Here is a 144,179-nt window from a genome sequence, read left to right as displayed (position 1 = left end):
TTTGATAAATAAATATTAGTATCTCACAGCTTCAAAGTGTTGTGCATAAGAATGATGCCTAAGCCTGGAGCAAACTTTTTGCACGTCCCAAGTGGACAAAATTCTGCAAAATTCAGCAAAAAATTTGCAACTGCTTCTGCTTCAGCACATAGTTGGTATGAGTTACAGTGGCCTTGGGAATGTGGGATCTTTCAGCAACCTGCTCACCTACTCTGACGTGGCTCTTCACCTTGATAAATCTCTTTTCTCTTATACACAGACACAGGCCCACACACATGCATAGAGATCTTTAAAGTCAACCCCAGCAAGTGGAAACAAAGAATATTATTTGAGATGGGCCTAACAGATTGGATTAAAAAAAAAAAGAAAATAAATTAAACCAGCAACAAACAGCCCTTGAGCGCCCGTGTGCCAACTTTAATCCCCTCGTTAATTAAAAATGGCCGAATCATAACCCCTTTCAAAAATTAGGTTTATAGTGGAAATGCCAACTGAACAGACCCTTCAGTGTAACAGCCCTGCTGCCGCCTCCAGAACACAATCGCGGAACGGCAAAACATATTGGCACCTCCTGGATCCGCGGCTGGAATATTTGCTCGGTGCCGTCTCTTCCCGTTAATTGCTGTGCGGAAAGTGGTCCCGGTACAACCTCTTTATCTGTCTGCCTCAGCAGCGCTGCTCCCGCCGCACACACTCCAGGGGCGCGGTTGGCCAGGCTGCCGGGATGCGATGCCAAGCCCAGGGAAGTCGCCCGGTCCATCCTCCCCTCCCCGCCCCGAAAGCGGCAGCTGGATCCCCGCTTGGCTCCCGGACTGGCGGGCTTGGCTCGCCCTGCTCTTGGCTGGTGAGGGGCTGTGCAACAGCTTGCAGCCTCCTCGCCGGCGGGATGCTCAGCCGGGCTGGCTCAGCAGCCTCTGCCCGGCTTTTCAGGAGATCAGCGCTCCGAGGTACCCTCTTAACTACGACCTTTCCCCTTAAATACGGCAGCACAACGCTGAAAGCCTCACCCTGCTTTGAAAACCAGGCTGCTTTCTGTGCATTCATCCTCTCGTGTCCATTTTCATCGGTGGGTGGGGGTTTTTTTGTTTGTCTGGGTTTTGTTTTGTTTTAGCTTAAATTAAGAGCTTTATGCAGCAAGGTTGCTCTTAATTATGAGTTTCTACAATGCCTTTTAGGATGCAACAGCACCCTCGTACCAGCTATTAAAACCTGTCAGGCTAAGGGAAAATGCAGCCTGTAAAATGGCTCCTGCCTTTATAGACAGATTCCCTGTACAAATCCAGGACCAGGGGCCAGATCTCCACTGGAGCTGTGCCAGTCCACACCAGCTGTCAGCACAGCCACAGAGGACCAAGTATTTCTGTGCCACCCCGTCTCTTCATCACAACTGTCAGCTCAGGCCCCACCACAGAATATTTATGAGGGGTGAAAACAGGAAAGAATAGAAATATCAACTCCTGGGCTGACTTTTGCAAAGTCATTAGGTAAAAAATAGACATTTTGTCCTCATAAAGTGATTAAAAGTGTTGGGAAAGATATAGGGGGAAAAAACAAATCCTTGGAGCTTAAGGGTAGGTTTGCTTTTTGTTTAATGAAGGATTGGCAAAGGACTTACACTGCATGAAACTTGACATCACTCTTGAATTCAGGTGCAGAACTGGGAAATGAAGCAATCAGTGAAAGCACTGAAATATTGGTATATCTGTGGCTCTGACCATGCAAAAGTTATAAACAATGAAGGGTTAAGGGTTGCTTTGTACTGAGAGACAGTCTGAAGTCTTTGCATTTACATACCAGCTGCCATCAAGGCTTAACCAAAGTGTTTCCAATCTCTTTTTATTGTATTTTGTGTTGTGTTTATGTGTTGGAAATCAAGGCACAGAGCCTGCAAGTCAGGGTGAAAAAAAGGACAAAGACAAACTAAATGAGGTGCCAGTGGAATTCAGGTGCTTAAATGCACGGAAAACAATATTTAAACTCCCTGCTCTGCTGCTAAACTTAGAGATATCTAAGTGCCCAAGTAATAATTCTCCATTAAACAAAAATTCCTTTATTCCTGTCCTCTACAGAGTGCCAAACCATTTGCAATCCTCACTGGTGACCCTCAGTCCAAGCCCCCACCAAGCTTGGCCCCCTCCATCCCACAGCCAAGACTTGCCATGCTCCGGCACTTCCCCTTCCCACCAAACTGGGGCCAACCCCTGCCCAAAAGATGAACAGAACTCCCTGTGTGGCTGTGGACTGTGCCTGGTTGGAGGAGGTTCCCAGAACCCCCATCTTTGGGACTAATAGGGAGTTAAGATTAACCTGCACCATCTTCCCTTGGCCCAGCAGCCACCCTGCAGACTTACGGCATCACCCTGCTCCCACATGGAGGGTGGTTGAGTCTGACTCCAACTCCTCTTTAGAGTCTCCTAAACCCCAACCAGAAATGAAGGAGTAGAGATCTTTGGGTTTCCTGAGGGGGAGACGCATTTCCAGGTGCCCCAGGGGGACTCCAGCCAAGAGCACTCTGCCTACAGCTGTAACCACATGCGGTGTCGGGGGCTCCTGTCAACTGACTTCCCATCCGGGCTGCTAATAAGAGCTCCCTCGACTAGGAAGACATCACTGCAGAGAACAAAACCATCTCCTGCTGAACTGATTATATTTACTGTAAAACACGGAAGCAAATGAAGTCTCTGATTGAGAGAGAAGGAGAAAGCTTTTAATCCCGCTCTGTGACGCTTGCCAGACTGACAAGTCTAGAAATACAAATGGAAGAGTAATTATACAAGACTCACGTCGCTGCTCAGATTTATTTTTCCAAACGTAAGAAAGAGAAAGAGACAGAAAAGGCCTGGCTTGTTATATTGGTTTCCAGAGCTGTTAGCGCAAATTGATTAGAAATCAAAGTTCAAGATGCTCCAAACTACTCAAGAAATCTTCTCCTCTGAGCTGTGGGACAATCACAGCATTATGGATGATACAAGGCAAAGGAATAAATACAACGAAGAAAATAAGAATTTGCTATGAGTCCTAGAGCTCTGAAGAAGGGGGAAATGTTCATGCTACCTGATCCAAATAATTTTAAAGTTTTGGGAGTAAACTCTAAAAGCATCCATTAAATCTTTGAGCTTGGTTGCTAAACAAAAGCGATAGAGAGGACCAAATGCTGAAGTGTCTGACAAGTTATAGTCACTAAATACTTTGTGACTACAGATAAAGATACTTTGGGTCAGAGTTGAGCTCAGAGCAAACACGTTTCATCGAGGGCCCTTGAGGACACTGTATTTTTTAATTGGACTTGTACTTCCATCACACAAAGCATTTTTAAAAAATACAGCATAGACAGGATTCATCTTGCCTAATTCAAAACATCCACGCTGGAGACATCTGTGCCTCACTGAGCCTCCCATCCTTTGTAACCGTGAAGGGAAACAGGCACTTTCACAGCTCAGCTGACCTATTTTAGATATCAGCTTTAGGGCAAGATGAATCATGCCTTGAATGTGCCAATTTCCCTGTAGTGCCAAAGCAAGACCAGACAACCAGTTTCTTTGCTCAGATGAATCCCACGTGGCTGGGGCTGATAGACTTGTGCTATGATCTGGCTGAATGTGGGCTGCCTCTGGTTCCAAGTCTTACATCATCCCATGGACAGTCCTGTGTAGCTGTGCCTCAGTGGGTCCTTGGAGGTGAGTTTGAGAAGCAGCAACTGCCTCCAGATACCATCGGTTCTGACAATTGCCATGGGCTGCTAATGAACCTGGAGGGCTTCCCTTGAGAAACAGATCACCTCAAACATTTAAGTTGAGCCCAGAGAGTTTACAGAGTTTGAATCAAACAACGGCAGGTTCAGCCTAATTCCAGCAATGTTGGTATGGATCTGTAGTGGGAATAATTTGCATGTTCAGTTTTTGTTTCTTAGTGGAGGTATATTAATGCCCCAGACAGCAGTAGCAAGAAAACAATTTACATTCTAGTCTTTCCTCCTTTGGTGAGGACTTTGTCTGAAAGGCAGCTTTATAGGTAAAGATTCACATTGCACAGGAACATTGAATATTGAACAGGAGCTTTCCTTCCAAATTTTGTTTCCAGAAGGGCTTAAGAAAGATAACAAGTGTTTTATACATCTGATTAAAAAGCCAACACTCCAAACTCTGTGTATGGAGGTTTCTGGCATGATTTCTGTTATGGTCATAATCAGCTGCTTGCCCATTCCAGCTGCTAAAGCACATTAGACAAGACTTGAATTCCAAATATTATTCTCATCACCATGGTATCCTGTGCACAGATCCCCAAAGGTAATTAAAGAAGTTTGAGGCTCTGACTCCAAAGGCCAGGTCCATAAATAATTTCAGCGCTCACAATTAGGTGACATCGTGTTTTGTTTTGAGACTTTTGCACTGCAGGGAGTGAATCCAGAAGCTGCCTTGCCTCCAACTACAGGGAGAGATCAGGGCACTCCAGAGATGGAGTGGAAAATACAACCCCCCATTAAAAAACACACACACACAGAGCAGAAAGTCATGTCAGTACAAGCTCATAGAAGATGCTGCACACAGGGACACGTCTGCAATCTCACCTCTCTTGGAGGCTCCTCATCCAGGCTTGCAGGGAAGCAGCTTCATCTCCTCAGAGTCTTTGTACAGAATCCTCCTTTTCTCCTGAATGTCACTGTTAAAACCTATGTTAAGCACAAGCACAACCTGCACACAAGCAACAGAAGAAGGTTTTTTGGTGACTCCCTCTTTCACCTCCCAAATTCCCAGCAAGAGCTTTATGAGGTGACAGAGACCCTTTGCTGGGATGACTGTTTGGCTCAATATTCCCATGAACATCTCAAATCCCACATTATTTTCTGGACAGCAGCTCAAGCAAAACCAAGTTTCCCTTCCAGGAGATGGCAGATCTGATCCCTTAAGGATGAGGGATGGCAACCACACTGGCACCTACTACCAAGTGTTCAGGAAGGGACATCCCACCACTATCTTTGAGCAGCCTTATCACTGCCCACTGAGTTTGCTCTGAGAACTGCTACCAGGCTGGATAGCCCAAAGGATTTACCTTACCTTTAATCCCCCATCCCATGATAAACAAAAATAACTGGAACTTCAAATTGGAGCTTTTTCTGCTTTTACCTGACAAAAAAAACACAACTGGTGAGGCTGAACAGCAGTAAACCTGTGGGTATAGAGGACTCACATAATGCAAAGAGACACATAACCAAAGCAAAAACCTCCAGAAATGAGTGGTAGTTGGAGACAGGTATTATGTGTTGTTACATTATATTTTACTTGCTGCAGTGTCATATTTTGCCTTAACTGCCAGGTCCCTTCTGGACACCACCCCGATTGCCCTGCACACAAACATGGTGAACATCTGGCTCCATCAGTTTTGTTTTGGGGGTAGGGAGAGAAGAGCAATTCATAGAGCTATTAAAAGTGATCAAAGGAAGAAACAGCAAAGGGTTGTCTTGAGATAGGAACAGGAAATCCTGGGGCCTCACCTGGGTTTTCAGGTCCTGCAATGGCTCATACAGCAGTGTAGGACCTTGGAAAGATCTCACCTTCTGCACAAGGAGTAAAGGCTTTGCCTGAGGAGCAGCAGTGTTTGCCTTGTATCTTCATCCTGCAAAAAATAGCAATAAATGACTACTTACATGTCATTTTATGCACTATTAAAGATGGTGCAGGAAGCACAGGATCAGTATTATTCAGTTGCATGTTTACTTCCTTTTGAATACTGCACCTCCAAGTTTTCTCTTTCTGTCCTTTTTGTCCTTCTGTTCTTTTCCTTCTACTTCAAGGATGAATTGCTGGTGACCCATCTCAGGTGTGTTGTCAGTCCTAAACACTGTCAATTAACTGCCTTGTGAGGAAGATTTGGTCAAGCTGCCTCCTCAGTAATGAACGTTTCTTGAAATTACAACCCTAAATTGTACCATTTGCCATAATGTAAAAGCTATGATGGAAAAGAGAATAAAACCCTTGGGAAGAGACATGTACTTTCCCCTCAAGTTCTCTTCCATCCCTACCATCTTCCATCAGTCTGACAGAGAGCTGTTTGTAAGAGCCTCTTGAAATGAAGAATCTAATATTCAATCACAAAAAGATTAGCCTTTGACTGTACTTCACTCCATGCTACACTAATACAATCAGCACGGGAAATGTTATCCAGCAAGAGGTTAGGGGAGAGGATGGAAGACCAGGTGGTGCTGGAGACCTAAATTATAAAGGTTTATTTTTCACTAGGCATGACTTTTATTTGCTTCTAACTTTAGGAAGTAGCAATTCTGGGGATGAAACACACAGCATGAGGTGTTCAGTCACGTATGCAAGGGCAGGTGTGCTGCTGAGTCACTGCTTGCAGCGCTCCCGTCACGCTGAGCTTGGGCCAACCTGTGGAAAGGGTACAGGAAACCCGGGATTACTTTGGAGAAGTTAATTCAGAACTAAAGCAGCCTGCACACACCATGCCCAAGGTGCCACTGAAGGCACAAGGAACTGCGGGATACCTGGACAGAGTCTGGGCACTCGAATGTGGGAGTGCAATCCACAGAACATTTATCACCTGAGGCTCCTGAAGGGCCATAAACGCATAATTTTTGCTGCTGTAATTACCCAGCTATCTGGAGTTTTGCTCCTGCACTCAGAAATGTTGTCATCTCAGCAGGACCACGCAGGTTAGCATCTATGTCATGTACATGCCTGTTGAGATCTGCAAATTAGGTCTTTCTGTGCTTAAGTTCCCTGAGCAGTCTCAGATTTTATGGAGAAATGAAGCACAGGGGAACAAGCTGCTCTCATAGGATAAGTATGTTATAATTTTGTGACGTGCACTGTCACATGCTCTCTCAGTGCTAGGATAAACCAGAGGTCATGGCTTCAGAAAACAGAACTGATGACAAGCATCATTAAATCTCCAAGTAACTTTTTCCACCCCCCCCCGCCCCAAGATGTCCTTCCTGAAGCCACAGAGAAGGACATTCGATATATACACGTGTCACCATTACTTACATCAGTAATCTAGCAGACAAGACCGTGGGATTGACATGATGGCCACAGGGCCTGGATTTAGGTCACCTACGACATGAATTAAAAGCTTCTCCTTATCTCAGTGCCACATCTCTCCCTCGCCCACACCCTTGTCGGGCACAAACACGAGGAAAACTAACCCTCTGATTGCCAAGCAGCTTCTAAACACAACAGCTCCTAAATCAGGGTACCAGACACATCAAACAGGTCCAGCCACAACAGCAGAGCTCTGGATTGTGTTTGTCCCTGTGTAGTTACTGTGACAGATCTAAATGACTGAGATCTGCATGAGCTTATCTTAAAAAAAAAAAACCTACAAAAACCAAACAACAACAACAACAAAAATATATCCCATACAGGCAAAATTTGGACACTGGTTTGTATCAGATCAAATGCCTGGTGGTACCTCTGCCTGGCCCATGCTCCCCAGTTCACCTCCTCTTCTACAGAGCGAGCTGTGCAGCACAGATGGCTTTGGGCTGAACGACAGACTGCAAGCAGAGACTACCACCCAGAAGGAGAAGTCGAGCCATCCACTAGGGAAACTGCTCCCTCATTCCCATTTTCAAGCAATTTACAGTTTTATAAAGCCCAGATTTGCATGTGCTCGTTACTGAAGTCCAGACACATGTGCAACAAACAAAAAGGCACATCCTCACCTGAAATGAAGGCATATTTGAGACTCCTTGGGTTGAAGATTAGTGGATGCAGGGGTTTTCCAGGTGTTTGGGAAGTGTTTTTGCAGAACAGGGTGGATAAAACCTGAGCCTGGCAGCTAAAGGAGCCCAAATCCTCCAGCACTTAACTCTCAGGTGTGGAAGGGACAGACAGTGAACCTGGTGAGATGAGGTTGGGGTGCTGACAAAAGAGATCTGGAGCTTCAATCAGGGACGTTTGTTGTGTTTGGTTCTGCTTGGGCACCTAGGAACTGACCCTCTCTACTTAATATGTAAATAAATACTGTACTAACAATATCCTGGGGTTTCTCCCCTGAATCTCCTTTGCAAAATTCCACAGTTTTGGTTAATCGTGCTGATAAAAACCAAGGGCAGCATGCTTTGCTGCTGCCTCAGAAACAAAGTGTGATCCTTGTGTGAAACCTCCTGCTTTTCACAGGTCTGATGGGGTCCCAGCAGCCCCTCTCTGGGGGAGAAATTAAGCAGAGGTTAAAATTACAGTACCAGGGTATGTATTCACCCTGGTGTGTAATGAGGATGAGATTAAATGGGGTGGAAGGGGAGCTTTCCTGTTTAGGTTTGTCTCTTGTATTTTTGGTTCTCTTTTGTCCTTGAAGAGCTTTTTAAAAGGTTGCCAATAGAGCCAGTAGCATGTAGGTGTGTGCCTAAAGACTATAAGGTAATAGAGCGTGTAGACAGTGGGGTGACAGGAGGGTGGGATGTCCCACCCAAAGCCATCTGCCTGCAAAGGGAGAAGCTGCAGTGAGAAGCAAGTGGGCAGTGAAGAGAGAGTGTGTATGTGTGTGGATGGAGGCAGGAGCAGGTGCTGGACATCCACAGGTGCCAGCAAGGGCAGTGGGCCAAAGCCAAGGCAGAGGAAGGAGAGGCTACTTGGGATGTAAGCCAGGTCAAGGTGGTCAGGACATGCATGCAGATGACACCCAAATGGGTGATTTCTCCTCTCCCCATTTAGAGAGACATTTTAGAGTCTATTAGAGCACGGATTAAGAAAACCAATTTAGCCATGCCTTCCGCTGTACTTTGGCCTGTTCCATAATCGCCGCAAGACAGAATTTGGCTTTAATCATTTTTCATCCCAGGGACAAAGCCTGTTTTCACCCAGTTTGCCAGGACATTCTATGAGATTAAAATTATGTCTCTTGCAAGATTGTCCAGATCCTGCCTTCAAGAGTCTCTTTCTAATTGTTTTCAGAGGCTGCCAGCCTTGCAGGGTGTAGCACTAACTTCAGAAGATGTGGGGTGGAAAAGTCTTTTTAAAATGATTTTTTAAATCAGAGGAAGAGAGGAGGCTCTTTAATTCCATACAGAAAATCACTTCTTCCTGCCAAGCAGCAGTGGGAGCACAGGCCTTGGAGTTCACGGTTCAAGAGTGCAATCATTTGACATGCAATCACTGCCAGGAGGCAAAAGGAGGGGAAGCCAACCTAGGCAGGGACTCTGCAACTGACCTTCCAAGAGAAATCCCAATTTGCAGAGCTATCCTTCAAAGGACCTGGCTCCACAGACACACAATGCATTCACCCTCACCTGGGCAATCAGAAAACAACAATAATGAAGGTATCAAGATTGAAAAGTTTGGACTTAAGCTTATAAGGTTGGGGGGAAAAAAAGGGGCTATTGCCATCCAACAACAATCCAAAAAACCCTCATTGTGAATGGCACTTGGATTTTGGAAGAATGTCTAAAATTTTGATTTTTTTTCAGTATTTAATTAGGACACTTAGAAATGCAGAGAAGCAAAACAACAACAACAGCACAGCCCAAACACACCCTGCTCTGGGATAAGTCTCTTGCCTGGCATTGCCAAAGCCACCAAATGAGAGACAGAACTGTGTTAATTCATGTCTGTGACATTCCAGTGACTGGCTTTTAATGCACTCACCAATCAATCCCTGCAGGTCAAACAAAGCAGAGGAGACAGACAGACAGAAAAAGGAACATTAAAGGTTCTTGATTATTTATCAGCTGGCTGAGACATTTGGAGACCAAAGAGAGCTTTACATATCCTACCCAGTGAATCACCTTATGATGAATGATTGCACATAAAAGTTTCCACTAAGGGTTGGAGGGAAAGGATGTGCAAACAGCTTAACTTCACCAAGGTAGCATTAAGACAGCATTAAGAGGCCATGAGTTGCTGGAGCCAATAATAAACTGTTGATTTCAGCCAAGCCCCGTGTGACATAAAGAGGTTTCAGCAACGTGAATGGTGCACTCAGATCCCCAGAAGCCACACCAAGGAGGCTTCATTAGACAGGAGCTAAATGCCTTTACAATTTCAGTGCTGCCATCTTTAACTAAAATTAAGGATATTTAAACCATCTAATTTATCCTTCTCCCCTCGCCCTGTACTTTTTTAAAATGCTGTATGCAGCCACCTAAGCAGCTTAAAGACTTTGCCTTTCGTGAGCTCACATTTTGGCTCTCCCACGCCTTACAAATGTTGCACCATGAAAATACCACAGTCAAGAACAGCTGAACAGAACTTTGTCTCAGATGACATTTTAAACCATTCAGGAAACACTGATTCCAACTAGATTTTTTTTCCAGTCGTTTTTTTTTATATAAATAACATTTAAATTTCCGCCACAAATCGCTTGTGCTCATCCATTAGTGGATAACAACTCCAAAGTGTAGTGATTAACTTGTGAGTGCAGTGTGATGGGTAGCAAAAGAGAGCAATAAGAGACAAAGTACCCAATTAATGTTTCTAAGAAACACACGTGAAAGGCCTGTAAACTGCTATAATAATTATTTTTTCCTCTGTCATACTTAAATTTCCTTTGCATTACAAATTCATCACTGGAGAGCACTGTAGACTCGGTGCCAGCTTTTCACAAAACCATTCTTAAAAACACTTCCGTCAAGGTGAGAAAAAACTTCACAAAAATCCTCAGGCCCTGCACATGACAACACCCTCCTTGCTGAGGCAGCCTCTCAGAGTGGATTTGGTCTGTTCTTGTCGACAGCATTTGCAATAATTTCTGCATGAGCCATGGGAGATAAGGACCCCCGTGGCTCTGAATTGCCATCGTGCTGGACTGCGTGTGAGTGATAACTCAGCACCGGCATTTTGGGGTAGAAAATACTGCCTATTTTACTCTCTTGTAACCTTCTCTTCGTCTTAAACTGCCTTTCATATGATAATTCAAAAGATTTCCCCCAGACCTTCTATCTGTAATAAAAGACAAAGCCTGAATCATCCTGCGTTTGGCAAATGTTTCGCTGTGGATGCATTTTCAAATAAACATCTGATTCAAAGATCCAAACACACAATGTAAAAGTGGGATGTGCTGTGTAATTCTTCCACCCAAATATCCCAGTACATCACCTAATGTTGGCATGTGCAATTTATAGGGCAGAAATGGAGAGAGAAAGAACATGCTGAAATAACTTGCCTACAGCAATATGCAGAGAGATCCCATGCCAGGGCTGGGAATTAGAGCTCAATTGATTTCTGGTATCCAGCCCCTTGCATAATTCACTAGGTCACAGTGACAAGATTTAAATATGGGACTAATTGAATGTTCATATAGGAACTGCTGATCTTTTGGTCTGGTTTGATGCAAAGTTGGAGAGGGAGAAGGATACAGGGAAGATACAGGTCTCTGGAGGAAAATCCAAGGAGTGGGGGAGAGAAAGCTGCTCAGTCCTCCTCCTGTTATCTCAGTGGCAGGTTAATTCTGGATGACAATTTAAATGTCAAACACAGTCAATCTATTTCACCAGGGAAAAAAACCAGCTCCTCAAATCCCTGGTGCCACGGCAGGAGCAGAAAGCGCCTGGGCCCCCAGTGGGTGCTATAAAGGATCGTGCTGAGCTCCCCAAGAGCCACAAAACTGCTTTGAGCAGTGGGGCCACCTCCAGAGGGGACTGACCATGCACCCAGGGGGCTGGAGCCATCCTTGAGTTGCCATGAATAATTATAAGCAAGAAAGTGAGATGATAGCAAATATAAATATTGGGGTGAACGTCTCCAAATTAAAATCCTCCCAAAGGTCCGAAAAACAAACCCCAAGTGGGTCAGGGGTATCACAGCTTTTCCCTTTCCTGAGCTGTCCATCACATCCAGTGCAAGATTCCCCCTTCTATTTATTGGGCAGGTGGTTTCAGTCCTACACATGCTTTAGCTTCCACCCAGCTCCTGATGGAGCAATGGTGTGGTTATGCTTGCTGGGAAGATGTTTTCTCCAAGCAGCCTTCCTCAGGAGCAGCTTGTGGTTCCTAACACAGCTCCACTGAGCCACTCTGGTTCTGCTCTGTGCCTAAGCAGACACTATAAAGCCTCCTCTCCTGGGGATCTCTATCATTCTGCTGGTACAGGAGAGGACTTGCATTGCTAACTACCCTGTGTGGCTTGTCCCTGGGGAGGAATCCTAAAGAAACTGCCCAGGTGTCTTCCTCCCTTTTGGCAGTACTAAAGCACATTCTTCACAGGACATTTGCAAAGACAGCAAATGCCAGGAGCTTGGGGTGATATGAGGCTTTAAACTTTCTGTAATCTCCAAAGCAAGCAATTCCTCCTCAACCCCATGGTATTCTTCAACATCCCATCAGTTTATACAGGACATCTGGCATCCCTGGGACATTTGGAAAAGGTTCTTCCAGGTACATTTCCCACTGTAAGACTTGCAGCAACACCTGCTTTTCCTCTCATGCCACAAATGCCACACATTCTCCATCTGCTCCTGTCTTCAGGGCCTCTGGGAACTGGGCTATCAGGTACTTCCAAAGGAGTGCAACAGGTGATGCAACAGGGAGGTCAAGTCAAGGCAACACAGTCTGTTCTCTAGAGGTGGGTGCCACCAATTCCAAGGGGTTTCATTTCCCATTAGGTAAATCATCACCCAGCCTTCCTAAAAGAGAACTTAGACAACCTCTAAAAAAAACCCCCTCTTTTTGGAGTGTTCCAAGGAAATATTTACTCTTCAGAGATCATTCAGAAGCAGAAATAAACCACAGTTGTTCCCATCAGCAAAGGTAAAGGCTGCTCAGCTGATCCTCTTTCAATCCTACAGTCCCCATTGAGAAGGTTTTATTGAGCTTGGTAATATTTAAGGTTAAAAATTAAAATCCTCTGACTGGTGTGTCCCGTGTTGCTGTCCCTGTCACTAAGAAAACAAACAAACATAAAGAATAAAAACAAAAAAAAAGCACCCACCCCAAAGCCTTCAGTAACTCTGACCAAAAGAAAGAAAAAAGTTCATATTAAAAAAAAAAACCAAACAAAAAAACCCCCACAAATATGTGATTTGGGTATTTTGGTGCTTGTTTTTTTTAATTTGTCTAGTGAAATACAGTCAACAAAATTATTTCAGAAAAACTTCTGACCAACAACTGTTGTTGTTTTTAAAACCAGCAGACTCTTTACAGTGCATCACCCAATGCTAGCAGGAGAGACAGATGTTCTGAAAGAAAGGGAATGCTCTGTGTCCTTTTTATATGTCACCACCCGGGGTGTTTTCCCTGTTCTCAGCCAGGCTGTACTGATTCCTGTGCTGGAAACTCTGGACATGCTGGTAGGAACAGCCAGTTCTTCCAGATCCCTCATGCTCAGAGAGTTTCTGACAGTGGGATCTGTTTATGGAAATGTAAATCCCTTGGCTGGGCTCTGAAATGACTTAGAGCAGTTAAGCAGCCACTGACCAAAGTCATTGCAAATGTTGCTCATCTTCACAGGGTCATTTGGAGATGAGCAGATACACCTCACCTTTGGGCTGTCACCAAAGCAATATTAATAATTATGAAAAATAACTTGGGCTTTGCACGACATCACAAATCTGCAGTGCCACGTCTGGAATTGGCCTTTCCTCGGTGACAAATGCTAAACAACACACATGAAGTATTGACTGTAAAAGATAATAAATCCTTTGGCAATAGGAGGAGGAGAGGAAAGGCTTCCTGGCACAAGTATTGTTAACTCTGTGCATTCAAACAGCAAGTGCAGACACTGCTGGTTAGCAAATACCATGGAACCTTTCACAGAAAGGTTTATAGGGAGAGAGAGGGGAAAATCCCAAAAGGTAATTCAGGGTGTTTCTGTGACAGTGTGGAAAGGTCAAACACTCAGTGGAAACGCTGAGGGGATCATTCCCAGAACCAGATGAAGAAGGAAGAACAAGTACCTACGTCCAAGGACAGGAACTTGCACGGGAAACTTCAGCAGCGAGAAGGGATGAGTAAGGGCTTCCAGGAAGAACGGATGATGAAGAGGGTCTAGAGATGCAGCTGATGGCTGAAGTTTGTATTAAAACACTGATGAGGGTTCAGGGTCCTCACATGTGCCACCACCCTGCCACAGAGACACTCACTGCTCTCTCGAGTGGCTGCACCAAACAGTCTGCAAGAGGATTCACAGCTCTGGGGAGGGTGTAAATAAGGCCAGCAATTATTATGCAAAATATTCCAGGTAAATGCTGGCTGAGCCATACACCTGTCTACTGTTTTAAAAATACTTACACCTCTAATAGGTAAAGAAATAGATAATTTTTTCTAACATCTCACATACAAAGCTTCCTAGCACAACTCCACCAGCCGAAAAGACACCTACCCAGGTAGGTAGAAAATGCATTCAATGCTGTTTTCCTCTCAAAATCATTATCAAGTTGTAATCCAGCTCCTCGTGAGCAAGTGCCCACCCTACAGCTTGGCCCTCTGAGACATTCTGACTCAGACCCCAAGGCAATTGAATACTCAGTGCAGGACTGGCACTTGAGCACACAACCAAATATCATGAGACAACAGAGCGAATTATTTGACAAAAACTTGTCTACAATACAGAGAAAGGAAAGCTAATCTATCACGAGCAAGCATTGCTGGACATAGCCCGTGGCTACCTAACAAAATACAGAGTTTCTGGGGGGAAAAAAAGAAAAAAAAAAAAGTTTCATGATATACAAAATTAGCCTCGGCCTCAGTGCTGGGAATAGTGACTTGGTGCAACTCACTGAGTGTAGCCAGACGTGCTGTCGACACAGGCTTATTGGGAAATTTTAAAGGGCAAATTTTTCAAAGCATAAGGGAATTGTTGGCATAACTAACTGGGAACAGCACATTTGGAGTGGGAGATACATAAACAGTAAATTGCTCGAGGTCTTCCACCTGACAGCAAAGAAAAGAAAAAAAAACACCAAACCCAGCAGACACGTAAAAAGTTGTGCTCTGCAAAAAATCCATCTAGTTAAAAGTACAAATACTTCAATAAAGAAAAATGATAAAAAGCAGAGCAGGAAATGGCAGAGAGTTTCACTGGGGTTGAGAATATAGACAAGTAATAATGGAGAGCACAGAATTCAATGAAAACTTTATAAACTTCAAGAATTCAGCATAATAAAGAAGGCAACTTGAAACAAAGAAATCCCAAGTGTCAGGTACAGCTTTATTGTTGGATGTTAATGTTAAAATTGTAAACACTGATATCAAAAGGCAACTTCAAGTAATCGCATTAGTGGGAGATATGAATCAGTGGGGCTTTTCCCAGCAGATTTCCCCAGGGACTAACTCTTGGTTCAATATTATTTAATATTTTATCAATGTTCTAGATGTTCATGTAAAAATCTTTGTAGATGACAAACAGATGGGACGGTAGCAAATGATCAGAAATTAGTTTTACAAAATAAACCAGGTTTGGAGGTGGATTTTCTTTTCTTTGTTATTTTTGGGGGTTTTTTGAAGGTCACAATACAGGCAAATTGATACAAACACAACCAAACACAAGGAAATCCTCCTGGGAACTAGGAAGGGGGACTTTGTGATTTCACCAACTAAGAATTAGAAGCCAAAGTATTATGAATTCTCATCTGTCCTAGGGGTCTCAGTTCAACTGCCCTTTGTTTGGTAACAAGAGTTTAGTTTTACAGGTACTTCATATTAACACACTTATTGAGCCAAATACTTTGAGTATGGGATTAAAAAGAACAATAAACCCTCCATAAAGACCTGTGATATGTAGCACAAACTCACCCATTGAACAGACACCAGTTAAACTTCCAGAATAGTTTGCAGACTTAGGACAGCAAATGCTCTTTGGAAGTTACTGCACTTGTAAATCCACTCTCTACTCTGGGAATTTATTCTTTTAGACAATATTTAAGCTCTTCAGCTCCAAGTTTTAAGATGAGTCAACTAGAAGCAGAGAACTGGGAGATGTCTAAGTTCTCTTGATTTGTTCCCATTTTTACAGCCAAATAATAGATGTATTCTTGAAAGTTTTTGTTACCCATAAAACCCACATCACATATTGCTAAAAAAAAAAACCCTCACAGGCAAGGCAGGTCAATAATTTCTCTGCATGGATCTATAATGGGCACTCACAGCCAACTGATGACCTTACCACACAACCAAAGTCACAAACACAGACTGAACCTCCTATAACAACTGTGACTATGTTTAATTACCAATGAAATAATTCTTTCAGTCTCAAAGGCCAGAGACTTGTTCAGCCTTTGTGTTCAGAGATGTTGTTGAGTGCTTTTTTTATTATTATTATTATTATTATTTCTCTGAAAGAAGCCTGACAGAAGAAGCCTCACTTGCACAGGAGGTCTGGGTCCTCCATCTTCAACAAGCCTTTGTTGGCACCTTCGTCCTTGATTTCAATGTTCCTTTGTATCTGAGACCTCTGAGCCAAAGCTGTAAAAAACTTTCAGAGATATAATAAGCTTCTTGAAGTTTGTTAGAATTAATACAATACATTTCCCTCCTGCTATATCTTTGCATTGTGCTGCCACTTCAAACACAGAGCCCACTTAGCTTCTTCTGGAAGACTTCAGATGTCAAGGCTATGAGGGTTTTGAGCCTCTTGGAGCAGTCACAATAAAAATCTCATTTCAAATACCTGCTTTTAAACAATATCTTTACAGAAAAAAAACTCCCATAAAAATAAAAGTTTTTTCAAGGTGAATTAATAAATGTGTTGCAGAGTGACAGGTTCATCTAACTTGAAGAGAGGAAAATATTTGGTATCCTGCACAGAAACTCAAGAGAGAACCAACTCGGTTCAGTACTTCTGAGCAGACATAAAAGCATCAACCCACATCTGTGCATGCAAAAGAAACCAACAACCACAACACCTCTGAACGAAATTAAAGAAATGTAATTTAAAAGACAAATGGAAATCAGACCCAGGAAGAATTGTTTGTACCGTGCCAACCCTGCATGAAATGCAGCACCAACAGGTATGAAGACCTGACCAAAATTTTTAATCTCAGGCACCAAACATGAAAGACTGATGGGTTTTTCACTGTGCTTATGAAAAGCCCTCTCACATATAAATATTCCAGTTCTGCTGAGCCCAGTGCATTCTGTATTTATCCCTGGAGGACTGAACTGTTCGTGGAAGGCTTTCCTCTCCAGGACAGAAGGAACTCTCCAGCTGCAAGCAAGCACAGGCTAAGAAGCAGGGAAGCTTGGGCAGATACCAGGCAGGAACCATCCAAATCTGTCCCAGCCCTTGCTGTGGTTCTGTGACAGTGTTTTCTCAGCTGGCATGGCCAAGGAGAGCAATTGGGGTGGGCAGGGCTCAGTGCAACAGGGGATGGAGGTTACTGGGCTGCCTGTGACCTTCAACAGGACAGAGCTCCAGGAGCAGAGGGTGGGATGGCAGCAGAAGGGGCCAAGAGCAGGAATTTGGTAATAAAAGACTAGGCAGGGTTGCAGAGACTAAACACATGCTGAGAGGGGCAGGGAATGGACTTCCCACAGGGGCAACTCTGTGGATGAGAGTGGCAGCCCAGAGCTTGTAACAGCCCCCAAAAACATGGCTGGGTTGACTTAAGTCCTGGAGGAATAGATCTGCATTGGAAGAGACTTAATGGACAAGGGCAGAGAGCACTTAAATATTTAAGAATGCTCTTCATCGCTTTGAATTCTCATTAAGATAATTAAGTATTCTGGCTGACATTCTAATAGATCTTTTCGAATTCAAAAAGCCATTCTCATTTTCCTTTGTTAGCTCGTTGCAGGGAGAGATGTTCAGGTATACCCACCTCAAAGCACCACCAGCATCTTCTGGGTCCATTCAGTTGGAAGAGAAAGAAAGCAGGTAGTGACAGAAAAACAATACCTCAACCCAAAAATAAGTCTGAAAGGTCAGACCAGACTTATCACAAAATGGCTGGATTAAAAATATTTGAGAAATTCTGTTCAGCACAAAGTGCAGTTACAAAGACACCTTAGGAATTAAATGCTTAGGAATTGAAACCTTGTTAGGCTGACAAGCATTTATTATTTTTCCCCAGCAAAGGCAAAAAAGCAAAGAGGGAATTTCTCCCTAAGTGTCGCCATCATTAACACAGGAGTTAAAAATAAAAGGGTTGCAGGTTTTTCTTATAAACAACACTAGCAAGGAAGTATCAGACAGAAGATGCAGGCTAGGAAGCTTTTATAAAGTAGCTCAGCTATGGGCTAATGGTAAAACTGAGCATGTTAAACACCAAGAACATAAAGACAGGAGTTCTTTCTTGCCTTCCTAAGCAATGTGGACATTGGCTGCTCAAATTCTATGAAGAATAGTGGGTGCTAAGTCACTTAAGAAATTGGACACAAGCTCTTTGACGTGCTTCAATCTTTTAAAATAATTAGGTGCAACTCCCTCCTCCCAGGAGCACCACCATGGAGAGTGCTCCTCCAGCACTGCAGGAGCATTGTTTGCTTTTGTGGCTGGAAAAAATTCCACCTCCGTGGCCATTGACTGCAACTCCATTGCTTAAAGAGAAAAGAATTGCCAAGACAGGACTTCAGGCAGTTCACCTTCCTTGTCTGAAAATAAACCCCTTAAAAGTTGCACAGACTCTCAACGATCTCCACAACTTGTGGGTTAGGCTTGTAGATGGAAACACAGTCCTTGGTCTGGCTCCAGAGACACCTACTGAGGTGGCCAACTTGCCAGCTAAGATTTTGTTGAACCCCTCCCACAAATGGTGCACACAAGGATGAATCCTTCTGTGTATGGTACTCAGAGGATGATATACCAAAGGTATGGGAAAAAAAAAAAAAGACAATCCCAGTTCAGCTACCTTGTTAGCAGCTGATAAGTCTTTTCAGAGGTAAAGTTAACTTTCCATCTTTGGATGGGTAGTTAAGTAATTTTCCTTTATTAATCCAATCTGAGGATAATTAGAAGTCATGGAAGTTTGGCTTCCCTCCTACAAGCCCCATTAATCCAGCTGGAAAGGAAATTTGAGATCTCAGCTTAGGGTCATTTTAATATCAGAACATGATTCACTTCGAAAAGGGGAGGTAGACAAGGGAGTCTGGCCTTAGAGTTAATAATAAAGTAATTATCAGGGCTGCACAGAACGTTATTCTGGAACTCCAAGGCCTCTGTAAGAAACCACTTAAATCAACAGGGAGAAACATCACCTGACCAACCCTACCGAGTATAACAAGAGGGTTATAATAAAAGTGATCAGCTTATGTGCCCAAAATCACACGTTCTGAAAGCATTTCAAAGCCTTTCAGACATAACATTTACAATGATAAATGTGTGCCCAGTGTGATGCCCCACCCAGTCACTGAAATCGTGGGGGTTTATAATGGCATTTAAAGAGCAAAACTATTTTGTTCCTTGCCCAAAGTTCCACCATCAGAACTTTTCTCTGTGGGGAGGGGGCAGAGCTGCACAACTTCCAGCAGGTCAAGTCTGCAGATGTTTAACTCCAGAATTTATGATTTTGCCCTCTCCTTTAGCACTTGGCATAATTCAGACAGAGCAGTGAGGATCAGAAGATGTTGTGAAAACTGAATTATTTTCTTCAGCTTTGTCACAAAACAAATAAACAAACCCCACAACCAGCACCCAGGAGGAGCCATGAATACTTAGAGGCCACAAGGGGCTCCTTTCTTTCCCTGTCAGGTCAGGTGTGCTCAAAGAAATCGAGCCCATCAGGAAAGGAACAGCCACAGGCAGGACAGACACTGCCCACCTGGCTGCACAACTGCATGGCAAAGGGCACACTGGAGGTTAATGCTGCAGTTTTACATATTACATAGTAAAACCACAATTTACAGCATCAAAAAGGTTAAGGTATCGCTCTGCACAACTGCAGCAGCCACTTCCTGCAGCTGTGAGCATACTCATTCTTTGGCTGGGAGAGACTATTCTTTCTTTACTCACTGCATGTGATGAAATATTTACAGGGAGCACTGTGCTCAGCCATCCAATAAAGGCTGGCCTGCTCCTTTGTGCTGACCAGCATCAAGTTGTCAAATCATGGACATAACCTCCCACACAAACAAGGTATTGCTGGGGGAAAGAACTCAGCAGGTCACTTATCATCCCAGTCCTTCCAGTTAACTGGGCACTACATAAGCACCTGTATCACTTGTGATACACACACAGCACAGCCACCACACAGGCCCTTCTAAAGTGCTTGTGATTGGCTTTTACACTCATGTTCCCTGTTTTGCAATCTCCAAATCAGGCACTTTATCCCTTTTCAGTGTTTTCTCCAAAGCAAAGTGACAGCACTGCAACTTCAAGACAGACTTGGAGATGGATTGGAGAGTGCAAGGAAGTGACAAGGAGCACGGAGCTTATGACAAGCTGACACAAGAACTGAAAGGAAACTCATTCACTGGAGAAGCACAAACAGGTGGGCACCTCTACTGGAACTGAAACATCCGTGATGGAAACAATCTGACACAATAAAACCTGGGGAGCAGGAGGGGACAGAGCTGTGAAGGGTTTCAGGAGTTCCAGACTCAAAGTCTGAACAAATGAAGGAATTCAACACCTTGAGCATTAGTTGCTATCAAAGGAAGATCTTCTGATGCAGTCACTTGCTTTAGAGACTGAAATCCTGATTGGTGAGTTGCCTGTAAGGGACGCTGAAGCCAAGAGGACTGTTTTAAAACCACTTTATTAAACACAGTGATACCCAATTTGTTCTAGGTTACCTGTATGGAGCATGTGTCCAGGAATTTGAAACTGCTCACTTGCAGAATGGACCCAACTCTTTTTCTGAGAGCAGGGGTTCTCCATGATGTGCTTCAGTCAGGCTACTGTTCAAATTTCAGAGGAAGAAAGCCCAGGGGTTGCTAGAAACAGGCTTTGTACAGAATTCCAACTCCACTCCCAAAGGTTAAGGCAGTTCAGCATCACCATGTCTGAAAACCAGCCCTTTTGCTTCCAAGATTTGTGAGTTTTAGTGTAAAAGCACCCATTACTGCTTTAATTACATTTTAATGCACACATTACATTACACACAGGGAGGCTTCTGCCAGTGAAGCTTTTCCACTGACCTGTATAGCAAAACCCTGTTTTCACAGCTGGGTGCCAACGTGCCTGAAAACACCATTCAACCCCCCTGATGGTAGTACTGGAGATCACCTACTACCATTAGTGTCACTCCCAGTTGTCTGAGTTTTCTCTGGGAACAGGTAAATTTAAAAAGAAGGCACACATCAGAAAAAATAATCTAACAGAGCTCTTGTTATAAAAAAACAAACAAACAACCAAACACAAAAAAAACACAAAACCAAACAAGTGAGAGGTGTTTTTTCTTAAGGGACAATATCACAAATTATTCTAGAAGATACTGCTGAATTTACAAACACCATGAATGAAGCGGATGGTTTGAACCAAAAGCCAACTTCAGGTTTCCTAAGGATGGAAAGGAGATCAGACAGGAGTTCACAGCTCAGGCTTCAATTTTTTGCCTCATCTCATTGTGAGAAGAAAATCTGACAAAAGCAACGTATTATCAGGAAGCAAGGGGTTATTTACCTAACCAAATCAAGCATATTTGAGCTCCATCTGCCCTCCTGCTAGTCTAAGCTGGCACATTCCTGTGGCAGAAGACAGCATTTTACAAAAAATGCTTGGTTGGCCTGTGTGTAATACAGCTTTTGATGCTTGATCCTGAGCAGAAGCACCCTCTGAGTTTGGATTGCAAAAACTGTACAAGAGCCCCACCTTAAAGCAGCCTTCACCAGTTGCCAAATTAAATTGCCTTCTGTCAGGAAAAAGCCTTCCTGGAGGATTTCTGAACAACCACAATATTAAGAATATTTTTTTTTCTTAATTTGCACATAGTCTAGAAAGGAAAAGCTGCAGAGGCACGATATTAACTGCTTTATCATGTTCCCAATGAACAGCAGCAAAAAGGCATCACAGAACCTCTGAAAAACACAAGTTGGCACATTATCAGAGAAAGGAGACAGAAGAATCACGTCACGCACAGCTCACCTTGACAAGGCTGACAATGAAACCAGTAAAACAAACAAACTACCAAAAAAAACAAAAAAGAAAGGTCAGGACGAGATATGTTCATTTTCTGATTATTCATTCTAAAAGCACCATTGATTTTCTACTAACCTATTAACTCCATAAGCACAAAGAAAGGCAGTAGGTGTGAGCAGAACCAAACCACTCAGGAGAGGGACCTACACATTCCCTGCTGCAGTGAGAAGTTCTCTTGGCACAAAGAACCCAGAAAACAGTGTCTTTCCCCAACCACTTTAGGCAACCACTTAAAGGCTACTCTGAAATGACTGCAATTATATTTCCCATTTCAACTGCTGGCCTAGTCATCTCCTCCTTGCAACTCTGCCACTAAAAAGCATTTGGATTGTCTTAATATTGCCCAAAAGAAAAAAACCACAGCAAACTATGCAGTAGCTTCACGCCATCTAAAGAGGAGCCTGAACCACACTTGCTTAAGTAGCTGTGCTACATTTACAGAACTTTAAAAAAATTCTGTATTTAAAGGACTAGAAAAAAAGATTATATTTTCCTCTTGCTGAAGTATTGAAAGTGGAATGTTCTCTGCTGGAAATGAAATGGTGGGCGTTTGATGGCATATTTTAAATAGTATTCTTCTTTGTGCATGCAGAGTAATGCCACCCAAGGGGGAGATTAAAAAAAAAGTCTGCAATTTGCAAGTCCATTTCAAAGTCATATCGAGGATGATGTAAAATTCAGGATAGGATTCTTGAGAGAAATCTCCCCGGAAAATGTGTATGTACCTCAGGGAAGCTTTGGATTTGCTTCCCTACACTGGAAGTCTGTTCTGTCTTCTGACATTTCAATGTTGTTTACTCTTTGCATCTAAATTCAGAATTATTCTGTGGTTTATTACAAAGGTGTATCTTTGACGAGCAGTAAGGTATTTCTCTTCTGCATCCTCTAAGATTTCTAAAAATCCCTATTTGTCTTTAAACTTTCATTGGTAGTGAGGATATAACAGTTACTTTTACAACAAGGGATTGATCCTGCTGTCAAATATAATGGAGGGAACAGGCATTTACACACACCTTGGCCATGGAAAAAACAGGATTGTCCACACAGGTCTGATAATTTTGAAACAACTGCAAACAATATCATGCTTCAAGGCTTTAGGCAGTCACTAGCAGGATTAGGAGGGAATACTCTCCTTAATCGACTTCTGGCTAAACGGGTTTTCTCTTTCCTCTGTTGCCTTCCCTGGAGCGGTTCAGACTGGCCACAGACTGGCCACAGATGGGTCTGGGGAGAGGGAAGGGGTAAGAGCATTTTCCTGAGGTCAGATTCTCTTCCTTAGCTGCCTGACAGAGTGGATGTTTAGACTCAAATTCATCACCAAACCTGATGCCAGAATCTTCCCCTGGGTCAGCTGAGGAAGGAGGAGCAGTGATGGCTTCTGTCTTCACTTGCAGTGCATAACACATGGCCTGATCACAGAGATAAGCAGCTTGATCATGTAATCACATCCCACTCACCAAAAAGGCTGGGAGTACCAGTGACACCACAATCCTTCCTGTCTTTCTTCCATGGCCATGACAATTTGTACTGCAGAAGGTTGAAATGCTTCAGTCCAACACTGAATCTTTAGATTTAATCTAGCATGGCATCAGGGTGAAAGGAAAAACAACCACAGAAGACCACAGCATATACTCAAGTGAACTCCTTTTCCTCTTACATTCTAATTAGTTTAATTCCACTTAATTTTTGCCATAAATAAGTTAGACATCTCTCCTTACTCAGTCTCCTGTGTTAATTCTCCAAAGCCCTACCCTGATTGTGTCTCACTAACCACAAGGAGAGCAGTGACAACTAACTTGGACAAGAAACCTACAGTTTATGCAGCTCAAAGCAGACAGATTTTGGAAAATTATGAAATCATAGGAAGAAAAAAAAAAGGTCTCAAGTATTTTATGTTGATACTTAGTGCTTCACTGTTTGCAGATCAAAGAAAACAGTGACAGAAAAGCTCTTACAAGGACACCTAATCCATGACACTGAGATGATTCCCTGCACCAGCAAGGCACTGGCACAGCTGTGTCTCACTTCACTCCACATCAAGAGGGGTTTTGCTTCTGGTACGAATGACAGACTCAAATCTGGCTGTTCCTTCAGTTTGGTTTGTCCAGTTAAATGAAGATAAAAATGTATTTTGCACTACAGGTGACACAAGGCTGTTTTTTTAAAAAATACCCAACTGTGTCCAATCCTCCAAACATGTGAGACACAGTGGCCACAGTCAGGCTGTTATTGTGCACTATGATCAGTGTGACTTTGCAAATCCTTCAGGTCAATAATCCTCCTCTTTTAAACTGGTATTGGGTGAGATTATCAGAACAAAACCAGTTTATGCTCCCAGCTTTTGCAAATGACAGGTTAAGGTTTAGCACTGTAATAAACTACAGTCAATAACCTTCCTGCTTGTGTAATAATGCAAAAGCACTATATAGATTGTATCCACATTGCTTAGTCTAAAAATAAACACATACAGATTAAATAGGACATACATCATATCTATACATGATTCATTTATGAAAAGCAATTATTTGTGCTGAGAAGAGCAAAAGTTTGGAGTCTGGAACTAACAAAATAATTAAGAATAAAGACAAAACAACATAAGCTTAATTATTATTATTTTAACATGTTAAAAATACAGTCACATCAAAATAGGATACACAGTTATAAAACTGTTGCAGATGACATAAGAAAATAGTGTGTATATATTTTATATATAAAAATCTACAGTATTTACTAATGCTGATACATATTTTGGAGCCTTGCGTTGCTTGCACAAATGAATTGTACAGCTTTGTTATCAATTACAGAACCATCATTAAACACTGAGATTATTACACTTAGCCACAATATTATATACATACATTTCTAAGCTGCTGCAAGCAATCAGAACTAAAGTAAGCCCAAGTCATATTTATCTTCACAATTTTATTTTAGTTTCAGTGTAGTGCTTTGCTAACTGTTACTTCGCTGCAGTTTGCAATTTTTAAAATATAAAATTGCCCAGTTATTAAAAATTACATCAGACACGTTATATACACACAAAAAAAAATGTTTTGAAACATACTAAGTAAATGTTACTTCCATTCGTAAAAATTGTTTTACTTCTGTACCTTAAAACTTACCGAGCCAACCTGCAGCAATAATAGGCACTAAAGCTCATTTTTTAAAGGAAAAAAAAAATAATCCATTTCTATGTTTTCAATTAAACAAACCTTACAGAACAAAAGACAACAGGACAACCTTCCAAACCATACTAAACTGGTGTTGATGCCAACGTTTAGTACTTCAGTATTAGAAAAAAATATCTCTGTTCAGCACTCCAAGGACCTCTTCTGGCAAGCCCCTCCTGTGCCTCAGCTCCCAGGAAGGGGTCGGTGCATCCAGCACCTGCTACACGGCACCAGCAGCTCCCAGGAGGAGCATCCCAAATGTGCCACTTCACCAGCTTCTCATCACCCCCAATTCACAGTCAAGGCAAGGAAAACACGAAGTAGAAAAGGCTGCAAACACTGGTTAAAATTACTTATGTCCCCAGGAGTTTAAGGTTCCTGTTAACAACAGTCGGGATCATTTTAGTGTAAAACACCGCACAGTGTGAGCAGCCCAACAGCACAAGCTCCACCAGGCACAACCCTGCTGGCTCTTTGGGGTAAAAAAGGGCAAAACAGAACAGAATTGACTCGACAAAGCTCAAGAGAAGGGACACTGCATGCTCACACAGCTCTGGGAACATCAAGCCTTGAGCAAAGCTCGGACTCCTGCGTGCGCTTCACAGGAGTGTCAAGGAGTTGGTCATTCTCTGACACTTGTGACATTTGGCCCTGCAACCAGTTTTAGTCTGACAGCACAGCATGGCAAAAAGGGAAGGGTGCAGCACCATTCCTGCATCAGGCATTACTCTCACTCTGCTCCAGTATTTTGCATATAGGACGACATTCTGAAGGTAGACTTGGGTGAGAAGGTAAAACTTCTCCACTTTCTATGCCCCTAAAAAAACCCCCTAAACACTGCCCTGAATTTTAAGCACCATTACTTAGCCAGATTAGAGACACATTTTTGGCTTTCTGCTTTTGCCTGCCTGCTCCTTCCTGCTGAGGAAAATAACAAACAGTAGTCAAAGGAGAGGAAATTAACTCTCATATAAGATTAAATTAATAATCCCAAAGCATCTCTCCTGCCCAGAACAGATACTGGGATGCTGAGGCAGTTGTATAAAAATGACAGAAATTCCCATTCAAAATGAATGGCTTCTCAAATAAATTACAAAGAAAAATTAATATGAAATAAAAGTACTTCACAAGCTTTGCCCAAAGTTAAATGCATTTACATTTAAACTCTTTAGCTCTTTTCCATATGAGTTTGTGTATTGTAAGTGCACACTCTCACACACACACACACATCTGTACAGTGCATTAACAATGTCAGTCAAAATTAAACTTGTAATGTTTTACTGGTTTTAGGCAGGATTGTAACACAAGTTATTTAAAAGTAAGGAGCGATGACAGCATAAACCACATGGTGTGTATGAGCTTATTGCTATGTCTGTGTGCATCAGATTCACTTCCAACAGCTCCAATCCAAGCCCAAGAACTCCACCAGCCTTCAGCCAAAGTCTGAAACATCTCTGAAATTGTGTGGTTGTTTCTAAACTCATGTGAACTGTCCGCATTTCAGAGAAGAACTGAGCTGGACCACCACTAACACAGTGACATTCAACTGGGTTTGGTTCTTGCCACTTTACTGAGCACAGCCAGCTCCTCAGAGAAGCACGGATTTGTGCACAGACAATCCATCGGATCTGTTCCGATAGTGCTGGACTGGAGCCGGCGGGCTGGAATATTGGTACTGCGCCGAGCCGTTCTCTTCAAAGGTTGGTGAAGTCCTGTATCTTACCGGGCTATCCACGGAAACAGCAGGAAGACTGTGGTCTTGAAAAGGTGTTGGCTGAAAATGCTGGTATTTCTGGAAATTATCCAGGTGGCCTTTGTTAAGGTCTTGGCTCCAGGGCTGCCTGTAGGGCTCATGTCTGTAGGCATAGGCAGCATCCGGCCACTTCCTATCCTCTGGCACATAATCCGCTGGAGGGATTATGAACCTGACACCCGGGGAGGACCTCGAGTTGCTGGTATAAGCATCAACAGGGGCTACTTCTACGTGACCAGGGGCTGGTGGAAGAGGATTTTGTCGACTGGCAGGATAGGAATTCATTGGTAGTTTATTGGGGGAATAATCTACTGACATAAAAGGCCCGTATGGCCTCCCAGAGGGGCTGGTTCGACTCCCGTGGTAATGCAGAGGGACAGAACTTGCATTGCCTATACTGGAAACATGCTTTGGAGAATTCCCATGGTAAGTAGGTGGATTACTATAACATGGCAGTGGTTGTTTTGCATTCAGTCCATGAGGTGGGCCATCAGACTGAGATGCATACTTTGGAGACCTGGGCTGTGAAGCGAAGGTGTAATTATTGGCTATTTTTAACGGAGCCGGTACTTTTTCCGTTTGCCTTCTTGGACTATTGGAATATGCTACATGCCTAGGGCTCTGTGGAAGAGCTCTCTCAAGCATCTCTTCAACAACATTCTCATTCTCAGTTTCATCTTCTGAAACATTGTCATACTGAGATGCATTAGACCCTCGCTTACCTTCATCAGCATCCAAAACCCTCATCTTTTGCTTTACATTCAAAGCCTGCATTTCTCCAGGACTTGGTGGTGGGCCTGAAACCAAATGGTTTACTGGCCTCCCTTTCACATCTGCAGTAAGTTGCATTGTCTTTTCAATTATTTTGATATCAGACGGTTTATTCCACTTAGGTACAAATTCCCTTCTTGTATTTGAAGTAGCATTAGAATTTTGATTAGCAGCTGCATTATTGTACAGACTCTGGGTGTCTGGTTCTGCTGGCTGAGGCTTTTTTCTGGTATCCACCTCGTTCTTAGGCAAACTGTTTTGTGTCTCTATTGGTTGAATCTTCTGCTGTTTTAAGGAAGGTTTCTTTTCCACTGAATTAATTCTTTTTCGGTCATTTGATGAACTTCCTGGTTCTTCTTCTATGGATGGTCTCCTCTCTGTCCTTCTGGCTGCTTGTGTACCAGTGCTATTCTGTCCATTAAGCATTGGAGTGGAGTTAAGCACAGAAGGCTGAGGCTCTGATGGAATCTGCCCCAATGGCTTCTTTGGAAGTTCATCTTCTTTACCTAAAAAAAGAACAGGAATAACATAAATTCACCTTTGTGCAAAAGTCTTCTTTGATCTGTTGGTCATGCAAGAAAAAATAACTACAAATTAACAGGGCCTCTCTCTGGGTCGCCATTCTGCTGAACACCCCCAAGGTTCTTTGTACACTGACACTGAACAGAGATTTTTTTATGGCTCTCATCCCAACCAGTTATTCTAGTCTTCCTTCCTACAGCTGACACAACCTTGTCAAGCTTTTGCTCTACCTAGACACCGCTGCTGCAAAAAATGATTTTCCTAGATGACATTTTGGTTACAGTACCTACTCTGTACATAATCCTCCTCACATTAAGCAAACTACTTTTCCCCACCTTAAAATCCTTCCCAATATCCCTCTCCCATCTATTATTTTCCATTCATTCATCTTTTAATGTTCACTTATGGCAAGCTACACTATAAACTTTCTCTCACTTTATTTTTTGGTTGGAGCTCCCCATTAACATCTGCACAGTTAAGACCTTGCTCCCCCTAAGCCCCTGCCTAGAAATTTCATCCTCAGTATTAAGAAACTTCAGTAAAAGGCTCTACACAGAATAATTTTCTTTTCAGTTCAGCTTTTTATCAATATAGAACAACTGAAATAGCTGACACTAATACTGCCTATGCCATGGTTTCAGTCGAGCATTCCATGGACAAGTTTTGCCATACACAAGGACATCACTTACAGAACACAGACATTAAGGGAAAGTTCCCCCAGACTGGAGCTCAACACATTGCAATAGCCAGTGGTAAACATTAGTTATGTGGGGACCCAAAACAACCCAAACTGACACTACAGAAAGAATAAAGAAGTGTTTCATGGTTCATAGAAAAATTCACATCAAATTTTCCACTGCAATCCTTCTCCTTAGCAGTCACCACCCTTCATAATCTCAGCCAAAGTCTTTTATCATATCCACTTGCATATAACTTATTTAACTGTGCAATCCATTACTTTCCCATTAAAAGCAGAAAAGGTCACACACTTCTCATTAAATGTATTAATCTAGATTTAATTCATTTGATCTTCAGCATTTAAAAAAAACCCACAAAACTTTTTAAGTCAGCATAACCAAACAAATCCTACTCACTGTGTAACTATTTATTAAGCAGAAGCTCTGTTGTAAAGAGAAAAAAAAAGAAATGGCTACCCTTGCTCAAATGTTACACAAAACAAATTATGCAAAATGGCTGTTGGTAAAATAATCTTGTTTGATCCCTCCTTCTTCCTATGACAAGAGCTGTAGAATCTTTTTCCATCGAAGATCATAAAGTTAGCACCTCACCTTCTAGCTATTTGTAATTAAAATTCTTTGTCTATATGGGTTCAAAGGAGTTAAGACATACAATGTCTCTCTCCCTGACTGGAGTGTTGTGGTTACAAGTGACTGATGTTCATTTACACAGGCAGGAGCCCCAGTTCAATCTTTGATGACTGGTTCATGATACAGACACACAGAGGAAAGCCAGCAGCCAAGGTCGGCGTTATTTATTGTAACAGTGTAACAAACTACCACCACGGATCAGTTGCTATATAAACTAAATGAAAACTCAGGAGTTTGTGCCAGCCAGGACATAGCAGGAGGACAGCAGGGAAGAACACAATGGTGCTGTGTGTCATGACAAGATAACTACATAAAAGCACTTAACAGAAACAGGCTGGTTTGGCCAAACAATTAAACCAGCCAAAGGTCATATGGGAACCTATCCTTTGCTTCAGAAATAACTTCAGAAACCTCAGTTTACATATAACACACACAGCATACCCAGGCTTTCTGTAGAAAAGCCCTCCACTCCAATTTTCCCCCAGTTATCCTCCTCTCAATCACGATCATACAATGACATAGATACACAAACCTCTCACACCCCAGGCACTCACTGTCCACCTTGCAACCAACCTGGCAAAGGCAGATCCTCCTGCTGAGCCCTCTCCTCAATTTCTTGTCTCCAAAGGGGAGATTCCCCACGTTAAAGCCCAGGGTTTACACCTGGCACACTGTACTCCAGGATGAACACCCCACAGACAGCACAGCAGGACACACGGCAGGGCAGGGCCTCAGCACTGGGCTCCAAGGAATGGCTCTTGGAATGGCAAGTCTCATGTTTGGTCTCTACCAATGAAGGGCCCTGCTATTCCCAAATCAGGTTAAAATCTGGAGCATGGCTTTGCAGCCTTGCACACCAGTGGAGAAACAGAGGAGAGGACAGAGGAACGAGCTGCATGGATGCTGCAAATGGGTGATTTAACAGCTCTGCAACACACTGACTGCTGCAACAGCCTCTCCAAAATTGTCCTTTAGTCTTTATGAACAGGAGTTCACTCTCTGAACTTGCTTCAGTTTGGCAAGAGGCATTTGTACCATTTAACTCCATCTGCCTCCTCACACACAGTGTTAGGCAAAGCTGAAGATCTTGTCTTCTAAACAAAAGTGAATAATAAATATTCCTGATACTGGCACTACATGTGACAGTGCTTTCAATCTTACCAGTCTTGAATGTTAAAACAGCATGAAGTCTGAATACAATACTTTGTTATTAACAAAGTAAATACCAAAAACTTGTCATCTAAATCATATAGAACTAGTTTGTATATGCTGCCAATCCATTTATAACCTCCAGGAGGACCCAGAGCAGTTATAAGATACTATAAGAAAATGGCTCCTCAACATCCCCAAATTCTTTAATTTCTGTTCCTGCATGCAAGAAATGTTTTAGAAAAATTGTTTATTTTCTTCTATGCTTGAAGTTAAAATATTCTAGTTATACATACAAAAAACCCTGAAGACCAGTTCCTCTAGCAGCTGCAATGCTTCCTTCATTTGGCCAGAGATGTTAAAAGCACGAACTGATTTCCTTTCTTCCAGCTTTTACTCTAAGAAATGCCTACAGAGCAATAGGAGATCCTTTAAATATACTTGGTTGCACAATAAAGGTGGGGTTTGTGTCAGTTTTTGGTTTTTAATTTCACACACTTAAGGTTTCTTAATTACCATTAAGCTCTAATAAACCCAAGTGAGAATACTGCAGATATTTTTATTGATTCTACCTCGACTGCTTTAAAGGTTACTTTCTGTCACTTTTCCTTCTCATTTCAGGGTAAAAGAATACACTACAACCAGGCATATGTGGCCTCCATGGTCTAGATTATGTGTGGGGTAACATGAATTACAGCTGTAAAATGAGTATCAGGGAAGTGAAATTGTTAAAACTCAACACTAATTCATGTACTGAGTAAGAAGCAAAGCGTTGCAAGACAACAGTTCATTCCAAAGAAAAGCTCTGCATTGTAACAGCACGATACTCTGTTTATAGGCTGGTAATGCCAAAGCTTTGTGCTTTCAGGAAAAACAAAAATATGGAACAACAAGTGGGGAACAGAAGAAATACAGCTCTAAATTTTAGCCACAGGGCTTTACAAAACTTGGTTTAACTTGACCTTGGAAGAAACAACTGACACAGCCTTGTTTAGTTACCACATCTGCATGTCCAACTAGGAAAGGCCACATTGCCAGAGGTACCAACTCAGGAATCAAGCACAGGCCTTGCTCTGGATCAAAAGCACTTGAGCACTGATCACCTCCTGCCATAAAAAGCACATAAACCCAACTTGAGCTGTGTAAGGACCTACAGTGCTGCAGCAAATAGGAACCCCGCAAGCCAGTCACCTTCTAAAGGAAAACCAAATTGTTTGAAAATGCAAAATGGATATTTAATTCTAGTTGAAATATACAGCTCATACATAAATATCCACACACACATGCACAGAGCTGTCACTCACAGTGAAACTACCAAGGACTTCAAAAAAACAAATAAAGACTCCTGAAGTTCAAAAAAAGTTCACAAAATTAACCAGGTAGAGGATAACCACATTACCACCATGCACCTGACTGCCATGGGACATTCCTCAAATGCACAAGTAGCATGCAAACTGAGTTTGGGAGTGCTTAAACCAGTCCACTGTCAGTAAGAACAGCACGAAACCCAGGATGCTGCATGCTGGCAAGAAAGAAAGAAAGAAAGAAGGTAATAAAAGCAAAAAGCTGAAGAAATGAAAACACAATGCAAAGGCAAACAAAAGAAACTAAGTCACAACAAACATCTCTGCCTTAAGAGGTACAAACACAGCTCGCCAGACAAGCATGCAAAAGCACCAATTCCTTCAAGCCACATTTCTTTTATCTACCAATTTTCCACTCCAAATCTGCCTAAAGCCTCACACACAGCTCTCAACCATCTTTACTACTTCAACTAAACTCACTGTTCAAACTCCTTAGATTTGAGCATGAAAAAATTTTATGTGGGTCTTTTCAAGGACATTCAATTGAATATCTGTTTGTGTTGTTGATCCAAAATCTGAGTTTATTCACTGTCTGGACATACCTGTCGTACTGAAAAAGGGAAAAACTACTGAATTCTACAAGAAGTATTTTTGGGACAAGGGTTTTTCTATAAATCCATGGTGTTTAGATACAAGGTTTATAAGCATTTTAAAACTAGAAGTTAAGGCAAAGCTGTTTAGTTCAGCTCTGACTGTTCTGGCAGTGACCTCTGCAATCACTGAATGTGCCTTTGTCCTCTGAAGTGATCTGGGCTATCAGATTTTTCCCGAGTTGCCAGTATTTATGTGAGATGGGAATCTTTTAGCTCTCATCCTTCTCTCCTCCCTTCTTTCAACAGAACAGGTTCCTAGACAGTTTAGTTACTGGCTTTTCCCAAAGACAAACATTGTATCAGTTTCTATCAGAAACTACAGGATTTTCTATTTTTCCTTTAAAAGAAAGGCAGTGATTTAGTTGGCTTCTATGCAGTATAGCATAAAATAAGCAAACAAATAATACAGGGTGAAAAACGGGTAAGGAAGGAGAGAAATGGAAGGTGAGGGAGACAATTTAAGCAAAACAAGAAGAATCAGGTGCCTGTTTGTTGTTGGTAAACATATTCCCTGACATGAAAAGCAGCAGAGCAAATATGAGCAGGTCTGACTGTTCCCCAAAAGACAAGACGTTCAAGTCATATTAAAGAAACTTTGTGTCCTGACTTCCTCCTGCTCAAACAAGCCTTGGCCACCACCCAGTGGAAGTCGGTCTCCACTGCAAGACTTTTCCAGATAATTGCTTCAGGAGGCACTAACAGCCTCATGCATCGAGTAGCAGACATATAATTGGAGTAAAGTGCTTTAAGTGCTCTCTCCGGTGAATAACAGTCTAGTCCTTAATTTCAGCACCAGAATACATGCACTTTGACTGTTCTAACACAATTTTCAAGGATGGTAATGGTCATAAAAACAACTCTTGAAATGACATCTTGAAATTTTGTGTTTATTTTCCATCAGTGACATGCCATCTTCTGCAGTTTACAAGTCTAAGAGAATTTTAAAGAAATTTAAGTGCCTGCACTAGAAGCTCAGGCTGCTCTCTGTAAGTCCACCTTTGCTCCTCCTCCTTTATATGCCTTCACTGCCAAAGAAGTTACTAAATGAAATCCTGCTGGACAACTTGAAGGGAGAACAAAATACACTGTTTGCCTTTCTGCTGCTGTGTCGCTTTTGTAGTACTGACAGTAAGGAAAACTTACTTTATAAACATCTGCATTCAGATAAACAATGGAAATGTTAACAGATTCGGACCAACATAACTATCTGGGTCATATATTTAAAGATCATGGAAGTTTTAAACAGTAAATGTTTTTAAACAAAGGAAATCCTAAGTCTAAAACTGCCAAAGATATACACTAATTATATTAGTATAATTCCATATATTATTTTAGTTCATAATATTGTAGAGTAGTTGTACCACACATGAAACAAGGCAGAAAAAACAGTTTAGTTGATTAAAACACAAAATGCACTGTCTGAAATAGCTACTTGGGTATTCTTCAAGCACAAGTGAAAAATCCATAATACCTCTGAAACAAAACACAACCAAAAGAAAGACACCATCAGAAACAGGAAAGTCAAGCTGACTTACGTATTTCTATTGTTTTGGCTGTCAAAAGGCACATGAACAGGGGAGAATAGACATTATTTAATAGATTATGATTAATATTTCTATTAAGGTAGTATACACTTCTGCATGTCACCAATGAATATGTGAAACGGATATTGAATAAAAGATACCGATAATAAATTTAATGAAATATAAATTTAAAAATAAATATCAAATAAACATTTTAAAATTTATGGCAAATGCAAGATTCAAATTTTGCTAGTTTTCCGAAAAGGTTGGGAAAACTAGAACTGAGTTAGACTTTAAAGTTGGTGTTACGGTGCACCAAGGTAGTTAAATTGATCACAACAACAGCAGCAGATTTCAAAATTTGCCAATACTGTTTTAAAATTAAGCACAAGAGCTTTATGTCTGATTTAGGGCCTGCTGTTAGGTCTATTAAACTTTCAGTCATTACAAAAAAAAAATCCAACCCAGGAGCTCTCTGCCCTCCCTTTTCAGGACACCTTGTATCAAAACACAGGTGAGAAACTGTCTCAGGAACAGACCTGAGAGGCTCCAAGTCTTGAAGGTGGGCCTGGCTGCCTTGTTTACAAAGGAAAGTATTAATAAACTATTTTCAGCAAAGTATTTTTAATATGAAACTTTTACTGGCAAGCACTTCTGTTTATTAAAGTCAGACACCATAAAAATCTATTCATATATAAATATTGCTTATTAAGCATTGCATTATTCACGTAGTTCTACAGGAACAAGTTATAGCAAAGCTGGAAATTTTATCCCTATCTTGTGAGCACTTAAAGAATTTTGCTGTTGTTTTAAATAATAGACATGGAAAGAATCTGCATCAAGAAATTTTGGAAATCAATGGTGTACCCCAAGATAATTCCTCTCATTATGCTCTAAACATCATCCTTGAACTAAGGAAGACATTGTCCATCCTACATCTGATCTGGCAGCTGGAGAAGATGTGAAGTCATACAGAGTTAGGTGAGTGTGCTGTTCAGGAACCAGCTGTGGTGTGGACACCCTGCACCACATTCCAGGCAATCCAGAAAATACCAAATGCCTTTCCTACTAAATTTGCTTGAGGGTATGTCAGAGGAGAAATACCTTAAAGGACAGTTTTTACTGTCTAGCTGTCACAGCCTGCCTCTCTAGGGCTCAATAACCACTTGGCTTCCCAGTAAGAAATGTTCTTGTTCATACAGTCACTGTCTCCACAGAGTCACTGGAAGAGAGGGATGCCTGCCTTGAGGAACAGCACTTGAATTTGCATGCCATGCTCTGAACGTTGCAGTTGCTAAGTACAGGCTACCCTACACTGGTAAGCACTTAGACTAGAAATTACCACTAAGAGGAGGGAAAATCCAGGGTCTGCTTTCTGCAAAACAGCCCCAGTATTGGCAAGAACAGAGATACAAAATTAGCAAGATCCCCTTAACATCCATGTTTTCTGGCTGAGCCTTTTAAGGGTTTTAACAGTGAGAAAGAGTCTTCCTTCTGTGCTTGAAGGGAACATGGAGCTCCTTAATTCACTGGGAGAAGCCATGGAGGAAGCAAGCCAGGGAAAGCTACATCAGACATAACCAGACATCCACTTTAAAGTAACACAAAAGTTATTACCTCTTTTAATATCCTACTGCAGCTTACCCTACTAGGGCAGGAAAATCTATACAGCCTAACAAAGGATGCCAGATGGAAAATTCCACTGAGCTTAATTAGCTCACTGCTATTCCTGGATGACTGATACTGATGCAACTGTAAGATGGAGATTTTTTTTCTTTTTCCTAACATGCATTTTTACTTTAGTTCTTAAAGGTGTAATTGTTGCTCAGGGAAAAAAAAAAAAGTACAAGATAGGAAGTAGTGCTTTGATTTCAGCTGAGAAAACAAAAATAAACACTATTTTCTCAGGTTACGGTGAATATTTAAACGAACAGGTATTTTTGTGGTTGCATGACACAGAATGGTTTCATATGTTTTAGATGGAATTAGAAGAAAAATAGTAAGAGTCAAGGTAGTAAAGACAGTAGAGTCACAAAGACATCTGTATTGGGTTTGTGTGGCAAAGCTTTGGTAGCAGGGGAGGTTACAGGGGTGGTTTCTGTGAGGAGCTGGAGAAGCTTCCCCCATGTCCAACAAAGCCAATGCCAACTGGATCCAGGACTGGCCAAGACTGAGCACAACAGGGATGGTGGCAGCACCTCTGGGATAACTCAGTTAAGAAGGAGAGAAAAAAAACCTGCTCAAGAGCAAATGCAGCTGGAGAAAGGAGTGAGAACATGTGAGAGAAACAGCCCTGCAGCCACTGAGGTCAGTGGAGGAGGGGCAGGTGCTCCACGTGCCACAGCAGAGATTCACCCGCAGCACCTGAGGCCTGGAGGGCCCCACACCAGAGCAGGGGGATGCCCAAAGGAAGCTGTGACCCCATGGGAAGTCTGCACTGGAGCAGGCTCCTGGCAGGACCTGGGGACCCATGGAGAGAGGAACCCATGCTGGAGCAGGTTTGGTGGCAGGAGTTTTGACCTCATCGGGGATCCACACTGGAGCAGCCTGTTCCTGAAAATCTGCACCCAGTGGGAGGGACACACGATGGAGTAGTTTGTGAGGAACTGTAGCCCTTGGGAAGTACCCACACTGGAGCAGTTCATGGACAACTGCAGCCTGTGGGAGGCATTCCATGCTTGAGAAAAGGAAGAGTGTGAGGAGTCCTCACCTTGTGGAGAAAGAAGCAGCAGAAACAACATGTGATGAACTGACCACAACCCACATTCCCTGTCCACCTGCACTGCTGGAGGGGAGGAGATAGAAAAAAATGGGAGTGAAGTTGAACCCTGGAAAAAGGGAGGGGTGGGGGAAAAGATTTTTAAGATTTGGTTCTTTTTCTCACTATCATACTCTAACTTGATTAGTAATAAATTCAATTAGTTTTCCCAAGTCAAGTCTGTTCTACCCATGATGGGAACTGCTGAGTGTTCTCTCTCTGCCCTTATCTCAATCCAGAAGCCTTTCCTTGTATTTTCTCTCCCCTGCCCAGCTGAGGACAGCAGTGACAAGAGCAGTTTTGGTGGACACCTGGTGTCCTGCCAGAACATATGAGCAAAGCTGAACGTCTAGAAATTGTTCAGAACCTGTAAAAAAATATTAGTTGAAGACAGTGATTAATAAAACTAAAATTTAGAGAGAAAAAATTTAAAAAAATAAAACCAAAGGCTGGTAAAATTCATATGAATAACAAATGAGGCAGCCTCACCCAAGTACAGATAACAGCAGACAAATCAGCCAGATTCCCAAGGATTAGGATGAAGGCACTTTATTTTTATTCTGTGAAAGGTTAAGGAATGTTCCCTTCTACCCCTCACAAAAACATACCACACACAGGCTTTCCCAGGTTACTTTGAAATTAAGAAGGAAAAAAAGCTCAATTTCTCATCCAGCACCAAAATATAATTCACTTTGGCTTTGCTTTTCCTGTTTCAAAGCTAAATCTCCCACATTCATGTAGAAGGGGGGAAAAAAAAACAACTAACACAATACATTTTGTTACTGATGTTGCTCTAGCTACCCAAAATAAAGAACCAATATGGCTTGAAACAATTAGCATCCTGTCAGCTTGTCATATCAGAAGTCACACTGAAGTGTACCCAGTATGAAACCAAACAACTTGCATTTCATGGCTAAACTGCCTTGGCAAGAAGATACAGTCACTGTCCTTTGCTGTTGGTACCCACGAGAAGACTCCTTGAGTCTCACACCTTCTGTTCCAAGGTGGGTGGTGGCTCTCATGTCACCTGAAGCCTCCTCAAACTTTCTGTGAAAATCCGGAGTATTCTCAAATAAATTTCACTTGAAGGCATTTTATATTCCACAAAAACAAAAGCCTTAAAACATAAATAAGTTAGGAACAGACTTTCTGCCTTCTGCACCAAGAAAATTTCCAGTAGATTCTGTATTTTCCACAGAAACTCTCAACGTGACTTGCATGGATATGATTTTCTAGGCTGGAAGATACAGCACCATAAAAATCTTACCCAATTCTTCAGCTACCACAGTTTGGAAACTAGGAACTTTTCACTGATGAAATTTAACTTTACCACATCCATGAAAAATCTACACATCTACAAACTACTGAAGTTGTTGGGATAAGCCCCTCACTGTTCAAATATAACCACTGGACTTCAATGATCCTTAAGGATTCCTTCCATCTCAGGATATCCTATGATTCTGTGAAGGAGTGGAACTGATGCCAAAGGATTAAGTTGTTCACCTTGGCCAAGCACCAGCTGTGACAAGGGGTCTGATAAAGCTCATGGTTGAAGAGCAGTGATGGAACCAACTTCAGCAGCACAACATTTCTCAAGACTGAAGCTTGTGGAAAAAGGATGGAAAGAAGGTGGGATGGGAAGGTTACAATCACAAAGGGGAAGGAACAGATGAAAAGACAAGGGCAGGAACTGGACTTCAGCCTATTGTGGGTGGAAGAAAGTCAGCTGGAGAGATTGTACAGAAATTCAGAAAGAGGGCAGAGCACAGGAATAGGGAGAAACAGGAAGCTGACAAGAAGCCAAGATGATGAAAAACAGAAGAAGTTTGCACTGCATAGGAACAGATCTGCTGAAGAACCAGATGAAACAGGTATTTATTTGTGGTGGGCAGTTGACACAGTCCAATACTGAATGCAATAAATAATGTCTACAGAAACAGAAAAATTAAGTTCATTAATGAAAGAACAAATTATCACAACAATGCTACACAGGCAACCTTTATTCTGACACTTCTTAACTTCTGAAAGCAAACCACAGCAACTTTATTTAAAGCTACTTTAAGGTAATTTCTGCAAGGCTTGTAATTTTTTTTAAATATACATCTCTCAGATACTATTCTACAATTAAAGGATAAAAAAGAAGCATTGAGTAATCACAAGAAAAATTCTAATTAAACATTGTGGAGGTGGGGATAGAAAAAAAGAATAGAATCTTAATAGAGGACAAAGATTCTACACATTTCATAAGCAATGCAACAAAACAACCATCTCTGCTCTGCAACCAAACCCACAAAGATGGAGAAGAAAAAAAGAAAATGATTCCATTAAACACCCAGCAGGTCTATCACCTGCACACAATTAAAAATCTGGATTTGACTAACAGAAGAAACTATTTGACCTGTAGTTTGTTCCACATCTAATCAAGCTACAAAACAGTCTGGATTCCCAGACAATGCTGTTGCTTCAAAAAATTTCACTTCTACCTGAAAGGTTTTATAAATTTAAGTTTGAAATTATCAGAACACAGGATGTTTCAAAGTGCTTTGCCATTAGCTTAAAACAAAATACCAAAAAAGAACAAATTCATGAAAGGAAAAGTGTTGATTTTAAACTGTGAAGTATTTCTGGGTAAAAAAACCCCAAAATCTATGCAGTGATGAAGAGAGAAACATTTGCATTATTTTCAACAGCATTACTTAACACTTTAAAAATGAACAATGTGTAAAGAGCTCCAAATATCTAAGTGTGCATATGTTCAAGTTTCTTACCTGCTGCTGGTAAATCCAGCTTTGCTCGTTTCAATTCCGCTACAGAATTTTGGAGCTGCTCTATTACAAAGTCATCTTCATAGAAGAAATCCTTGGCTAAAGTCTCCTGCAGAAATTTCACAAGCTCTTCCATTTGTAATTTCATCAGATGCTCTATATAAGGAGAAAATATTATATTACACATTAAGATATCTTGATCATGAACACTGGAAAACGTATTTCCGTCATTAGGTGCTTTTGTTTTCAAAGTAGAATGAAAAATACTGGTTAATTATGCAGATAACTGATTTCTACACCAGAAATCTGTAAAATGCATCCAAAATTCACTTGCAGATCACTATGGAAATGCTTTCTATGTATCATTCTCTACTTAGGACAGTGTTTTCCAAAAAGGGGCATCTTCACAACAGCTTTCTTATGTCCAACAGCTTCAGGTCTTTATTTTTCAGCCCTGCATCCTCAACTTACTCTGTAGATCTGTACAACACACACCATCTCTCTTAATCAGGAGCTCTGAAAGGCAGTAAAACATTTTAAAAGTCGCTATTTACAGTATCCTCATTCACAACTGAATTAACTCCCAATGAAATGATGATGGCAGTTCACACTTCAGAACCATTGCTTCAGGCTCTCTGAAAATTCAGGTCATATTTTGAAAGTCATTTTACAGTTATCAGGTTATTTTTCTTTCCCTTTTTACACAGCAGTAAGGCCATGTGGCTTGCAAGGCTGTAACTGCACACCTATGTAGCTTCTTTAATCATTTGCATGTCATCAAAAGTTTCAGAATGTACAATTTCTATACAGAAACCATAAAAAAAGATAGTTTTGCACCGTAATAAAAATGCCCTTGGCATGTATTCCACAGTGACACTTTGACTGGATAGCTATACCATCAATGTTTTTAAGGGTAGACAAGAAACTGGAAAACAAATCAGAACCTGTCTTCTGCCACCTTCTCTGCCAGCCCTCTCATCTCCTCTCTGTTGCCCTGAGCTACTCGAGGTGTTTGATCATGGAGGACATTGCTACTTGCTAAGCAAGCAAATCCACACTCAGACTTTTTCCTCAGGTCTTCCCATAAAGAGCGGTGAATAAAAACAAAAATTCAAGTGGATGTTTATTTGCAAGTAAAGAAGAGAAACCAAAATGCTAAGCCTAATTATTTGCCTCAAAATGTTTAGCTTTCTTAAGTGCAATAATGAAAAAAGGAACCTTTTCCATTTTTCAAGGCAGTTTATGAACAAACCAGTGAGCACACCCCAGTGAGACAGTGAGGGAGCATCACCACAGTTCAAGAGGAATAAACGTGCAAGGAAACTACGCCGTGAATTCTGCAGCTCCATGCAGACTCTGAATTTACAGAGTTAAATGACTTCACTCAGAAAGCCAAAGTCCCACAGTAAAAGTGTCTTGAACTTGAGCTAAAAGGTATCACCCTGAGAAATGTTCAAATTTATTCAAACCTAAAATGCATCCTCAAAAGCTTTTTCAATCCTTTGGAACTTAAGATGCTACATCACTTAGGGAACCAAGCACAGGTGCTTTAGACAATTCTTCTATTGAAAATCTCAAATTTTACTATACACAAAGGCAAGAGATGAAAGAGAAGGTCACACAGGTAGACTACAGAAAGTCTGGATTTTAATTACATTCTTGGATAAACAACAGCTTAAGGAGAGAAGACTTGTGATTCCTCATTGCTGACTTGTTTGTTGGTAACAGTGGCACACTCTGGATTCTTTGTGCACTTTTCCAATTAATTTAAATCCTGCAGGGGCTAGTAAGCCATTTCCAAACCACAGCCCTACAACGTTATTCCCCCTTGTTTAGTCAGCAATACAGCTCACCTCATGTCCATGTTTAAATAACTTTCTTACTGTCATAAATACTTTGCTTTGACAATCACATTGTATTGGGCCTGGCTGAGAGGGAGTTAATTTTCCCCACAGCAGCCCTTATTTCTCCTTCCCTCAATCCTGCTGGGAAGGGGAGTAGCTTGGTGGGCACCTGGATGCAGCCAAGGTCAGCCCACCACACACACAGACATAAATAAAGCAAAAGCTTTTAACTTTTTGTGCATAGACCTGGCAGAAGCAGCATAGGGCAAATTGGAAACTTGAGATTTTCACACATAAAGGTCAAACTACACAAATGAGAACAAAACTTGCTGAATCTCTGTTTAGGTTTCAAATGTTTGAGAGGTTTCTTACTTCTGTGTAGTTTCAGAATTGTGTAAGACATAGCAGTGAGAATCCGCTCTCCTTCAAGTATGTAGATATCCCATATCCTGAGGCTTAACGTAAAGGGAGTCTGCAATGACAGAACCAGGTGATGCTGTGAAAACAGTCTGCCCCAAGTCACAACTGAAAACAGCAACAGAAAGGAAAACATACTCACACGATCAAGAAAACACTGGAAAAACCACTTGGTTGTGTAAAGGCTGGTGGGCATATCCTGGGAGTCCTGCAAAGAATGCAGAAGTTTAAAAATACTTACAAAATTCCAAGTAGTGCCTTGCACCGTCCATGAAACAACATTTTCCCCTTGAGGCCAATGTGCCCAATATTCACCATAAATAATTAATTTAACCATATGAGACACTGTTACTTCAATCCAACAAATTTCTTTTATAGTTTTCCTTCATCAACTTTACCACCTGAAGAACACACACACAGAGATGCAGAGGTATTAACACCACCTTTATCTTGTTCCTGGGACAGAGGAAGCAGAGGATAAAATCCTCTATCAAGAAAATAAGCCCATATTCTGGAGCAACCCAGGTTCAGGCACAGGGTCCATCCAGTCTTTTATTTCTCTGTAGCAAGGCTGCCAATTCACACCAAAGGCTGAAAAGATTTTGTGACAAAAATACATTAACTACCAGAAACCAGCACAAAACTATCAAATCATTCAAACACAGGGTCTCAAAACAGGACTTAAGACTCATAAGGGATTTTATTCCTTAATTAAAGGGCCTAATTTCCCCCAGACACAGATAATCCAGGTGGTGTGCCATCCATTCAAAGATGGCTAAAGCTTCTCTGCAGTTCCATGGAGCTCTTCAAAGTTCTTAGCATAGTTAGAGGAAAAGATGAAAAGTTAAGAAATTCTGAATTTTAACTGTGGGTAATATCATATTCCAGGCTTGCCAGATTCAGTTTTTCCAAAAATTTCAGTTATAAAACACTGAATAAGCAACGGACCAATCCCTCTGGTTTATCTGCAGGCTTTGCTTTTGTCTTTCAGCAAGTTAACATGGGCTCATTTTAGTGACACATTCACAGTAAGAGAGGAGAAAAACAATCCTTCATATAACTGCAATAATGAGATTTTCATGTTGAGAGTCTTGAAAAAAGCAAACAGAACCAAAACAACCTTAGTTTTCTAACCTGGCCATCAGCCTACTGAAATATAAGATATAATGGTCCATGGCTTTCTCTGACAAAAAAACCAAATTGCTATTAAATTCAATGCCCCCAAAACTGATTCATACAAAAACAGAACTAAGTTCTGAATTGAAACTTAAAAGAAAAAATGTAATAAATAGGGAGACTGAATGTTTTCTGCATCCCTCTAAACAAATAGGCAAGAATTCCCTCAGAAGAGAGCGCTATGGAAGCATTTTAATTTAATTATTTTTTTCAGTTACTAAAAGCAGTTTCTGCACTTGTCTGAAACCTTCTTTTTTCAAGTGACCCAAGGCAGAGGGGGGAGATGTGATACAGGGACAGATGACAGGGAAAAAAAAGCTCTTGATTATTAGCTGCAGTAATAACAGGTGTATAAACAATAATATAAAATTTAATAATGTGCCAGCCTCAGGTTCTATCATCTCAATCATGTATTATGATTTTGGAATTTTTAGAAAGTATAACGGCCTTTTACCATTTACTGTCTTCTTGGGATTATTCTATATTTTCTTTCTGAAATGTGACAACCTCAAAAATGAGAATAACACCATATTTCTAAGTACATCATCTTGCATGTACTGTAAAAATTAAACCTACAATTTTAATTTCAGAGTCAAATTAGTTACAGAACTGGTTTTGAATTTTTTTTAATGTGAAAAGATAATCTTGCATGACTAATTCTGACTTGACCTTTTAACAGAAGAGTGGGGGTTTTTTTAATCAGATCTGCCTAACTGCCTGTTATGAGCAGTTCTTACAGTACACTGTTAAAAAAAATAAATTAAAAAAGACATTAAATTCTATTTTGTAATACAACAAGCACACATGAGATGCAATTCACCATTGCCAAGGTGCTAGTTTGCTCCCAAATTGTCTTTTTTTTCTTTTTCTAGGGAGGGAAACACACTAAGCAGAAAATAATACAGTCCTGAGAAGGTAGTGCTTGTAGGCAGCCATCACTCTCAGCTGATGTTGCTGCAAGTGAGCATCTCTTACATTACCTTTTAAGACCTGCAGATGGATTCTGGCGGTACCAATGCACTGTACAAGGAAATTCTTGATGACTACTGGAAGGGCATTCTTCTCCCATTAGAAAAATTACATATTTCTTAGAATAAATACAGCCAGAAAAGGGCAAATTATTTCCTACTTAAGAGGACTTAGAAGACAAAAACCTCTAAATTTAGGTTCATGAGTATGTGCAAATTTTAAAAGGACCATTAACTCCTCTTATAAAGGTTATTTTGTAAACAGAGATTAAAACTGGCTGGTCATAAAGTCACCTCTGTGAACCACAAAGCTCTACATATAAAAAACCCTTGATAAAATGTTTTACCATCAGCAGTTTGCACAAGGCCAAGCAGAACAACCACAAAGTGAGCCAGGCACCCAGTTTACTTACTCTCATGATCCAATTCTATCACAACTCTGCTGAGGGGCACCACAACTTTGTCTCTAATGAAAACAACAGCACTTCTGCCTCTTACAGCTTTGCATTTCTCTTCTGAGGTTTGAGTATTCTCAACCTAGTGGGTTCACCTGAACTGAAACAAGGTAGAAAGCTGTAAACCAGCATTGTTTGTATTGCAATATAAATACTCACCAAGTGCTGCTTAAGCTTGGACAAAAATTTCTTCAGTATTTTGTCATGATGTTCTTGAAACCTCAACAGTTTTGGAAAACCTTCAATAAAAAAACCTAAGAAAAGAAATTGACCATTTAAAAGGTGTATTTGGTACAAAAATCACATTACAGAGGCATTGAGGCTCCAAGAATATTACCCTTCTATAAGACCATTGGATCTAAACAGATATTCATAACAATATTAGGATGTCTATGTACAAATGTGCACATACTTCTGCCTAAATAACTACAGTTAAACATCAATACATTCCCCCTCAGTGACTATTATTAGATTAGAATGACAAATGACAGCAGATCCATCAGTCATACATTAGTCTACCCAATATAAGATCATGTGGAAAACACATTTATAATTATTCTAAAAAAAAAAACCAAATCCAAAACCAACCAAACAAACAAAAAAACCAAACCAAACACCAAACCAAACCCCACAAAAAAGAACCACAACCCACACCAATTAAAAATTTTAAAAGCAAAAAGACAAATTGGAATTATTGCCCAGAAAATTCATGATAGAAGGGCAAACAGCACAGGTAGTTACTAGGACTGTCTGCACTGAAGAAGAGACCATAAAAAAAAGACAAGAGGGATATTCAACCAAGACAAATATCATGATTATATACTATAAGTAAAGACTGTGAGCTCACACAACCGAGACAGAGGGCATATAAAAATCTTTAGTAGTTCTAGTGATCATATACTTGAAAAGGAGAGCACTAAGATCCCCTTTCCATTGAGTTATCAGCGGAGTTAAAAACCGGGCTCAGAGCAAACACATAATACTAGGCAAAAAAATGTAAAGGAAAGCTAGCACAGCTACACAGCAGGAAAGGAAACCATCCACAAAAGATCATTCAGACAGCTGAAGGTGTGTTCAGATCAGAAAAACAGAGATGATCAAACCCTCACAGTATAAAAATGTGAAAAAGCAAGCCTGCCCCACCAAAAAAACAACTCATGAAAGACATTAAAAATACTAATGGACCTATTTTCAAACACTTGGAAACAGGAAGTCTGACAGAGCTTGTAGGTCTGTGAACATTTTTAGAAGTGCTCAGAGAAGATGAAGTCAATACTAAAAGCAAATTAAATTTTTGCATGGAAGACATGGGGGAGAGGTTCCTGCTAAACCCTAAACAGCTCAAAAAGAACTCACAGATGAACTCCCCGAAACGTGGATTCTATGAAACCTCTTGCCATGAGTCTGAGAAGGGCTGAAATGACATCAGCTTTTCTTAAACTGGTTTTCAGTCCAGTATCTGTGCAATACTCACATCACTATTCCAAGAAAAGACTGATAGAAAGCATAATAAGGTAAGTTGGGGCAAGTGGTTGCCCAGATGGATGAATGCAGAGAATAATCAACATGGTTTTTACAAAGAGAGGTCACATCTCTTAAATCCACCGGGCTCCCATGAAGAAATCAGTGAGCATGCAGGCACAGAGAGCAGTGGCTACTGCCTATTTAACTTTGCAAAGGCACTTGATAGGTTCTATCACTAAAGTAGCTTGTTCTCTCCAGCCCACCTCCAAAAGCAGCCAATCCAATGGGTTAAAAGACAGCAAAACAAAAAAGACAAAAAGACTTCGCCCACAAAGTTGTGCAGGAGTTTGTGCTGGGACCTGATGACACGTGCCATGTGTCCACACTGTGAACTATCAGTCAAGTCCTGGCCACCCTGAGGGAGTATTGGGAAGTCTGGAAAAGGCAAGAAGCCACAGAAGTCAAGGTATACAACCACTTCTGTGTCAAGAGCAGTGACAAACCAAGTGCCAGCAGGGAGCTGGTCAAACATTCACCATCTTCTCTATGACAAATCCAGAGGAGAAACCGTCACATGGCAGAGTCAAAACACAAATGGAAGAACAATCCATATTACAGGTAAAACAAATTTTCATCTCAGGAAGTTCCTTCAGAACATTTTCCAGGAGGTGGAGGTGTTGATCTTTGGTTGCCTTTTTTTTTTTACAGACACTTCACTGAGCATCTGTTGCTGGTCGCTGTCACAGACAGAACACCAGGTTAAATGGAGCTAGTACAGCAATTCCACATTCTTAGGATGAAAAAGTCTACCAAAAGAAAACTCCAAGACCTTTAAAGCAGTATGGAAACTGGAAGAACACATGTCACTTCAGAAAAAAGAGAACAAAGCAATCACTAAAGAAGTCCCAAACCAAAAAGTAAACTCTTTCTAGTTACCGGTTACAGAATTCAGTGCATGCCCACTAAGGCCCAAAATTTACTATCTCAGGTTCACACAGGTTTAGTGTTTCATAGATACAAATGACAGAATTTGCATTTGTATCATACTTAAATGCTGGGCTGCATATTAGGAAATTCTACTAACATAGGTAAGGCATTTGGTATTTTCTTATTGTAAACAGTGACTCCCTCAAAGCTAATTCACCATCTGCAATAACATTCAAAGGTGCTTTTTCCATGGAAGGTTGCTCTTTTAAATTTATATACACCAACTCATTATCTTGAATTTTTAAGACTACAGAAAGATCAATGGAAAGAGCTTCCAAAAAAGTAGATAATTTTCAGGATCAGATATCTGTATTTTATCATTTAGAGACTTCACATCATCCATAGAATATAAAACATCAGAGAGGTCAAATTCATCTCTTGATTTTAAGTGGAGTTATGCTAGAAATAAGTCTAGCTAATGGGCTGCGCCCAGAAATTATTCTACATTTCCAGATCACAGGTAGAAGAGAAAAACAAGAACTTTTCACCACCCTACTCTTGTCAATATGATTCCAATTGAATTACTCAGCCCCCTACCATAATTTCCACTGGGGGGTGCCCATTTCAGAGAACCATTTCATGGTGAGTAGCATCAAGTGTAACCATAAAAGTTTTTCTTCATGGATATTGGCAATTTAGAATTGAAATTATTTTGGCTTTAAAGAGTTGGCAAACAGTGCTTTAAGCTACTTCCCCTAAGAATGCAGAAAAAGGGCAAAGTTATATGATATCAGTCAAGTCAGTTTTAAAGTTTCCCTTCCAGAATCTACAGTGATATTTACAGATGCACAGTGACAAAAACTCAACATAAACGTTCATGTGCCCTGTGGAGGAGGAACTCATCAAGCCTTGGGCTACCCAAAGCTCCCTCCTTCCCTCTCCCATCACTTGACAGGTGTGTGACAGGAATGAGGGGAGAGAGGGAGGTCTACCCGTGTTCACCCTCTTGTTCATCCTGCATGTGATTTGGTATATAAGGAGCTGCTTCTGACTTACTTCCCAAAACACCCAGAATTTCCTACGAGCTTTGAAGAGCTCAAAATCCTACACAGTTGCAGTTGCACAGGTTCTGATTATTATTAAATCTATAGTTTTTTTGTAAGATGCTCTTAGTCTGTTACTACTGTGTAAAGCTTCAAGAAAGTCTTTGACACTTGATGATTTCAAAATTTCACTGAAGACACTGATCCTCACATCAGATCACACTTTTCCCCCCCCAAAAAAGTGATAGTTTTGCAGAAGTATAAGCAGCAAAATAACAAATTAGCCCTTTGTCTTGAGGGTGGAGAACACCCAGGAACACTGAAAAGCTGAGGAAGGTATCACAGTATGAGAAAGTCTTGAGCAGGGAAAAGGAGCTGGAGGTTGTTGGAAATCTGCTAAAAAGCCCAAGTTCTAAACAACATTTACTTTTTCAGGCTTCCAAGAACTACAGCTATTCTGAATCACCACATCAGTAACATCACAAAGATGCTGGAATTCCTGGACCTGTCCCATACCAATAGCCCTGGAACACGCTTAGATCACACTAAATCTGGCAGGAAAGAGAGAACTACTGATAACCTAAGAGTAACAATAGCACAACAGCAGGAATTTCTGTGTGAGGAAGAGATAAAACTGAGAAGCCCAAAGTTCATGCCTAGACACAAGTCCATTTTTTACTGTCGATTCCTGTCCTGCCAAGTGATAGCACAGCTGCAATATTATTTAACACATTCTGTATTAGGTTTCCACTACTATTTTATTACCACATAGATGTCTGCATAACCAGCCTTCAATTGGTTACATTCCCTGAGAGACAAAGAGAAGAGGAAACCATCTGATTTTCATTAGAATTATTTGAAAGATATCACATATAAAAACAATTACTTACCCTTGTGGGTGAGAGCTCCAGTAACATCCAATACCCCTCCCAAGTATAAAGCTCCCATTTTGTCTTACTTTTACCAATCAGACAGAGCAGCTTAGTTCAATTTCTGAATAATTTACAGCTTGAAAGGACAGGTTGAAACCTAAATATAGTGAAAGCCATGGACCCATACCGTGCATAGCGTGCTTTGGGCCAGAGAGGAGCTTCACCAAGGCCCAGAAGGCATCTTCTTCATTCATGTACATGAGGAGTAAAGCTGTGATCTGGCTCATCCCCTGACAGTATCCAACTTCCTGAGAATCAGACAGTGAAAATATTAAACTGCTGGGAACAAAAGCCTTGTAACCACGAGCTCTTATCTTTTCCCTTAGTTAGTGGAGATGCCTGTCCTGATAGCACAGGTTCCCTAATTATAACACCACCAAACACTTTATATGTAAACATTCAAAATATTGATAGAGAGAAGGAATGATGCACAACCCTCCAGCTGAAAAGTAACCTGGAAGTATTGATTGTTCATTAGAACTCACTACTGATGCACAAAATCCTTGTCAGTACTAATATCTTCAAGTAACTGTATCATCTTACTCTCTGAATGGACATGTTACCATTTAGTTGTAATTTGGTTTTTTTGAGGGGGAGGAGAGGATCTGGTTTTGTTTAGGTTTACAGTCAGAGCACCACTGATAAGCACAGGATCTGTCAAGAGTGACCTGTAGCTATAAACCTGCTGAAGTTTAGCAGCCCAATAACCAGCAACTGTAACAAACCCAAAGAAAAATTTTATTGTTCCAAAACTGAACTCAAGTATTTCCTCTACTATTAGTTTTGACTTTTATGGCAGGAACCAACTGTCACCATCATTCAGCTGCTCAGATAACCCCACCAATAAAATATTTGTAAGGATAATGACTTAATTGTTGAATAAGTTTTTTTCGAGTTTACAAGTTCTTAGCAGAACTTTTGCTCTAGAGATAAAAGCAAAGCATAAGAACTGCTGCATATTAAGAGGAAAAATGCAATAACATAAGTGCAAAATAAAGACTTCACTGCAGTACTTTCATCATTACACTTTGATGGTTGATTTTAAACAATATTTTTCATGCAACTTGAAAATACTAGTCCAATGTTTTATAGGAGGTATATAAAGGCCAGACAGAAAGGTTACATTTCTTGGAACTTTGCAAACAAATCAAACAAACTGGTATTTAATTTGAGTAACTGCTTAATTTTACTTTCCTCTTTTGAACTTTCTGTATTTTCACACTGAATGCTAGGGAGTTGCTGATGGATATAAAATGGAAGATGTATGGAAATGCTCAAAATGGGCTCGAAGAATGAGGGGATATTACATTAAAAGCCCAGTTAAACGTGGACACAACAGCATTTCAGTTTCTATTTTTAGCATACAGCCAAAAGACATAAGTTCTGAACCCTTATGATACAGTCTAGAAACCCCACTCTAATAAATCCCCATCCAGGACTGCAGCCAAGACCAAGGGCTTACGTAAAGAAGATGCAACCTTTAAAGACATTTTCCATTTTCTAGAACCTTTCAGGTTATGAAATGTGCCTGTTAACTCCAACATGCATCTTTTTCCAGTATTTTCCTCCCTATCATTCAAATGAATGGCAGGCAGATAATGCAATGGGGGGAAATATCAGTGCATTATACTCCAGCACAGCACAAATTCATTCCCCTTATTGGACACGATACTGAGCTTCAGCCAAACTGTGTGCACAGTGCAGTCTGTCCAATCAGATACTCAGAATCAAGATGCTTTATTTTAACTTCAGCTCAAAACATGTCAACAAGCAAATAATCCATTTCTGTACACTTCCAAAGGCCTCTGAAATGTTTGCCGTTTTTTTTTTTTTTTTTAGGGAGAAAGAAGATAGAGATGCAAGTTATTATCTTACATTCAGAGAAATCAGATTTGTGTGAAGGGACACAACTTACCGTATTATACATGGAATATGCAGCTAAAACATGGAACAAAGATTGTTGCCTGGAGAAATAAGAGCAGAAAAGGAAAATACCATAATATTGTCTTTTGTAAAAACAGAAAAACCTAGAAGTAGTGAACTGTATTTCGGAAATGTGTTTCCCCAATTCAACTTGTCCAGCACTAAAGAACAGGATAAACAACACTTCACAATGATAAGCACTTCTGATTTCAAGCTAACTTTGTAATTAGCACCTTTACAAGGCTTTACATGTTCAAAGGTTTCAAAAAATACCTACAGAATTTTGAGAAGGCAACGGTGTCAGATCATCATTTTTACCAACAGGTAAAGTGAAACACAGGAGGAGCTACATTTCAAACACTGATTTATTCTGGATGCCAAAATTTAAACCCTCCAGACTTGTTTCTGTGCTTGCAGAACACTAACAGCTGTTACTGATTCCAAACTGATATGTAGAAGTGGAGATGTGAAATGCACAAAGCAGCCACAAAGGTGTCTTAATCTTGGCACCCAAATTAAAGTCTGCTCTGGTGGCTGCTACTGTCAAACTGGAGAAAAGTAATATTAACTCTGACTTGGCATCCCGTGCTCAGTCCTCTGAGTGTGCTGACCTCCGAGTACTTCAGGGTTAGACTTGAAAAAAGCTTTGTAAAAGTCTTTTGCTTTCTGTAAAACTGTGAAGGTAACAAGACAGAAACCAAGAAACCAACCAACACAACCCTGCTCTTCTCAGCTGGGCCACCAAAGTAATGGTGGAGGGTTCTCATAATGAATTTTTAAACTGACACGCACTTTTTGTGGTTTGTTCAGGAGAATTTGGACACCTGAATGCCTACTTTCATCTGCAAGTAAAACTGCTAAAATATAACTGCTGAGTTTTGCATATTGTCCTTTTCCTGTCCAGTGAAATTTCTTCCCTGACACTAATCAATGTATGGAAACAGATATTAGCAGGCAAAAAAAAAAAGAAAGTATAAAGGTGCTTATTTTATACTGGGAAGAGGATGTACACCTGGAAAAACTTACCAAAACCTTTTCATTATGGTATTTTTGTTGGCTAAACTTGAATTCTGAAGAGGGCAATTCTTCAGGAACCAAAGAAAAGTTTAACCTGAAGTCCTAGATATTAAGCCTGAATTTTATTTTACAAGGACAAATTAACAGGTCCCAAATGTACACAGGAACCTCTTGTATCCTCAGCTGACCATTTGAAACCTAACATAAGAGCTCAATTTCATTCACAGTAACATACATAAAATAATGGCAATTTTAGTACTATTTACACTAGATGAGACCACTAAAGACCTGTAAAAGAACGAACCTTCAAAGATATACAGTCTACTTAAAAGTCAAACAAGCTATTGACATACCCAGGGGACTTTATTTCCCTGCTATGTGAAATGATTTCTGAATTTTTCATCGAGGCATCGCTGGAAATGTATAATATATGTACAGTAATTCCAAGATCTATTCCAAGTGTGAAATTGCTTCAGGCAGCCAAAAGCTTTCCTGTGGACTCTGAGGGCATGCTTACAGCACAGCCACAGGGACTGCAGCTGGCTCTGCTTGTGTTAACCCCAAACTGATGGAGCAACGAGCTTCTGCTGACATGGAAAAGCGTGTATGGGAATGCAGGGAGGCCCAGAGAGCACAGGCAGTGTGGGATGGCACTGGGTCAGTCCCACAGAGCAAGGCACACACGGCCCTGCACACACGGCCCTGCACACACGGCCCTGCACACACTGGCCCCCTGGGCACAAAAACAAGACACGGCCCTGCACACACGGCCCTGCACACACGGCCCTGCACAAAGGGATCTGAGCCACAGGGGCTGCACAGAACAGCCCAGCCTGGCAATCTCTGCTCTGGGCTCCTTCCTTACAGCCATCACAGAACCTCCCCTGATTTAGAGTTTTTCCACAAAAATACCTAGAATAATAATATAAGAAAATGTTTCATTTATTGTCACATTACAGTGCACAGCTCTGAGTGCTGCTTTTGGAAAATAGCAGACTACCATAGAATCTGCCTTGGCAAGAAAAGGAGATTAAAAACTGAACCTAATACAGGGACAGAAGGGAGAAGATACTCTCTTCATCTCTGCAGGGTGCTGATGCTGCAAGCCAGCAACAATGCTGATATTTGTATCACCACAATAGTTTTCACTATTAAGCATTTTTAAAGATGACAGCTGCCTAATATTCCTCATCCAATGGCAGTAAAAAAAACCAAACCAACATGTTGAAGAAATCCAAAAGCATTATGGCCTACATTTGTAAATAATTAAATGGTCACATATAAAAATACTGCCTCATTTGGTTCTGAGTTAGATAGAAGAAGAGGAATACAAAATCCAAAGGAAGGCTAAAATCTCTGGGAAGATAAATGTTATTAGAGATGCAAGAAGTTATTTTTGCAAAGAAATAGTTAAATGAAACAACTGTGTAATAAATCTTAATTCATTTATTAGCTTGGAATTCCCATGCATTTGTATTTATAATACCTGAGACAGTTTTTTTAATACGAAATAAGATGAGAACAGCTTAGAAATGGTTTTCTTTGGAAGGCCACTGACCCCCTCGTGGTAAGGGAAAGCTGGTTAGCTGTGTGTTAGTGACAGTAATTATTTCCATCACTGCACACAAGTAACCCTGCTTTGAAAGTCTGGAGCACACATTTAGCAGGTAGAGGGGGCTCAGGGCAGATCAGAAGCTGTTTCTGAGACAAGCCCAACAAACCCTTCCCCTGTACTCACTTCACCCCGTATCTGTCCCGAAACATGATGTGATCCCGGTACGTGCGATTCACATCCAGGTCAATCTGCCTGATGAAAGAGGAAGACCCTCGTGCTTGCCACTTCAATTTCTGGGAAAACAGCAAAGAACACAGATTAAGTCTAAAATTGTGAGCTCTAAAACAGCAGAAACCTGTCTGACTGCACGTCCATACTGAAGTATTTGCTAACGTGATTTATAACAACACAGAATAGCAACTCACAAGATCACAATTTTAACTTGCAAAATATGCAGAGACATACACAAATTCTATAGAGTCAGATACAGTCACCCAGCAGAGATGTAAAAAGACCATTCTCATAACACACTTCTTTTTGACACATCATTCACTACCCATATTTAAGGCTGTTTCAGCGTTTCCAATTTCTTATTGCCATTTCTCAGGCAGGCACAGCACTGGAGAAAGACAGAAAATTAATTTTACTACTCAGGAACAAGAACCTGAGATCCAAGTGCTCCAGACTGGACTTTTAGCAAATGATTTAGTGTGGTTTTCATAGTTTTCCTGCCTTTTTCTCTAAGCAGAAGTCGTAGCTACAGAGCTGCCAGTTATTATCTAAGTATAGATAATGGACATTTCTCTAGTAATTTCCTGTCTTTCTGTTCTAATCTAATTTAGCTGTAGAATATGTCTACTTTAGCACTTGCTTTAGTGTTTTATAATTAAATCCATTTTTGTAATTGAATACTTAGGAAGCCTGCACAGGTTAGATTGACGCCTTATTTTCTGCACTTAGGATAATTTTCTCTTGACATTCATTCATTTATTCTCACTTCTGTTCCTAAAAGTTGAGTTTACAAGACCCTGAATTCAATGGGAAAATGGAGAGCAGCAAAATGAGCTTATCATAAATAAACAACCCAGGATAATGATGGAAGAAACTCTTTCTACTTCTATATCTGAACTACAAACATTTCTTTGTTTTGCATTGATCATTAGATGGCATTAATCATTTCTGAAGATGAATTCACCTATTTTTAAATACTTCTAGTTTTATTCAGCATTCTTCCCCACAACTACATTATTTAGCATTAACTCTGTTTTATCCCTTTTGGATCTGCCACTAGTCTTACCCAGGAAGTTAAAAAACCCCATAAAAGTCAGAAAGAGTAACCTGTCAGACTAAAGAGCAATAAATAATTTAAGAGGAAGATCACAGACACCAAAATTTAGATAACATCAATGTCAACATCCATCTTTCATGACCATATAAGATTTCTCATCTACTCAGATCCTAAGCACAGTTCCAAAAAAGTGCTATTACAAAATGTCAAAATCAAACCAGCAATGCATTTCCTTGAAACTCTGGACATTATTCCTTTAAAAGGCAGTGAACATTCAGATTGCTGTGGGGAGAAAAATGAAACACTCTAGAATACTAAACTGCCTTTCTGTTAGGCAAGTTCTCCTATAATCCTTTAGCAGAGAGGAAAAGTCAGACTTTTAAAGGACTCAATTCCCCTTCTGCCCAACTTATGAGCCTGCACATGAACCTTCCTCTCCACTCTGGGGTCTGAGGTCCAGCTCTGATGGCCAAGAGCTTAGTCACACCCACAGAGAAACTAAGAGGTAGCAGGGAAAAATTGAGAGGAACATAACCACAGTAATTTAGAGTTTCCTTTAACTGCTACTCAGGGTAAGGAGGAGGGCTGGGCAGTAACAGCTGTTTTCCTTATATTCCAAGTAGGAGATGCACTTAAGTGATGGATTTATGCCTGTGGAATTTTGTGGGGTTAACACCCTTGTCACCAGTTGCACCTCTGGGAATACAACCAAGTAACCAGGTAGTGATTTGGAAAGCTGAGCTTCACCTGGACATGAAATGGCACAAAGACAGCCAGCTTGTTCTGGCTTTTCCAAGATTAAGGCACCATCCCTTCCAGAATATTGAAACTTCTTTTACTGATACTCAGCTAACAAGGTACCTCCTTAATAGACATTTTCAAAGAGCTGTAGTTTCCAAGGGTTCTGCCTTCTTACCTTGACAGGGGATTTTTCTTACTTTATTTTGCTTTGATTTTAAAAGGGTTTTTGCAAGTATTTGAGAATGGGAAAAGAAATGGAAAGAAGACTAAATTAATTCCATGAATTTCAGAACCAAAAAATAGGCTGGAAAAGCGCTTTTCAACACAGAGTTTTTTCCCTAGCTAAAATAAGCAGTAGAGTGCAACGTAATTTTCAATTTATTTTTTAATGCTGCATAACAACAAAGCTTAATAAAGGCTGTAGTTTCAGTATTTGATATTTTTTTAATTAAGTGGAAATTCTACAAACTCACATTGTACAGGTCCTTCATTTCTTCTTTCATTTTAGGGACATCAAGTAGTAAAGACCAGACTTGTCCTCTGAACTGCAGTGGGATCCCTTTATAAATTCTCCTATGAAACTGTAAAAAACAAAAAGAAAATATGAATGCAGCAGAATTTACAATGCTCTGAACAAAAGGAACAGTGAGGTACAACATGCTAAAGAGAAAAATGCAATTACATCAACTGTCCCAGCAAAAGGTTGACCTGCTGGGGGACAGAGTTCGTGTCTTTTAGGGACTGAAGGTGTCTGGTGATTCCATCTGGGACCTCCTGACAGAATCCAGAAGCACAGGGACAAAATGGGGACACAGCCAAACCTGTGCAGGGGATGTTTACAAACATTCTGCATGCAGGAAGGTCTGTCAAAATTGTATCACCTTTGCTGAGCAAATTTTCCGATTTAGACCCAAAAAACCCCAAAATTTTTAGCAACACAGTATTTCCGGATAAGCCACAAATAACTCACTATAATTAAAATCTATAAACAGAAATGGTGAAAAGCAAGCAGCAATATCACAGAGCTTTAAAGATTACCAGTAAAAAAACAAAAGCAGAATTGATTTTTGAATGCTTGTAGGACTGCAGCAGTGTGCTGAAATGTATGTATGCAACGAAACAAACTGTGAGATCACAAAAAAACCCAGAATTTGCCAGTTCTAAAGCTAGCAAATCTCAGATGATATTTCTAAACCAATAGTCAGTTTTCTAAATGCACATTAAAGGATTTGCACAAAAACAATATAAAAATCACCAAAAAATGTTATCTTTCTGGAGACATGTCTAAGAAAAGGAAAATAAAAAAAGAGAACTCTGACAAAAGAAATGAACCTTTCTGAAGTTATGTTTTTATCATCATTGTAATGTTACACAGGGAGACAATTAGATTTAAAAGAGAATAAAACACACAACTGCTCTCCAAAAACTTCATTCTTTGCATTTACCCTACAATGAAAGTTAGACCTTAAAAATTGCAATTGAAAAAGTTATCACTTCCTTCAAACATTTTTATAGAAGTTATGTTTGCAACATAAGAAATATTTTAAAAGAAATGTCCTCCTCAAAGACAGGATCGTTTTTCTTTTCACGTATTTCACATCTCCAGTTTTGGAAAATTAATGAACCCCTCGTTGCAGTAAATTTGCAAACCTCCTGCTGCTTGGGATATATCAGATCTTTAAAGGTGTCTTTAATGCCAGCAAGGATTTGTGCCTGGATTTTAAAATCCAGAAGTCTTGCACAAGTAAGGTCATGACTTTTTTCCCTTGTTCCTTTTCAAATGAAACTTTTAAACTTGTATAAGAGACAACAGCAATCCTGGAGGCTGTCCACAAAAAAAAATGTTGTGCTTTAGAAAGAAAACTTTGCTGCTTTAATGCTAAGAATGCTAAAGCAGCAACACTTGTACTGTGAGCACAGCTATGTCAGTACAGTTTCTTCTGTAAGGATAAAGAACATACAGAGCTACAAAGCAGCTCCTCTGTAGATGGATACCCAGAGCTCAGGTCACACTGAGAATTCAGTGTGTGTCAGCCCAGACACAGGGGTAACTGCCTGTGGGAGAAAATTCAGTCTTGTGAAAGCCAAACGAGAAAAAAAGCAGTGATCTTGTCCCCAGTGACAGGTGGTTTTATCCCTCAGCCCCATGGTACAGCAACAGAGCACCTTCACAACAAACATTTTTGTCAGTTAACTATAATTTTGTAACTTGTTTTCAAATGTCTTCAAGAACAAAAGTTTATTAATGAAGAAAACTGGCTGAAGAATAAATTCTCAGGATTACTGTTGTTGTAAATTAATGTTTTGGGAGAAGATCAGGTGGATATGAAAGGCCAGAAATAAGCCCTTGTAACAATAGCTTCTTATTCAAATAAGAATCAAAATAATTCAAACCATCCAAGGTGTGGGGTTGTTCCAGGGGTTTTTTGGGGGAGATAAACCTGAAGGAGAAGAACCACCAGTTTCAGAGGTGTCTATGGTATTTACAGTTTTCCCATCTTCTGTGGTGCCTGGATTGAAACAGCCAAACACTACAAGAGCCCTTGCAGCAGTAGGTAAAAACTGAGAGAACTGTGGAGGTGCTTTTTACAGAAAAGTTTGAAAAGTGAGTTTGCAAATATAACTTTAAAAAGAGTGGAAAGGACAGAGAGTCCAGCAGCCTACTACAGATATGCCAAAAAAACCCCAGGAGGAAAGTAAACATTTTCAGTAGGTAAATTCTGAATTATTGCACTACCTGACAGAATAAACCCAAATAACAGTCACAGCTTCTTACAAACCATTTTAGATCTGTCTTCAGCTGACTCTGCTATTCCAACTACTCTTTTATTGAGGCAGAGAAAAAGCTCTCAGTCATCCCAAGTCATTACCAGATCCTGCCTAGAGACTCAGAGAACACAAGACCAAAGACTTTCACTGTCTATCTGATATAGGAGAGAGAAAAGTCACTCAAGAACAGAACCTTTCATGGCATAGGCTCCACTGCACAGACAATAACATGGAAACAACTGTGAAACATTTCATATACAACAAAGACCTGAGTGGTTGATACACCAGAGGGTTGTGGTGCCACCCAGAGTGACCTCAGCAAGCTGGAGAAAGGGGTTGACAGGAACCTCTTGGAGGTCAACAAGGAGAGGTGCAAAGTCCTGCACCTGAGAAGGAACAACCCCAGGCACCAGAACGTGCTGGGGGTCACCCAGCTGGGAAGCAGAAAAGGACCTGTGGGTCTTGGTGGACACCAAGTTGAGCAGGAGCCAGCACAGTGCCCTGGAAGCAAAGATGACTAAGGGTATCCTGGGCAGTGTCAGACAAAAGAATTCCCAGCAGGTCAAGGGAGTTGATCCTTTCCCTCTACTCAGTAACCTGATCTAGTGGAAGGTGTCCCTGTGCATGGCAGGGGAGTTGGAATGGGATGATCTTTAAGGTCCCTTCCCACCCAAACCATTCTGTGATTCTGTGATTGCCAGCAGGTCCCCTCCACTCAGCAGTGGTGAGGTCACACCTGGAGCACTGTGTCCAGTTCAGGGCTCACCAGCACAGGGCAGACATGGACATATTGCAAAGGGCTACAGAGATGAAGGGACTTGATCAGCTCTGCTGTGAGGAAAGGCTGAGAGAGCTGGGGCTGTTCAGCCTGGAACAGGAGGCTCAGGGGATCCCATCAGTGTGTGTAAATACCTAAGGGAAGGTGCAAAGAGGACAGAACCAGGCTCTGTTCAGTGGTGCCCAGTGACAGGACCAGAGACAATGGGCACAAACAAACACAGGAGATTCCCTCTGAACATCAGCAAACGCTTTTTCACTGTGAGGGTGACCAAGTGCTGGCACAGGTCACCCAGGGAGGTTGTGGAGCCTCCTTCCTTGGAGACACTCAAAAGCCATCAGGACATGGTCCTGGGCAGCTGCTGTGGGGGACCTGCTTGAGCAGGGGGCTGGACCAGGCACCTCCAGAGGTCCCTTCCAGCCTCAGCCTTTCCGTGACCCTTCCTGGTGCTGCAGTTCTGTGCAAATGACACTGCTGTGCTACATCCTGGGGAGTGAGGGGGGGAACCCACACACACTTCACAGCAGAATTCACTTCTTATAACCATTCAGTCACCAAAATATAAATGAGTAAACTGATTATTAGCTAACAATCTCTTTACCATAAGCACCATACTAGTGCCCTCTGCTGGTTTTTACTTCCTTATGTAACACAAGGTTGAAAACTCTGTTGAGAAATACTGATTGGCTCTATATACTTGCAGAACCCTAATCTACTCTTCTGCTCTCTCTGAATTAATAATTAAAATATAAAGTAGAAAATTCAGAAACTTGTTTCTTTTCTTTTGCTTCTGGGAAGATGAAATAACGAGTCAATCTTCAACAAATTCTTTAAAATTAGGCCTTCTTAAGATAGTAGCTCAAAACAAAACACAAGTATATAAACCTGGAGTTCAGATAAAAATGTACATCTATAAAAGCATGCATCATTCCAAGAATGGGGATATGGGATCTGGGATGTTTCCATCAGCATAGGGCATAGAAAAAAGAAAGTAATCCTTGATACATGTAACTGTATAAACACAGGATACAAAAAAATACAGGTTTGAGTTCTGTATCACATCTAAGATGATATTCAGCCAAGTACAGTTGTTGTAAACTCTTGCTATTATTACTAATATTGTTGATCCTGAAGTGGATATGACAAATGGAGACTAGATGAGGCCCTACCATTTGGGAATTCAAAAGGAGCTTCTTCTAATGCAAAAAGAAATCACACTTGTAAACTTACAGAATATACAGAATTAACTAAAATCCTTACAAATCAAAAGGAAATAAACCCTCTCAAATTTTAAATACTCCAAACTAGCTATCATCTCAAATAATGAAGTCCATAACTTCCAACATTCAATGTTGCCTCCATGAAGAAAACCTGGAAAACATAGAACCTCCCCTTCCTTCCCCTGCCCCAATCTCTCCAGCTTATGAACCCAGCAGGCTCCTGGACAAGAAATGAGGCCACTGTCACACAGCATCAGCCTGAAGAGTGGAAGTGTCATCACTGCTCCTGAAAGATGTAAAACTGGTATTCTTAAAAATCAAACTTTCTCAGCTGTGTCAGGAAGAGCTGCACAAGCAGCTCAAAAAGAATCAGTGATGACAAGCATAGGAATTAAAATCTGAAGTCTCACAAGAAAGTATATTTATAATGAAAAGAAAATATATGTATAAAGCCTGCTGCTTTTAGAGGTTCTTCATCTTCAGTGGGTTGTATAAAAGGAAGAAAGACTGCAAATACAACAGTTGCTCCACCTCATTCAAAAATTCCCAGGAATGCGAAGAGGGTTCTTCATTAAGGTTCTGTGTTCAGACTCCAAACGAAGTGGAGACTTGATTATTACACTCTGTGTGAATGCCAGAACAGCTGGAAATGGCAGCTACCCTGATTGTTTCTCTTCTTCCTTTCCCTCTCAATTTAGGCAACTTCAATCACAGACAGATGAAGGCAGACAGGGAAAGACAGGGAAAGACAGAAATACTTTGGTGGAAATACTCAAATGGGAATACAACATATAACAGTTTTATTTAATCTTTCCTGAAAGTTATGATCATACTAAGCCAGGAAGGATTTACTATCTGTGGGTGGTTGATTGTACCCTGGACTACTGAGCAGTAGAATACAAATAGGAAATAAAAGCACAAGCTAGAGAAAACCACACTGAAACACAAACTTTGCTGCTCTGTGACACTTCCTGCATAAGAAGTGACTGATGGGGAGATGAAAGCTTTGTTTTGACAAATATCAATCACACAAAGACACAAGGGCAGTTACACACTTCAGACACTGGTGTCTGTAAGAATCACGATGACTTCATTGAAAAAGATGCCTAAATAATCACACAGGAATCAAGGAGTTTTATACACAAAGAGGAAGTGAGGCAAAAGCACCAGGAGGCCTCTGTGAGTGAATAAGGAGTGCATGGACCACCTCAAACAGAAAAAGGAAACCTGTGGGGTGTGGGGGAAGCAAGGACAGGCAGCCTGGGAGGAATACAGAGAGACTGGACAAGGACATAAGGTCAGCAAGGCAAGTTCCTATAGGTATGTCCATGATCAAACCATGTGAGGTTCCCAGAGCCCTCATCTCTTTCTTGAGATATTCTTCTTCCAGAAAGGTCAGGGAAAGATGTAAAGAGAACCACCTCACGTGCACACATTAACATGTGTTAATGTTTTCTCATTAATTCTTCTTGTGAAGTTACAGGAGAAAAAAATAAGGCAGCAGCCTATAGGCAGCTCTGCAAGAGTATTAAATGAAAACTATATTTTGCAATTAAGCCTATGACAGTTTGGGATAATGTAACCAAATATATGGGTTCATTTACAGTATGTGTACACTATGAATAGACTCCTCCAAGGCAAAACTCTCTCAGCTGTAAATTATGAAGGTTCATTGCAAACAGGTTGTCTGAAGTAAGTCCTGTATTTTGTACATACCTGCTGTATCCCTGGGACCATCTTTAAGTCTCCCTTGTTCTCTTTTTAAGGTCACAAGCACCTCTCAAATATGCCATTTTCCAAAACCAAGTCATCACTACAATTACATTCTATAATCCTACATTATTACTGTTGTTGCTCCTGCAATGTTCCCTTCAGTGCTATTTCTAAAGAACACTGATTTCAGGAGCAGCCTGACTGCACAGAAACCATGGCAGTGTCAGGTGAAGTGAGTCTAACACACAGGCTGTTCATTTTCTTGAGCAGTTTGTTCCTCTAACATTAACCACTTTATCCAGTCAAGTGAAGACAGAAGAGCCAGGAACTGTTCTTGTGACTGTTGCTTCTGTGCTGCAAGAACGTGAGTGAGGAAAACTGGTGCACTCTTCCAACACACCTCCAGATAAAAACTGTCTTTAATTGTGAGTTTTGGACAACCCTAAGAATGTGGCCAGGCTTTTCATAAAGAGCAGTGACAAATAATGTCTGGCTTTGATTCTTTGTTCTGTATGTTCTGGTTCACTTACCACACAAGATGTGAGAAAGAATAAGGAAAACACCCTTGTTTTTCAAATCTCATGTGCTCCACTAGAGTTCAACAATGAGTGAGAATTTTTCCTAGCCTCAAGCAAAGTTCATCCCTTTATGAACATATTGAATTATTCCTGCCACTATTTATAGTTCAGCCTAGAATTTGTTACATGAACTGAAGTTCTTTCTGCTCAGCTGGTCTGCTGCACCTTCTGCATGCCTGGTGAGGAGAGGATTATTCACCTAAGTCAGTGTATCATGGACCCACACCACCCATGGCTGAAGAGCACAACCACTGCTGGAGTTGTCACTGTGTTACCTGAAAGGTCATATTTAACATTCTCTTTGCAAACAAAGCAGCTGTTACACAGATTTCATTTTTTTTATCATCCCTTTGGATTTGGATACATATTTGATCTTCAAATCACCTTATTGCCACAGTAAAGAAACAAAGTCACAGGTGTTATGACCTGTAGCTTCTCCTTCCCGAAAAGATGACAGGACAGAAAGCAGGACCGTAAGAAAAACTTCAGCAACAAATAATTATTTTTCATGGATTGACGTCATATTTTGATAAAATGGACTTTTAAAATGGCTTCTTAGCTATACCCTGAAAAACATCAACCACTGGCTGTGGTTTTTAACAAAAGCAAAGTGCAAACACAGCTACTGGTATCCAAAACACAGGCAGTGAGCAGACAGGATGAGGGGACATGCCAAGAGAATTTCTCCCTGTGCTTAACTCGTAGTATCTCAGCTCCCTGCCCAGCAGGCTAACAAGGATTCTGGGCTCAATCTCTCCCTTTAAAGCTTTCAACTTTGCACAGATAATTTGCTGAAGGCCAGTAAGGGAGTAAAGCAACACTGCAGGCCAGTCATCTGCAGGAACCTGGGGTGGGTAACTGGTGTCCTCAAGTCCACAGCTGGATCAGCAGCATCAGAATATACACACAGAGTCCCCAGCAGAAAATGCAAATTTTAAGCCCTACTGAGAAGCAGAGGAAATCTGAACTTGGGAACTCCATATTCTGTGCATTAGCCACCAAACAGCCACAAGACCAGCTATGAAAACCTCCCCAGAACACAGTGTTGGGAATGCAGCCTCTCCAGCAAGTTTTTCCCAGCTGAAAATTTTCTGTAATTTTAACATGATCATGACTACAACTGCAGCAAATAAACTGTGCACATGAAAGTCCCTGCCCAGCTTTTAAAGCAAGTAAAAGTATTTGGTGTTTAATGGCCCACCTGACACAACCCACTCTCTCCACAGACTGTTTTGCAGACATGAACAAAGGGAACACAATTCCTTGCATTTGACCACCACTTTTGTTGGGTCATTATTATTACCATTGGGCTATTATGTATTTTGCTTTTTGGAAGAATAAAAAGCCTTTTTCTTTCACTGTGGGGTTTGGGTTTTTCAGGTATCAAACACAGGCAATCTAATTTCAGGGTACACAACCATTCAGAAGTGACAGCCAGTGACAAAGCCATGCAGAACTTTACCTTTTCACTATTCTTGTATTTTTCCCAGCTTTTCAGCATCTTGAGCCATTTTGTTGTTCTTTCAATTTCAAGGTGCTTTTGCTGAAAAGGAATTAGAAATGTTCAGTATTTTCAAAATGAATACATTTTAAATTATTAATGTTTTTCTAAAAACCTTCAGAAAAAGTTTAACAGAGCATCATCAACTTTTTATCCAGTCATCTAAGAACAGCAAAGAGTAACATCAGTTCACTAAAAACAACCAACTGAAAATAAGCAGAAACCCTTATTTTCAGCACTATGGAAGAACTGTATTTTGTAAGAAGAAGTTAAGTACAAATTTATAAAGTTTCTTCTCTACACATTTTTGACAGGTAAAAAAGCCTTCCATTTGTTTTTATACTCAGTAGGTTTTCAGGCAAATAATTTCTGCTGAAGCCATTTAAAAATCAGTTGCCTCTGAAATGATCTTCTTTACCCAGACCTGCCCTAAACATAACCAGCTTCTGTTTGCCAGTGACCACACAAACCACCCCTTCTTAAAAAGCACAACTTTAAAAGGGAACAAAATAGAGGAACAAAAACAAATGCACACAAGAGCAACAGTGCAGGAGCAGAAGGGGGAATACGCTCTAATTCTGGACATTAAGAGCTGCAAAGCCTTGCCATAATTCTCTTCCTTGGTTTGGTACATTTTTACCTAAATTTTCCTGTATTTTAACATCAGGGATTTCTTCTGAAGATCTGTTTGTTTGAATTGTAGTACTGGCAAGAATATTTCAGTTACAGGGTGATAGAACGAGAATTCAAAACAAAGCAAGCCCCATCTTCTCAAAATAAATCATTATATTAAGTAGTATAATGTGTAACAATCATAAATATGTGAATTCCACACTTCAGTTTTATTATATACAGCTTTAAAAGCATGGGACAACCCTACTACCTTAGAGATTGCCACTCTGTCCATGAAAATATTGGTACAGTTGCCATCAACTTCTAGAATTTGGGAACCAAACAAGCCCTTGGAATTAGCTACCTTTGTTCATGGAATTTCAAGGCACTTTGGCTCTACACAGACAAAAATCTGTATTTTGTTGGTTCCAACAATAAGATTTTTAGTATCATTTTTACAGCCCAGTTTCACATTTCACAAGTGTCTCTGATTATGTTACAAAGTTAACTATTAACTATGTGGGTTTACATTTTTTTTAATGACACTATTCCAACTCTTTCATAGTGCTCTGGAGCTGAGGATCCACACTGGAAAAGTTAAAGCAGAAAAATGTCTGTGTGTGGCTATTGCTTTCTCTCCAAAGGTGAATATAAACAAATATTTAGTTTTCTTGTAAAGGGCTTAATAAAGACAGGAAGGATATTCATATGGTTAGTGATTCAATCTGGTAACAATGTAAAAGTTTAATTTTAAAGCTCTGCAGGATATTGAAAATTTATTAATACTTTCATTAAGTATTTATAAAGCCTGAAATCTTGGGAGGATATATAAATTATTACTTACTACCTCAACAGAATACTAATTTTACTACTAGCTTTTATCCATCAGAATTTCTGCATTCTTTCTGGGATATTAATGCAACAAAATGGGCAAAGAACTTCTTTAATTCAGGAGTCCAAAGCCTTGCATGAGCAGGAGTAGCACTTGATGACCATTTAGGTCCATCCCAACCACACTTCAGCCTGGAAATAACTTAAAAACCCAAAACAACTTGTTTTTGTTTGAATTCAACTGATGTAAGCCTGACACAGATATAAGAAAATTGCAGGGAAAAGAATTGTAAAAGCCATTTCTTAAGAGTTAGGTTAGAGGGGAAGGGTAGAACACCCACTGCTTCCCACATGTCAGGAGTTTCACAACACTGTTGCTGATTCTCCTTCAGTTTGCAAGCCCTTTAAGCAATGGGCATTTTTACCATCTCTAAGAGCAGATGTCCTCCAGGCAGAGTTTGGACTGCAGGAATAACAGGAAGTCAGGAAAGGTCTCTGCCCTCAACAGGTTGTTCAGATAATTGGTAAGAAAAAATAAAACCCTATTTGCTCCCACAGTCTTTTTGTTTGTATGTTTGATCTGCTTTCAAGATTTTTGGTCTTTTGAGCCAGGAGCTCACTTCAATTGTATGTTTGTTCAGGCTTTCATGTCTCTGTGTCAATTTATCCCCATTCTCAAGTGATGCTATTGTAGTCAAAATAGCAATTATTTCTGTGTTCAGTTGTTGAAAATTTTTAGCTCTTTCTTCCCCAGTCTGGATTATGTTCCCTTTCATGTCTAACAGGTACAACACTGAAAACGTGGACAGATCTGAGGCAGCTCAGTGTTCAGAGCTGCTGCTGCTCTTTCAGGCAAGCTCCATGTAGTTGTCACCAAAAAAGAAGAAAAAAAAAATCCATTTATCTGTCTTTTGAGTACATTTTACACTTGGAAGCATTTTTGCTACTGGGAATAACAGAATCCCTAATTGAAGCAGAGAGGGTTTCTTATTTTGATGTCAGTAAATGATGCACCAGTGAAAGCAAAAAAACCATGGAGTTAAGTTGGCAAGCATCCATCTTGTGTGCAGCACTGCACCTGCCTGGAGAGCAGAAGCCTCAGACAACACCAGAACTTGCTGAACTGTTCACCACAGAATTTACAATCAAATAAACAAAAGATAAAGCCTAACAAACTGCAAATTACTTACAAAACATTCATTTTCAAAACACTTCAAACCCAGAGCGAGACACAGACTCCAGATTTCCTGAGGTCAGTTCTCTCTCCTTTCCTCCCCCAGAAAATCTTTCCTCCCCTGGTTTTATCTCAGATGTGCTGGATGATTCATCTCAAGGTTAAGTAGTTCATAGTGTAGGACAATGATTTGATGCATTTAAGTCACCAAATGTGCAGCAAGGTAATGAAGCATCAAAACTACTCTACACTCACAGTAATAATTACTAAAGGTATTATGACCAAAAATTAACAAATATACACACAGAAAACCCAGCTTAAGCTTTTTTTTGTGTGTGTGTGTGTGTGTGTGTGTGTGAACAAAGATTCAAAATTCACCAGGATATCAACCCTTTACCTAAGTTGCAAATGAAATGAAAACATGGTTTAGGAATATTTTTTAAAATTCACAAGCAAGGCAAAAAGAAAGCATAAATAGTTCTGCCAAGTGACTTCAAAAGGCATTGTACAGTAAGCTTTTAGTCTTAGCCTGCATTAACATGACACATTAATTATCCCATGAATGGTATCCTGAAAATCCTGCTGACAGGAGGCAGATAAACCTCAGACCAGCAGAGGTCAGGATACCATCAGGAGTGTAACCAGGAGTTTAACACAGAAGCATCACTGGATGGTTATAAAAAGACTCCAGATTTGCAATTTAACAGCAGCTCAATAAATACAGTTTCTGTGCTGACACATTGTCTGAGCCGGCACAGACACAATATGGGACAGAGACCCAAGACTAATTTTCCCTCAATAATTTAAGGCTAACTACAAAGCCACAGTGAATCAGAGCTTCAAAACACACCCACCACAGCAACTGCAAGCTGCCTAATATTTATGCTCAGAGACTCAGCCCCCTGCTGTGCCCTTCTGATGGAAATGAAATTATACATCCCCTCACCGTGTTATTAAATGTAATGAAACATGGCAGGAAAACACAACTATTCCAGGCTGTGTATGCAGGGACACAGGAACCAACACAAAACAAAAGGGACTCACAAGTTCCACTCTTCTACAGAGAGCATCTCTTACTAGTTTCAGGATATAATTGAAGCTTACAATAATTAATTTATTTTGCTGCTCTTAATACTCAAGGAGCTGAGCTGCCTTGGAACAAGTCATCCCATCCCTTTTCCATGTACTCCACTGATTTGTGCAGTCAAGAGGGGTAACTTAAAAATACAGCTTTAAATAGTTTATCTTGAGTTTTCTGATTATACAGATTATTAATATGGACCAACAAGAAGGATCTTGGAGGTAACACCAGGCCTGACTGACCAAGGGGGAATACCAACAGTAACCAGGCCCAGACAAGCAGCAATTCAGTTCCCCATTATTTTTACTGCTTTCCACGTTCCCAACCCATCAGCTGTCAAACTGCTCTGCTCTTGCAGAATCCTGCAGCAGCAGGAGGAATTTTGGACTCCCACCTGCACCAGCTGTAAATGTAACAATGAGGGGGCCCCAAGGGATCTGTGGGCAAATTAATGTGGCCTCAAGGACGACAGTTCTTACAGCACTTGGAACGTGCTGCCTTGGGAATGCAAATCAATAAAAGGCTTCATCAACTCGTTTCTCCAAGATTTATATTTTAAAAAGCTGTAAAATCTGTAAACTTTTATTTCCTGGTAAAAAAACCTGGAAGGTAGTGGACTTACCTTTTCTATCACTGCATCGTGGACAGGAAGCTCCTCTGGACTGAAAACAAAGACAAAGTTCATGTTAGTCTTGGTTAATGCTTGGCACAAAATCATTTCTGTGTAAGTTCTTACAAGTCATCATTTACAGCAGCAATTTATAGTAACTAGCAAACAAGAATTCTGAACTATAAAGAACTAAGATTCACACAGAAATCCTCGGAATTTATTTTTCAAACAAAGTCAAACTCATAATATTTTAAGTACAGAACTAGGATTCTAAATCAAAATAGTTGCATAGCTTAAGAAAAACATTGCATAGCTTAATAAGAGTCAAGGACTCATTTTTTCTTCTGTAAAAGCACCCTGTGCTGTACTGAACTGAAACTTAAGTGATTTTTACTCTGTTTATTTGACCATACCATTATTAGGAGAATGACCAATAAAAATAAAGGTTTTCCTCCTTTACTACTGTGCTCTAGGAAAGGTGCTGAGACTTTGCTTGACTTAGGAGAGTTAACTTCCATTTTCTCAAAACTCTACAAAACTCACTCTCAGTAACAAGTAGGAAGAAGAAAAAAAAACAGATTTGTTACTACGTATCCAATTAGTACTAAAACTTAAACTCTTTTCCTTAAACACTTCTTAGCCTAAGTATAAAAAGGCAGTTTAGGAATGGAAAGCTTAAAAAGAAACCTTGGAACAGATACATGTTCAGGCTTTTTAATCAGACTTTCTATTAACTCCAGTTTCATTCTGAGGGCTCCAACTTCTGTTTTTCTCAAAGAGATTTGTGTTTTTCATATCAAAAGTAACTGGACCACTTTGATGCCAAATGAGCCTTCCTTTAAAGCTTCTGAAAACACAGCAGCTCATCTGCAAGCAGCAAAACCACCCTTCTTCTGCTCCAGAGGTCAGATAAATAACACACCCATCAAAACTGTGTTTTAAAAGGACTAACAAGCAGGAACCATGTGAAACACTCTAAAAAAAATCCTACTGAGCCTTGATATTATGGAAAAAACCTCCTACCCACACCATTACAGCCTTCCACAGCAAGGTCATTAAACCACAGTATTTTAGACCTGGATCAAATCTGTGCAGGATGAAACAGTGGGGAAGGCCACAGATGTTAATGCAAGCACAGTCTGATGCAAAAGGCTGGAATTATATTCAATCTCATTTATCTCATTTAAAAGGTGTCATTTCAGATTCAGAAGTTATATTTGAATAAAGAAACACCTTTGAATTACTTCATCTAATGGAAAAGCTTGCTCCAATCAACACCTTTTCAGAGACCACACACACAAGTCAAAGTTTCCAGTACACAGCCCAGGACTAATTTTAAAACCAAAACACTGTTCCTTTTGAGCAGCACTGCAAAAAGCACAGCCCATGCATTTAGAAGCACTTTCCAGGTATCTAAAAGTTTTCTTGGCAAGCAACATCAAAATCAAAAAACCTCTTGATTACCATCTAACACACCAGAAACAGCCTATATTCAGCACTACCTGAGGTTGGAATGTTACAAATTATTGTCCACATTCTCATATAACTAAACCAAACAACTGAAAGCAGGTCCTTTGTATGCCAAATATGACCTAAAAATCCAGCTTATTTGAAGGGCAGGTGGAGAAACAAAGGGGAAGTAAAAATTCAACTTAATACAATCTGCTTGGGGTCGTTGCTGTTTGGTTTGATGAACAAAGATTTCTAAGCCTTTCCATGTCATTTAAAATTTCCAGTTGTTCAGTGACAGTTGCAGGCCCTGCCCACCCCCCACCAGCCTCAGTCTTTGAGATCCCCCCAGCTGTGCACACAAATAACTCCTCTCCCTGCAGTGCTGCCAGCAGTGTGCAGGACAAGGATGGGACAGCTCCACATCCCTGGGGACTCACTGGACACAGCAGCTCCTCTGCTTACCTGGTACCACTTGACAGGCTATCTTATCCTTGGCAGATCCAGCATGGAAGCTGATCACATGAAAGACTAACCAAATCTTATTTTTCACAATATTTTGCAATGATTTACCAGCTAATTTTTCAAGTTACCATCAATATGCAGAGCAAAGGCATGGCTGAACCTCCTGGCAGGCCCTGGGAAGCAGACACTGCACTCCCTCACGAAATCCATCCAGCAGCAAATTTATGCCCACATTCCTCGTTATTTCTTGAGCTGCACAGCTGTGCCCTAATTCCATGTACCTCCACTGGAATTCCATAGGAGCACTTGAAGCCAGCCCCATGTTTTTATTCCCCTTGATGCTGCAGGAGCAGCAGCTGAGGGAATTGCCCCAGGCTGCTCAGTAACTCACAGGACTGGAATGCACCAAGTTCCTGGAGCTCTTCCTCTCAATTAAGGAGATGGCACCAACTACACCCATGTGCTCACCCAGCTAAATATTCAAATCTATCCTGCAAGGACTGAGGAAAGGCACAGTGGGCACACAAACTCTCTCAAGCCCCTAAAGGTATTTTAAATAAATACATTTCCCCTTAGCATATGTGTTTTCTGTGCAGAAGAACCTTACGGATTTTTTTTTACATGATTAGGTGGGATCAGACACAAAATCAATTAATGCCTATTAATCAATGTTATTTTATTGCACCTTCTATTTTTTCTTTATAATGACAAGTCTTCCCCTTCCTTCCCCAGCCTAACCAATGGAACATTGTTATACCTTCATTATTTCTTTTAACATTGAATCTTCTCCCATCATCCCCAGTCTATTTAAACTTGCATTTTTCCAGATTTTCATCTGCACACTTCACCAAATAATAATGTGAAGTAGTAAACAATATTAACATAATATAGCAATATCCTGCCCCTAAGATGACTGTTTTCCTTTAATAGCTCAAGTAATATTCATTTAGGGGATACAGAGAGAACAGACCTGATTAACGTAATTAGCTTGGAACCACACAGTCCTTGGTTATCCAAAAGAGGAGTCACAGGGAAGCTTTTAACTGAACTCATGGAAATAAGGTTTCACTAACCAGAAACGAAATCTTAACTCTCTACTGTCCACAAGAAAAACCCAAACTAGGCAAAGTCACCTGTTGCATCAGCCAGGGATCAAGAATCACTCCCCTGGTCGGTGCCTTTGGCAGGAAGGCAGGAGCCTCCAGCTCCAGGCTGGGCACCCACACTGATCCCAACAGCAGCTCAGGGCTCTGACACTGCCAAGCAGCTCTGGAGTTACAGCACTGAGAGAAAGGGGTAAAGATCTTGTCACCAGGTTTGGGAGCTGCAAAACACTGCAAGTCCAAATGCCAGTTCCAATCAGGTGAACGCTGGGAATTGTAGCAAGAGAATTCAAAGCCATCTCACTGGAATCTCGGGCTTACTTCCTTCCAAGGTCTGACTGAACTCAGGACCTCTACCCATGGTCCTCACTGGTGCTGATCTGCAACACCAGCCCAAAGTTGTCTTCCCATCTTCCCATCTAGACTATTCCCACTGTCTGGTGAGAATGGCTGTGAGATCAAAGAAACAAGATTTCATTTTGAAAAACAAGGACTTGATAGAAAATGAAATTTTTTAAGTTGCATTTTAAGGGATGAATGGATTTTACATCTTTAAATCCCCCACGATGGCTAACACAGGGTTTCATGAATGTTTCAAGATAACTTAAAATAATGATCTTAAATGCATAAATACCTGTCCCTTCAGAACATTAAATATGCAGATCTATGGTTTTGACCATTAAGCTGTGTTGTAATTAGCTTCCTCAAGTAACAGTGGTAGCCTAAATGAATTGAAAAGCCTAAGACTTAACAAGCTTACAGTCACCTACCCACTGCTGCTGTTTAAATCTTTAAACATCACTTTGATATATTTGTTCAATACAATCACGAGGAAAGACGTTCTTATATTAGTCACTTATCAGATTTACCCTTTTCTTACACGTGTATTTAAATCCCAAGTATGTTCCCTGCTGGCTCAAATCACAGCACTTTCCTGCTTCTAGTTTGGCTTAAATTTAAGAAATCTAAAGCCTCCTCTATCCTCTGCACCCTCAGTTGAGGATGGAAGATGTTTAGTGCAATGATCAGCAGCCCTGATACACCAGCACCCCAGAACTCTAAATTCCAGAGGATCAATTCAATTCTTCACAGTTACAAATTGGATAAAGCCTGGCAATCAATTTTTCATTGGGGAAAAAAAGAAAAAAAACAAGTGGCAAAAATTGACCACAATAAGACTAAAAATCTTTCCTACAAAGCTGAACTGCCCAAAGAATTGTTATGTTCAAAATTTCTTGGTACGCTCTATTGTCATTTCTCATAAATTCTATTTCAAAACACAGCACTTGCTTAAAAACCCTCTCTACTTGCTGTATTCTTGCCCCAGGGAGAATTAGCCAGTGCACTGTGAAGAATTTGAGGCTCTTTATCCTGAAACATTTGCAGGAATAACTGTAATAAATTCAAGTCATTATTTAATTAAACAGTCAACTAAATTCAAGATTCCTACATCATTGAGCTCAGTATAACATGACTATTAAAAGAACTTGGATCCTCATAAAGGCTGTGGTGCAGTGCCTATGCAAAATTGTTTCACACAGTAAATATAATATGGGAAAAGTTTCTTGCAGGACACTCATCTTCACGGTCTCATTGAGTTAATCATGAAGAAAGAGATGCTGGGCATTCAGTTTGTCATTTGTGATGCACTATTAAGTGTTTAAATCCATGAAGAAAACATACATGCTACTATTCAGGAGACTTATTCTGAAGGAATTCTTTAAAAAAAAAAATTAAAAACAGTCATTTGTATAATTTTGAAACTTTCATGACTAAGAAATTTGTGAGTGAAACATCCACAAAACCATTAGTGAGGCACAAAACTCAAAAATGACATGAAATAAATTCATGCACAGGTAAGGTATGAGAAGGGAAGAATTCACTTGAGAAGTATCTGGACACAAAAAGCTTTAGTAAAAATGGAGTTGTTTTGCTGTACAATATCAAACTCAGATTGCTGAGTAATAAATTGCAACCTTACAGTCTCCAGGTGTATTGGGAAGGAGTAAATCTTCCCAAGTAAGACCAGTTTTTAGGCTGTGTAATTTGTCAGAAGTGAGTTGTAGGAGTCTATAGCTTTACTAGACAAAAAAAAAAGAGTATATTCACACTGGGAAACCAATTCTACAGCAATAAACACACTAAGTAGGTGTTCTATTAGGTCTGCCTCCCCCTCAGGGTCTGATCCACGGCACATAAAGCTGTCAGGGCAATACACAGTACTATGGATACTTACAGCAGTGCTTTGCAACACAATCACATCTTATTTTTATATATATATAAATAAATATATATAGATGTATACATACAGCCTGTTCTAAGTATATGCACACTGATCTTTGTTCTAAAGTTAGCTGAAAAATGCTTGGCAATCACCTGATAGAAGGGAATATAAATAAGACAATTGTGAGATCACAGGAACCAGCATCATTCCCTGTAAGGACTGGGTTTATGTCTGCAGTATGGCACAAGGTGGGCTCACAGCAAACTCTTTTCTAAAGCCAACTAAAAAACCTCATTAACCATTCTAAGTAGAAATAAAACATTATTTCCATGTCTTGTCTTTCTTTAGGCCTATGATTAAGTTATTCTACTCTTTATAGCACAAATCTAAAGCACAACTTGGTCTTAATTCAGACCCTTTAGTCCAAAAAGGTAATTTTCAGAGGAATCCTGATTATGAATGATTGCTTTAATCTCCCAGCTTCTCAAAGGAAATTAAAGGCAAGAGTGTCATTTTCAAAACCAACAGTACATGGAAAAGGTTTCTGAAAATATTAAGGAGAAAATAAGAAAACTACTTTTTTTCCACAGCTAAAACTCTATAGCTCACTCACTTCTTCCCATTTCACAATTTACTTACATATCTCACAATTCTGATTGTGTCTGTCTCTCAAAATAATTGGAGCTCTGCTACTATAATCATCCACTTTGAATTTTCACTGAACAACCTCTGCACAGTATGGGGGTGGTGACTACAGCAGATTAAAAAACAGCTTTCAGAAGTTTTGTTAAAATTCATAAGCAAGCCAAAGCAATTAATTAACATATGGGATCAGCCAATGTGATATTCCACAATATAATTATCAGGAAATATGTTGCAAAAAGAATTTAATGCTGGCAAAAAAAATGGACCACATGTGATTTTGTGACTAGGTTTTAGTTGCAATTATTATTTGTGGATTCTGTGGCTGTAGCTGCCAATATGCAGAGCACAGTGCCATGAACATGTAGCTCCTGTCCAGAAAGTCTCAAGTAGTACAGAAAAATAAGATAAAATCAAAAGTTTTATCAAATTCAATTAAATCTCAAAATGGTGACTTTTTAGTGAAGTACTTTGCTGCTTGGAAGAAGATGATTTCACTGTAAAGTTTTTATTGCCAATATGAAAAATGTTCAGGAAATTCATAGCAAAAAAAAGATATCTGTGATTTCACAGCCAAACGCTAAAAGATGTGCTTTCCTGAGTCTTTAGTAGAAGAGATTTGTTCTATATGCAAACTCTAAAGTCTTCCCAGCTTGGAATCACAAAACCTTTGAGAAAAATCTATAATCCACTTAATTGGGCACGTCAGCATTTCTTGTGATTTTTGACGCCACTTTAATGGTGCATAAATGACCGCTGGGGTTAAGAGTGTCCTCCCAGAATCAGTGCCAAGTGTTTTTAACAAAAGATAAAAAGTAATCTAAGCTACCTCAAAACTCTCAAGAGTCTGAAAGACAAACGAAAAAGAACGAGCCTCTTGGCCTTGCCTCTAATTTACATGTGATAATGTCTAAAACACCCCTTAAACACACATCTGCTGCATTCCAGTGGTGCTGGGAGGGGAGTTCCCGTGCAGGTCCCTCCCAGCACAGATCCAGGGAGAGCCAGGGTTTGCAGGCTGGCAGCTCCATCTCTATTCAAATTCATGTGCTGTGCAGAGTGTGTTTAACCCCAGCTAACTAAGATGGGAGGTCCCAGCAATATGGATTTGCTCACTGCTGAAGCTCCAAGCTTTGGGAACCTGCACCTGGTTCTTTTAGGAAATAACCTTGGGTGGTGTCAAACCCCATTTTGGTGGGTCCTTCATCTGGTCCAGAGTAGAAGCATTTTTGCACTTCTAAAAACTGCTGTCCCTGACATCTTACAGCATCCTTAATGTGTGCCAATGAAACACACTTTGGCCATTCCCTACATTCAGTTACTTCAATCTGCTATAAATGCTAAATTGGGTAGGAAATATATGTGGTAACAATGATTATGCTGAATACTCACGTTTTAGAGCTTAAGCAGTAACTCAAAGCCATCGTGTATTGCTTTATGAATGTATAAATTAAACCATATTAACATATTCAATCTTTTTTTTTTTCAGTTCTGCTGCCTAATAGCTCTTTCCATACAAGGAAGTACTTTATGAATTCCTTGTACACAGTGGGTGATCTTTTACTCAAATCAAGTAGCAGCAGCTGTTAACAAAAACACATTATTTGTCCTTAGTTGGCAGAATTTTCCTGCAGCTTATTTTTGTGTTTGCCATCAAATCTGCAGGGTTGCACTCACCTTGTTACCTTCTGTATCTGCAGAGGATTGTTGAAGTGACAGCCTGGACTAACTCAGCTAAAAGAACGGATTTAAAATTCAAATTTCAATTCTAGTCCTAAGAATAAGCTAAAGAAATGGGTACCCTTGTGACACCGTTTGAGGGGAAAAAAGGTCCACACCATTCTGAATTATAACAAATAACAACAGAATATTTCTTCCTTCCACAGGAAGAAGCTGCCTGAGAGTAGTAGAAAAGCCATGATCACCGTGATAACACAAAGGAAAAATAAAATTTAAAAGGAAAAAAAAACCAAAACCCCTTTCAAGTTATTCTTTAACAATCCAATTTAGACTAAGATGCACAAAACTGAATTAAAGAGAAGAACATCTTAAACACTTTTGTACATGAACTGACACTCGCAGTCCAAATCACTGAAAAATTCATTGGTAACTTGTAGAGACGTAGATGTTAAAAAATTATTGCAACCATGAGAGCACAGCAGGTGGGCAAAGCTGCTTATTCCCCAATGGAATCCAAAATTAACTCAACAAAAACTGGCAGAGCAAGGTACACCTGAAGTCCTCCTACTTCCCTCTTGTGGTTGTAAACACCAGCCCAGGAGGGGGTTTCTCAGCTCTTGTTTGAATTGCAGGCGTTGGCTTCTCTTCAAATGGTCCAAGATGACCTCGAGTCTCACACAAAATGAGGTGATTCGGGGTTCAAACAGCCTCCCTGGCTTTAGGAGGTTCTAAAGCAAGTCTGGCTTGGACAGTGACCAGGCCAAAACCAGGAGTGAGGCACTTCCACCTTCTCCTGGTAAAATCCTACCACCAGGAACACAACTGATGTGCAAATACTGTAAGACCCTGGAAGACTGTGAAGCTCCCAGTGACCACCCAAGAGAGAAGGTCCCTTTGCTGGGTCTGGTTTAGACACTTACCATGAAACAGCTTTGAATAAACAACCACTTTCACCATCAGGTTGGCAAAAATACTTCTTAGAGCAGTAAGTGTGAGAAAAAGTGAACAACAAAAGCACTGAAGAGTTCCTTGTAGCAACCAAAACACCTTTTAAAGCGTCGTGTCTGACCACATCTGCTGTTGCAAAATAAGACATCGTTTTAAGGAAGCAAATTGCCACACACATCTCATGCTTTTGGACATGAGTTCAAATGCATGAACACAGAGAGAAGGATCACAACAAAACCACCACCATAACTGGAGACAAATTCAGAGGCCAAAGGTCATTGTCCATCACAGAAGCAGAGCTGTAAACTCAGCCAGAATGAACAGGACTAAGTGAATTTTACAGCAGGTCCAATGTGCTCTTCCACTGTCAGTGATGTTTAAATAAAACTGTGTGTTGACCTTGGTCTCAAGCTCAGCCCCATCACTTCACAATTGCATGGTAAGCAGGGATTCATTTCAGCTTATCAGGAATTCCATAATAATAGTGGTCTTGCAATAAATAGTGGTCTTGCTGTGTTTTCAAAAAACAGGCTTTGTCATACAGAAATGCAATTAAAATATTCTTTTAAAACTAGTTCCTTGTGGAAGCAGGCAAAAAAAAAAGAAAAAAAAAAGTATTTGTCTAATGCCAGGAAGATGGAACTAAAACAAGCAATTTGAATCTCAATTACTAACCCAGGAAAACTTCCACTTCTCTCCTTAAATAAAGATAACATCCTCAGTGTACATTAGGGCAAAAGGAAAGAATGTTAAACAGAGCTGAGTTTGTGGTTGTTTTTTTTTTACAGCAGTTCCTTAATACAATGATTAGCAATGAATATTTCAGAGCACTATCAGTCCAGACCAATGTATCACATATTAGAGGGTAAAATCCACGGCACATAATATAACACTCCAGTGGAGTTCTCATGCTAAATCTTTATAATGCCACATGAAAAACTCTACATGGACAAAATGAGGCATATTTATATATTTAGGAGAAAGAGAATGAAGAAAAACACGACTTTTCTGTAATATCTGAGATCTGAACTTTTTTTTTAATAAAGTTTTGTCCTTGACAGCTGAAAGAGGCTGAACTGGGCACACTTCTTCCCAAGGGAGGGAAGAGTTAGGTTAAGCCACTCTCCTGACAAGCAGTTCTGACCCTGTCTCACAAAGCTGAGAAGAAAAGAGGAGAAGAAAACGACAGCAACTCCCTCCTGAATTACCATGATAAATAAAATGCGGTAAAATTTACATTTATAATTGAACTGTTAAGAATAAACATTTCATTGCACTTTTAGAACATCATGTAATGGGTTTGGCAATATTTACTGCACCAAGAAAATTAAGGATGGTGGCTGCATGTCACTGTGAACAACAAGTCTGCAACTCTCCCAGTACCCTTGGTGCTCTTTCCTTAAACTCTGAGGTGCAGATTTAATGGCCTTAAACAGAAATGGCCCTAAGATGAGACAGGGGAGATTCAGATTAGATATTAGAAAAAAAAAAAATTTCACTATTAGAGTGGTCAGGCACTGGAACAGGTTGTCCAGGGAGGTGGTGGAGTCAGGTGTTTGAGAGGCATCTGGATCTGACACTGGGTGATGTGGTTTAGGGATTACAGTGGTGGTGATGGGTTGGGCTGGATGATCTTCAGGGTCCCTTCCAACCTTGATGATTCTATGATTCTACGACTTTTCTACTAAAAATTTGAAATTAAAATAATATAAAATCTCAATTTGTTTAATGCTACTTTGATTATTATCAAATTACAGCTAACATGCTTCTTTCTTTAATTTCTGTTACCCAAAATCTCAGCATAACTTCTTTTGCTGCCAAAAGCCCTCAGAGCCCAGTCCTTACACCTCTTATCTGGAGAGAACTCACTTGTGGACCCACCCAAATCAGCAGGTGAGCTGTGCAAGAGTTACTGCTCTGAGACATGTGGTGCAACAGGCACATTGGAGAAAATATTAAAGAATGCATAAAGAATACTTCAGAGACAAGGACTGTTTTCCAGCAAGGCTACATATAAACTACCAAGAAACAGAATGAGAGAGAGAAGGTAACTGGATGTTCATCATATTGCTCCCTATTAAAAAGTTCAGGGTTAACGAAAAAAAAAAGAAAAAAAAAACAAAAAAAAGAATCAATACTTCATTTAATAGAGTATCTCACAATCCTTGATTGAGCTCTCCACTTCTTAGCTGCCCTAGCTCATTTTTTGGAGCATGCTGCAGAAATGCATCAGAGCCAATAAAAATGCAATACCTGTTTTTAAGGAGCAAAGCTGATGGAGAAGAGCAGGCAGGTCTCTCTCTCAGCAAAGGAAAGAAGGAATTCTGCTCTTTGAAAAGCGCCTCTGGCCCCGTGGTAATCTCCATCATTAGCAAACTATTCTCAAAGCATGTTCAGTGCTTTAATAGACTCAGGGGATTAAGACTAAGAGTATGAGTCACATTCTCAGCTGCTGTGAATTGGTACAATTCCATCAGAATCAGCACTGAGCTACTGTAAGAACAGCACGAAAATCTAACCCGAATTTTGAAGGGAGTCTCATGAATGGGATCACATCTGTATTTTCTACCATTGGTACTTTTATTGTACAACTTTTTATTCTCTAAAAAACAAACAAACTTCCAACATCACTATGCTGATCCCAGGGTATTTATCACCATAAGAGCATCTGCCACACTGCACATACATCCCCAGTTTCCAATTATTGAGCAGCTAGTAAAAAGAAAAAGTGTTTAAACTGAATCACCCAAGTTAGACACAAAACTTGACAATATTGGTTATTGCTATAAGATAATTATTAATACAAGTTAACACAGACCTTGACAACAACAAGGCCTGAAAAGAACTCATGCAGTGCAAGCTGGAGAAATGAAATAACTTCTTAATTTTCTGCTTATGACTTACACAGCTCATGACCAAAAGTTACCAGGACAATTCCATTGCTGGCATTCATCAGTGAACAATAGAAAGAAAAAAGCTCTTGAAAAGTTGCAGTAAATAAATTGCAGTTTCTTCTGTTATCTCTACTTCGTATCTATTGAGATCTGGACACTTACAATGCTTTCCATAATCTATTACTCAGCACATTTTAGTCAGAATCTATGAGGAGTAATACAATTTGGCCTTGAGCTGTACCTGTCCCAAATTCCAAAAAGCAATGTTATTTTCATCTTACTTAGGAAAGCACAACTGTGGCCTTGAAAAGTTTTTTTTATAAAGGAAAATGCCTCCCTGACATCTGGGTGATGCCCAGAGACAAATACAAAAGAACCATTGAGAATATACACACAAGGACACTTCGAAGGGACCAGGCAATGTAAATCCTCATGGGACAGGAAGATGCCTCTGAGCTGTTTGCATGTGCTCAAATTCCAGCTTTCTGAGCCATCCTAAGCAGACACAGAGGCCATTTGGCTTATCCTGCTCCCTGATTTTCCCTGGGTTCAAAGGCCCCAAAGAGGACCAGCTCTTCACACTGGTCTTGACCTTTAGAGTTGCAAAATTCTGGTTTCAGCTTCTACCCTTCTTTAGGCCCACATAGGAAGTTTAGGCTGTTTTGCAAACCCCAATCAGTCAATGGTCATTCAGCCTTAAAATTATCTGGGGCAAGGAGCAAGGGGAAGGAATAAAGTTATTTTGTCCCCATAGCTAACTGGAGAATTTCACAAAAAATAAATACAAGGATATATTCACAAAAAAAAAATCTTTAAGTATGTGCTTCAATGATCTTCAGATAAAGCTTAAATCCTTATTTGTTTACAAAATATTGACTTTCATTTGGATTTCTTGCTTTCTTTTGCTGCTTTAAGACCTTTAATAATTTTTAGACTATAGAAATTATTCATATCATTGTCACTTCCAAATTGACAAATTAATATAGATATTATTTAAATTGTCAGTTTAAAGAAATAAACACCTTTGAAAATGTTCCTGGTTGTAGTAAGGAACTTGCCCCCACCCAAGGAATGACACATTTATTTCAGTAGCTTTTTCAACCATCCCAAAACAGTACCAAATCAACTAAAGAATTCAAGGAGGGGGAAGGGTCCAATCCCAGATCCCAGGCATTACTGGAATGCCTGCTATGAGCTTCAAGACACTCAGAAATTCCTTCAGGTTTCTTTCCCTGAAGTTATTCCCTTATCAATGACTGCTGCCAGAAAAACTGCAAACACAAGTATCTACAAGGCAAACTGTGGAGAAAAGAACAGTCCACAGTGAAAATTCTAAGGACACTTACTTTAAAATTTAGCCAGGTTCTGAGATAGGACAGAAAGGAACTGCTTTTTTGGGGGGTGCAGGGTGTTTGGAGTTTGGTTTTTGGGCATAGGGTTTAATTTTTTGTTTTCTATTAGTTTGGTTGTTGGGTTTTTTAACTGCAAGATTCTGGTGCTTTGTGTATGTGTGTGTATTCTGAGCATGAAATCCCAACTTGTGATTAAATCTGGAGGAAACATAATAAAAAAAAAGAGGTAGCTTGACACAATGTTGACCAAAAAGACACAACATATCCAAGAAGAGGAAAACAAACACAAAAAAAACAAACCAAAAAGGCGAGAAAAAAGGAAAAAAATCAACTAACAAACCCCTTATTTTTTATGAATACCAAACACACTCTGCCTTTTTCATTTCCAAAAACAGTTAAAACAGTTTTTGTTATGACTATCTGTGAAGAGATCTCAGGCATTTCTCCCATTCCTAAAATACTTGATTGCAAGAGTCACCTATCACACACTCAGGCTTATCTGAGCCCTACAGAGTCCCCTGAGATGTCCTGCTGGACTTCCAGCAACTACAGGTAGAGCACAAACTCTCCCTCTCCTGCACTTTCTAGACAAGAGTGTCTGATCTTATCAAACCCCTGCAGACTGCACATACAGACACTGGTGCTGGACTTCCCAGAGGAAAAAAATGTTCCTTTTAAAATTGAGTGGCACTTTTCACATCACCCCTACTGTTCAGCATTCCTGCACTACCACGTGACATCAGGAATGCAGCAGGATTTTTACTGGAAATAAATTGTATTGAACAAGGACTATGCCTGAAGGTTTTTTGCTGTCTTTTTGGGGTTTTTTTTTAATATTTTTATGTCTGGGGGTAACCACAGTGCACCTGTATAAAATACACTGATCTGCTCTCTCAATACTCGTGGTCATGACAAGATGAGCCCCTGACATGGGATTCTCCAAGAGAAACATTATGGAAGTGAAGAGTCAAGTTTTAACAGGCACTACCCCATGTGCACCCAGTGACAGTGAGGAAGGCCAACAGTACTTGATAGAAACAAATCTATATTAATAAAGAGGAGCAACACTAATTGGAGAGGCAGAAGAGATCCACAGAAGGAGATCCTGGGAACATGGCCACAGATACACTCCCAGAGGGAGGCACACCATGCTGGGATGTATCTCCAAGGAGACTGGAGCCCATGGGAGACCCACACTGGGGCAGAAGAAAACACATAAGACACAAGGAACAGGAGATGAAAACAAGTAAGAAACCAGGAGCAGCAGAAAGGAGCCATTCCATGCAGGACCTCCTGCACTGCCTGTGCCTCACCAAAGGAACTGGGGTGATCCAAGGGTAACCCACAACACCAAGCAAGGGAAGTTTGGCCTGGAGGCAGAGGGGAGACAGGGGTTTCCTTCAGGTGTCTGGTAAAGTTTCATGTTTTGGAGTGTGTGTGTCCCCTGTATCCAAATCAGCAATCACAAGCTGTGTTCTTTGGCAATACATTATGTAAAAAATCCCCAAGTTGAGACTGGTTTGCCACAAACCACATGGCTTAAAGACACCATGACCCACCACAGCCTGGCAACAACAGCAATTGCTAAGGCCAAATTTTCTACATTTTAGCCAATAATGAGATTTTCACTTTCTGGTTCCTGCACACCTCTCATGTACAGTTTATGTTTTCAGTAGAGCAGCTGTTACAATTTAGTCAGTCCTACAGACCAAACTCCCCATAGGTGCATTTTGCACAGTCTGGTCCTAAACATCTCAAGGGACAGAATCCTTCAGCTCCCCATGAGTTATTTTACAGCTTGGCTTTGCTGAAAACCTTCTCACATCACACTTCCCTCTAAAACTTCCCTTTATTCATTTCAAACAAGTCTCACTGAACTTCCTTTCTTGTTCCCTAAATTCATTAGGTATTAACTCAGCTATTTTTTTTCTTTTGTTTTAAGTAGCTATCTTAATAACCTGTCCACACCAATTTCCTTCTAATATCGAAAAGTTAACAAGAACATCCACACATTTTGCAGAACTCCAAAATAAAATACTGCAGCAAACAAATTAAATTGTGTTCTTAGGGCAGCAGCTACTGAAAATTTAAGACAGTGCTGGGTAAAGATGGTCCCAGCTATTGTAAACAATAAATACTACAACACTTAGAACTGACCAGGGATATCAGGTTCATCAGCTGTGGGTCTTAAAAGAAGGTCAAAGTGAGATATTTCACTTGAAAGGGAAGGTCCTAGCACTTTCCAATCACCACCCAATTTCTCCACTGTTAAATAAAAAGGCACCTTCCCTCTGCCTCTGTGTTCTCTTAAGAAAACCTGAGCCCACTTCTACTGGTATGTCAGGAAGACAACTGAAGTGTCTTCAGGTTCCCCAAGTTTACAAATTCCCAGTCTGACACACAAATAAGGGCACTGGGACACCAGAAGTAGTGCAGACCCAGACCAAAACTATTCTTAGAGTGTCTCTAGTCTTTATGTTCTCCCATCTTTAAACAGGTGGCAAGTTACACGGGCAGCCTGAGTGCTTCATTCCCCAAAAATTATCTTTTCTGCCTTATCAGCAATCAACAGAACCTTGAAAGCCCCTTCAGAGAGTCCAGCAAAGCTGCAAACAGGACACAGTCAAGGAAAAAGAAAACTACTGATGATAATAAAAGCCTATTGTGATTGAGAAAACAAGCCCTAATTTTCCATCCTGTTCCTCACACCCAGCAGCCTTCTGACACAAAAGACATTTTACTGAGTATTTTAAGATGTCAATACAAACGATTGCAAATCACTGTGGACTCTGACTGGAGCACAGTAAGCTTGGTGCTGTTCTCAGATTTTCAGGTTTCAATGTGCATCAGGCCTGTTTGCCAATGTACAATTAATTTACTTTAAACACCTGATAGACCACAGGGAATTATGGCTCTCAGGGATGATAATCATTGGAAGCTTTTGGTACATCCTGCTTGATTCCAAAGTCTCACAGAACAGGAGCTTCTTTCAGACACAGCAGGTGGCACAGGCTCAGGGTGGCAGCACACATGAACCCAGGCCACAGTTCAACTCTCCAGTGCCATATAAACTGTCTCTTCAGGGCAAGATAGTTGATATGGTTATCCTGAGTGTATTTCTTCTAAAAGGAGAGATTTTATTTCCCAGGAAAGTAAAAGCATCATTTGCAATGGATTTGTCTTATAGAATCATAAAGCAGCCTCTCATAAACCTGAGCACTCTCAGGTGAAATCTGCCTTGTAACAAGACATGGATGAGCTACAAATAGACACAATTAGTGAAGAGATTATCTGCATACACTGTGAGCCTGTGCAGTCTTCATGCATTATAAATCTCTGTTTTCGTCCCTTGAAGTTGACTGTAACAACAATTAATTCTGCATTGTGAGTAAAGATGAGCCTAGGGAGGAGGTCTGGGCTCATGACTGAGGTCCATCCCCCTGGCACACCCCAGGAATGACTGCAGTGGGATCTGAGGGTGCCCACAGCAGCTCTGAGTTACAGGGACAGAGCTCAGAGCCTGGGGCATGTTGATGTGCCCAACTGCATCCCAAACATGCCAAGGCATTGGAGCTGTGGAACAGCAACATTCCTGAAAACTGACTGCAGCAGCAACTGGAGAGGACTGGAGTAACAATATTCCATGCCTAACACACAAAAATACCAAGTGCCAGGAAAAGTTCAGGAGTTCATAAGGATCCCAAAGTCCATGGTGAACTCAGAAGCAGTTCCCATTACTCCTGCACAAGGAATAACTGTGACAGCCATTCTCCATTAAAAATGCTCCAACTGCAGCTACAACACCAGGCACGTGGTGCTGCAGCTGTACTTTACCCACACAAGGACCTCCTTGTGTAAAACACAACTGTTTGGATGCCATACCCCAAATTAACTCACTCCAGTGAGGCAAAAGCAGTCTGCAGGTGAAGATGACTTTTTAACTGACAGCTTATAAAACCAATGACATGGCAAAAGAGAAGGAAGACGGGGGGGAAAAAATCCCCCCAAAAACCAAAACATACACACGTCCCTCCCCCATACTATAAATTACATAGTTATTAATAAGTTTTCCTCTTATCACTGATTTTTCTGGATTTTAACTGAATTTCATGTGTTCAAACATAAATGCCAAACAACAACAATACCAGTCCTGATATTATCAAAAGTGGCAACTCTGCTTGTGTTCAGTTTCTACAAACTGAATATTTACACCTGCAAAGCACAAAAATCCTAATACCATTTAATACTCTAATCCTTTATTTGCCAAAAGACAGAGAGTGTGTTACAAAGGAGGTACCTAGAGGGGAACTGGATCTGGATTCTGGCATTTTCTGACTTGACTTTAAGATTCAACATTAGGTACCAAATCAGCAGAGATTTCACTAAGGTTATTAAATACATGAAGTCAAATGATATTTATCTTTGAGGGACTGGGATACATTTGCTCATACATAACCATTAAGTAACCTTAATGTGCTGGGAGCTTTTTAAAAATCAACACTTCAACAAAATTTTTATAAATCCTTCCAAGAACTTCAAGGTTGTTTATATCCAACTAAGTTATTCACAACTGCAATTCAGCTTGAAATATCTCTTTTGTAGACTGTCAACTTTCATTCCCCCCAAACAAAAAAATTTAAAACATTTCCCTCCCTATGCAGGATCAAGTTACAGAAATAAATAAACAGATAGGAACTGAACTGAAAAGCACAGTGAAAGGTGACCCAGCAGTAACACTTACACAGCAGCTTCCAGAAGATCTATTAAAAGGCATAATATTACTTTCACCAAATAGGCAATACAATAAAAAGCATAAATAGTAATAGTAGCAAACTCTTAATCTTATTTTCTTTACAAAGTTGCTACTTACTGTAGAAACCCAAATCTATCTGTGACTTTGTACAGACGGTAGTCGGCATCTTCCCAAGGTTCAATCTGTGCCCCCTCACGTCCCTAAAGGAAAAAATAAAAAGCCAAATGATGTTTTATGACACAATAAACTAAGACACATAAGACAGGATTCAGCCACTCAAAGCATAACCTTTGGGACATGCTGGCAGTAGGTCAGAGGAGGGGGAGGAGAACACTAGTCCTAAACTGGCCAGGACAGCCCTGCAGCACACTCCTCCCAGCCCCTGGGAACAGTACTTTCATCACAGGAAACCTCTTTTTGTCACAGAATACACTTAAACCACTGATTTCAACCACAGACTTGTAGTGAACCCACACCTGTTGTTAAACTCCACAACAGTCCATCAAGGTCCCCACAAAGTGCCTTCTACTCATTTCATTTCCAAAGTCCATCTTTCCTGAACAATCACCTGCAACAGCACATCCTGCAGAAATCCTGAGCTGATGTCCACAGACAGAATGCAGCACTGAGTTTTCCTCTCAATGAGGTGCTCATTCATGTCCCTCTCTCCCACTCCAATTGCCAATCTACTTAAGGCTGGCAGAAATTTAAATATATTTCAGCTGTATCTGCTTCTGGTGTGGGCTCTGCACAGGTTACTGGGTATGAAGAGAGGCCACCACTCAGAACACAGAGTGTATTGAGTCTGCATGGCCGGGCTGTGGTATCAGGGGGCTACAGGGGTGGCTTTTGTGAGAAGGTGCTGGAAGCTTCTGCCCTGTCCAACAGAGTCAATGCCAGCCTGGCTCCAGGATGGATCTGCCATTGGTCAAGGCTGTCAAGCAACAGGGGTTGTGTCTCTGGGACAACAGAGTTCAGAAGGGAGGAAAAAACTGCACAACAGAAATTGCAGCTGGAGAGAGGAGTGAGAACCTGTGAGAGAAACAGCCCTGCAGACACCCAGGTCAGTCGAGGAGGGCGAGGAGTTGCTCCAGGCACCGGAGCAGAGATTCCCTGCAGCCCGTGGTGCAGAGCACAGTGAGGAAGGATGTCCCCCTGCAGTCCCTGGAGGAGCAGAGACCCACCTGCAGCCCCTGGAGGAGCCCACACCTGAACAGGTGGATGCCTGAAGGAGGCTGTAACCCATGGGAAGGCCATGCCAGAGCAGGCTCTCAGCAGGAACTGTGCCCCCACGGAGAGAGGAGCCCCCACGGAGCCGGTTTGCTGGCAGTACTTGTGACCCTGCAGGGGACCCACACTGGAGCAGCCTGTTCCTGGAAAACTGCACCCTGTGGAAGCAGCCCACACTGGAGCAGCTCATGGAGAACTGCAGCCATGGGAAGGACCCACACTGGAGAAGTTCATGGAGAAGGGCAGCCTGTGGGAGGGACCCCAGGCTAGAGAAAGGGAAGAGTGTGAGGAGGAAGGAGCCACAGAAACAACATGTGATTAACTGACCAGGGCCCCCATTCCCCATCCTCCTGCACTGCTGAGGTGGAGGAGGCAGAGAAAACTGGGAGTGAAGTTAAGCCCAGGAAGAAGGGAGGGGTGGGGAGAAAATGTTGTAGGTCTTAATTTTTATTCTCTTATTATCCTGCTCTAATTTGATTAGTAATAAATTAAACCCATTTCCTAAAGCCAGGTCTGCTGGTGAGGGATCTCTCCCTGCCCTCATCTCAATCCAGAAGCTTTTCCTTGTATTTTCTCTCCCCTGCCCAGGTGAGGAGCAGTGCCAGAGCAGCTTGGTGGGCACCTGGTGTCAGCCAGGGTCAACCTGCCACACATGAGCAGGTCTTTCCTTATTCAAACAGCCACAGCCACTCACCTGCACACCGTGCAAACCACCAGTGAGTCTGGCATGGAAAATGTTTCATGAACTCTACAAACAAGTTTTTTGCTTCCTCTATTGCTCAGTACCCCAGCAACACTTGTAAAGTCATCAAGTGTTACAAAAATACCTGAACACACTGTAGGCATTCTCTAGGCACACTCTGTGCCAGGCTTTTACTTGACACCTGGTTCAAGAAGTAACAGGATATGATCAGGGCACTTCAACTGCCCACAAGAACCTGACAAACACTGCAGCTCACTCACCTTTTACTTTGTCTGTAATGATTTAAATGTTTCTATTATCATAACCAAAAATTAAAGAAATAAAAAGTATCTTTCTAATCTCACAGATATACTAAGCAGCCTCAAACCCCCCACTTTCATTACTTCTAATACAATACACCCCCTTAAATAGCCCCAAAGCAACTTGCCATGCACCTGAAAAATTAGCTGATTGAGTCATTATCCAGAATATCCCTCGTGGAGGAAGAATTTAATTCACCCAGAGGCCAATGTATCATGAAACCATCAGATTAGTACTAGAGTATTTTAAACAACAGCTGGCTGGAACAATGATTCATTTTTTAAGACAGACATATTACTAAGATTAATTATAAAATGTCTTTAAAATTTAACAAGTTCTTTAAAAGTTAACAAGTTTATTAACAAGTTCACTTACTCTGTCATACTTGGCAACTATCTCTGCTCGTTCTTGGGCAAGTTTGATAGCAGCATCCTGCTCAGCATCTGCACCTGCAGAGAATTAAAATAACACTGTTCAGATTTGCTCCATTGTGAACAAAGAACTGCAGCTAAATACTTGGAAAAAATCAACTTCAGGGAGACAATTTGGATGGAGAAATGCCAAAGCTATTGTATCAAAACAAAATATTACCTCAGTGCACATCTTGAATATTGTTCAGAGTAAAGTACAGTTATTGGATGGCATCTTAATTGCCAAGTTTAGAATGATGCTGATTTTCCACCAATAAATACAGTAAAATAATGATTCTTCACAATCCACTAACTGAAAGACTGAAGAAAATAGTAAAAGCTACTAGTTGCCAGTTCCACAAACATTCTCATAGTCAAAGAAAGCCAAAATGTACAGTACTGGCTTAGAACAGGAGTGTGAGCCATTTACATGATTTGTAGAGAGGTACTGGAATACTGAAGAAACACTGCATGGCTTCATCTGAGCAATTGCCTCAGACTTATTTCTCAGAAATCAGGGAGGGATGTTGTCATATTGTCAGAAGTGCAACCTGGGCGCCCCAGAGCTGGAATAAGGATATGACAACAGGAAGGTTGACAGGCAAGAACAAAAGGATGTGTGGGGAAGCCCCAGGACACTGCAGATGCAGCATTTACTACACCAGTGGAGTAAAAGTCTTGCTAAGTCCTGTTCCTTTGGCAGAAACCATCTCTAGGATATGGACAGGAACATAAAGAGGACATCAAATAAAGGAAGAGTTGCTGCTTTGAATATCCAGCAACAGAACATGCTTTGATATCCCAAGTGTGATTTTGTCAAACCAAGGAGGCAAATCAGCTTTAATTAATAAGTTTGTGAAAGATTCAAGAGTTTCGATTGTTAAAAATCAACAAACTTTAAATTTGTTTTTATTATTAAAAAGCAATGAACTTTCGATAAAGCAAAGCTTTAAAAAGGTTTGAAATATTTTTCAAGCACACCCTGTTATAAAAATAACTCCAAGCACTCACTATCTAGTTCATGGCAGCATAATGAACTTCAGGAATTGTACATACCAACCATCTGGGCCACAAAATAGAAAAACAGACTGGATATTACAGTTTTCTATCACATGACATTAACACAATTATTTGTTCAAACCCAGTGTTTCTTTAATAAACTTTGCCTACATATTTCTCAACATTTAGACAAGAAGTTGTGCCAAGGTGCCTTCTAAGCCATCTGTTAGAGATTTAGCATGGTCTCTGCTTGGTTTCACTTGAACTTTCTCTGGGGGAATGCAGAGAGACCCTCAGTGTGACCCAGCACAGACACAAACACCAACATTCAGGGAACAGCAATGTCTGTCCTAAGCTCCCCCTGAGGGAAAGCCTGGCTGCTTCTTTAAAGCTTTCCTTTATGACCCCCAGGAGTTACACTTCATTACCCCCAGTTCTGGCCCCCTTCTGCTTATCATCACCATTTGCCAATCCTATTACTCCCATTTATTAGTGAGGATGTCAATGCTCTGTCATTTTTTCCCAGTGTGCACCAGAACCAGCACACACGTATTTACACAATTATTTGGGGGGAAAAAAAAAAACATAATTCCATCTGCTTTATCTGGAAGCTTTACATCTCTGAGCCACAAAACTGATAAATAATTTCCTCCTTGTAAGACAAGGGGTGAGTGGAATCATTTCATATTGCTCAGACTCTGGTGTGCCCAAACAGAGCACTGTTCTTCCTGCTCCTTCAGGTGCTGGATGCACCTTTATTCCTAAGCTTAAAGAGGAGCATAAGACACAAAGCAGTCTGGTTTCAGGTTAGATTTTCTCTGATGCATCTTTACAGCCACTGCAGGACTGCATCACCCCAGCTGTCCATGTGAGCTCGACACAGCTCCTGCACACCAACCACAGCCCCCCAGAGCCCCTCCCCAGCCCTGGGTCCCAAGTAAAAGAGAGATTAGATTTGAGAAAGAGTATGGCTGAACAATAAATAGACAATATTTATTATAGTAGTTGGTACATTCAAGGACTATGTAGCCAGTACTTTAACAGAATTTAAAAATAGGTTATAACCTTATCTTAAAATGTACCCAAAAGGACATGCACAGCTCTTCAACACCACAGATGGAATAAGTGGCATAATTTGAAACAAAGTTTAAACCTTTGCTTAAAAGAATGCAAAATGTTATCTGCACCAGAAACCAAGTTCCTGGTTTATGCTGAAAACATGGCTGTGCCTTGCCTTACCTTCCCTTCTTCTGCAGAAGGAATGTGTGAATCAAAGTTTGGCACGTTCTGTGTCTCATGACAATTCAATTACATTTAGTGTGGAAATTATCATATTCATTGCCTTTCAAGTAATCCTCTTTGCTTTCTGCCAGAACCATCTTAACCTTCCAGCTGCACTGAGATAGTTCGATGTTTCGTTAATCCATCCATACCAAATACACAGAAAACAGCTTGTGATGGGCACAAGAGGTTATATTTTGGGAGATAAGCATTAAACATGATTTTTCTTTTAAGAGGAAATATTTAAATACCTCCAAGTTAGAAATTGCACAATGATTCCTGATAAAGTAAAAGCTAAGTATGGGAACAAGGAAAACTCTTTGTGAAACACCTTCCTAGGCACAAAAATACATCACTACAAAATTGAAGACAAATAACTGGTACTCTAAAGTCTTATCAGTTTTATTCAGTAAGTGTTATCTCAGTGAAAAGTTAAAGATGTGACACAAGTATGATTAAATTTTCTAATTAAAAGTTAGCAGGACAGATGATGAACAGCACATTACACAGGAAACAATGCAATCTCAGATGAGGCTGGCATTAATATATAGCAAATTAACTAGTACAGAGAACTGACTTGAACTAAAAACTGAGGAAATATATTATCAATAAGGAGATGACAAAATCTGCCAATGATGGCAAGGTAAACAGCACATTTAAGTCCCCCCAAAAACCAATCAGGCTTACAAGGTACAAGCAGCATGGTTAAAACCCTGCCCAGCAGCACTCCCAGAATGCCAGGGTGGAAGGGACCTCCAGGATCCTCTGGTGCAAGCTGGCAAAAACACAGCCTAGATAAGATAGCCCAGCACCCTGTTCAGCTGAATCTTAAAGGTGTCCCACTTCCCTGGGGACATTATTCCAATGGCTGGCTGTTCTCATTGTGAACATTTTTCCATATGTCCTAAATCTCCTCAGGCGTAATTTGTACCATCCCCCCTCGTCTTTTCCATGTGACTCCCTGTAAAAAGGGAGGTGGCACACATCGAGCTCCTGGAAAGGTTAATCCTAGAAAGAAAGGCCAGGAACAACCTTTTCTGACCTGTTTGCCTGATGCCTGTAACATCAGAGAGTATCTGCCCCTCAGCACTCTGACACGCTGACCTGTTTGCTGTATTTACAAAATTTACACACAAAATGTGTGCACACTTACAAAATGTGTAAGTTCTGAACAGCACCATGCAAAGGAACTGAAGCATCACTAGAAACAGAAAACCAAACAGAAAACTCCAACCTGCAATGACGTGGAAAAGGACCAACAGCACAGCCAGACCCTGCTGTTCTGCTCCACTTGGAAATCAGACTGTTCTACTTGCCAGTGCTGCTGAGATGGCTGATAAACTGCCAGATCCAAACTTCCAAAGGCATGCTGAAGGATGGGACTAGAAGTGGGTTTATTTTGCAGCTCCCTGCCTTGAAATTGCTCCAAAGGCAGGCCTGCTGAATCAGCCACCTGTGGATGCCACAGCCCTTCCAAGTGCAAGCCCTCCCAGCATCAGCACCAGCTTCCCTCCTCTGGCACTCTAATGAGTCTCTCCTGCCCTCACCAACTACCAAAGAACTGAAAAGGAACAGAGTGGTGAGGGATGGACATGGCACAGGCAAAAAATTAACCCAGTCCTACCCAAGGAACAATCCTTGCTAGGCTCCAGTATTTTCTGAGAGGAAATGAGTGACCTGGAGACACCAGCTTTGTTTCATAAGAACAAATTTACAGATGAATGTTGGGTGTTATCTTGTTATTCACTATTAGATGGTCTCTCTGTGCATCACAATCTCATTTAAAATAAACACCCACATTTTTAAAGCTGAACTTTTTTTTAAATTTCAAAACCACTGTCCAGCTCAGTCAACTGATACAAAAAATTGGAAAAACATAACACAAAATTAAAATAAATTCCTAAAACTGACTATTAATAAAAAAGCTTCTTACACAAACTGGAAAACCAACTGAGAACTCTCAGTTCCTACCAAGAAGCTGCAATTCTAAGTATCTTGCAGCTTGTGAGGAATACTGGGGACAACAGCTTACTTTTCCAGAATTCCATATTCTTCCAATGCTACAGGAAGAAAGGCAAATGCAGTAAATTTAAGTGAGGAACTAATAATGTTAATGGACACAATGTAAACAAAAAATACATAACTTTATGATCTATAATGAATGCAAGACTAAGTGGAATGGACCAACTGCCATAAGTGAAATATTCGACAGCCAAACAACAGATCCAAGTAAAAAGAAAACACTAGTAAAGAAAAAAATAAGGTTGTGGCCTATAAATACATGCAAATATTAAATTCTGAGTAGTAGTAAACCTTCTCAAGGATAGAGATTTTTGCAAGAAGCAGAGTTACAGTCTGGCAGATCTGATGGAACTGGAAAAAAAAAAAAAAGAAATAATCCTGTCTTACTCTTGCCTTTGAGCCATCTTCTCCCTCCTGTTCCACAGGGAGGAATGGCAGCTATGTATGTAGGCATGTACAGACACCAGGGAACCCTGATCCAAGGTCCCCCCATAATGCACCTAAAATACATTTTTTTTAAAGTGGGGTAGGGAAGAAGACGAAAAAAAAAGGTAAAAAATAAGTTTAGCAACAATGTATTTTTGTATTCATTTAAATCACCAAGAAAACCACAGGATTTTTCTTGTAGTCCCTGCAGTAGCTCAGTTTTCCAAAATAAAGAATGGGGAGATGGTAGCACTATCCCTTGTGTTTCCAGCAGTCAAGGAGGAGCTGAACAGCCTGTGACAGTCTGGCAGCAGCTTGGCTGCTCCTGGTCAGGGGTGACTTATAAAGAGCCCAGAGTTACACCTGGGCTTCATCACAGCCTGACAGGACTGAGCTGCTGCCCAGGGAGGAAGGGCCAAAGACAGTAAAACACTGGTCGTTCCCACAAGGAGAAAAGTTGCTCTCTACAAGGTTTACTGAGTACTTTCAGTTTGAGCTCTCCCTAATCCTGTTCAGCTACAGAACTGCAAACCAGGAAGGCACCCTGTTTTTCCAAGTGATCCCCACGTGCAGTGCACCGAGCACACACACCTCTGGTTGCTGCCAAAGTAGTCATACAACTTACAGGAATAGTCTTTGGGGTTACTCAAACCCACTGGCAATATGGTCTCTGAAACAGCCTAAAAAATGGCTTGACGGCACCTCACCTGGAAAAGGTAACAACAGCCAAGAACCAACTCCCTCCTCAAGGGACAAATCCCTAGCACAAAACAAGTACCACCGAGAGCCTCAGGGTTCCTTACAGGTACTGAAGGAGCAGCAGGTACAAGTGCTTATGCATCAGTAGCAGCAGAAGTTGCCTCTTACAGATGTGCCATAAATTTAAGAAGAATCACAGATTTGTTTAGGTTGGAAAAGACTTCTACGATCACTGAGTCCAACCACCAACCCAGCACTGCCAAGCCCACCACTGAACCATGTCCCCAAGTGTCACATCTACACATCTTTAAATACCTTCAGGGATGGTGACTCCACCACTGCCCTGGGCAGCTGTGCCAGGGCTTGACCATCCTTTCTATGAAGAAATTTTTCCTAATATCCAATTTAAACCTGCCCTGATGCAACTTGAGGTCATTTCCCCTTGTCCTGTCACCTGTTACCTGGGAGCAGAGCCCAACCCTCACATGGCTGCAACTTCCTTCCAGGGCATTGTAGAGAGTGAGAAGGTCCCCCTGAGCCTCCTCCAGGCTCAGCCCCCCCAGCTCCCTCAGCTGCTCCTCATCAGACTTGTGCTCCAGTCCCTTCCCCAGCTCCACTGCCCTCCTCCAGACAAGATCCAGCATCTCCATGTCTTTGTTGGAGTGAGGGGCACAAAACTGAACACAGGATTTAAGGTGTGGTGTCCCCAGGCCCAAGTACAGGGAGATGGTTCCTGCCCTGGTCCTGCTGGCCACACTATTGCTGGTACAAGCCAGGATGCCACTGGCCTTGCCCACCTGGGCACACACCAGCTCATGTTCAGCTGCTGTGGACCAGCACCCACAGAAATAATGCCTCTTCCCATGCAGCTGAGGCCCAATATATTAACAGCATCCCCCACAACCTTATCCCAAATTCTGAAAAGAGATTTCTCCCTTTTTTGTTCTCTGACCTACCATAATGTCTCTTCAACAGCAGAGCACTCTGAAAAGCCCAAAAGACTTGAAACATGCTAATTTGTTTTCCATTACTTTACCCCAATTCTTGCTTGTTTGCACATTACACATTCCAGTGCACAAAGAGCTGCACTGGCACAAATTCCTGTCTGCAGGCACTACCACCAGCTGCTCCACATCTACACATTCAAAGCACATATCAGAGCAACAAACAAAGTCTCTGGTCATATCAGAAAGGCCCTTAAATACTCAGGCTGTTTATTTACTTTCCAGTCCATTCCCATAAACAACGAAGGAAAAGCCATGACGTACACTTGGTAGTATTTTGTTGTGGGTACATGATGTTCGAAAGGAAAAATCGTGGTAAATACCTGCACATCAACATTAAACCCGCTCAGAACAAAAAGGATCAAGCACAATTTATTATATTTTCTTTTTCTTCTCATGCAGAGAGAACTTTTAACACAGAGAAAAAGTTTTAACATAAAGGGAACTAGTTAGTTAGAAAAGCAATCCCTTTTATGTAGCAACACCTCAGAAATACATATTTCCAGAAGTTAACTGAGCTACATTTCTTCCACAATTAAACATCGTTATCTTAGTAGTATTAAGTACTTAAAACTCAGTTATGACTAATTTGAAATAAGAGAGAAGTAAAACAAGCACAATATACAGAATTAAAGACCAGTACACAAAATAAAAACGCTTTACCAGTCTTTAGATTGTCGTTTTCTTCCCAGTCCTTGTAGAGCTCTGTTTTAGTCTTCATGAAGCAAACCTGTTTGTTTCTAGACCATATTCTAAATTAGTTTACCAAAAACGACCAGGGGAAAGTTCTCCTCCTCCACTCGCAGCACTTGCTCCGCACAACTGAGCCACTTGACACGTGCTCCTTTTTCCAGACACGGCCCCTCCACAGCTCCAGGAGCTGCAGCTCCTCAAACAAAGCTGCCATTTGTTAATGGAAGTGTCAGGCAGGCACCACGCTGGTGTTCCCCACCCCAGCCCACAGCCCCGCATTCCAGCTCATAATAAACAAAGGGATTTGAACAAACAGCCTCAGAGGCCGCGGCTCCTGTGACACTCTCGGCTAAGAATTCTTACTGGTATTTACCCAGCGCTGCAGGAACAGCATCTCACTGAAAAGACTTACTAGAAATGGGGCCTTAAGTACCCTATTTCTGGCTTATTACCTAAGAAATTATGAAATGGAGTAACTCTAAAATAGTTTCAATTTCTGTAACTGTTTGGCATTCCCTGAGGGCAGAATGGAGATTTTACATATTTTCTGCTCTAAACTCCTTCATTGTTCAGGATATCTTGGGGACCTGAAATACCTGGTGTGGCAGAATTTGACAAGAACATTTTTGTTGCTAAAAGAACAAAAATTCAAGATTTAAAACCGGTAGAATTCATCTGCATCCTGAAAACCTGGAAAACAGATCTCCATGCCAAATATTCCAGGACAGGCACACATGAAGCCATTCTCCTGCACAGATTTTAGCCCTCACACATCTCTCTCCCACAACCAGTCAGCTGGGGTTTGCTGCCCTCAGCCAGGAGCCAGCCAATTCCATTGCTCAGCCTGAGCAAGTCGGGGCACACACCCTGCCAGACCCAGCGTGGAAGACTTGGGTGGGCTTCCAGCTGCTTGTGAAGCCAACTGAGAGATGGTCAGTGGGACTGGCACAGGTTCCCCTGGGATGCTACAGGGTCTCCATCCTTGGAGATGGTCACAAGCCACCTGGACATGATCCTGGGCAACCAGCTCTGCGAGCAGTGGGACGGACCAGATGACCTCCAGAGGTCCCTTCCAACCTCAACCATTCTGTGGTTTTCTTGTGCTCTGAGAAGTGTTAAAATGCCAGGAACACAGGACAGATCTGATCAAGTGTGTCAAACTGTTCTTTTCCCCCCAGAGACTGAAAAAAAAATTAAGTTCCTTCAATTGTTTTAACCTTCCTCCCCACATCGCCTGGCTGAGCACCGAGCCTGGAAATGAGCAGCAGCTCCTTTGTCTTTACCACTGATTGCTGCTCATGGATCCCACCCAAACCCAGGTGTCAGTAGTTTAGTCTCTGGTCTCAGTGGGAGTTTAGACTAAGCCAGTGCCATATCCAACACTAGGCACACTTCCCTCAAAAGCAGTCTTTAAGTGCTGACATCCCCATGCCCACAGCAGCAATCCCTTGCTATACCGAAATAATCTTCCACTTTGCTCACAGCAGAACTACTCAACTGGTTTTATAAAACCAGATACTTTCTGGTTTTTTACCTGAGAGGGTATTTGTGGTCAGGATGAAAAGAACTCCCACTCCATGAACACAAGCACTTGTTCCAGGTTAACCCTCTGACAGACACCTTCACCACTTGAAAACAACCTGCTTTTTAACATCACTGGTGCTCTTCTACCACACGTTCCCCCAGGCAGCAATAAGCCATATTACAGATATATATATATATATCTGTATATATCTATACACACACACACACTGTAGTTACACTAGACCTGTATATACTGACACTTCTTTGACATCTCTTAAGTTTAGCATGTCTATTTTTGTGGGTGTTTCCAAGTAGACTTAACACAGAGGAAAGATTTTGGCTTAACTGAATTTTTTTCTCTCTTCCAAAGGGAAAAAAAGAAAAAAGGCAAAGCTATTTGTAAAATCAATATATTGCACTATGCTCTGCATCAAAAAACCCTATTCCAACAGCAAAATACGTGCACCCTCCCCCCATTCATCAGCATTTCTTCAGAGTAGACCCTATTGTAGTTTTACAGCATGAGTAATGGGTGAAAGAAATGAAAGTAAAGATTTAACTCTTCTGAAGATGACTGCACTCTCCTCTTAGTGAAAAAATCGAGTTTCACTATGGCAGAACACCTGCAGTTTTGCAACATCCCCTTTGAGACGCTGCACAGTCACCAGTGGAAAATGGTCACTTTGGAAATTAGAATTAACTGCTACTGAAAACTCCCTCAAAGCAATTTTAAAGTGATCCCCAAAGGACTCAAAGCAAGAGCAGGGCAAGCAAGGCAGCCCTGCTAAGCAATATTCCACAGAAGAAACCTGTGTCCAAACAAGAAATGAGAATTTAGTAGCCTATATATTGCAGAGAATTTAAATCAACTACCCAAACTATCTCACTTTAAAGCAGCAATTAAGAAAGGACTTGAAGGAATTCTACCAATATTAATCAGTTACTGCAACATGTCTATCACTATTTTTAGTAACAGAGCCTTACTGATACATATTAGTTAATAGAGCACTGAAAGAAAAAAAAACTCAGAATAAACTAGCAAAAAACCAGAAAGAGAACATAATCTAATAGAATACAACTTGTCCATTTACTTAGTCCTAATTTGTAATTTGTTTTTCTGTGTGTTTCACATAAATAAGTACACCTGAAAATTGAATCATCTCCATCAGCTCTGCCTACAACTCACCAGCTGGAAGCTCCAGTTGGAATGCTCATGTCATCACCTCACTACTGAGCCTTATGAATGTCACCACACGGGTTACAAAGTGGAGTGACAAGATCTGGCAGTGTTCTACTGTAATTCCATTTTACAAAGTGTTGTGTGTGCAGTCATGAGCCAGAAGATAATTAATTTGCTGAAGGTTAACATAATCAGTTGCAAAGCCAGAAGAAACCATAATTGCCAATTTGCAACAAGCTAGACTGAAAAGAGTAAGCCCAATTCTGAACAATGCTGCTTTCTTGAAAGAAAAGGAGAAAAAAAAACAATACCCAACTCACCCTCCTGCCCGTGACTCTGTCAACATAACCCAAAAAAAACATTTATGGCAGCTCTTCTTAGACTTCAATGTAAAAACTTGGGCTGGGTATAATTTGGGGCTTGCCAGTATGTTAAGACTGGTCTGACTTGTGCAACAACTACCTAATGTCTTCTGTCTAAGCCTAAGTCATCCTTTGTTCTCCTCTTCCCAAGGGTGCAGTTGGCACCCGGCCTTTTCATTAGTTCACTGCTGGTTTGCCTCACTGCTGTCAAAGAGCTGTTCTGGCCCCAGTGCAGTGGTCCCTCACCTACACATTTCATCTGTCAGGAGATGCAAATATTCTGCTGAGCTCAGTCATTCCAGCCCTCTGAACAGTTCCAGTGGTGATGGGAGCAGATCTGCATCCCACAGTTCCAGGAGACACAGCCAGTGCTGTTCCTGCAACACCTGAGAACCCAGCAGCGATGGAGAGACAAAGATCCAGCCTTCATGGGAAAACACAGGAGGGTTTCTGCTACATGGAAATTATTTCATGGTCTTCCACCAAAGATTAAATTTCCTGGAACTCCTACTGTGGCCAGAACTGATCCTGCTGTAACATATAATCTGCTTCATCTACAGCCCATGAGCATTACTCCCACACTCCCCTGCAATCCATGACCTTTCCCAGCACTAGTCCCAGCCTTTATAATTAATGTCTTAATAAAATATGCTGCAAATCAGCTGCTGCATTATATGGTAAGATCAGACACTTAACCTCATCAGAAGCAGTACTGACAGATAAAAAGCAGGAAGATTACAGGAATTTTACCCTCAACCTAATACAAGTCGAGTCATTCTTTCATACCAGTGTTTTTTCAGGTATGATTTTATAAGCAAATTCAGCTGAAAATGCCATTTTTTTTGATCCCTTGTACTTTAAAAGTATATTATGTCTGCAGTTCCCAGAGGCTTTTGAAAACTAAAATATCCCTTCTGCACACTGAGGACGCTCATACTTCTTTTAACTGTGACAGGCTACTAAACATACAGGCAAAACAATCTTTCAGCAAGATTGAACACAACCATTCCCTGCAATAAATTTCCTCTTCATTTTCCCAATGCCATACATCAGGATGACAAAAAAAAATCACTTTTTTTTTCCAGCAACATAAATCAAAAGAACATTAAAAATATTCTCTGAAATTTTGACATTACTTTCAAACATAATTTCAGATTTCCTGTTTTGAACATTTTCATTAGTGGTAGAATGTGTATGTTTTCACAGCACTGCAATTTGCAGTATCAATTTAAAGAGTAAAATGGTTCTAATATTTTAGATCCTGACAAAAAGCAGAACATTTCATAGCAAGAGCTATACTTCCCACATTAACAGACTCATAATCAAGTAGTCAGTTGCCACACTGCACTAATTATGTTGTCTCCTGATTATTCATTTTTATCTCAGCATTAGTCAAAATTAATGAACCAAACAATAATTATATTTTAAAATTTAGTATTAATGATGTGAAACCTTAAAGCATCACCAAAACAATGCTCATACAGGCTCTGGAAGAAACTTTTAAAACGGGGTCTTCGTTTTTGAGGAAGTTGTTTTATTTCTTCTGTAGGGCCAGAGAAATTACAAAAGTTCCCCAGTTAACAAAATTTCATCTATATTGATATTCATCTATATCATTTACTGGCTAAAACAAAGAGGTTTGCTCCTCTACACAGCCAATCTTTGAATACACTGCCATGCCCGCAGTCCAGCTCATCATTTAATTACACAGCCAATTTAACTGATTACAACAGGAAGAAAAGGAGGGTTTGTTTTTGTAACAGACGCCATTCTGCCAGTTCATAAGACTAAAGAGCTCCAAGCCAGCTCAGAAAACACCAGCACTGACCCGAGGTGGCAGGAGCAGAACTTGAAGAGCATCGCGGGGAAGGAGGAGCGGCTCCCCCCGGCCTGCCCCGCGCCCTCCGCGATGACCTGCGGCTGAGCCCGACCTGCGGCTGAGCCCGACCCTGCGGCTGAGCCCGACCTGAGCCCGACCTGAGCCCGACCTGCGGCTGAGCCCAGCTGAGCCTGCGGCTGAGCCCGACCTGAGCTGAGCCCGACCTGAGCTGAGCTGCGGCTGAGCCGGAGGCTGAGCCCGACCTGAGCCGAGCCCGACCTGAGGCTGAGCCCAAACGAAAGCTCGCCGGCCCTTCCGTGAGACGGAAAAGGAAGCGTTTGCAAACAAGCAGCGGATGAGCAGCCACTGATAGCACCAGCCTTTACTCACCAGCTGCACATGCACTGCCAGCCTCTGAAATTTCTGCATTCTCCTGAAGAGACAGCACGGAGTGCACAGGAGCTGCTCCTTCCCCCAAAAAAGCAGCCTGAGCCCCTGTCCACACTTCAGCCTGAGTGCCCCTGCTCTGCCTCTCTGGGCACAGCCTCCGCATGGCAGGATTTATTTCCATAAACTCAGTTTCACCTCAACACACACACAACAGGAAAATAAAATCTTAAATATTGCTAAAATTCCGGCAGGATGAAAAAGCATTTCTTGCTTTATTCCAGCAAAAGCATGTCACTGTAGTTACTCCGGGCTGCTGGACAGGCTCTTGGGATCCATGCCAGAGAGTATAAATCTCAGCCATCCCTCCATCTACCTTCGGATACACTGAACAAACCATCACAAGTCACAGAGGAGCTGCGAGGCCCTTCTCTATTCAACTTTAACTATAATCTTAACATATTTAAAGTGTTTCCACAAAAATAAAAGTACTGAGTTACACACTACAGCTCTGCTCACCATAGCTGAACAGCTTTCTTCAATGGCTGTCTCTGAGCTATTCATCTTTGAGCAGATAAACATTTTAACTGCAGTAATACCCTAAGTACAAATAGGATCCTCTGAGCAAATCCTATGAAAAGTCTGAATGGCACCACGAAGCTCCCATGACACTAAACCTTCTCTTGGTGACCAGGATAAGTTTCACTAAGCCCACAGAAAGACATCAAGGCAAATTTAGACCCCTGCCTGCTTGTAATATCAGTCGTGTCTACACAGCACGGGGCTGCTCTGAAAAAACCTGAGTCATCAGCTCCCTCTAATATCTGTCACTCAATTAAAAACTAAAATGGCATTTGGGACAGGGGGAAAATACTGAAATCCCCTCTGAACATTTGAAATCATTTTAAGTGTCATCCATGCACTAGATCCATGGTTTTTATGTTTATAAAGGTTCTAGGAAGCGCTGGGGGAGTAAAAGACAACAAGAGGAAGGGTAAACAAGTTTGTTGAACGGCAGCAGAACTGGGGAAGTTTCTTCATCCTTGCTACGAGAAAAGGAAGTTGGTGATAGACAAGAAGGTTCTGTTGTTTTCAGTTGCACTGACTGAGGGCTGGTAAACAAACCAAAGTAAACAGCCACAGCATTTCCCACACCAAGCAGGAATTAGGGCCTCCAGGGCTGTCCGTGTCTGGGTCCCAGCCTGAAGCCAAGGGAAAGCACAGCAGAGGGGCTGCAGTAAATCCCAAAGCCATACCCACCAAATCCCAATCCAGTTACATTCACACTGGTAATTAGCAATAGCAGTACTAATTTGTTTGCCTCCATCTAGTTTGCATCAGCTAAAACCTTTATCAATATAAAACAACTTCAGAGTTTGGTTAAAATAATCCAAAGGAAAAAAGATCAATCCCTCAAACTTTGTGGTAGTTTATCCACAGAACATTGGACCAGTAACACAAACCTTCTGCCTAAGTTATATCACCACCTTTATTTCAATCAGTTTTTGCTAAACATAACATCAAATTAGTTTTTAGATTTAATTCATCCCCACACCTCAGGACAGTCTGGCATTTAAGCACAGATAACGTGAGGTACCAGTACCACTGAGGTCAGGCACAAAGCTGTAGTAATACAGAACCACAAAACAAAAATGAAAAGCCGTTTGTTTGAACAGTTGATTTTAAAAGATAACACAGGTTGATCAGAACAGAATGTTCCAAAGAGGTCATAAGTCTCCTTCAAGTATGAGATCACAGTGAGAGGCACCATTTGGCTCATTCTGAAAATGTTTTACAAATATCTGGCAGTCACTTAAGACAATAATTCTTAATGTATTCTGCTGGTGCATGGAAACAATTACTTTAGTAATCAGTCCATTAACAGACGTGTCACTAACACTTCCCTTGACTGGCTGAGAGGAAGATAAACGCTGAGGTACCTCAGTAGCACAAACCCACTGTCACGTTTTCAATGCTACTCAATGCTCAAAATCAGTACTTTTATTTAAGTACTGATGCAAAATGAAGAGCTACAAACACACATTGCAAACACCTTAACAAGTTTTCTGTTGCAAGACAAACACGAGGTTAATTTTAGTCTAAGCCTGGTGCACAGGCACCAAGCAAAAAATCCATTTATTTCTTAATGCTGAAGTCAATAATGCACTAAACCTACTAATGAAGATCCACTTTGTAACCAGTACAGTCTGTTTAAAAAAATAAAAAAAAAAAAAGCAAACCATCCATAACCCAGAAAAATCTGACCATTTATCAGACTCTCATATCTCAACAGAAATGGCTAAAAAGCAATTCTGAACTCAGTACACAGAAAATGTCTACTTCATCTAATGCAAACACTATAATACTTTGGCAACACCTATTCCAAGTTACAAGGGTTAGCTCTAGGATAACACACAAATAAACCCTTTTACACATTTCAGTCCATCCTAATAACCTATTTCATTCAAAAAAGATCCCTGTCCAACTCTGCAAATTCCATATCCCTTACAGTATCAAAATCCACAGGATGAGTCAAGCCTTGGTTGAGGCTGTGGAGCAGCATCTGGCAGGGAGCATCCTGTATCCTGGGAAAAGCAGGCTCAGTGCAGAACCCTCCCCAAGGGCGGGCAGGAGCTGCGCCCTCCAGGAGGGAGCGGGAACAGCAACAACAGTCTGTGCTCGGGGAGGCCCCAGCTGAGACAAACCCGCACCCACCCCGTGAGTGCACTGGGACACACAGGCAGTTTGGGGATTCAGCACTTTGGGGAGGGTTCAACTTCTCATTTGTGCAGCCTGGACAGACCAGCAGTGACAGGGCTCACCGGTTCCAGGCATCAACCAAACATCAGAACTCTTCACAAGAGAATGGCTTTGAGCCCTGAGTACCACCAGCAGCTGCACATACAGGTCAAAGCTCTTGGTCTGCCTAAACTGCTTTTAAAACCTCCTTTTGACCTGGAGATGTAGCCACAGTGTCAGACAGGAAACCTTCCCACTCACTCTGAAATTCATCGACTTCACATGAAAGTTCAGCAAATTCAAACCTGAAATTTTCGTCAGTGAAGATGAACCCAAAATGACTTGCAAGGGAAAAACATCTTGGTTATGAATTGTGGTTCCCTCTTACCACCAAAACATTCCTTCAGTACACATTGAAATCCCAGCTGTGCATTTCTGATGTTACTACAAACAAAGCCAAAGCATCTCCTTGAAACAAGGAACTGTAATGCAGTAAAACTAAGGCACCATCTCTGCAAAGGTGTTCCCAGGAGGTCTGGCAATAGCAGAGGAAATGAAGAGGATGAACATCATAAAATTTCCTTCAGTTACAGCACTTTGGAAGGATTAGGAGTTATTACTCCAGGGGCTTCAAACTTGATGAAAAGCCTTTCATCAACTCTTCCCTCTTCAGCAGTACAGTTGTCATCTGCCAACGCAGAAGTCTAAATGTGAGGGGAAAATACCAAATATTTCTCCTGTCTGAGTTTTCTGAAACCAGTTAATTTAACAACAAACAACTTGTTATGACAGCAAGTTTTTGAGAGAATTCATAAACAACTCAGACTCCCTTAAGGCTGGAAGAAGAAGCACAGATAATTTTCAACTTAAATTTATTTTACCAGCTCTTGGGGTGTGTTAGTCATCAGTGCAAACTTCATGTACTTAGTCTAGAAATCCTGCTCACTGCTTTTCTCCTTCCCTACCTCACTTTCTTCCCTGGTGTGTGAAAATCCAGGGGTGTAACCATTGAACACTATAAAATTACTCACACGTACTCTTTATTTGCCAACACCCACTGTTTGGGAAGAGCATGAAACCTAAAAACTGACAACAGGAACAAACAGCTCACACCATTGTGATAACGGGTGCTATAAACACGTAGGAAAAGAAAAGCTACAGAGAGTACTTTGTACCTGAGGCACAAGAGGCTGTTCAATCCCAGGGTAACATTCAGGCCACCTCAGAGTCATTATCGACAGGATTCTCTGAGCAATGAGTCAGCTGCACGCCCCGGGGAAGTTCCCCCTCCATTAAAACACCCTCACAAACAGCCATTACTCTTCAGGTGCAGTTGAGCCTGGGTGGTGTTTCACTGAATCACCTCTAACACAGACTAAGACCCTTTTTTCAGATAAACACACAGGATTCTAAGTGAAAGCACAAGACAAATACAGGGATTTGCGACTCAGCTGATCAGGCTTCACTAAATCAAAAATCTTTAGCGGGAATGTGATGAAGGGCTGCTGCTGTTTGATGGTGCAGATCTGTTTGGGTGCTGTGGATGCAGGTGGGGCTGGAACACTCAGTCAGAACTCCAGGTACAGCCCAGGCTGTGGCTCAGCTCAGACACTGCAACCTTTCCCCTGCCCCTCAACACCCTGCCCGGGCAGTGACCCGGAGAATTGTTCTCGGGTAACCTAACACCTCCTGGCACTAGAAAAGCAGAAGAGAGAGAATTTACAAGACAGACATAATGACAGGACAAATGCAAACAATATGAAAAGTGGATACAGAAAGGGGGGGGAGGTGAGGAGAAGCGTGATGTTTTATTTAAGGAATGATATTTTAAGAACATGATGTAAAAAACTTCCAGAATATAATAAGCTGTCAAGTTAAAGCATGTAGGGGTCATCATCAGTAAGGGGTAAGGGACTTCAAGCCAACAGAGAGGGATTTTAAAACTATCTTTCATCATAGGTATTTTAATGCACAAAACCACAAGTAAGAAACCCAAATATTAAATTAAATAACTTAAAATAATTATTGAGCTGCTCTAAGTTTTTACTACCTTGTTGCAGAACTAATTCCATCAGGTTTGAGTAGCAATTTTCTCACTGCCTTGTACCCAGACATGAGATCAGCACTACTTTCTATCCCTCTGGATAGACAGACAATGCTGAAATGTAAAAATAAAAAATAAAACGTCAAAAGCCTAAGGGAAAAGTCAAAAAGGCAAAACAGGAATGCAAAACAACTGCACAACATGCTTAGAAAGATGAAAAAGAAACAGAAGCAATTGGATAAGAATAGGCTACAGCATGAGTTAGTGGGAAGGGGTCTAGTGAACTATAACTTCCCAAATAACTAAAAAAACAACCCCCATAAACAAAGAGAAAAGCACAGTAGTTCCCCAAAGCCCACACAACTGAGACTTGTGAGAAAACTTATCAGCACGAAAGGAACACAAGTAAGGTGACCTTAAATTAGCTTCATTTTAAAAACATGAGAGCTGCCTTTTGGGTAGCTCCAAGTTAATCCCCAGGGATTCCAGACAGACAGGGAACTGGCACATTTATAACCTCCTGCCATGGCCTGACTGCCACATACAACGATGTGGCCACTTCAGGGCAAACAAGGCAAATTTCTTATTCCTAGAGCTCAGAAGTAACTATTTCTCAGTGAAACTGGAATGTCATTACTACCCCAACACCAGGCAGTTCCCTGATATATCATTTATACGTCAGAATTTCAAGTTCGAGCTTCTAAGTTCATATAAATAGAATCCCCAACAGGTCCCTTTCATGTGGGACCGCAGGAATTAGACCAAATTTTAATTAAAGGACTGCTCATGTTTGTCTCAGAATGAAGAAGTTTGTTTCCCAGTTTTGTTTCCCAGGTTGGGACACAAACTCATCTGCAGTTTTTTTAATTGTGGAGGAAAAAAAATAATCATTCAAAATAATAAAAGAAATGAAACAGTTTTCATGTTACAGCAGTTTTGTAACATCTTTGTATTAAAATAAATTATTTCCAAATATGAATCTGTAAGTTGGTTTTTTTTTTAGTTTTTAATTGGAAGCAACTGTTTTCCTGCTAACCAGAAGTCTGTGAACTCAAGTGATGAAAGCTGCATGACAGATAAAAAGCAGGCAAAAATAGGTTGGAGACGAGAAATACAAAATAATGCAGAAAAGTTGTTTTAAATTAAAAAGCAATCAGAAATTGCCTAGAAAGGCAGCTTAGTTAAATAAACAAACCTCAAACCAAATCACTATTAACTAACAATTCTACAGCAACAGGAATCATTCAGATACATCAAATAAATGTTGTGTCCCCCTCATCCACCTGCCCCCTGCAACCCCCTCACATTCAAGTGTATTCCCATTAACCCTAATTCAATTATCTTTTCTCCAAGCTTCTCCTATCATGCCATTTCTGTAGATAGGATGCAAGAGAGATATGTTGAGGTTTCCTAATGGTAGCAATGACTTTAGTAGTTTTAACACTTACCACCTGAAATTGCCGAAAAAATCCACTGTCATACCAATAAATAGTGTTTCAAAACCAATTAATAAACATCGGTAGCTGAAAAATGTTAAGAAGCTTATTAAATGTTTAATTGTTTTTTAGCACAGATTTTATCCAGTAGTATATTAAGAGGGTGTAAAGGGAAATGTAGGAGGACGTCACTCAGACATCCAGTCCTGGATTTACAGCTCTTGTCACTGCTCTTTGTCTCCAGCTCTGCTGGAGTGACTGCTGTGGGCAGGGCTGGTGAACAGGATCATGTGAGTGCCCTGCAATCCAGCAGGGGAAAAGGCAAACTGCTGAAAGCACTCCCACTGCCATCACAACATCCCCAGCAGTTGAGGGGAACTGGGACTGGGGAGAACCCAGAGGAACACAGGCCTGCAAAGTTTCTCTCTGCCACATCCTCAGCGTTGCTGTAATGAGTTGATCCTTATCCGAGTGCCAGGTGCCCACCAAGCTGCTCTCACTCTTCCTCCTCAACAGGACAGAGGGAAAAAGAAAAGCTCATGGATCAAAATAGTCAGGGAGTTCACTTAGCAATCACTCTCATGAGCAAAACAGACTTGGCTTGGGGAAATTAATTTACTGGCAGCTAAAAATAGTATAAGATGGGGAGAAACACAGCATTCTTCCCAGGCTCAACTTCATTCCTTTGATCCCAATCCTTCTGTGTTCTCCCCACCCTGGCACAGGGGGATGGGCAATGGGACTTGCAGTCAGTCCATAGCAACTGGTCTTTGCTGCTCCTTCCTCCTCACACTCTTCCCCTGCTCCAGCATGGGGTCCCTCCCACAGGACAAAGTCCTTCCCAGACTGTTCCAGTGTGGGCCCTTCCCACCAGCTGCTGTTCCAGAAAACCTGCTCCTGTGTGGGCTCCTCTGCGGGGACCAGGAGCTGCTCCAGCACGGGCTCTCCACAGGCTGCAGCTCCCTTCAGGGCACATCCATCTGCTCAGCAGGGGGGACTCCACAGGCTCCTGGTGGATCTCTGCTCCCTCCATGTTCTGCAGGGGGACAGCTGCCTCACCATGGTCTTCTCCAAAGGCTGCCAAAGAATCTCTGCTCTGGGGCCTGGAGCACCTCCTCCTCCTCCTCCTCCACTGACCTTGGGGTCTGCAGAGTTGACTCCCACACATTTTTCTCGTTCTCCTCTCTCACAACTGCTGTGCTGTGGTTTTTATCCTTGCTTAAATATCTTATCCCAGGAGGTGCCACCAGCTTCACTGATGAGCTCAGCTTTGGCCAAGGATGGGTCTGTTCTGGAGCAGGCTGGATCTGGCTGCGTCCAGCACAGGAGACAGCCCCCTGACCTGTTCTGACACAGGCCAGGTCTGCAGCCCTGGCTACCAAAACCTGGCCATGGAAGCCCAATACAGGGGCCAGACAGAAACCTTCCCATTAATTCAGCATTTAATCTCGAGAGGCAGAGCATATACAAACCCAGGTCATAAATGTCAGTCTTCAATACATAATCTTCAATGCATAATCTCTTGATCCCCTTTCTGCCCCTGACATATCAACCCTACCAGAAATTCCACTTATTCCCAAGAAAAGCCTCATTAGGATATTCTATCCAATGTCCAGATCACAAATCTGGGGTAGAAGACTGCTGATGTTCCATGCAATTCTCTAAATAGCATTTTAGTCTAAATTGGAAGAGCGCTTTGGAGCAAAGCTCCAGATCATCTCTATTTACTGTTCTCCAGTTTGTGCTGGGAAGTGGCTTGGAAGAATGCAAAACTGGAATCCTTCCAGGTTCAACTATCTGTGAGACACACTCCTACCTCCAAGTTATGTTGTGCCCAAAGAATAAGGCTGAGGTTTGAGCTAGACCTGGAAGAACTGCCCAAACACAGAGGGATGTTGGACTCCCAGCTTTCCTCTCTCCTGCAGTGCCACACTCCTTGCCACACATCTCCCTCAGTGCAGTTGTCCTTTGATTTGTGTTAAATGTGTTTGCTCATTCTTCCCTTCAGAGCTTATCTGCACTAGTTATAGAATGGCTTTACATTCTTATTAGTTACCAGACAATGATTTTTAATACATGTTCCATCACTACAAATAGTCTTCTGTGAAGCTTTACACATTATGTAAAACAGGCAATTATCACTGCACAGATTAGAAGGTCATTCCAACGCCTATAAACTAAATAGTAATGGGAATTGGAGTCTGGGTAGCTTATTTTCTCTTTCATCTACAGATTTGGCAAGCTCTAGAGTAGCACTCATCCCACATATTTTAAAACCTAACGAGGGTACTAATTTACAGCAGAAAATTGACAAAAACATTTTTATTGATCTGTGTGTCTCTGACTGGTGCAGGGTGTGCTCCACACCACAGTCTGAACACAACATTTTCTTTTACCCAGCGATGTGACATAGTGGCTTCAAGACTTGGTGCAGCTGCAGCATAGATGGGGAAATTTTACAAAACGTGTTGAAGTCCTTTCAATGTACAGCTGTCGTCAGAAAAAGGAAAGGATTAGTCAGGTTTTTTCTTTATAGAAGGAGAAAAATTAGGACACAGAGCAACGGTGCAGCCATTTATCCACCACACAGCAAAGTGCAACGCCTGAGCTCAGCAGTAAAGAGCACACTGGGGAGCCCTGGAAGCATCCCAGAAACACCCAGCACTTGAAAATGATGAAGGATTGTTCCACTAATCCAAACAACGTGACTTTAAATGAAACAGAAAATATTTCTCTAGGAAAGATCACAGCATATTCACGTTACTGAAGTCCCTTCATTAGCACAAACAGTATTTCCTTTTCTATCAGCAAGAGGAAGTCTCAGATCAAGGCAACTTCTCACATTCCAGTTGAGACCTGTGAACTGCACTATAACCATGTCCTTCAGACTATTGCTATTTCCCTCTCAAAAACGAGGTTTAGCAACAAAAGCTGCACTTGCATCCTGTGACGGGAATCAGTGAACTAAAATTATTAAAAATTAGAATTTTGAAGGATCTATTTCTAAAAAAACAAGCCTGAAACTTAGCCTTAACCTCTGCAAGATACTCCTGACTCATGGGAGATAAGAAATGGACTGGAGAATGCCTTTAGTCAAAATATTTTGGGGGAAAAACTAGCACATAGTATAGACCAGCAGATATGGTGAAACCTGCCTATTCACCCTCCAAATGTTTGCACATTTGTCTTGCCTGGCATATTAGCTAAATCTCAAAAGAAAAATGTCTCATCTAAAAACAAGGAAAAGAAAAAACAACCATTTTCCCACTTCAGTTTCCAGGGAATAAAAATATTTGCCAGTCAATAAATGCAGAAAGTTTTGTGCAACCTGATTTACCCACAGCTCACAGGCCTTTGCTACTTGCTTCTGGAGAAACAAAGGGCAGAAAGGTTCCATTTGAACATTCCACATTTGGACAGAACTGGTTCCTGCACTGGTGGAAGGAGAGGAAGGCACAGCCATCACTTACACCACTGTTAACAGGAATGCTGAGAAAAGGACATTTGATTTTTAGACTCTTAAGTAGAAACCTATTTTTCAATGATGAATTAAACCAAGAGGAAATCAAGAGATTTCTTTTCATTCCAGTCCCATTACACTTCATTAATATCTGCATTACACTATAATAGTCCCAAAAAGGCTGCTAATGTGCCACAGAAATGGAGCATCTGGATTGTGATAAGTGCTGAAAGCACAACAGTGCCACACAAAAAATTACTGTTTGCAAAAACACCAAACCAAACAAACAACAAAACCAACCACCACACACAGAGAGAAATATCAACTTCTGCACACAACTTTCACTGCCCAAGGACATGTGGCTGAGTCAGCTGTGTGAACCAAGATGACACCTGGCTTTAAAGCTACAAAACCCCCAAAAGTCTTCAGAGGAGCTGAGGCCACTCAGCCCAGACCCATTGTACCCCACAGCCCACATGCACACATGGAGCCCTCGGGGCTGGCAGGTTCCAAAATTGATATCCCCTTCAGCACCACAGCCTGACACTGGTTCTGGGCTCTTCTCCCAGAGAGAAGCATCTGCAGTCAAGTGTCTGCACATCTAATCCTTTTCTTTGTTGGAGTGTGTTGCCATGTAATAATGATGCAGAAAACATTAGGAAAAAAAACCTGCATCACCTGGGACACGATGCACAAGGTAGTAGGATTTGTTCCTTGAGGAAATCATTCCCACCAAGGACCTGCCCCCTCCAGGTACAGCTAAAAATGCTTCGTTAGCTGCTTTATTAGCAAAGAGACAGCAGCAGTCTCAGGCATCTGTGTACTTATTTTCTCATTTCCACCAAGAATTTAATTAACTGACATGAATTAAGTTTTCTGTTTGATCTGGAATTTGGTTCAAATTAACATTTTTATGGATAGCTTAATACTAATGCTGACAGATAATTTCCTTTAGAAGAAACTGCCTGGACTTAAAACCAGAAGGATGAAACAGGAGAATCTAATCCACCGAGAAACCAGTATTTTTATTTGCTGTTAGACAGGATTAACTAAAAAACTTGGCTGTGTTAGCTGATTGGAGAAGTCTGGATGGTTTCCTTACAAGCTATACCAAAAGATCTAGAAGCTCAACAGGACACAAATGCTTGGAGAAGCCAGCTAAGATATCCAGGGAAGTTGTGAAATGCCAACATACACCAAAGCACTGGCTAAGCCACCCAAGTGCTGTAATTATCTGTTGTAGACAATGTCCAGCTGGGACCCTGTCAATTGGAAATATTCACCACATTTTAAGTAATTGAAAAGAAAAATACAAACTTTTTAGCATTTATCTCCACACTCTTGCTTAATCCTATCCAGTCCAATTTAACAAGCAAAACCATCACCTTTTCAAGCTGTATTAAATAAATTCTGTACAAGCTTCACAACTTCACAACCAAAACACTGAGGCTAGCATTCAAATTTAACATTAAATTCCAGATTTCATAAGTATGAGGATAAAATACTGGAAACTTAACAATTTAAGGCGTAAAAAAAAAAATCAGTTGATCCCTCATTCCTTAAATGTGCACATCTCAAAGGCACAGGTTTTTCTTAAAGAAAAGGAATGTACTTTGTTGTGTCAAATAACATCAGAATTACACTTTGAGGGTCAACAAGAAGAAAAAAGTTGTACATGCTTGCAAATAGCATATGCACAAATGCCATCTCACCAAAATCTAAGTCAGAAAAATATGTGCACCTGAACTACAAAAATGCAAGACACAGAATGAGGTTTGTTTTTCTAGGTCCTTCAGACAGAGCTTCTTGGCCTTTCCCCAAAAAGTCTCCAAACCAAAACTACAATGTCTGGGCTGCCAGCTGTAAAATTCACAGGGTGAAGAAGTACAAGAGCTGCTACAGAAGGCAAGGCACAGGACACACATCTTATTGCCACGTTCAGCTCTGGCTCTGTTGCAAACACAGTGGGCAAATGCCCCGGGCAGAACAGAATCCTTGTCTGGGCTGCACTCACTGAAGCCAGAAAGCCAAATCTACTCATCCACCAGCTCAGGGTCAAAACCACGTAACCATTAACCTTCTCAAATGTTCAGCAAAAACTGGAATTAATCCCCAACTGTCCTCTTTTTTCAAGGAACCCAGTAAAGTCACCTTGCTTCCACCCAGCTGCCAGGTTCCTCGGGTTGTGGTGAAACCAGGCCGGGGTTTGCAGATCACTTTTACTTCACATTTGACTGTCCTTGCACGGACTGAAAACAACAACTACAGTGCATGTTTACAGGATAAAAAAAAAAAAAGACAACACAAAAAATCCCACACCACACACAGCAAGTCAGATCAGCTTCACAGATGCAGACAGAGCTGAGCAGATTTATACCAAACTGAATTTCTGTCCCATCTAGCAGAAGCATCACTGTGAACCTGTTGTGCTTTTCCCTGCACTGTTCCTTACTCTTCTTTTTCAAATCTACAGGAATGTTTTATGTTAAGCTCCCACATTTCCCAGGTGCCACAAGTAAGAAAGCTAAAATGGTATTGCAAGATTATTGAGAATATTACACTTGACGATTCACAGGTTTAGGGTCACACCTTCCCAAAAAACCCCAACACTTATTGGAATAACAAATCACAGTCTGGAGCTGGAGATGAGTTGCCTTTCCTGTGCTTACCTGCTTGTGACTGGCTCATTTCAGGTGACTAACATTGTTGCATAAAAGGAGAACATGCAGTACTTCATTTTCCTGTAGTTCCTCTATAGCTAAATGGATTCAAGCTGTCTGTATTAATTTTGTTATGCCACAGATCAATTCCCAAGATACAACATCTACGTACTCTGTTAAATGATGCCACCTACCTAATAACCAAATAAACAGGCACTTAAGGAAGTCATTAACAGCTACATATGGCAAAGCAGCACCACGACCTTTCCTAATCACTGCAGCTGCCGGCACACAAATGAGAAAAATAAAATTTCAAATAAAGTAAAAAAGGCAATAAAATGTCAGGATAAGAAATGCAACAGAAAAGCCACAATGTGTGTACACCCCATGAAAGGTATTAACTACTTAAAGTGAGAGAGAGCAAATGCCAGCCACAGAAATAAGAGTATTTTAGGTAAAAACCCTACCCTGTGTGCCCAGTTTTACAGGGATCCAACTGTGTTATTACTTGCTCGTGTCTGGATCATCCTGAGGTGGATCCCTCACACTCCTGCAGAAGGAAGTCCCAGCAGCACTTCCCACCAGCATCAGCACCACTGAAGGAAAGTTGTCCCCATGGATTCACTCACATCCTACTGCTGGCTCCTCCTTGGAGCTGACATGAACCTTTGTGGAAGTGCAGCAGCAACTGCATCAGTTAATCAGGATCCTGGAACTCAACAAGAACTAGAGGTACAGCTTCCCAACCCAAATCACTACAGGGCTGCACAAAGGCTTGTGAAGCTCTCTGGGGATTTGAACTGGGATGAAGAGACAAAGTGAGCAGCAGAACAAGGCAGGAGGAGTCATTTCTGCTGGCATTAATTATTGCTGAAAACACAGCTGAAACTTTAATACAGATGTCAGAAGAACCTGTTGAAATACAGTTAAATTCTGTCCCATTGGTAGAAACTGAGCCATGGTAAATAATGAATTGAAGCTGTACATGTACTGAGGAGCTGCAGAATACAATACATTATCTTGCCTGCTGTGGGCAGAATTTCATATTAAATGGAAAAAAGAACCCAACCTCCCTGCTGGCAGCTCACTGAAGAACTTGTTAATTTTTATTGACCTGGCTCTTCTGTCCAGGCTACCTTTAAGAAAAGTAATTTGAGGACAGGTCTAGAAAAACCTTTACTTCTAATCCAGTTCAAATACTCCACCTGGATTATAACAATATTATATGAAGAAATGAAAAAGAAATTCAGGTAACCCTGGAACCTCCCATAAAAGACAAATTCTCAGCCTCCTGTGCAAGAGCTTGTAACAAACAGAAAAATTAAGAGACTGAAGAGAGTTTCTGACATAGTTGCCTCAAGAGAAAACATTTGATTATACCTTTCCTCTACTTTCACCAAAGGGAACAAGAAAATACCAAGGCTGCTTGATGTGGGGCCTTTATTTTGTTTTCTCCATCTTGCAATTAATCAGCTTAGTCCATGCCAAAAGAAAGAAGCCAAAAAAGACTGTCCATTTCTTGGCAAGTCTAAGTCCAAAACCCAGGGTTCCAGCACTGTGAATCCAGGCAGTAAGTTCCCAAGTGGGAACTGCATCAGCAGCTGGATTTGTTACTGCACATTATCTATTGCTGGAGAGTTAAAACCTGGTTATCCTTGGCTGGCCCAACCTTTACACACCTCCTAGGCCCAAATACTGCAGTGACCAAACATGGGCCTCCTCTTGCAATCCATAAAAAAAGTACCAAACCAAAGGTTTCTCTACAGGCATCTTTCTCTCACACAGAAACACTGCATCCCTTTTTATTTCTGTGATTTCAATTTAGTTATCCCATCTGGCAGAAGTATTTTAATACATCATCTCTTTTTATATCCTAACATCAAGGTGATGTTGCCAATTAAGTTCTGCTGTGACCATCTGTAAGAGGAGGGAGGGAGGAAAGAAGTAAATATGAGTATTTCTTTAATTTTAAACAACTTGGATTTCAACCAGGATTTTAGGGATGAAAAAAAAGAAAATAATAGATTTGTGCTCTACATGGACTTCTCTAGGAGAAGTAACATTTGAACTATTTTTTAAAATTCAGAAAGCTTTCAGCTCCTGTAGAATGTCTGGCTTTGAATTAGAATGCTTATCAAGAGAATTTTATACTGGCATAAGTTAGAATTTTATCCAAAGAAGACAGACTTTCATAATTCATTAAAAGAAATTCAAGTATTATGAAATAAAATAATGGCAACCTCTTCAAAATTTCTTTACTACTTCACATTCACCTTCAGACTTAGAGCATGTAAAGTGTTACCCCTTTGACAATAAATGCACTAGAGGCATTTTTTAAACTGACCTGGTATTATCTAAATATGGTAAGGTCTGGTTTTCCCAAAAACAAAACCCATAAAAAGCAGACAAAAAACTCTCCACTCTCAGCTTCACTGCAATTGGAAGACTATGGAACACAGTTATGGGGCCCTTTTTCCTTAAACTTCAAACAATTCAATTTTTAAACAGCACAAGATTAAAAAACAGGATGGAAAAGTGAGACATTCTAAACTTACTGTTTAGCTCCCTGCACTTGTATCACTAAGGAAGACCCCGAAGCTACCAAAGGATTTTCTGTTGTCAGCCTCAACAGCCAAAGAGTGAAGACAAAACCAGCACCACAGGACTTGCACTGGGACATGAGGTGGCCACTCATGCTCACACTGCCTCACTCTTTGCAGGATTTAGTCTTGTCAACCACTTATTTATCACCCTCTTATGATACAGAAAATTAAATTTAATTTAACTGGTGGCAGAGGTCATGGCCACAATGAAAAAAACTCTGGCCTGTAAAAAGCAAAATTAGACTCGGCACGTCTGGCAGGCTGCTCAATTATCCCATTAAATCCACATTTTAATCCATGAAATGTTAGTAATGGGTTCTTTTAAACTGCATTTCGCAGGAATTTCTTCTGCAGGGATTGAATTTTCTTCTCCACAGTAGCTCTTCTTACCACAGACCTTGTAACAAGCTTCTGGTGTGAAATGATGGATGCAAAGAGACACTCTCTTGGCTCTTCACCCTGTTTCTAGGTCTTGGTTTGAAAATATATCTTGGGAAAACTGGAGGCCAGAGGAGTCCTTTCCCCCACAACTTTATATACTATTGATAAAAACAGTTATATGCTTAGGACATTCAGTCTTAAAAAAGAAGTTTTAAACTTGGTACTGCATATTAAACACACCATCAATACATTGTGTTCCTTTGCAACATCTGTCTCCCAATAAATTGATGAACACTTTTTTAAAGGGGAAGAAGAGGATGCACCTGAGGAGTGGGAGTTTAAACCTTCACTGTTTAGTAACACTTTGGTGAACACTCCACACATCATCCCCCACATCCCAATGGATTCACCTGCATTCACAGGGGGCTTCCCAGCAACTCCTCCTCTACAAACCCATTTTTCCATGTACTGAAAACAATGAGAATGAGTCACTTCTGCAGAATACAGCCCTTCACCTACAACAGATGCCTGATGTTGCATGCTGTGAAGCAAAAAAAATAATAATGCCTACTCAAATTACAGTATTCATCACACAAGTCTGGCAGCATTTTGCATCTTTTGTAAATGTTTTCTTGGGAATGTTTGAATTTTTTTAATGTTAAGATCTTAACAGTGCTTGTCAAAATGCACTACTCAGTCCTGTAAGAGCTGACATCTAATTAGCTCAGATAGTAGCAGCTTGAGAATACCACCCAAACAATGACCCAAAATTAATGTCTTTTAACAAGGGAGTAAAACTAATGGAGAGAAAAAAATCTCAAAGCTTTAGAACTGAGAAAACAAGCCTTTCCTCATGTTTTTCAAGGCTTTCCCTTCCAATTCTACTGCATCTGTTCCTATAAATAACACCAAAAAAATAAAAAATACTCATCTTTTCAACCCAGTTCTTACAGTACTCCTACAGAAATGCTTCCTGACTGGGGAGCTACATGGAGAACAGACAAGCAGAACTCCTGCCCCTTCATTCCTCTCTGGAACCAGTGGAGTGGAAGCACAAATCAAAAATGAACAGTGAACAGCACTGAAGTGGAGTAATTCCCTGTGATGAAATTATACAACTGTTGGGGGGATGTTCAACCAATCACTGCAAAATCTAAGGAAGTAATTAGGAAGTTTGCCCTTTTTTTTTCCAGAACAAGAAGGTAACAGCTGAGCCCAGTTCTACCTTTTGTCTCCTTACAGAGGTGTTTCATTAACTGACTCATTAAAGTTAGAAGAGCCTGATGTTATTAGAGGAGTGATTTAAAATAAAGGTACTTGCCTTTAGCCACACATTACATGTAAGGGCAGAACAGAACAGTGACACTGTAACAGGCAGACACAGATGCTGTAGATCCTAAATTATTCATGACCTATTCAATACAAAAAAAGTGGCCCCAGAAAATTAATTTTAGCAAGAAAGGAATGAAATTTTTAAGACATCTCTACAAATTATTTAGTTCCTCTATGAACCATTTATTCAGCAGTTGCAAATGATTAAGATGTAAGAGTACAAAAGAAAGAAGTGTTTAATCAGTTCCTAATTAGATAAGTGTGCCAGATACCACAAAGGATGGCACTACTTAACAAAATAAAAAGTGTTCAACACACTGAAGTAAACAAGAACAGCATTTACCATCGATTAATTTCAAGCAGTAATTGAGTATTTCAAGTAATGTTTTGTACACTTGCAGGAGGCATTTCAGATTTTGAAGTTAGTTGTAATCTAGAAATAATCTAATTGTAAAACCTAACCAGCAGTGCAGCTGTGTCCTTCCAGTCTCTCATTTCCATAAGCACTAAAGAAGCCTATTTTTGCTCTTATTCTCATTTAGAGCATTAAGGCTCTAAAAACTGTTCTGATGGGATTACACGGAATACAGTTGCTATTTTCACAACCTGAGCTCTCCAGACAACAAAAGTGTTTTTACTACAAAAAAAAAAAAAAAAGGAAAAGATCTTTAGAACAACAGCAACAACAGCAGCAGTCACAGATGCTGACAAACTCAATCCTCACATAACGAACGTCACCAGGATTCTCTTTGGGAAAGCTGCAGTTGCAGAAACGATAATCATTAGGCTTAATATAGTTCTAAGCCAAATTATGGCAGCTGTACATGCCACAACAAAGAGCATTTTTAAGTACCAAGTACACAGTTAATTTAACTACAACCAAACTCCAGAATATTTCTGATTTACAGCAAATTGCTCAGAGCACTGAATACATCCCAGTGCTGCTCTTACCTTTCTTAGCAGCATCTGCTCTCCGTCTTGCTGGCGACACCAGATCCTTTACAATCTGTAGCACTTGAATCATTGCTCAGCAGCAAGATCAAAGGGACTGGGGGCTCCTCTGGAATTCCAACAGGTTTCATTACTACACCTGATTACATGGCTGTCCTCAGTATGCCCAAGCAAAACTGATGCAGGAACAACTCATCCACCTTCACAGGAAGATTTCTGCCTGACGACTCTACAGGCTGGGGTGATGGATTTAAAGTGACTTCAGCACAAGGAGGGAAGAAACTGCCAGCAGTCCTGGATGTGTTTCTACAGAGCATTTTAAAATGATTTACCACAGAGAACACATAGTGATGCCTCTAAATAAAGTTTAAAGTAATAAAGTAATGACGCCACAAAGTAGCTACAGAAAAAAACCCACTTGCAGTGACTGCTGCCAGCTGCAGCTCCCCTGGGCTCAGTGAGTAAGAAGTGGCTGCATCCTCCTTTCCAGTCTGTCTCAATTCATGAATTCCACGTAGTGCTCAAAGAAAGACTCCGGTGCAGCGCAGAGCCCACGTCAGACCCACCAACAGGACTGAAATGAAATCCAGCCTGCAGAAACTCCATCAGGCACAAGCAAGCTCCTGCTAGAAACAGGCACTGAGTTCCTTCTCTCCCCCCTTGAACAGAAACCTCTGACACCCCTGTACGTGATGGGAATTCTCGGGAGGCTGGAAATCCTGGGAGTATTTCAGACATTCTCTCTCCCACCACCAGAGGCCCAGAGAACTATTTCAGCAAAGCCATTGTGATTACTTCTGTCAGGTAATTTTAGGCAGACAGATTGCACTATGTGCCCCCCCCAACATTTTTAATGCCATCTGGAAAATGTACAAAGGCCCTTCATAAGTGCCTTTTGCCAAAACCTCTGCAGAGATAACAAAAAAAAAATAAATCCTGAGGAATCATGTTTTATGTGATCACCTTAAATAACTGTCAGCCCTGAAGGGGCTCTGTGAACAATTTGGAAAACCAAATTCCTACACAGCACTGTGAGGCCTTGCACACACAGAGAGATTGATTTAGGAAGCCGACCACATGTTCTGAAAACCATAACATTTAAACAAACCACAGGCCACATTCTCTGGCCTTTAGACCTTCTGTTCCCATTGCTTAAGTGTGAGATGGGGGGTGGGGGGACGAGAGGTCACCTCTTTCCATTCCCAGCTGCTCATCACAAGCATTTCAGATTTTATATTTGCTGGCATATTTATCCACATCCATGTCAGTCCCTTCAAACACAGAGCACAGGCACAACAAACCACTTCTGTTATGTCAGTCTCCTTTACAGCCTGCCCATAAATCCATCTCTGCCAGAAGTAAGAGCAACCCTAAGTCCCATTGTATTTGGTTTGGCAGAACAAAGACAAGTAAAATCATTCTCTCTGCCAAGCTGTCCAGTTCCTTCTCCCACCCTGCAAACATTCAAGTGTCCACCCAGTAGGAAGCTTGTAGACATACTGTGCAACTGCAACTTGTCCTTCCTGAAAAAGGATTCTTCACAGCAAAGAAACAGAACTCTCAACTTTCTGTATGAAGAATAATTTCTAAGTCCTGGACCTAAACTTAAATTCCAGGTTTAAGACAAATGACTCTATACACAGAGAGGCACAGAGAAGATTACTACGAACAGAACTGTCTAGAACAGCTATATAATTGCAGAACACTTAAATAAGATGTAGAGTGCAGGGTTGTGCAGTTGTGCAGTAAAGTTTACCTGGAGGTCCTTTACTTAATAATCCAGTGCTCAAAACTGCTGCTGTAAAAACTGTTCCCCAATTATCTTGCCATGATGTGTTTGTTCTTTAGTTAGTTGGGCAATCAAACAACCTGTTCTCAAGTCAAAGACACAAACCTGAAGGAACAGCATTACTTGCAGCTGCATTACATTGCAAATTTCCTCTGAAAAACTGGCTTCTAGGTTTATGGATCACAGAACACAACTACCTTTACAGAACTACTAAACTTTTGATGGTACTTATATAAACATTATGGATAGGAGGAACAAGGGGGAAAAAAAAGGAGTAAGGTTGAATAAAATCTTCATCACAACATCCACTTGGCCCTCCAAAGCAAGAGTGTACCTTGAAGGTCCCAGAACTGATCTTTAACTGAACTTGATTATCTCATTTCTACAGCAATGTTCTCAAGTGCTGGAACAAGGAGAGGATGGGCACTTCAGTACCTATTCCCTTTTCTTCCAAACTATCCCTTGTCCTGCTGGTAACAAAGATGACTAACTGGAAAAGGACTCTTTTAGATGATTTGCAGGTCCATGGACTGTGGTCAGAATACAAAACCAGTCCCTACTAAAGTTTGCAGAATAGCCACTGGAAAGGCTTCCACCCCTATGATCACAAGGATCTCTCCCTCCACCAGAGGCAGGGGGGTTTTAAACAGCTGAAGCTGCTCTGAGCTTTTAAAAGAGAGACACACAAAGAACTTCAGGACTAGAAATCATTTTCACACACACCTGCCTTCCTCAACATGAAATCACCTCCAAAGTTGGTATGCACTCTCTTCTTTGTTGTGACAATTGGCACATAGAAAGAAACCAAAAAAACCCCAAAGCCTTAAAAGTCATTTATGAAAATGTAAACCACTTAACTAAATATTCTGTGTGAAACAGAGAGAAAATGGTGCAAGTCTGACATGGGCATATAAACAAATAAACAAATCACTTCGAGGAATCACACAGCAAGCTTTGTGGCTGCTGTTTGTCTTTCCCCAAATCAATCTATACACCAGGACAATAACACTAAACCTGCTTTAGAACAGTGGCAATACCATTATTGAGAAACAAAACGCACTAACTAGTTAAATCATGTCATTTCATCTGGAACTCATGAACCATAACTTGGTTATAGTTCTCTGTTATGTCTGAGTGATACTGAACCAACTGATACTTCCACGCCATCTGTCACTCCAAGTGCCACCTCTCAGACCACATCCTGACAAGACACCCGGTGGGCAGGGACAGACACACCCACGGGAAGTTCACAGCAGTGCTGACACAAACAAACAAAGTGAACCGCAAAGAAACTGTGTCACGGATTCAGTGTAACCATGTCAGTCGATTCTGCTTGAGGAGAAAAGCAGCCTGACATATGCAGTGCATAGAACAGATTGCTGCCACCGAGCTTGCTCAGCAACATGTGCTTGAGGATGGTCTTGGATTTTTGCTTTTCTTCCTTAACTTCAAAATTGCAGGGAATACAGAAATCATGCACGTTATCAACACAAGGAAATACATTGCTATGAGCAGGGGCAGTTAACCAGGATGAGATTTTATGGATCACCATGATCTCTCCTAACCATAATAAAAAAATATGACCTGCATCCTGATTAGCCAGCTATCACAATTCAGAATAAAAATACTTCCATTAACATAATTATAATTAATTGATCTTTGGAAGCAGTTCTTTTTTGTGAAACATATTGCCAGGAGATAAGATATTTACAGCACAAAAGATGCTGCAGAAGTATGGCTCAGTGAGTATCTGTCAAATGACACTTGGGGGTGGGGGAGATCAAAATTTGAGGAAGACTTAATATTTTCTCTTTCCCTCTCTTGTTCTAATCTGTAATGTTTATATATTCATGGCATTCTGTCTAGGCTATTAAAAAGCCATCAAGAACCCTCAGGGTATTCCCAGGCAGCACTGCAGCTTCCCAAAATGCTCCTGCTTGTGTGCCCTCATTTACAGAAAGAAAGATGTACAAGCTACTAATAGAAAAAACCCCAACCCACTACAATGGCTTGAGGGCTTCCATTCATAGGAACAACAGCCCTGCACACACCTGAGCTGAGATGCAAAGTAACTGTCACTGTTCTTTTTCCACCTCACATCAACAGGAGCTGTCTGGAATTCAGATATTCTGCACACAGATTCCTCCTCACATCTCTGCAGAAACCTGGGCAGGTTTGGCTTCATCATCCTCCCTTGAGCTCCCCAGAGCCAGAACTGTGCCCTTTTCCCCACTTGCTGGACTCCAGACATGGGTAGGATACCAAGCTCACAGGCCTGACACTCCCAGGAATGGAGAGCCCAGAACGGCACTGACTGAGATCCAGTCCTGCTTCACCTGTTCCAATGGAAGGGGGATCGAGCCTTACATTCTCTAGAAAGCAGATAAATACACAAAACACTCATTCTGCTCCCTCTAATTCTGCAAGAGAGCAAAGTCTGAGGTTAGAGGCAGGAGAAGGGGATTTACAAGAGCAGGGTCTGTTTGCTCTTTGGCCACTCCTTTCCATGCAGTAAAGCCCAGCTGGTGTTTTGGCAAGTCAGAGTCAGCAGGATCGTCCTTAACAGGGGCTATAAAACCTCCAGTGCCACCAAGAGCCAGGGAAGCTGCTCCTAACGACCCACTGGAATGTTTGCTCTGAGAGTAGCAGTTTCAGGAACCACACGTGGCACAACTGCTTCACCCTCCCTCCCATCTGAGCAAAGAGGCTCAGGAAACGAAGAAGATTTTTCTCATCAGGAACAACTATTTCATATGCAGGATAAAAGTTTTCAAGAATAGATTAAGGGATTAAGGAAACACAAGTAAGGCACATTAGCTGGGAGAAGATTATTTAAGTATCAAATAGAAGGAAGAGCATATTATAAAGAACATTTGCATAGTGTCTTCACAGTAAAAACTGCTTATTTCTTGCAAAAAATAATAAATTCAGATAAAGTCTACCTGGCAGCTAAGTTCTGGCAATACCTTAACTATCCACGGAAATATTTTGGTTTATAATACTCCTCTCTGACTTTTCCTGTCAGAACTGGTCTTCAAATTGTTATCTCAAAAGAATTAGGCACTGAGTTTTAAGACAGGCACTATATCAGGATACAAATTATTACTAAAGCAGATATAAATTAGGTTATCTATTCTTTCTCACTAACATTTAAATTAATTTTCCAATTTGTGAACTGAAGCCTAGAGTTTTCATTAAGTTTTAAACAATCTATTGCAGCTGGAAGAGAAGAACTGTATAGGTCCTGATCAATAACTAACCCCCCCATAAATCTCTGAAACTTTAAATTCTTATCTTCATTATTTTCTACAGATCATTCTTTGAACCATGAAAAAATTACCCCAATGGTGTCAAGAATTCATAGGTGAAATTCTGGTAGCCTCTCCTGTAAAAATGTTTGCACTACTCATACAACTCCCTTTACTATTCAAGGCATTCATTTTTCACAAATGACTGCATTTGGCTCTGCATTTTGCAAGGTATCCAAAAAAATAAATGAATATCCTCACAGTCTTCCCAATGGTCCTACAGAGCCTGTAACTACTTAATCCAATAGAATGTGCTTCCACTTAGGAATATTTTTTCCTTCATTTCTAGCACGTTTGCTACCAATTTCAAAGCATGAAAGTTTGGCTGCAGCTTCTAAAAGAATCTGATGGAGATATTTGAGCATCATTTAAAAGCCATCTTCCTGGGAGCAGAAAGTAGTGTGATCTAGAGGCTGGAGAAGAGAAAGCTATTTTTTTTAAGTCTGTTTTTCTTTATACTTTACACATAGGAGAAAGCTGTTCATTAAATTCAGATGGAGAACTTCAATAAATGGTCAACAAAATTAATTCTGCCCGTTCTGGGCAAAAATTTATGAACCCAAAATAAAAAAACAAATGCTAAAATTGGGGGAAAGGGAAGACAGAAAAACACACAGCCACATTCAGCAGACCACAGTGAAAGAAAACTACACATTGCACAACACTCTTGCTGTTGCCCTTCTTACTCAATTCCCAGCAGGTTTTATCCCCTCAAGTCTTGCTACAGCAGCTTCTGCAAGTGGATCTAGATTATAACAAGGCAGACAGGGAGTTTCCCTGAGAGCCACAAGGAAGCCAAGGGAACTGACCCTGTAGATCACTTTTACCACCCTCCTGATAACAAACAGACACTAATGGAGAGCAGCATCAGAAGGTTGTTCAAATACGTCTTGATGCACTCTTCTAAAAATAAAAAAAGCAAGCATGTATAGATGTATCATTTATTTTTCTTCTTCTCAGTAAGTGTGGGTTTTATACCTATCACCTCCATGAGCAAAACAAGGGCACTGCTCTGTCTTTGCTCATGTATTTTCTGTAAAACTGTACCCTCAGATTTAGACATACAAGCGTGTCTAGAATACACAACTTAGCAACAGTTCAAAGGGTTCCAAAAGCTCTTAGAGATTTAACCTGTAGGGATTCATCCAAAAGAACAGCTCAGGCTACAGAGCTCCTTAGATACAACTGAGGCACTTCATGCCTTTTGGGTCTGTGTGCTTGGGACTGTGTTAAGCAAGTTACAAAGAGGTTACGACAAAGAGCAGCTGCAGAACCGCAGGTTCTTATTAGGGATCTTCAAACTAATTCCATTGCTTTCTCCTCTCCCTCACACCCCTCCCTTCAAAGGCCAAAAGGCCACTTGGGAAGGCACAGGAGCTGGTAAAAAAGCACCAACAAAGCAAATGGCATTTTCAAAAAAAAAAATTGTATCTAGGAAGCCCATTTTAAACATTTGATAAAATTAGGTTTGTTGGGGTTTTTTTAAATGGAAGGAAGAAAGAGGATGTCAGTACAAGATCTCATCTCAGTGAGTGCACAAACCCCAGAGAATTTCTCAGTCTTCCTCATATGACAGTCCAAATCTTAATACAGATTTAGTTTCAAATGAAAATTATTCTGAGAAAAAAAGTTTTATACTACAAGTCCCAAAAAGAAATTAAACATTTATACATTTATAATTACAGCAAAAGACTTTCTCCAAGCAATATGCAGCATTTCCTGCATGGGCAGCATTTCAAATAGAACATGCAGCAATTTTACATCTCCTGGATTTGGGTCATGCCTGTAGTGCTAATCAACAGATTTATCTTCAAGTTAAAGGATATTATTAAATATTCTGTCAAACCCAAGCACACAGAAGCCACACTAGTCATTAAAATACTTTTTCTTTCTATTTGCAATATTAAACAAAAATCAAAACTATTACTATCTTACATGTGTTAATTCTGAAGTAAAAGTAAATTCATTAGTTTAATCAAGGAAAGACTGATAAAAGTGAATGTGTGTTCAATTCAAAGAAGGAAGAAAAATAAAAACTTTGCCTGTAATTTAAACTCTTACTTGGCTTCTTTTTGAAGAGGATATGAATGACACTAATAATCTTGTACCTCCCTGAGGCAAAGAAAAGCTAGAAAATTCTCTGCCTTGCTGTTTGTTAGCATGATTAAATCCTTCACTGCATGTAACATTTCTATGCTGATATTTAATCCAAGTAATAAAATGCAGATGTACACAGCCACCAGGAAGAACATCAAACCTCATTAGTCCACTGCAAAACACACCACTTTTATTAAGCCCCTGTATTTGCAGGCGTGGTTTGTGCAGCAAACAGGACATGGTGTGGCTCTGGGTGCTGCAGGAAAAAGGGAAACTTTTAAAACAAGTTTTTGAGTACTTTGTATAACACTAAAGTGGCATCTATTCCCACAAACCCAGCCCACCTTAGTGATGAGAAGCTGTTACAAAGAGACACGTGGGAGGGAAGAATTTCAAAAGCAGCTGAAGGAAATGAAGGTGCAGGTCACCCCGATCAGCAGAGATCCACCCCCTGGAAAAGGAAGTGTTCCTGGGCCTGTTTGCTCACTGCAGCTGTGTTCTAATGGGAGACTTCTGCCTCCTGCTCTCCTTGGACGTTCACTCAGCAAATGCAGTCTGTTAAAGCAGATTTTAACTAATGCATTTTAAAAATCCAAGCTTAGCACTTGGATATGACCATCATGTCAACTGTGACTACTTAAGGTCAATGCCAGAGTTATATTTGAGACATTTCCTGCTTTAGTGGCTGGCTGTGGCTACCTTATGGTATCTGTTTTGCCTCTGCTCTTAAAAATGATTTAGTAACAGAAATTATTTAGTAACAAGCACGTCCCTCCCACTTCATATCCAATCCTGTTTCCCATAAAACATATACAGGCCTCCACTACTGAAAAGAGTTCTTGTATTCCCTCATCAATGAATAAATGGTGGGAATACCCAGGCATCTTAGACTTCTTTAGTGAGCTTCACTTGAAGACAATCCCCCTGTCCCAGTGGAGGACATCTCACCTACCTGTTACCTGAGCAAAGACAGAGCAACCACAGACTCCTAATGACACAATCCCACTTTTGGCAGAGGGGAGACTGGAGTTCTCCCTGCTCTCTCTGTAGCAGTAGGGAGTTTAAAATCATGCCAAGTTTCAGCCAGCAGTTGCCCATGTCCAGGGTGGCACTGAATGGCATCACTCCACAAAATATCACAGTCAGGGACTGCAACCCACTATTTGAACTCCCACTGGTGCTACACCAATGCTACAGGGACAGAAGAAGCAGTGCCACCATCACCCCTCTGCAGGGGATTTACCCTTGATCAGTTCAGTGTCACTGGACAACACAGATAACTGGGCCTTGCTACATCATCCTGTAGGTCCCCTGATTACACACCATTAAACAAAAACACAAATGGAGCTACTTCTCCAAAATTAATGTTCCACTTAGTGACTGATGCATTAGAAAAAGAGAGAAAAAAAACCACTCAAGAACCTTACAGTGAGTTTCACATAAGTATTATTTCTTTTAGTTTGTTTTAATGCACGGGAAATAAATAAATATTGAAATATCACTATAAGTGACTCATTAGCCTTTGCTCTAAAAAGAAAACTTTCCTACCACATACTTAAAGTAAAATCTACAAATATTTTTGTCACTGCTTCTGGCATAGCAAAAGAGTGTGGGGGGAGGGGGGAGGAAGTGGGGAGGAAATAAAAACCAAAATTGACACTTGGCAGTTTGTACCTCACTTTTTCACAGCCAACTATAGACCTAATTTTGTCTCTCCTGCTCTCCAAGACCAACCCTGACATCCTTCAATCATCTTGCAGGAATATGCTGTAACCAGGGGGAGAGGAAGCTAAAAGCTTGTCTAGTTTGTGCAGTCAGATATAAAATAATCGGAACTGTAACTGTTCTGAGGCTCCCAAGACAAGCAGGGGCTGTGGAGCAGCCTGGACACAAGCAGGGCTGCAGCTCAGCACCACTCCAAGAACCAAGAGCTGCAGCAACAAGTGTCACCTCCAACAGCAACTTGAGGGGAGGGCAGGCAGTTTGGAGTTTGGGTTATGCCATCATAGTGTTTTGGACAACTCAGGTACAGCAGCCTCACAAAATAAAACTTCTCATATAATGCTGTACGAAGTACTACCAAAAAAAAAAAAAAGAAAAAAAAGAGAAGGGAAAAGCTTTTTATTGAATGCAACAGAATATTCTGGTGAGAGACTTATTTCCCTGTGCCTCTAAAACTTCTGGCAATTCTGTCTCCTGCTCAAAGGAGCTCTGAGTGAGCCTTTCAGCATCTACCACAGAATTAGGCAGGTTTTCAAAGAGCTTTTCAAGGGTAAAACAGAAAGCCTGCATTCAGGAGTCCTCTCCTATGGCAAACCAAAGTGCTTTTTTCAAACAAAGTGCCCTTTTACGTTGGAGATCTGTTAGATTAATGACTGCACTGCCCAAAAGCACTGGAGATTCCACAGTGTGTTGGTGAGCTTTCCACCCCGGAGACCATTACATTCCACAGAATAAAACAGGGAAAAAGGAAGATGGAGAAAAAAAATAAAAAAAGAAACACAACACACCAGGTTCCCAAATCAGCCTGGGAGTCCTACACAGCTTTCTGCTTGCTTCAGAAATTTCAAGCAGGACAGGTCCAGGTTTACCAACAGCCTTGAAAAAATTCCAGTGCCAGTCTCCCACACAATTTTGGGAATTAAAAGACCTTAATTATAGGGGGGGGTCTTTTGCAATGAGAGATTAAACAAACCTTATAATCAGATGATTGATAGGATATCATCTGAGTGCAGCTACTTCGTTAACACAAACATCTGCAACCATCCTTTAAACACTTCAAGGACAACAGGTTGGATAGTTTAAGTCAAGAAAAGATCTTAAATTTAAACAAGTATGGAGCCAGTAATCTGGTTGACATTACTTGCATAACCCCACTTCTGGCAAAAAGCCCAAATATTTTCTGTCTGTGCTACAAATCAAAGAAGTTGTTTCCTATCAGAAGGTGGATAAAGAATGTCAGAGTAGTTTTCCTTGAAACACAATCAATTTAGCTTAAAATAACCACAAATCTTGTAAATCAGGTGTTTTGTTTCTTGAATGTGAACATGAATAACATAAAATGAGGCTGCAGCTCAGTTATTTTTCTTATCTGTGATGAACTTACACCAGTGAGCAGCAATAGCTTCACTTTTCCTACACAGTGGAGCATCTTATCCAATTATTCATATGGAAAGGGAGAATCCACATGACTCACACGAGGTAAGGAAAGTCCTCTGAACATCTCACTTAACACTGCTGTTGGGAAAGTTCTTCTGCAGTCCATTTCTAATCCTTCATCCCAATCATTTCCCTTGTGAATTCTCTGATTCCACAGTAAATAAAACTATTTATTATCCACCACCAGGAAGCTCAGAACTGCAGCCTCTGGAAAGCCCTCCCTGCAGTCCCCAAAACACCGTCCTGTGTCTGCACAGCGCCCTGCGCAGAGAAGGGGGTGCCCACCCAAACATCTCCATGTATAACTGCTGCTTTTCATCTCTGCTTTGGTTGGGAATTTCTGCATCCTTCCTCCTTTGGAATGTACTTGAGTGCCACCCTCAACTTATCCCAGGGTGAATAGGATCCCAGAAATATGAATTGCTTACATAGTGCTGGACACTTGATCCTCACTCCAGAGAACAAGGTTACACTGTTCTGCTGCTGCAGGAGCACCAGAGACCCACCATAAAGGCATCATTGTGCAAGGTTTTATATAAAGGAGCACAGAGAGAGGCCCAAAGACTAAGATTTAACTAAAAAAGCCTGTAATGGGAGAATATTATCATGCCACAGGCATGTACTCCTGAGTACACCAATTACTCACAATAATTCATCCCTCCTTACTGGCCATCCATCAAAACACTGAGAGGTAGAGAAATTTTAAAAGATGGCTCTCCATATAAACTCATAAATAAAAGAACTGTCATGTATTTTATGTCAGTATATAATTTATAATATAAAGAGAAAATTACATAAAACGTTTATAACAAATGAAATATGTAATGAATGATCAAATATATATAAATTAGTCTCGTAACCATATTTCTATTATCCTTGCTGTTTTGGACACACACAGTGTCATAAAGTAAATAATTTGGAAATAATCCAACCTTAATTTTCATTGCAAATATGACAGAATAAATGTGAAGTGCAAGTGTCTAGAAAGGACACATTCAGGGAGTAGTAAGGGTGTATACAAAAGACTGGTCCTCCAATAACATTAATGATGGCAATTTTCCTGCCACAGCTCTCCTGTCAGCTCAAAATTAACAATAGTTTCCTGCCAGCGCCAACATCTTGGTTTACAAACAGAAATTACATTGCTTTAAAAGTAGGTGTCATGTTGCTCTGACTTATTTAGAGAAGCCCCATCAACCTGACCATCAATTTAAACCCACGGGGAAAAAGCCCAACTAAAAGAAGATCTGAAGTTCCCTTTATGGAAAAATAAATTAAAAAATAAATGTAACACCTTTTTTTTAAAATCTTCAATAAATGTATGTGAAACACATGCAAAGGGTTTCAAAAATTTAGCTTTACTATACATTAATTTAAATGAAACATTAAATATTCCACAATACCTGCTTGTTAGCAAAGCCTAATAAAAAGTGACACCACTGAACTCGTACCTACCACATGCAAGCACAGTTTCTGGATGTGAGAAATACATTTTTGGTAGCTGCAACCTCCTGCAAAGAAGTGGCTTCACTTCAGTCTTTGGAGATTGAGGACTTATTTTTTTCAGGTAAAAAGGTGACAGAACAAAATTCAAAATGTGTTTATCTGCCTCTTTGATCTAAAAATAAATTCTAAGCGCAAGGGAAGTCACAACTTATCAGTCCTAAATATCCTAAAAAGTGACCAAAAATAAAGGAAGGATTATGAAAAAAAAAAATTAATCTAAAATCTGTTTAAAAACAGATTTAACAAATTTCAAAAAGCTTTCATCTGGGTTCTGATACATTTAAAGTGCTGTACTTTCAGCAAAAAAAACAAAACCACAAGGTCTGAGAAAGTGCATCATTATGTCAGGAAATCCAACATAATAAAATGGGAATATTAAAACAGCAGGTAAGTTTCTACTAACATGCCTTCATGTCCTCACTGTGATGCATCAGTTCTGTGCAAAGCACTTGGGTTTATATTTTATTGCCAGTCAGGCACCCTCTGTATTTACAGGAGCAGTTTAATTACAGCACTGGTGAGAAACTGGGTCATGTAAGATCTGATTAGCCCTCTGGAGATGCCTCTCCTTGCTTAGGACAGAGGAAGGCCAAGATTACCACATTCCTGAACAACTTAAGCTACAGCTCCATGCCCACTCCAAGCAAGGGGAAAGCAGCATCTACCACAGCCTCACCCACAGATCACTGATCCCCAGCCCTGCCAGTTCTCCTACCATGAGGTCCAGGAGCCCAAGAACTCAGAACACATTTATTTTTCATGCTCCAACCTCCCACTACAAAAAAAGTTACTACACTACTATTCCTGGTCCAAGTGCTCCCGTGCCACTACAGTCACATACAGTGGGAAATCCCTCTGACAGCTTCAAGAAAAAAACAGTGGAACCACTAAATAAATACTGATGTTATCAAGGAAACAATTTTTAGGGGGTCACTAATACACAGTAGTTTACTATTTAAGAATCTTGTGGGCTTCCCCCTATTTCACACAGCTGAGTTCCAGGGGGTTACTAGTATTTGACTCTTCAAAATTTCTTTAAACACATCCCAAGTTTTCAAAGCAACCTTTTTCCAATCTGCATTATGGCTCTTTATCCCCTGTGTCCTACAAATCTTTATCATTCAGAGCTTCAATTTTTCCTAAGGAACTACTATTTCAAATTTCAGTAAAGATAACCCAGGAGACCTCATAACTTCTTTCCTATTTCTTCCTTATTTCTTAAGTCTCAGTATTTATATAGATTAGAAGATAATTGTGCTGTGAAATCAGAACAACTGAGAAAACACTTCACAAACTGTAGCTTCAAACTTGCATTTTATGAATGGGCTTTCAGGGTTCATGGTCCAAAAATAAAAACTTCAAATGTAACATAATAATCTGACATCCTTTAGCTATTCATTATTATACTTCATTGTAAAAGCATTTTAGTTTACTTCCAAGCTTTCCTCCCCCATTATGCAGTTTTCTGTGTGAATCAGAACTTAGACTTTTTCCTTTCTTTCAATCTCAGCTCACAGCAAAGAACTGATGATATAAAGCCTCTTAAACCAAATCAATCAGCTTTAAAATTATTTTCAGCACCTTACCCACAATACACAAAATGCACAGCCACCTACACTTCGGGTAAACCACAAAAAAAAAAAGTCTAATTCCCAGTATTTATTTTATTAACAGTTTGACTTGGTCCTTAATTCACTGCAAATTCATTCTGGTTTACCCAGGAGGGCAGATTAGGGGCGAGGGGGGGAAATGGAGCCAGACTTAACCAAACAGACCTCCCTTAGCACAGAAAGCTTTAGAGAAGCCCAGAACACACTTTTCTCAGTTGCAAATATAGGAATAATAATGCATGCACTGGTCTGGGTAGGAAGGAACCTTAAAGATCATCTCGTTCCAACCCCCTGCCATGGGCAGGGCAGGGGCACCTTCCACCAGGCCAGGCTGCTCCAAGCCCCATCCAACCTGGCCTTTATCTATTGCATCTTTATCTATTATGGCTGATCTTAATATTTGTTTTGATTCCCAAGTTTATTGCTCATGAACAGGAAAACTGACAGCCAAAACTATTTATTTACACACAATACAAGAACACAAAATGACAGGGAAATTTTTTTTTCTTTTTTTCTTTTTTTTTTTTTTTTTTTAGAAATCCCCAAAGCTTCAGGTTCCTCTGTGAACACAAACTAGAACGCCAGCTGTAATGAGAGGTCAAGAAAAATAACCAACCATCAAGCAGAGGCAGCCTTTAATCACACCATTGTGGTCTTGATTTGAACTGCTGAAGCAAAAAGTTCCCCCTGTGATTACCAGGCCACACTGACCATTTCCAAAATGTAAGATTTCACTGCACAGCATCTCTTCAAACACACAAAATGTGCTCCTACCCTCAGTCACTCACAAAGAAAACCTGAAGAGATGATACTGAGGCACAAAGAACAGCAGGTGAACTTCACAACTGTGAACAGTGTGAAGTTTTTAGGGTGTGGGAAACAAAACCAGAAGCAGAGAGACAAAGTCAGGAAAGAAATATTCTGTATTATAAGTTGGCACTATACATTCAAGGGGGTAAAAGAAAATCAAAGATGTTACCAGCTTGCTGCAATAGAGTGTACTAACAGGTGGGTCAATTGTTTGCAAACAGTTCACTGCAGCAGCTCAAAAAAGTTCACTGAATTGACCTTTCTTCAAAGGAGAAAAGCACAGGAAAACTGCCAAACATAAAGAGCACAGTAAGAATTTATCATGACAGTACACATTTTTTAGCTGCTAAATGTCAATATCTGGAGAAAACCAACTCTCTCTGAGGTGGGACATTCTAGGCAGGTTCTACCCAGCCAGGATCTCCTTGACAAGTTATCTTTAAATACAAAACAAATCAAAATCAATCTCACTTAGCTACACTTTAGACTTGTCCCCATCCCTCAAGCACATGACCTCACTGTGCTCTGGGGCACAGAGTGGAAAAGTATCATTTCAAACACGGATCTGTCTTACCCTTATTTATGAAAACAGACATTTATAAAGGCATTCCACAGAAATAAAAGCCTGAACAGGGGCTGCCTCAGTTCCATCTGATTATTTGTATTGCCCAGCAAAAAAAAACCTACCATGAATGGTGAATTTTGCAATTCTGTCAATGCTCTTCCCTGATAATAGGGAAGATCCAGTACAACAGCATCCAAAGCATTGACCTACACACCTGGTAACTATTAGAAGTTATATGACAATAGTAAGTTTGTTCACTTTGAAAAAAAAATTACCTGATCACTTGCTTAAAAATAAGCATCTGTGTGCTTCTTAAATAGCAAGATAATATAGATTTAATTCTACAAATTATTTCAATGAAATATAAGCTTTATGTAACAAACTGCTAAAACAACAAATATGATAAGGTAAAAATTTCTTTAGCTGATTAATAAAGTTGGCAAACAAAAAAAAATAGATATGAACTACCTGTGAATAAATTTAGGGCAGATATTAGAAAAGGGATTTAATCATTTTAAGACTAAGAGTGTAGAACAGCCCTTCACAAAGAGCAATGTAAGTATATATTGCATCAAGTGTGTCTCAAGCAAATAACAAGTAGGATTTGATAATGTAGCCTGCATTCTGAAGTTTTACTAACCTTCTTAAGGCTGACATTCCCTAATTTTAGGTAGATGTTTGGTTTGAATCACACTAGGTGATGCACATGTTAGGAATACTGGAGACTCCCATCATTTTTAACACATCCAGCTATTACAGGTGCCCACAGATTTTGTGAATAAGCTCACAGGTACAGAGGTATGCAAATAAAAACATCTTCATAGGATGATACATATCTTAGTGATGAGATATTTAGGAGAGAGGAGACTAAAAATAAGGGCCGTGCTTATAGTTCAAGTTACTCTCAAGTAAACCATAAACTAAGAAATCCAACATGAGTTGAACATAAAACATTTCATCTTCTTTAAACCATATTTTCAAACAAGTGGCACTTTCCATCGTGCCCTTGAAGGCCATCACTTAGCAGGGACTGAAGCATCCAGTCCCCCACAGCAACGTGGTGTCCTGCACTGCAGAGCATTATTAGTGACCACCACAAAAAGTGCTGCCAAAGTGCTGTCTTGCATGAGAATGAGGGTCTTCATTCTTCCCAACAAACAGCTGAACCCTCCAGGCTGGAATCAGCCCAAAAAGTGACCAAGCCAATGGTGTTTTGCTCAAGCCACAGCAGTTTGTGCTGTCCCCACACCAACCCCATCCCAGCAGCACCTTGGCCAGTCACACCACACAGCAGCTGTGATTCAGTTGTTGGTAATGTTTGGGGCTGCACACAGGGCAGTGACAGCACATGAGAAGCTCTGTACAACAAATGAGGATTAATAGAGCAGTGTTGGACAAATCAGGACATTCTGGTACTTGAATAACTGCCTGGAAAATTGTCACCTACACAACACAGCAAATGCTTTACACGTCACAAAGCAAACAAGTGTGAACAGCAACATAAAAGAGATAAATCTATATATAAATACTAAAATAGTTCTACCTACACCAGCAAGAACTCTAGAGTTCAGCAGTTCTTTCAGTCCTTTGTTTGGTATAATTTTTCCTCTGCTGCATTTAGTGAGCATTTCCTTCACCATTCCTTTTTTTTTCCTTCCAGATGTCACCAACAATCATTTTTCATTTAGTTCGACAAGAAATTTAACCAACCATTTTCTTTACTCACTTCCTCCCAGAAACTGGAATGGTCTTATTTTGCTAACACAGGCTATAATTATCCTGTGAAGGAGATGCTCATTCTTCAGCACATTCAGTACAGTTGGTTTGGAACTGAGCTCCATTCTAAACACAGTTCCTGGGCATAGGAAGTTTGATCCTCATTTCTACACAAGGTAAGGCCAGGGAACGTGGCTGCCAACAATTACATCAAGTCTCACATCCACAAAACTTACAAGGGACTTTTAAACACTCAGAACAGTTCACTAAAAAGAGATCACCTTACCCATCAGATACAACCTAAAACAAAACTTATAGTGTCTTCCATCTGTTTTGGGTTTTTTTTTCACCAAAACAGATATATTAGGTCACAGTTTTCTATGGCTCAGATCTTTCCAATACATGCCAAAATTCCTTTGGGATCAGACCTCTGTACTGGAATTTGAGAAACATATTTATTTTTTTTCTACAAAATGAAGTCCTTTCATTTTATGTTGGATTTTTACCAGTTATTTTAATTCACTAGGCAGTCACAAATTTTGGAGTTCTCAGCAAACCCAAGACATTTCCCCCTCAGTTACATGTTTTATTTATACTGAAAAAAACAAACATCAGCTTGTTACAGAACCAAACTTCTTGAAAATGAGACCAGGCTACCAACACAGGAGTCTCACAGAGCACATACTGATCAAAAATTTGCATATTAAGAATTGCATCTGCCAAGTCTCAGTTTTATTTGGTTAGTCTGAAGGACTGAAGAGACAAAACTCAATATGAATATTTTTGAGGAATAACCACTTCCCAAAACCTACTACAGAAGTTACAGTTCTTCTAAACTACAAAATAAGGGTTTCTTTTTTTTCTGAAAGAAAAAAAAAAATCTACTCACTCATGACTGGAAACTTCTTTGTATATAATCCAAGAGAGGTCTTGAAGCAAGGTATCTTGTTGGAGAAGGTTTCTCAGAGGTATACATGTCCTGATGGTGGGAAGAAAACACAAAGACAAGTCATTTTTTCAACTTTAAATCACTAGGATATATGTTTACATATGCACTGTCTTTCCTACTATCTTTTCATCCTCCTTCTTAAAAAAAAAAAAACAAACAAAAAGGAACACAAAGATGTGTTTGTTGTGACTGAAGAGCTTAACTCCTTATGGATATATTTTGCAGTTTATCAACTGAAAACGTGTACCTTCCAACAATCACATTATAAACTTGTGAGCATGTGCTAAAAAAGGTGCTATAAAATATATTGTTTGTTATCTTTTGGGAGCAGTTAAGAAGTTAAAAGTGCAAGACCACAATATGGATACAATAACTGAAAATTCCAAAGCAGTGCTTTCCTTCAGCAACCTCAGCCAGCACGATGACTATAAAAACACTCTTCAAAACACAAGAACTGCAATTAAATTTACTAAATAAGCACAGGTTGGCATTAGCACCAAACACTTCCTCCTCAGAAACAAAACCTGGAAAAGTTACCATTTCTAGCAACTGCAAACCAGCAGATCAGTGAATTCCTAATGAAAAGGAAAAGCAGGTACCCAGACAGGGCAGATGTGGATCCACTGACAACAGGCCCGGCCCTCCCCAAAGCCAAACACAGAGGCTTCATCTCCAACAACCACAGCACAGCAAGTACATCTTGAAAAAGTTATTATATAATCTCCATCCTGCTGCTAAAAGCAAGTTTATACAAGTCTGATAGAACAGCTAAACAAAAGTAACTTCACCTCACAGCTGAAATGAAAAAAAAAACCCACATCTACTAAGCTATAAAGAATTCTTCTCTAATACCTGCACAAATAAAGAGTATTGGTAAATTAGGGAATATTATGTGATTTATTTCCTCTTTTTAGAACTTGCTGAACCTGACCACCTGTGCTAATTCAGCCAGACATCTAGTGCTGACTCAGATTGCAAGTCTCAACTCTCCTGATCCCTTCATGCTTTACAAAAAGCAACATAAAATGCAAAAGGACAAAATATGTGATCTAATTTTCCTAAATTATGTCTTCACATAATATTTAGATTTACAGCAGGTGGCAAAGTAGTAGAGGAACTACCCCAGGACTGAATTCACATCACAAGAAGGTTCCTCTATCAGTTGCTAAAACCAGTTTTCTAAAAAACATAAAAATAAAATTAAAAAACAAAACCACCCACACACCATCAAAAAAAAAAATCCAACTGCCAAAAGGTAGCCTTTGGTAATGATGCAAACTTAAAATTACAACCAATTCCTTTTGCATTGAAAAAGTAACAGAGGGAAGAGGTTCAACAGGGGAAGAAAATGGCTGGAGAAATCCATATGCAAACATTCTAAACAGGCAGAGAGGAACACAAAGCCATGAGGAGTTGCAATCACTGAAGAACAGTCTGAACTGCAAGCCCTGTCAGTGCTGTGTGAATGGCTGCTAAATTCAATATTTAAGCACACAGCCCAATAAAAAATGAAGTGTCTGTTAAAACATAATGTTAGAACTGCAGCCTTGTCAGCTTCCTCTTGATTACTGGTGTCAAAATTATCAAATAAAACTTCCATGATGTTTAATTATTTACTGCACTAACAACAGCTTTTATGTTAAGAACATCAAATACATCAAGCAGACAGCCCTCAACTCAGGTCCAAAGCACTTTTGAGCAGAGCCCCACACTGTCTTTGGGCCCAAATTCTGCTTGAGTCTTAGGCAGAACCAGATGAAAAACCAGCCTCTCCTACTCAACTTTCCAAAGGTACAGTCTCACCTCAGTTTTGCAAATATGAACTAACAATATTCTGCTCTGAGACACCGTGTTACACGACACTTTACTGTGTGTGTGCACAGGAAAAGGCTGTTCATTAGGAAAAAACAAAACAGCAGCTCTGAAAACCACTTAAGGCTAATAATAGCATAATTATGCAGCACATCTCTTATAAAAACCTAGTCACGTAACACCGAGGAAATGAGATGAGAATGTAGCAGTGATGTGCTGCCTATAAACGTGTCATGGCCATGAAAAGTGAGTGTTCCAGTGCTCCACAGCAACCTGAACTCCGGCTTCCAGCTACAAAGTGCTACTCCCACAGTGCCTTCAGTGTCTAAATATTTTGTTTAGCTATTGCCGGTACCTGTTTACCAGCCAGTGCAGACTTCTGGTTAATTCAGGTAGTGTTATTTCAAAAAAAAAACCCATTTCCCTCATGAACAACTTGATCATTTCGCTGACAGGTATTTTCTTGGACTACTGGAAAGTGCTTAAGTCACTAAAAAAAAAAAAAAAAAAAGGAAATTTTCATCTTTTATCTATAATTTTGAGTATAGCAATAGCAAGCAGCACTGGAAAGTCAGGAAAAAACACTGCCAATATCAGAATGTCCCTGCTTTATATTGCATTGCAAAATCAACACTTTTCCTAAGGAGTGTGGGAGAAACTAAACTGTTTTCGCTTTGCTCTCTCAGCCAACAACCTGGTTTATTCCAGTGCATGGAGGGTTTTCTCCTGCACAGAAACACAACCAACCACTACAGAGCAGAGAAAGACAGACCATGACTTGTTGAGTGTCTTGCTGAAAGACAAATCTTGGGAAAACTTTTAATTCAAAGTAGTGCCTGACACCCTCTGTGCTTTCCCTTGCAATCAACAAGGCTATAAAAGAAAAAAAATAAAAAACCACCCACACATAACTTTGATCCTTGTCCTTTCCTGAAGAGCAAAGCCTTGTGTTTCCTCTACTGACACACATCTACCAGCCCTCGGGGGGATTCACCTGAAGTAGCTGTGAAACTATCGGCATTTTAACCGAGATTTGAAAGGAACACCAGAACTGAGGGAAGCTCTTTGCGACTTCAAATTCACCCACACTAATAAGACATTCAATGACCTGTTTCCACACCCAGTGCCAGGTCTCCTTTTTTACCCAATACTCTGTTTCAGGACAATTAGCATGAGCCAGATGGCAAGCAAATTACAGCATATTCTATGCACTATGACTCGATCCAGAGAAAAGATTTCCCTTTAAATTGGCAATTAAAGATTCAGGTCTAGCCAGTGTGTATGTTATTGTAGTATCTGTTTAACTCAGATGCTAAGGAGTTAACATTAAGAATTTATATCCCCAGTTCCCAAGAATCAGAAATCACAGGAGCAGCTCCTGTGCTCCTCCACTGTTTAAAGACACAGACAAAATAGCCTAAAGAGAGCCTGCCTTGCACAAATCAGTATTTTACTGTCGTTTACTTTTTTCTTTAAATTAAATGTTATGGGCCCTCACAGAAAACAAACACAGAGATTTCAGAAGCACATGTTTTAGAGATGTATAGATAGCTGGCTGGCAGAACATTAAGTCTGAAATTGCTGGTTTCTGTGCTGTATAATCAGAGGGCAAAAGAACAGCTCGTTAAAAGGTAGCTCTACTAAATACTCACTGCATCCAAGTTGAGTTAACTTCAAAGTTCTAATCAGTAACAACAAAAGTTTAAAAAGAGTAAAACTAAGTCACTTCAGAGCACGGCTGTTAAAAAGAACACAATAAAAATCCCTAACACAGCACCAAGATTCTGAGCATCCCAGCTCCGAAAAATACCCCAAGCCAGCGCGAAGGGCACAACTCACAACAAAGTGAGACTGCTACTGTTTCAGAACCTACACAGAATCATTGACTGGCCACAAATGAGGAAGCACATGGAAGTACAAATGAAGCAAGTCCAGCGACACACCCTCCTTTGTTCGTGGCAGGAATATTTACACTCCAGAGCGTTGAGGCAAATCGCCTTTAGTTTCAGGCGCTGCTGATTGGCCGCTCGTTCAATACACACACACGCCTGGCAGGGCTGGAGTTTCGACTGTCACACAGCAGCTCTACATTGCAGGGCAGGCAGCAAGCCAGAAAAACCATGGAAAACAATTATTTAATGGAATTATTCTAATTGAACTGATCCTCCACAAGATACGTTTGTTGTGAACAGGGCAGATGTGGGATTTTTCACTCCACTGTAATTCAGTGAGAGCTGAAAACCGGCTCCCCTCGCAGCCAGCCCTCAGCGCAGCTGCCTCCTCCAAGCAGCGAATGGCACAAAGAAAGTTATTCTCGAGCATATGAGGGCGAACAACTGGTACAGGAGTTCGGGGAGAGCGACTTTTAAGTCACCACTTGACTCTCATTCAGCTGGTAGTTCAATGGCCTCGGTGGTTTCCTACAAGCAGCCATCCACGCCACAGAAAGAACACAAAACATCGGAGAATTGGCTCTTTGCGGAGACCCCGGGCTGGGAGAGGGACACGGACCCCCGGGCTCGGCACAGCCAGGGGAAGCCCACAGGACTCTGGACCCCTCTGTCCCAACCCAGCACGGCCAGCCTGGCACTTTCCACCACGTACCTGAAGTACTACAAAGAACAGAAGAGGGAGCAGGTACAGGGAGAGCGGCGGTGCCAGAAAGTCAGATTAAAACAAGGGCTCAGCCATCCAAATCCTCCCTGCTCCCGACCGGGGCGGCACTGCCGCCTCCCACCTGGGCAGGAAAGGGGGTTCCTCGAGGGGGCCTCCAGTGTCCGACCCCCCAAACACCTCCCCAGGCCCCTCCGCCCCAGCTCCACTCTGGCTGCGGCCCCTCACTCTCCTGAGGAAAGCGCCCCTCACTGCAGCCACAACTCCATACCAGCCTTACACTGGACCCAGGGACAGTCTCCACAGGGTCTTCCCCCGGGCTCCCTCAGCAACTGCCCGTTTCAGCCGCGTCCCGGCCCCTCACAGCCCCCTCGCACGCTGCCCCTCACCCAACAGACATCACGCAGGGAACCTCCAAAGACAGACACACACATCACCCCTCGCCGGGAGTGGAACAGTCCGGGAGCAACACCCCAGTACCCTGCGGTGAACGGCTCCCGCCTCTTCCACTCTTCCGGCCACCGCCGGGGGTGCGCGCCACCGCCCCCGGGGGAGATGGTACGCCCGCCTCCCCTCAGCCCGCAGGAACCACGCCCGTTTCAATGGAGGGTCCGCGCGCGCATCTCCACACAAGCACGCGGCCACCCCCCTGCGCCCCGCCAATGGATGGGTCCCAGCCGGCAACCCCGGGGGCGCACAATGGCGGAGCAAAGTCCCGGCTCCGGCCCTAACCTTTTCTCTGCTTCCTCCTCTCCCGGGGCGGCCTCACTCCTCCGCGCGCTTCCCCAGCGGCGCGTCCCTGCTCGCTGCCCCGGGACCGGCGGCCTCCGACCAGGAAGTGCCCCGGTGTGACACCGCCGCTATGGAAACCTCCCCGCCCCCGCCCCTCCCACAGGGCTGACCCGCCGCCGCCATCTTGGGCTGGGGACGAGGCGTCCGCCCGGAGCCCCTCCGGGAGAGCCGGGGCAGAGCGGGACAGGGCGTCGTGTGGGGGAAAGAAGGGGGAAAACACAGTGCAAGTCTTGTGGCCTTCAGATATATCGTGGCTGTGCTGCCAGATCATGGAAGACCCCCATCATGGAAACCCATTCTCCTGTGTCCAGGTCTGAGCTGCTCCATACAAGGAAGACAAGGAGCTGCTGGAGAGGGTCCAGTGGAGGCCACAGAGGTGATGAGGGGTCTGGAGCATCTCTCTTTTGAGGAGACACTGAAGGAGTTGGGCCTGTTTAGAGAACACTGAGAGAGGATCTCATCAATATGCATAAATATCTCCAAGGCAGGTGCCAGGAGGATGGTGCCAGACTCATTTCAGTGGTGTCCAGTGACAGGGCAAGGAGCAATGGCCATAAACTAAAACACAAGAAGTTCCACCTCAACATGAGGAAGAACTTCTTTCCATGGAGGGTGCCAGAGCACTGGAACAGGCTGCCCAGGGAGGTTGTGGAATCTCCCTCTCCGAAGACATTCCAGACTCACCTGGACGTGTTCCTGTGTCACCTGCTCCAGGTGACCCTGCCTTGGCATGGGGGTTGGACTGGATGATCTCCAGAGGTCCCTTCCAACCCCAGCGATTCTGTGGTTGTGTGTTTTGGTTTTCTCTGGCAAAGCACCAGCATTGGATACAGGAGGGTTGAAGCACAGCTCCGTGGCTGAACTCGGGCTTGTGTGTGACAAGGACTACCACAGGATTGCCAGAGAGATTGTGGAGTCTCCTGCACTGGAGATATTCAAGAACCACAGGGACACAGTCCGTGTGCTCTGGGATGGCCCTGCTTGAGCAGGGAGGTTGGACCAGATGACCCACTGTGGTCCTTTCCAACCTGAATTCTGTGATTCTGTGGGATGGGCTGTATTGCTCATTCCAGCTCTCCTGGCATCCTGCACCCTTTGATCCCAGCCCTGCCTCTTCCTTAAGCAAGTGCTCCCACTCCCTGTGTGCAAATTCCTGGTGCATTTACATCCCTGTGCTTTGCATGGGGCAGTGGAGCCGGTCACAAACAAAACTGGAAGGGAGAAAGCACAGCAATGCAACTAACATTTTGACATCTCAAATGCCACAGCAGTGTCGTGACCAGAAGGGTTTAAATGTTGGTTTGAAAACAAAACTGTTGCGGTTAAGAGGGAATTTGGAGTGGCAATAAAATAGGGTGTTACATTCAGAGCAGAATTAAAATAAACAGTAGCTAAAATGTAGTACCAAAATTTGTCCAGTAACGACAGAAAAACAGAGCAATGTCCCATAAATAAATGTTTTGAGTGTTTTAAACAATCCTGTGTTTGAGCCACAATTATATTTAAACAGTTTCTATTCAAATACTAACCAAGGAATTTAGCATAATCTACAAAATATAAACACTTTAAAATAAGCAATTCCAGACAACTTGCACTAGGAGTTGTGGGGTTCTCGACTTCCAATATTAATTTTTATTAAATTTTGTAATCCTAGGACATTTCATGACAATTTGTAGAACACATTACTCCATTACTCCAGGGTAGATTAGATGAGTTAAATAATTATTGACTGGTTAGCCAAAGCTCAGTAAATCTCCACAGATATTTCCATTTTTAATAGGCTTTCTGTCCTCATAGTTCTCTCTTGTTTTAGATGAAAAAGAGCTTGAATAGTGTTACTTCTGGAAAAACTGGAAGTATCACCCCTGGTACACGTAATCCCCATGCCAGCACATCTCACTGCCTCCAGGAATGTGGGAAATCTACATGCTGTGCATGAGCATGGCTGCATGTGACACCCGTTTCATGTAGGAGAAAAAGGCCAAAGGCAGTGAGACAGAGCAGCCCAGATTGCTTTTGTCCAGATTTCCTCTCCTTGTGCAGAGAAATTGTAACAAAAACCAGAAATGTATTGCTTTGCAATATATTTCAGAAAATAATTGTGATTAACTAACCTATCAGTATCCCATCGATCCCAAGTGGGATACTGTGGTCGGACCTGGCTCATTCCAATTTCAAGACTTAATTGTGTTTTTAAAAATTTTAGAAGGTGTTGGGATATAAAAATATTACTTAGCTTTCTGCCAGCTAGGGATTTGTTTCCTCCCAAAATGGCTAATGAGTTAAGATGAATGTCTTCCACAGGGAGCTCCCTGCTTCATCAGAACCATCTCATTTCTATTTCATGCATTCTCAAACTGTAGATCATCGTTTTTGTTTCCCCATATGCTCTTTGTTTCCTGTTGCACTACTATAACTGGGATGTTCTGAAATCACAGCTTTCCAAGCGGCTGACAGTGGGATCATACTTGTTTTATCACTACTCCCACATACAAATCCTGCAATATCATTTCCAGCAACACTTTGTTTTTTATCACAGTTCTTAGTCTGAGAAAGTGTATCCAGTCACTGTTATTTATAATGCTTAAAGGTCCATGTGGCATCCCAAGAACATAAAGAGACGCTGCCTGTGCCTGTGCTCTTTGCCAGGAGCGTGCTTTGGGAAGCAGGGAAATCTCACATGGTTCTCCATGTTGTACCTACACTGTTGTATCTACACTGTCCTTAAACCGGTCCTGTGTGCAGCCTGCCAGCCAACCCCACACTGACAGGCTCCATGAGACTCCCAGCCTACCAATTTATCTTCCATGTCACGTGGGCAGAGTGAGCAGCGTGGGATACACGGTGGAGAAGCTGCCTGGGTCCAGTCCATCTGCTCTCTACTTGGAAAACCTGCAGCTTGCTCACCAAGTGTGAACTTCAGTTGGAAACACGTAGGAGACATTTAGAATCACATTTACAACCTTTCCGTAAAATTCCTTTCTGAACCAGGAGTATCTGCTAATGGCAGGACCGTTCAGGGGTTACCT

General features: G+C 41.0%; 1 protein-coding gene across 6 annotated transcripts; it reads right to left on the bottom strand.

Moving 5' to 3' along the window:
- Positions 1–24,555: 24,555 nt before the first annotated feature.
- USP6NL (USP6 N-terminal like) lies at positions 24,556–141,130 on the bottom strand. 6 transcript variants are annotated; one of them, XM_029958114.1, is made up of 16 exons: positions 141,091–141,130; positions 135,874–135,963; positions 88,388–88,461; positions 85,897–85,979; positions 68,282–68,321; positions 63,923–64,003; positions 55,876–55,983; positions 53,557–53,666; positions 50,794–50,842; positions 49,006–49,126; positions 44,672–44,766; positions 42,056–42,121; positions 41,869–41,968; positions 40,124–40,168; positions 39,656–39,808; positions 24,556–28,156 (listed from the first exon to the last, which is right to left on the bottom strand). In XM_029958114.1, exons 2-16 carry the CDS (start codon positions 135,875–135,877, stop codon positions 26,715–26,717), a joined length of 2,571 nt encoding a protein of 856 aa, XP_029813974.1. In that variant the 5' UTR covers positions 135,878–135,963; positions 141,091–141,130; the 3' UTR covers positions 24,556–26,714. The 6 variants fall into 6 exon arrangements, 5 of the variants coding, with proteins under 5 accessions (XP_029813974.1, XP_029813975.1, XP_029813976.1 ...); XM_029958115.1 differs by lacking the exon at positions 141,091–141,130 and adding an exon at positions 140,630–140,689; XM_029958116.1 differs by lacking the exon at positions 141,091–141,130 and adding an exon at positions 138,101–138,213.
- Positions 141,131–144,179: the final 3,049 nt, after the last annotated feature.

Source organism: Manacus vitellinus, unplaced genomic scaffold (genome assembly GCF_001715985.3).
Source record: "Manacus vitellinus isolate BGI_N305 unplaced genomic scaffold, ASM171598v3 scaffold_13_pilon, whole genome shotgun sequence".
Lineage (NCBI taxonomy): Eukaryota > Metazoa > Chordata > Aves > Passeriformes > Pipridae > Manacus > Manacus vitellinus.
Note: the sequence above shows the minus strand (reverse complement) of the source record. Positions and strands in the feature narration are given on the sequence as shown.

Bases quoted from the DNA above. Each gene is read 5' to 3' on its own strand.
- USP6NL (XM_029958113.1), bottom strand. From the start codon at position 95,574: ATGAAGACTAAAACAGAGCTCTACAAGGACTGGGAAGAAAACGACAAT. The intron at 50,843-53,556 runs GTGAGTACAGGG...TTATTTCTCCAG, and splicing joins CGGGACAGATACGGGGTGAA to GCAACAATCTTTGTTCCATG. The intron at 42,122-44,671 runs GTGAGTATTTAT...CATTCTTTGCAG, and splicing joins CCAAGCTTAAGCAGCACTTG to GACTCCCAGGATATGCCCAC.